The 144,179-nt window shown below is 47.6% G+C and overlaps 1 protein-coding gene across 1 annotated transcript; it reads left to right on the top strand.

Annotated features, from left to right (window-relative positions):
- Nucleotides 1-42,754: 42,754 nt before the first annotated feature.
- ABHD17A (abhydrolase domain containing 17A, depalmitoylase) lies at nucleotides 42,755-118,563 on the top strand. Its single transcript, XM_085639287.1, has 4 exons — nucleotides 42,755-44,617; nucleotides 106,887-107,081; nucleotides 115,025-115,204; nucleotides 117,107-118,563. The coding sequence occupies exons 1-4, from the start codon at nucleotides 44,289-44,291 to the stop codon at nucleotides 117,321-117,323; spliced, it is 921 nt and encodes a 306-aa protein (XP_085495413.1). The 5' UTR covers nucleotides 42,755-44,288; the 3' UTR covers nucleotides 117,324-118,563.
- Nucleotides 118,564-144,179: the final 25,616 nt, after the last annotated feature.

Genomic DNA, 144,179 nt, shown 5'->3' with positions numbered 1-144,179 from the left:
TGATTAACCAACTGGGCACATTTATAATGCTTTTAGGTAGCGGGCATCCTGGCGAGAAGACCTGTTTCTTCTTTAACTCTGTCTGTCCATTAGCTTCACAGCACTGGAGACCTCTCCTCCCTTCGCTTGCACATGAAGATCGGTATTAACTGTTCAGGGATGGCTGTGTTTTATCAAAAAGTATAGGAACTCTTTATGTAAAATTAAAAAAGCATGGGCACGTCGCTGCCTATATATCCCGCACACTTTGACCTCTGCCTAAAAAGTATTAGTATAGTGGGTGCTCTCAAAGAAGTGGCTCGAGGCTCTGCTATGAAAAGGCGCCCCTACCAAATGCACAGCGAACGGAAAAAAATGGGTTAAGACCTGAAACACTCTTTCAATGTGTGACAAAAGTATGAATTTCAAAGCTGTTGGAAGTATTCAATGTTGGTTCTTTTTAATTGTATGTGTTCCTTCTAAGACAGCTGGCCGACATGTGTTTCGCTTGCATTGATCACCCTAAAGCTTCCCAAGATCAATTGATTTCACCAGCACATTCACTGGTTGTACATGGAAGAGCAAAAATGTTATAAAATAGAGGGCCATTCTGCGCTCTACAAGTCAGTAAAGTCATTACGTTTCTCAGAGAGTCTGTCTGTGCTTCATTTCAGCAACATGTCCTTTGGAAGGGATTATATACAAATTATTAAACATGTTGGATGCCCTTTGTGGAATCTACCATTTGATCACAGTTTGAAGAGTGTTAGAGGCTCTCCAACCTTTTTCTAAGATGTCCCCAGTGGCTATTCGTCGTGTACGGTGAACTTGTACAAACTCTTGGTAGCCTCCGTCCTTTCATCATGTAGGTCAAGTCCTTTGATCATTTGACCGCCCATGTCTAACGTATTCTGGCCAGTGGCCAAATTAGGAGAAACTGCTTAGACGGTTCAAGGAGTCCTGGATTTACCTCTACCCGGGTCATCTGCATTCCGCTACCTCTCATTGCTGAGGTACCTGAGGTCAAGATGGGTGTACATAGGAAGCAGGAGAGCGCTCATTACCTCTTGTGTGAGTCACATCGCGTACATACTGGGCCCAATTCACAGGGCTATTTGTGCATGCAAGTTTGACTGACAAGTGCAAAGAGTGCAAAATTCACAAAAGTTGATTTGCACCCATAAATGGGTTTACTCATACAGAGACTTGTGCGTAAGCCAATTTCCTTTAGCCGGAAAGTGGTTCTAGGGCAGGAGCATCATGGGAACTGTGAAGATCCACAAACAAGCACATGTGTAGTAGGTATTCAAAAGCTCCTTTCCAAGCCATTTCCAGCCTGGTAAACGGCAGGAGATTTATTCCTGACAAGGGCAAGAGTAAATTCCTTTCCAAGGTGAGATAGCAAAGGTAACACTCTAAAAATTGGTGGAGTTTTAGAGGAAGGGATTTTTTCCTTCTCAAACGCATTTTGCACATGAAGAAGAAAAAAGAATGTTAGCAAGTTCATTCGCACTTGGCCTGTTCTTTTAACTCGTACCAAAAAAATATGCTTCTTTATTTTCACTTTTGAAGATTGAAGTCACAAGACGTTTCTAAGATTACGCCTTGAAAGCTGAGATTGCTTTAGGTTCCTGTAGTAACCTGGACATAGATTTATAATTCCAAAAAGTCACGAATCTGCACCTATGAGGTAGTAAACTTGAGTGAGGATATAAAACTGTGTCTGTGAATCAGGACCAGTATAGTTATCAATGACTTGGATGGTGTTCATTATCCAGGGCTCTGCGTTAGGAATCTGTACCACCCTTCTTTCCCTGATAAGGAGGATGTTTTTCCCTTTTTATTGTCTTTGAGTCCTCAGTCTTACTTCCTGGCAGGCTGTCTGTGGTTTGAGATTCCTCTTTCCTGCCTTGGTTTCCTGTTTGCTCTTAATAATTTTAATACGCTTGCAGTCATTACTGTTCGATTAATTCTCTAGTTGGAGACCATTACCTCGTGATTTACTTGCCAATACTAAGCATGCTACCTTCTGCCTTTATAACTTCAGTCTCTGTTACTTAACAACTGTTGGGCTTTAGTGCTTTTGTTTTATTGTCACTTCCTACTGACTGGTCTACATACAGTCGTCCTTTTTAGACACAAAAGTGGGAGACAAAATCAGAAAAGGAAATTAATGAAAACTTTTTAAAGGCATTTATTCTTCATAGCAAAAGCTGCACATGCAGCAAAAACAGAAAACACAGCCAATCAGAAATAGTCTGGCAGGCAAATCCATTAAACCCCCCTTCAAATAAATCATTTATGAATTACTGAGGCAAAAGATCACTAAAAGCAAAATCGAATAGCCGTTCATGAGACAAAGAAAAAAGTCAATAAAAACAATTGACGCAAGGATTACACGGAGAAGGTGTGGCGTACTCCTGGAAATCAGGGAGCCGGTCTGGGTTAAGTCGATCATAGGACAGATCCACAAAAAAAAAGCTTTAAGAATTGGGCCCCAAGTTGTTTATGCTTTCTTATGTACTGTTGATTGTTTGTACAAACGTTATTGTAATTGCATTTATTATAGCGCTTACCACCCCTGACGAGGTGTCAAAGCGCTTTTACAGCAAATGGCACTATACTCCATAACCCAAAAAGTATTAGTGGTGGATTAGTATAGGGAAATATTAAATGAATTTGAGCGGTGGACATGTTAGTCTTTTATATGGATTGAAAAGGATAGTGGACGGATAGAAGAGGGAAGGGTTTGCATTTATATAGCACTTGTTACCCCTAATGAGGTTTTGCAGCACTTTTCAGTAGGTAGCATGCTAGCCTGGAACCCAAACAGGATTAGTGGGGAATTAGTATAGGGAAATATGAAATTAATTTGAGCGGTGGACATGTTCGTCTGTTATGTGGCCTGAAAACGAATAGTGGAGGGATAGAAGAGAAAGGGTTATTTTGGGGATCATAGAGGTATAAGGTTTGGGATGAGTGAGAGGGTAGAAGATATATTGAGAGAGGTATAGGGTGAGAGATAGGGTAATGCATTGGAAAGAGTAGTAGAATAAGGTTTGAGATGAGTCAGAGAGTGAGGTAGAGAATATATTAAGAGAGGTATAAGGTGAGAAATAGGGTAGTGCATTTCCATATTAGTCCCTGTCACTGAAGGACACTACTTTGTGTGTGGATTTGTTCCTTGTGAAACAGCAGAACATTGTCACTCTCAGTAAAGTAGATTTAAGTGGGACGTACTCATTTCCCTATGATGTGTGCTGTAGTGGGCGGAAGAAAAATGTTCATGACACAATAACAAACCAATAGATGAAGAAGGCTGAAAGAAAGACCACCTAAATAAGTACATATACACAAAGGTTTAGTAAAATCAAAAGGACTCTGCCAATACCAGATGCAAAAATTCAGAAAAGCACATAACGCTCCATTGTTAATTAGAGGCAAGATGGAGAGCAGAAAGATGCAGAATCGTGACACTCTGAGTAAGGCGTGAAATACACTGGAATTGTTCAACGGTAAGGACAAAACAGAACTGATACAATATGAGTCACGCTAAAGCAGAACTATATAGTTCTATGCAGCATTTACAGTTGGCAGATCGACCCATCAAAAGGAGGGTACAACACGCAAACATCAGCCAGTTTGATCTTGGTAGGGGAGGTTTGTACTTCTAGAAACTATCTCTTTGTCAGAAAATATTTGCGTTTGTTTCAAAATGTTAATATTTGGTTGCTTTTTGAAGGAGAATATTAAAGGGTTCTAGAATTTTGGAGCCACTCTGGAAAGTGTCTGTTTCCACGTATTGTGTTTCAGAGTTTTAGGGTCTCTGACTGGACACCAGTGTGCGCCCTGAATATCAACCCCAGAATATCGATGGGACACAATACCAAGAACAAAATATAGAGAAAAAAATATTGACAGATAAGTAAGTCTAGATTTTCTATATCTCTCTCTCTATATATATATATATATATATATATATATATATATATATATATATATATTCACTTAAAAAACCATAGGTTTCACACATGTTATAGTTAGCTGGACATTTCACTCATAAAAAACCAATGAAATTCCCCCGTTATAGTTACTGCAGGCAACTATAACTCACGCGACCGCAATCCTCTGCTGATGCTAATACTGTATTTAGACACTTATTTACCCATGTCTTCTTCCATTAATCTTTAGCTATACATATATTACAAATATTTATTTTTCAGAAAGACACATATGTCATCAGTGATGTAATATCTGACGTCATCAGCAGAGGATTGCGGTCGCGTGAGTTATAGTTGCCTGCAGTAACTATAACGGGGGAATTTCATTGGTTTTTTATGAGTGAAATGTCCAGCTAACTATAACATGTGTGAAACCTATGGTTTTTTAAGTGAATTTGCAAGGTTTTTTAAATGCTAATTCCTAACTATAACGTGTGTGAAACCTATGGTTTTGTCAGTGAATTTGTACGGTTTTTTAAATGCTAATTTATTTATGTATTATTTTTTTTATATATTTATTTTACAATAAACTACGTATTAAAAATTATTATTTGTTTTTTCTTGGTTTTGACCCTGCGAATTTTGTTTTTGTTTTTTGTAAAAAAATTTTTTTTTTTGTGTTTTTCAAGGTGCGCGCACTGTGCGCGCACCCCCGCGATTTTTAAAAAAAATAAAAAAAATGTTTTGCCTTCGGGGTCCTTCAGGGACCCCCTGACAAAGGCTAGGGGGTCAGGAACTCTCTACCCTGCCCCCTTTTCACGTTCGCCACCTTCCTTTTTCACTCTCGCACTGAAAACAAACAAAATGGCGGCCGACACTTCCTGATTTCGACCGATTCGAACGTTGACTAACATGTAACCACCAATCAGAATTACGCTCGCGCACGTTAGGGTGCTCGCACGGTGCTCGCACGGTGCGCGCACCCTGCGCGCATATAGATATATATATGCTTTTAAATGCTATTTTCTCTGGAAATACTGAACAGATTTACACCAGACCTGCAAAAGGCACTTCCTTGACCTTATGGCTACCTCTCTGCCAAATTTCAAGTAATTCTGTTCAGCCGTTCGGGCTGTAGCTGTGTCTAAAGGTCCTATGGAAAAATGCATGGGAAAAACGCGTTTTGGGACCCCCCTTTTATCTCAGCCCCCGCTTGACGAATCCCCCCGAGACTTTCAGGGTAGGAGCGGAGCGTAGCGCCCCACCTATTTTGAAAAATTCGCGAGGATTCGTCGACCGGCACCAAAGTTATTCAAAATAGAATGTTGCGGATTTCCTATGGAAACGTGGTCCTAACTATAACTACCTACTGGCGACCGCCAGTAGGTAATATATATATATATATATATATATATATATATATATATATATATATATATGTATGTATGTATATATATATATATATCTATATATACATACATATACATACATATACATAGTGGTACATATATATTCAAGGTATGTACATGTGGAGTTAGGAATAGTGCATCTATAGTTCCTTGTATGCACTTACCTTTTGATATATTGTCCCTTAATATTCTGTGCTCAATATTCTAGTACAACAATATTCTGAGCGTCGCTATTCAGTACTACAATCCTGGACACAATGTACAAGCCAACCACTGGTCCAGTTAAATGTCCTGCACAATCTAGTTCAGACAGAGGTGATGCTAAAGCCATGCCAGGTACACATGCATGTACACACCCCCTATTCCTACTCATGTGCACTCTCTCCTGGTACTACAGTACCCCATCTGTGTATCTGACTGAACAGCCTATCTCTCTGAAGCACGCCACTTGCCCCTGGGCTTGAGGCTCAGGCTATAAACATTTCATAAATACAAATTATCGCTCTGCGAAGGGATGGAAGAGTTATTACCATATGAGCCAGACCTGCTAAAAGCAAGGAGTGGCTTTTTAGCGTAGATGATGAATCTATGACTGCTAGTCAGGGCATGTAGAGCAAAGAATGCTGTAGAGTTAGCAGCACCTGTGAACATGCACACCCTGGAATTCACTATCGCTTGGAGAGCATCGTCTTGTCAAATGTCAGGTGAGGGATTAGGAGTAGCCATGTGTCGCCACTGCTACCCAGGCTTGCCTCTTCGTATCTATGGCACCGCCCTTGGTACTCTGGGTCTTGGGAGTCACAAAAAGGGGAGCCTTCCATACTTTCTGTACCTTCCACTCATTCCTCTAACCCATCAGAAGCAAACATGAAACAGCTAGCTTTTTGATGAATCAATGTCTGTGGAACTTTACCTCCTGCATCCTACAGCTTCAAGCCCCTCACCGGCAAACTGCTCTTACCATTGACTATACACTTGCTGTTACTCATCTACAACAATATATGCACAGTGTTTCTGCCACAGGGAAAGAAATTTCTTCCAGGAAATAGTTTTGCATTCTGAAAAGGTCAGACCAACAATTAATGATACACACACACTGACCACGAACATCAACAATAACTCAATAATTACAAGGACTTAAATCATTTAGAAAAATGGTATACGATGTATTAAACTTCATATATCATATGTGATTAAAGACATATCAATATAAAACATGACTTTTACACATTATACAATACCTAACACTACAAATACAAAAGATTTTAGCGACATAGAAGTGACTCGAAGAAAACACAATGTTACACATGAATAACACGTAAACAGAGAATTCCAGCAATGTCCCAAACTCTTAAAAGGCCCTAAATAGACATGCGATTCTCATTTTATACAACTTTGTGTATTTGGGCATAAGACACTTGTGTGAGTAACGTCGACGTTTCGGCCGTCCAATCAGGTTCAGTCAGAGGGAGAAGCCAATGGAGGGCAATCTTGTTCAGTCTACTTCCGTCGATGAGCTTGAGCACTGATAAACAAGGAGCAACTAGTGCTTCCTTGGTTTCTCCGGCATGTAGAGGACTGCTGCTTCCTCGATATCGCATTCAGAGCTGACTCATCTACAGTCACACACTCACCACATCATTTCACCTGGACTGTAAACACGCTCTTTTTGTGTAATGTCGCTGTTTTCTTCTTCCTTGTACCATTGTTTTCGTTTTTTACACAATTACACAACCTTCTCTCAATAGAGAACTCAAATAGAACCTCTGGGCAGCAGAGCCCGCATGCTAATTAGATGAGTTCTGAGGGCAAAGATGCAGGCTTCCTTTTAACCCCTTGAGTGCCCCGCCCTTTCCCCGCCCTGTGCCGGCCGTTACATTAGCGGGCGGGGCTCATGACGAGATAGTCTCGTCATGGGCACAGCGCAACCGCGGCCCATGACAAGACCATCTCGTCATGGGCACTCAAGGGGTTAAAGTGTGTGTTGTGATGCAGGAAGTCACTAGCATGGGATCTGCTCTGCCAAGCACCGAGAGTGCTGCAAGGATAAGTGAAGCACCCGGTGAAATAACATTTAACTGCTTGACTTTCTAACCATAAGGCCATGTTGGAAGCATTCGGTTCTATTCAGGTCCTTCCTTTAGGCAGTGTCCTAGGGCAGGTGTCTTATACTGCCTTAAAGTAACACTGTCTCTGCTTAGAACCAGTAGCAGTCAGTTCTAGCACCTGGGAGAGGATCTAATAGATTGACCTAGAGCCTAGGAGTATTTATGATGGAATAGCAGGGTAACGCCCTTCTCTCATCCCTGCATATAAATCAATCACAAACTCACTAACACAGTCACAGGAAGTACAAAATGGATGCGTAGGCACAGGGAACAATCATACTACACCTATGTTTGGGTGAAATAGGTGTGCAACTTTAGATCTTGGTAAACGCAAAAAGACACCTACCCACCCACCCAAATCTTAGACTAGTCTCCAGATTTAGCAGTGCTGCTAACAAAATCTGTGTCCCTTCTCTGGCTGCTGGAGCTGCCCTACCCCTGCTCTTTTGGTAGACCTGGTCGGAGCAGGTTAAGAGGGTGCTACCAGGTGACAAATCTGTCACTGCCCTCCCTTACGTTGTGAGCATTTGTATAAAGCATGTGTAACATCTGTGTATTCCTGTAGTGCTGTCGTGTGGGACCCCATTACTGTACCAGGATAATCACTGACTGGGGTCAAGGGCGTCTGTGGCCTTGTGCTTCATTGTGTTCAGTATAGTACAGTGGCCAGCTGCGTCTTATCATGGACTGTGGGGTGACTTTTGTGTGTGCGTGTGTATGCTGATGATACTATACGTGGTTATTACAAGACAACAGGACAACTCCAACCAGACTGAGCAGGCAAAAATCTGGTACCCCTTCTGCTTACTCCAAGTGGTGGAAAATATAAAGGGAAGGAGGAGCTGTGTCTCAGAGACACAGGAGCCCACTCTGAGACCGAGGAGCCATGTCACGGGATCAGAGATGCCAACTCTGAGACACCGGGCCGTGTTTGGGAAATGCAGGCGCCATGTCTCAGAGACACAGGAGCCATGTCTGGGAAACAGAGAAGCCATGTCTCAGAGACACAGTATGTAATCAGGAAGGGGGGACACGAGAGCTGGTTGTTTAAAGAGGTCCTGTTCTAATGCTCCCAGGGGTCTACGTAGGAAAAGACAGGTAAGAGCAGTTCCTCTAAATGGCCAATTTGGAAAAGATAGTAATGATTAATCTGATCTGAGAAGGGAAAGTTCAATTTCAGATCTTGTTGCCCTCACACACCTGTTAGGGTGTCATGCTTCATCATTGGGCGTGCTCCTCGTCGGACCGGCGCTGCAATGTCCGACGGGCCTGGTGGCATCTTTATCGGAGATCTTTTGATCTGAGAACGCCGTTTTGTGTGAAGACCATGTAAATGATTGTGGAGGGTAATAGCTCCTAAGAATGTGGGGATTCGAAAGGATTAAAATAGGCCCTGGCCCCTCAGTAGTTTTAATAAGGTTAGGTAGGGCTGGGACTAGGTAAAACCAGGGAGGCTACTCAGGTGATTCTAGGTATCAGGGTAGCCTATAGTTGACAGGGGTCAACATGTTTCGTGTCACAGATGCTCAAGTTCGAGCGACACTTCTTCAGGACCGTGGGACCAATAATAAGTACATATACCTCAGTTTCTTATAACGGGGTATTGGAGGTCAACCACATGTAAAGCTGAACCTAAGTATGGTACAGAATAAATGGCTCCGCCTCAGAGTGAGGGGTTCAGAGCTTCATAGGTAAAGGAGTAGCAACCTGAATATTCAGGTGAGGAGCAGACACGTCCTGTTTTGGCCTGCCCCCCGCCAGCGTTTGGTGGGACCGTTCCAGTGGTCCGGTTGCTACTCCTTTACCTATGAAGCTCTGAACCCCTCACTCTGAGGCGGAGCCATTTATTCTGTACCATACTTAGGTTCAGCTTTACATGTGGTTGACCTCCAATACCCCGTTATAAGAAACTGAGGTATATGTACTTATTATTGGTCCCACGGTCCTGAAGAAGTGTCGCTCGAACTTGAGCATCTGTGACACGAAACATGTTGACCCCTGTCAACTATAGGCTACCCTGATACCTAGAATCACCTGAGTAGCCTCCCTGGTTTTACCTAGTCCCAGCCCTACCTAACCTTATTAAAACTACTGAGGGGCCAGGGCCTATTTTAATCCTTTCGAATCCCCACATTCTTAGGAGCTATTACCCTCCACAATCATTTACATGGTCTTCACACAAAACGGCGTTCTCAGATCAAAAGATCTCCGATAAAGATGCCACCAGGCCCGTCGGACATTGCAGCGCCGGTCCGACGAGGAGCACGCCCAATGATGAAGCATGACACCCTAACAGGTGTGTGAGGGCAACAAGATCTGAAATTGAACTTTCCCTTCTCAGATCAGATTAATCATTACTATCTTTTCCAAATTGGCCATTTAGAGGAACTGCTCTTACCTGTCTTTCCCTTCAGAGACACAGTAGCCATGTCTGGGAAACAGAGAAGCCATGTCACAGAGACACAGGAGCCATGCCACAGAAACACATTAGACATGTCTCAGAGACACAGTAGCCACGTCTCCAAAAACACAGGAGCCACGTCCCAGAGAAATAGGAGCCATGTCTCAGGGACACACTAGCCATGCCCTGAGACACAAGAACCATAGATAGATTTTTAACTTATGTTTTTAAGCCACACCCTAATTACATCGGCCAAGACCCTTTGAGAGAAAAACAGACATTTGTTCCCATTCCACTTGAAGGCCTGACAGGATCCATGCACACAGACTTCAAGTTTCAGAGGCAGTTTTGTAAAGTTTGGGTTCGCTTACCATTTCCGCACAGAAAGAAACTCTCTAGGGTGGTATATTTTACATTTTTCACAGTATTTTCTAGTAAACGGGCTGGAATTTCGTGCAAGATGATATAAAGGGATAAAGTTATTATTTTAAACGAGTAATCGAACATGTGTATTATGCACGCGTTCTAAGGAAAGCAGATACATATGGCGCACTTTGTTCGAAGTGGACTCATAAGGGCACCAGCTGAGAAATGCACCTCGTGGCTTCCTACGGGTGCGTGTGGGCTAATTAGAATAACATGCACACCCGCCTGCGCCTAAGCGGTTAATTAATGCTGATTATATGACTGAGTCATATGATACCATGGACGCACTCCTTCCTGTTGAAACTTTGAGAGGCGCCTGCCAGTTTGCTTTTGCCGGCGCTGATAATGCCAGGACGAGCCCTATCTTGCAGGAACTTTCACTCGGTGTGGTGTTGTATCCACCGTTGGGCAACAACCTGTGATGGCGGGTGCAGCGCGGTGACGTGGGCACCGCGCGCCACTCCCTGTGCACCGTGGTTAATAAGCAGGCCGCAGGCTCCTGGCCTAGCGAGGCGACGATGGGCGCGCGCGAGCGCCGTGAGGCGTCTGACCGGTTTTACGACACCGGAGACCTTTGAGAGGGCGGCTGACGTCAGAGGCCACCGCGCGGCTGCATGGGCGGTGGAAGCTGAGGAAAGGTGCCAGGGACGTCAATGAAGGTCGGGGCACTTGATTCAATGAGTGCAACCTGGGCATATATCTGGGTCTTAGAGGCAGACATCCAATTTGTATGTGAACAGCTCGCAGGTGGAGGGTGATGATGGGCAGACCACCTCGCTTCAGGCTACTACAGTGTCTCCAGTCCTGAACGTTAGTGTCATAGCCTAATGCATCCTGCCTGCCGCAGTTTTATTTATTTTTTTTGCTTTCATTGAACTAATTACAGTAGCGCACCTGAAGTCAGTGATTTGTAGGTGGAAAGTTCAGGCCTGGAGATGGTTTCCTGAAAGATTTAGAGTTAGGAGGTCATCCCGTGGTGGCGTCAAACCTTTTTTTTTTAAATCCAATCCATACCTATACATTTCTTATGACATCTGCTGTGAGTGCACAGCAACCTAGAGTCACACAGTAGTAAAGTTTAATACACTGCTGGCACCGTGCCATGTTTGGTCTTGATTTAATATAACAATTAGAAAACCAGCTGCAGACGGGCCCATCTCTTGGCATCTCACCGGTTCACAGTCGGTAATTATTGTCAGTTAATATATAATAATAACTGCAGCCTTCCGGATAGCTGCGTCTTATATATTATTAAGGAAAACACTCACCCTTTGTCACCTTTGAGCCCCGGCTGAACCTTCCTCATGGCAGTGATGTGGTACCTCCACTTCCCTGAAAGATATCCCGTAGGATGCAACAGCCATTGAGAGCGAGCTTGAAGAATCAACCCCTCTGCGTCCCAGAGGCGTCCACTGATCAGGGACAAACTGCATACACCTACTCTTCTTACGTCTTGTGATGTTGCTATTATACATACTTTTAACAGGTTAAGCTGATTGGTGAGATGATGTTTCTGTCTCAAAAGATATTGCTATTGTAAAAGTGATTGTATTGTGCCCTTCCTTGTTTCTTTACAGTATGGCCTGAATTATTATACCTTGCTATGGACCAAAGCTGAAGTAGGAACCATCACCATCAACTCTGGGTTGGTTCTTCATTTAAGCCCCGCTTTATCTATTGTGAAAATTGGAACCTATATGAGCTGCCACGATGCCTCAATGCATGAGTCAAAAGGTCTTGGTTGTCATCTAAGTGCAGAGTCCTAAGGCCAACACAACAAAATTCAGAAACAAGTAGGAGGAAGAAGGCAAAAGGTTTGGGAATGACCCATCTGAAAGGGCCAGGTCCAACAGTGAGTTTTCTACATATGTGAGGAATACCTGAACTGCTGTGGGTTCTATTGCACCTGGTGTGTATCATCTTGTCTATGTGTGTCCCACGCGTTAGGGAAGCTTGGACTACTTCTGTCCATACTGATGTCAGATGCTCTGTAAAACTATTTCACGTTACAAAGCCCAAACTATTATGTTTGCCAATCTTTGTTTTATATAGCACTGTGATATTGCATTAGGTATGATGCTCTAACACACGCTCATCCTATGCTGTCTTTCACGTTTGGCTCAATGTGTCAGATGGGTGTCAGGTAGGTCCATAGTGCGACTGTCACTGTTATCGTCTCTGCGTAAGGAGTTCTGTCTAAGACTGGGCAGCAGTATAATTAGTGATGTGGTGCCACATATATTGGGTGCCGCTCGCTGCCCTTGATTGTGGGACGCTTTGGAGCTGGTCTCTTCCCTAACGGAGTTACCTGTGTGAAGGGGACGCTGCGCTGAATTTGGTGAGGCCGCCAGAGAGGTATCCATCACCGGGACTGCGAGGACCAGGGTGCTTGTCGCTCAGTTCACCCAGCACACCTGTCTCCTCTTCCCGGCCCCGCCTCCATCTACTATTTTACTTCTCGCGGCCCCCGCTTCGCGGGCGCCGCTCGCTGCCCTTGATTGTGGGACGCTTTGGAGCTGGTCTCTTCCCTAACGGAGTTACCTGTGTGAAGGGGACGCTACGCTGAATTTGGTGAGGCCAGAGAGGTATCCATCGCCGGGACTGCGAGGACCAGGGTGCTTGTCGCTCAGTTCACCCAGCACACCTGCCTCCTCTTCCCGGCCCCGCCTCCTTTCTGACCTCCCACCTGCTTTAAGGGTCCCGCCCACACGCGTTAGCGGGACGCGCGCGGGACGCAGCCCGGGGCGAAGACCGGGCAAAGAGCGGGCCGTTTGAGGCCGTTCGAGACTGTTCGTGACTGGACTGGACATATCCCTTGGACTGTGTGCTCCTCACAGGTAATAAGCAATGGCTACCGGTCTATTGAGGCTGGCCCCTAAAGGCAGTAACGTTGTAGGGACTCTGGACAATTTTATTACACGAGCCAGTAATGTCCTCGCGTACGAGATCGCTGCCACAGAACGTAGGCTATCCCTAGATCCATCATTAGGGAAGCGATCATCCTTGGGAGCCATTATGACCATCCCTTCCCCCGATAACTCAGTACTATCCACATTAGGTGGCTCTTCAGCTGAGGTTCTGTTAGATGATCCCCCTCCTCTGGGTGTTCCTACCCAACTTAATCCAAGTGTTCTTGGGCGCAATCATCTCGATCACTCTTCCCCAGCTCCCATATTCAATTGTGCTACAACGAGATCCATGACGGATCGGTCCGTAAGAAGCAAACGCCCCGGGGTGAACCTCTCTGCTACAAAAGGCAAAAAACGTGAAGGGGCTCCTGTGAGATGTCCCTCTAAAAAGAAACAAAAAATGACGCCTGTCCCGAATCAAGATATTAGTACACCCCTAATTGAAAGTGACCCAGCTAATATTCCCACCCAACACCCTGCCGTACCCCTTACACCCACTGTCTCATGGTTGGAAGTTCTTGAGGGAATGAGTCCTAGTGCTTTTTGGGATAGAATGGCTGTTTTAATCGATGGAAGGCTGTCTCCTTTAGTAGAGCGCCTTGTTGCTCTGGAAGGGAAAATAGCATCATTATTATCAATTCAAAACAGCCTAACATAGTGGCATCAGTACACTCAGCTTTGAACCCATCTAGCCATCAATTGACCACCTTATCCTGTATTTCATCTACTGAACAGGTGGCCGCCCATCATACCGCCCTTAACACAGCCCAAAGTGGAGGGGAACTAATCCCCAATAAGGACTTTAGGCATGCTCGCTCTGCCATACCACGACAGGCTAGTGCACCCTCTGAATTGGGTAACCCAGAGGGTCCTTCACCCCAAATTTCTCCCCTTTCCTCGACCAACCCTGGATCTAATTCCCTCCCTATCACTAAGATTCTCCCAAGACTCGACCTACCACCAGAATGTAGTCCATACGTTGTGGTATTAACAGGTGTACCCGAACTCCCACAAGATAGAGTCGAACCCTATTTGTCTTTGAAGTATAAGACAATACACTGGCTGAATACAAATAGACCTTTGCCTTCAAATCTGAATGGGGAAATTCTGATGGTTCGAAGAGTATCCTGGGTAGGCCGGGGTGTGAAGAACATTAGGGGTGATTGCATAATTGTGAATTTTAGAGATCCAAGGGAGGTAAAATATGTCGGCGAGGGGGGTTGGAGCAACATGGCTGATGGAATCCACTCCCCCCTCCTCTCTTACTTTTATCCGCTAGGAGTACCTAAACATAGGAGGGACATACCAATTGTACAAACAACTGCAGGGAGACCATGTATAGCTCTTAGTGGAATCCAGGAGTCTGATACACAACTTCCCTATTCTAACATACCTTGTTACAATAGGTTTAGCTCCCTGGACTGCATTGATTGACTGGAGCAAGACTTTGACCCCAGGTCCATGGCCACATTCCAGATGGAGCCAATTGAGAGCTCGGCTCCACCATCACAGCCCCAGGTATACACGGGCTCAGACAATTGGATATCCCTGGATGTTGGCTATGTCCCTGGTATACGGAGAATACTTATAAGTCCCTCAGTAGCGCTCCTTGATTGTTTAGATCCCCTAGATGATAGGTATCCCCAATTAATAGGTACCGACCCGGGCATCTCTTCTGCCCTGATTCCGTCCCCATATTTGGGTGGAAGCCCCAAAATAGGGTTAACACATCAAACAGAGTTGAAGTCAATGGACACCTTTTCTGACAATACTCCTCTCTCTGTTTGCCCTACACAGCTAGGCCTCTTACCTACTATTATTTGTGGCAATTTAAATACACCCTCTGCCATAACACCTGGGTCTTATCATTCCATCAATAAGGCTACGGGGTTGAAAGTTTTGTCCTGGAACGTGGCGGGCCGATCACGTTTGTTAGAACTCCCTGATTGGGGGGAATATATAGATGGCCACGATATCTGCCTCTTCCAGGAGACTTGGGCATTGAAGCCCTATCATCGTGTAGGGTTTGCTACCTTTTGGGAATCTGCAGTAAGGCCAAATGGGGGAAGGCCCTCTGGAGGGATGACTATTTGGGTACGGACTCATCTGGGATGTGCATCTAAGAGAATTAACACCGACTCACCGGATATTATGTGTTTAGTTATGTCCACATTGGAAAACCAGGTGCTGACCCTTATAAACATATATTCTCGTCCTGTGAGCTATGGTCAGGAGTCCATCACCTTGAGCAGTTTGGATACCCTTCTGAGTACGACTATTAACACCGACTCTCTTATAATCGGTGGGGACTTCAATTGCCATTACGAACCTTTGAACGGGTTAATTTTCCCTGTATCCCAGGAAGAGGACCAAGTGTGGGCTATACCGCCCTCCAATACCTACCCCACGAAGGCTTGGACGCCATTGGTTCTTCAACTTACCCAATTAACACTTACTTTTTCACTAAGGGCATGCAATGGCAGGTTTCCTGCAGATAATCCAGGCAACCCAACATTCGAAAGAAATGGCCAAACCTCCATTATTGATTATATTATGCTTAGCATGGGACTCTGGCCAAGGATCCTGGACTTCCAAGTCATTAAACGCAGTGAAAGTGACCATAACCCCATTGTTGTTACCTTGGAGGGGTTTATAAATCACCACCCTCCCCCCACCGATCCATCTAGTGTAGTTCCTTTGATTGCAACCGATGGCTCGCGAAGAGTTAAATGGGAGAAGATCGCCCTATCTGACAGGAAAGTCGGTGCAATGTACTCTGAAATGTATCCTCTCTTGGAGAAAGTAATGGGAGCACCAACTTCACTAGAGGCTCATTCTGATCTTGAGCTGATTGGAGCGACACACATAGAATTATGCGCCACCCTTGAGACTCACTTTAGCCAGGCTATCAAGAGGAACGTACAATCCACAAGGGAGAATCCTACTTGGTTTAATAAATCGTGTAGGGAAGCAAAGTTATTGCTTTTAATAACTCTTAAAAATGGCATTAAGACAAAAATAAAGGAAGCAAGGGCTTGTTTTAAGAAAACTATCAGCGATGCAAAAAAAGAGTGGGAAATTAGCATATGGGAGGAAATCTCCCATGCACTAAAGAATAGGGATCAAAAATCATTCTGGAACTTAGTTAAAACTGGGAAGTCTGGTTCGACTCGAGCGTTCCAACCAAATCTAGGTCCAGAAATATGGCGTACATACTTCCAAGAACTCTACGCCTCCAAGACCTCACAATTGGTCATTCACCTTCACCACCCTAGTCCTTGCCTACCCCCAACCCAGGCCCTGACCCCGATGTGCACCCTTAGTGAGGTTAGAGTTGCCCTTAGTAAAATTCTACCTAACAAAGCCCCAGGTTTAGATAGAATTCCAGGCGATCTTTTTAAAAGTGAACCTGACATATGGGCCCCATATTTATTTGGTCTCTTTAATGCAATTTTAGCAGGAATGCCGCTACCGTCTACCTGGGCCGGAGCCGAGATCATTCCGATACACAAAAAGGGATCCCCACTTGACCCGGCTAACTATAGGCCTATTAGCCTAATAGATGTTGCCCAGAAGATCTTTGCCCGCATCCTCTTAGCGAGACTACAAACCTGGATGGAGGAATCTAAAATCCTGACCCCTCTGCATGCGGGATTTAGAGCCAGAATGTCAACTGTGGACCAATTGTTCAGACTGCAGATGATCCACTGGAAAAGCATAATCCTAGAAGGGGGCAGTCTTTACCTCACGTTTGTCGATCTAAAATCTGCCTTCGACATGGTGGACCGCAGCCAACTCTGGGAGTTGTTAAAGGGGATGGGTGTACCTCTCTACCTCTGTGACTTATTTGAACGTCTCCATAAAGACACTTTCGCTAGAGTCAGGTTTGGACTCCATGGAGAACTGACAGAACCATTTCAGGTAGAAAAGGGAATTAGACAGGGCTGCGTTTTAGCCCCAACTCTCTTTGCCCTCTTCTTGAATGGACTGATTGAAGATATTCTGGCCCTAAATGATATAGACGCCCCCAAGTTGGCAGGCAGGAAAATTCCCGCACTTATGTTTGCGGATGATACTCTGCTTTTGTCTAGATCACCCATGGGTATGGTTAGAGTCCTGGATGGCTTTGCCTCCTTTTGTAGGAAAAGGAATCTAATCATCAACGTGAATAAGACTAAATACATGGTGTTCCATGCAGATACCACCAATCGTCCAATACCAAAACTGGACGGCCTGCAACTGGAGCGGGTGAATAATTTTGATTATCTGGGTTTGACCCTTAATAACAAAATGACCTGGGCCACCCAGATCTCAAAAGTAAATCTAAAACTTGTCCAGATATCAGGGGGGATTTTAAAGATGTTCAAAAATAGTCATTTAAAACTAATTAGCCCTCTGGTAGAGATCTATAAAACCCAGGCCAGGGGGGTGGCAGCCTACGGTGCTGAATTATGGGGCCATAATCCATCTTTGATTTTAACCAAATCAGAAAATCGATTTTTTAGACAATTGTTTGCATTACCTACGAGCACCCCCATTCAGCCGCTCAGGATGGACTTGGGTATTCAACCAATTGCGGACATGATCGCCTCCAGACCTGTAATGTACTGGCGACGACTATGGAGCACTCCCGAACTTGCTAACTTTCAGGAGGAACTGAAGTCCATCTTATTGCTACCCAGGGCAGGTGTTATCCCCTGGTTAGCTTATGTTAAAAAATCATTTAGGGAGATAGGGAGAGAAGACCTTTGGCTTCTACCTGAGGCCACTTGCTCCTCTCTCCCAAAAAGAGTATTGGCAAAAATCTTGGAGGAATATAAGCTGACTCAGATCATTCGATCTGCTAATACTGCAAATTTGACCTCGGCTTTTCTCGAGGCCAAAATTGGGTATAGATTTGAGCCTGCAATAGATCTGATTCACCCGGTAATTGCCAAAAAATTATACCTACAATTTAGATACGGGTCCCTTCCCCTCCGTTCAAGAACAAATAAATGGGCTGGCTCAATTACGCAATCTTGTCCTGGGTGTGGTGCCACTGATGAAACTGAGGTTCATACCATAATCTTCTGTCCGGCATATAAAATCCCACGTAGAAAATGGATAATTCAGCTTGCTAAGAATCTAGGGGTCTCGAACCATAGAGATCTCTTCAGGTTGTTGAAATACGATTCGTCCCCCGTATATGTTATTGTGATCTCCAAATTTCTTTTTTCTATGTGGTTAATCAGAAGACAATTATTACCTCATTAATGCAATTTTATCGGTATTATTTATTGCTCTTATTTTGTTTCTATCTTATGTATTACCGATTGATGATTGTATCTATACTCAGAATCATGTTTTTATTCTTGATTAATTTTTCTGTTATTGTAATACTATTTTATGAACTTTTATGGCTTGTAGCCGAAATAAAGTTTTTTTGACTGACTGACTGATATTTAGGGCCACTGGAATTATGTGGTTCCTTGGCTGCTGTGTTTTCCATATAATTATGGAGTTGTCACATTTACAATCATCTGCTGTATATGTCACAGATTTTACAAGAAAAATGGTTTCTAGCTCAAACGGATCAAAGGTTACCAAAAACGTGGCTACAAGTGTTCCCACACACTGCAAGGATCTTTGCAATGGCCTTGGGTGAGACCCTGCTTTCTTTAAGTGGACTGAAAAAACTGGGGGAGGTCTCTCAAAGGGGCATGGCTTAAAACACGTAAGCTAATAATCTGTGTTTAGCATAGTGTCCTGCCCGACTGGTAATTTGCTGCTTCTGTCATTGCATCCAGATATGTAATACAATAAGTAACATTACACCTACAACAAGCTAGAACTATTGGCTTTGCCAATGGTTGTTAGTTGCATAAGATAAATTTGTAACAACAATGGCTTCGTTGTACAGAATATTGAAAACGCTTAATTTCTGAAATTATGAGAATGTGAAATAACTGTAAAGACTCTCTTTGAAGTTACATCAAAGACTGTGAAGGGTGGTACTGCTGTAGAGTTAAGATGTTTTTTTCATCCTGAGGGTGAGGCAAAAATGGAGAGTCCAATAGGGGCCCATCTCAGCATCATCAAAGACAGTGAAGGGTGGTACTGCTGCAGAGTTAAGATTTCTTTTCATCCCAAGGGTGAGGGCAAAAATGGAGAACCCAATAGAGACCCATCTAAGCATCTGCTTTTTAGGTCTCGGCTAGCGAAGGCTGCGCTTGCGCAGTCTCGCTCACGAGATTTAATGACTTGGAGAAGAGGGGCTTGAACCCGCCCCTCTTCTCCCCTGTTCTCCATTGGCTGGCCTCTTCAATGCTGGCCAGCCATTGGAGAAGAGGTCCCGTCACTCCGATCATGCCCCGTCCTTTTCGGATCGGGGGGCGTGTTTTTTGCAGAAAGTCTAATTATCTCCTGGAGGAGATAACAGCAAAACACGCCCCCAAATCCGAAAAGGACGCTGCGTTTCTCCGAGGCATTTCAGCTTCGCCTCGGAGAAAGGCAGTGGTGTGCTTGTCTTCTCCCCCTGCTCTCGGCTCCCTCTGCCGCTCACCTGAATAGATTTCCTGCACGATCGGTAAATATTCTGTTTTCTCTCTGCCCACGTTGGGAAGGAAGTGTCCGTGCATCGTAAACGAGGCGGTTTCCCCAAGTCCGCACATGTGCACGGCCGGCTTCTCACTTTTGCAACGTAACTGTTGTTTTTAGCACGTCTGTGTATTTTAGTCTTGTTCATGCTGTAGCCTGCGTTACACCCCCTCCCATTCCCCCTTGATTCTTCTGGCGCCTGACCTCAGGCATGTCAAATCTGCCCAGAGACCCAGTGATTTATGGTTGATATCTTAGATAAGGAAGTGTTTTGAATACAGTGGCTCTGGCTCGCTGTTCGCCTCTTAACTTACAGCCGATCGATCCAGAGAAACATCAGAGCAAAGTCAGAAATGCGACATCAATCCTACACACACGTTGAACAGTGCAAACGATGACCACTGAAATCGCTTTAACAAAACTCACAGTAATAATGATTCTATCATTTAAAGGAGCTGCTAGCTTCTTTCCATTTTTCCAAATGTGTTTGTCAGGAAAAATAAACATCATAGTGTCAGCTACGCGAATTGAAAATGGGGCATGTTTAATATCTCAAATCAGTGCCTATTTTATTCGAAGGACTTCGGTCTGACAAAATAACACTTTTCCTCAATCTTCCCGCATTAGCATTTGGTGTCGCTGTGCCGGTGAGCTAGCAGGCTTTCAAACGTTTTTTTTTTGCTGTGCTGGAGCGCTGTCAGAGTGCCACGCAGCACCACTTCACAGCGCCTCACATCATCACTATGCACAGCGCTGGCCCCGTCCTCGAAGCACACCAGCATCTCCGGTATGAGCCGTACTATATAAATACAGCGGGGCACGAGAGATGTCGACAGCCGACATCTTGTTTAATTATTTTTTTGAAATATCTTCGATCAATATAATAACCTAATCTGCGCTCCCTGTCCAGCCGAGCCTTAGCCCCCCCTGCCCCACCTAAGTGCTGAAGAAGCAAGTCATGATTCCTGTCCTCTGCTACGTCACATTCTGACATCCCTCCCAAGCGACCCACAGCTCTTGGGGCTGCTTCGTGCAACAGGCATCCGTGCAGGCTCTTTGGGCTGGAAGAGACCAGCTCTCCATTGATGAAACTTGTGTGCGTCACTTTGCAGTAGCAGCAACAACAACACAAAGCCGATTTGAAAGCAGAAGTTACTAATACAATCTATGTGATCTATGTCACCATTTAATTTATTTATTTATTTAGTGCATTTTTATACAGCGCGTACATTACCCAAAGGTGTCAGAGCGCTGTACAATAGAGCTGGTTACGTTAGTGAGGAATTAGCAGTTAAAAGCCAATTGCTCTGTTCGTAACCACATGCTGTGATTTGTTAGACTTCATGGCGCTTTCAGTTTCACAACACCAAACAACAGAGCGAGGAACAGAAAGGAGCAGTGTCTAGTTACTTACTGACCTATAGCCAAGCACCATTGGATCATAACAATAGATTTATAAAGTGAAATATATGGTGGCAGGGATCCTGCTAGCTAAGTCAAATGCAGGTAACAGCGGTTGTAATGTTCTGGTTATGTAATTTTGTTTACTAAGGCGCACAACAAATATATTTGTTTGCTAATGCCCAAGCACAACCATTCCCAAGGTTGCCAAAGCAAACCATTTACACTTGTTATCACGCAGCAGTTAAGGGGACAGCATGCGCAGTCACGGAAAATCGAACACATCGGCGCATGTTAAGGACACACTAAGGCATACATGCCAACATTTCAGAAGAGCAAAGTGGGAGAATTTTTGGAAAAAATCGGGAGAATGGGGCCCTGAATCGGGTTACTGTCCTGTATGGGCTTTGGAAGTGTGCGGCTGCAGGATCGGACATGTGAAACGCAAATGCACGTTTTTGTCTTACCTTTCAGAAGCATGGAGTGCAATGGCAGGCAGAGAGAGGGTGATGCAAGTGTTGTGCACTGGCCTGGCAGGTTGCTGGCAGCGCATACACCAACCCCCCCCCCCTCCCTCGTGTGTGGCACCTCGGGCTGAAACAACTTCCCGGGCACCCACACAGCCGCCCCCCAGTACTTCATAGGTCTTTAAAAGACCATTCCCTTGTTAATGGGGCTTTGTTGGATTTTCACCCCTCCTAGAGCCCCTGCATCGCCACTATTGCTGGAAGAATTAGCACATTACACAATACCAAGCTGTAGGAGAGTAGGGTCTGCTATCCTATGGTCACCCCAAATTTGTGCTTTTTGCTTCACTGGTTTTTGACATATTGAGGCTGTGGGCCTGCCAATCAGACCCCCAGCCTGCTGTTCTCTCTACTAAATTTACACTATGCACCCTAGGTGCATAACCAATTGGAAGTGGATCACCCTGTGAGCCCCTGTACCAGTGTACACTAGGTACCCAGGGCATTGGTGTATCTAAGGCCTGCCAGGGGCTGAAGCATGTATTATGCCACCCCAGGCTTGGCCTAACAAATTTGACACAACTGGCTGATCACTCAGCTGGGGTAAGTTGGTGTAACCACCTCTTACTTAGGTGTAGTATGCCTATACCTAACCTTAAATGGGACACATGTTAACCTATAAGTCACTCCTATGGCAGGCCTTAACAATCCTGAAGGCAGAGTGCTTGGTTCCATGTGAGATGGTGCTCTGGCATGAGCTGAGCCTGTCTGCAGTGGTCGGAACCACTTCCTTCTACTGTTTCCAGATATCGTCATACCATATACTCTTAAGTGCATTATGAACCTCGCGGTTAAATGCTATCTTTGGTTTGGCTTTATCAAAACATGTCGAGTAAGGTGTAATACGAATTGGAATACTAACCCCTCGCCAATTCTGGCGACGGGATTAGCATTCCACCCTTCTAGAGGGACACGACATGTACAGGACCTGAAATCCGGGTAAAATCAGACATAGCCTCAGCTCCACAAAATGGATGCTGCCACCACAGACACAAGTCTGCCCTCCTGCTGCTGGGAGTCCTTCCAGCTTGGGAGGTGTGGACAAAGGGTTTCCTGCCAGGGGAGGTGCGTGCACCACCCCAGACAGGATTTTGTGTATTGGTCAGGTAGGGCTTGAAAGAAACCAGACATGCCTGAGGCTCACAAGGAGCCTCGGTGCATATGCCAGTTCAATCCGGTCCTGGGGCACACCAGTCCCGGGCCTGGGGCGAGCTGGACAAAGGATTGGGGGTGTAACCACCCCCCTTCCTGGTCCCACCCTTAGGGAGGGACCTAGCAGGTAGTCCGGCCCCTAGAATCCGAATAAAGGTAGGAGCTGTGTCCTAAGACTTTAGACATCCTGGAATCAACTTAACTACAAGAAGAAGACGGGAACTTCGACGCTCTGCCGCACAGAGGACTGAAGCCAATCTCCCCTGTGGTCAGGGAGTGACCACCTTGCTAACGCAAGCACGATCCAGCGAATCAACGTCTGCTTTGCCGCCGCCTCTCGCCGGAGCCCGAGCCCAGAGACTGACAAGACCTGGACCTCCAGACCTCTCACCGCCCGATCCACAGTCCCTGAAAAAGAGAGACCCGTGGAGGCAACGAGACACGTGGAGCCAGCCATCTTGAAACGACCACGACAAGCTGCAAGTGCAACAACCGAGGCTCCCTCCAAGTTGTGCTTTGGGATCTGAGAAGCCCAACACCCGAGCAGCATCTGCACCAAAGGTGAGCCCTCCAGCATCTCCACGATCTGCGTGGGGCCCTTCTGCATTTTGCCACTCGACGCGCCTAACCGGTTGCTGGCCCGTTGGCTAGTGGCCATCTTGGCGACGAACTTCAAGAACTACACCGCTGGTCTGGTTGCTACAGACTGGCCCTTGCTCCCCTCCAAAGGAGCAGTCCCTCTGACCTTGCTGGTCAGAACCATCAGCTTATTTCGTTTTCCACAACAATTGCTTTTGCCAAGGCTTGTTTGCTTCGATCAAGTCGCTGACACCGCCGACAGCGAGAGCCTGCATGGGACAGCTCGTGAACCGACTCCTGGACGTCGTCGACCTTCAGGGACCACGTGGCTGCAGAGACAAGCTGCACCTTTCCTCCTGTTTGCACCCGACATCCCCTGGTACCCACCTGGTGCCACGCTGGTCACTGGCTAGTGATTGTGAACACTGTCCCCTCTGCTTACAGGTCTTCTACAACTCCGATCCACTCTGGGATCCACCGCATCTCTTCCGGACCGACCGCCTGCAGCATCTTTGTCTTCAGGCTCCCTTGAACAGATAGAAGAAACCCGACGCACTTCGAGACCTATGCACCCGCTTCCTGTGGGTGAGGTAAAGCTGGCACTCCGGTGCCCAAGTGTAGAGTAACATCTCTAGTGTCTGTGTTTCCAATCTGAGTTCATAATCCATCCGGAAGGTCCTTTTTGCAGTAACTTTGTAACTTTTACGCACCCATTGAAAACCTATGGGAGCCCGCGTGTGACTATTTGCTCTGCACACGCAACCCGTGGACCTCCTGGTCACTAACTGAAGTTAGCTCCTTGTAGGCCCAGCGATTCTAGAGGCCCTAGGCCTTTTCCCTTTTCTGTTCGTGGTACTTATACCACTATTTTAGTATATGGTTCGAGCGGCCACCAGGGCCTATCCATATAAAGTGCAACTTCTGTGTATTCTAACGTATTCTTGTTTAACGATTTGTGCTCCTGTGCTCATAAAGAGTCTAGGGGATACTTTGAGAAATAAATACATATAGATTTTCAATATATATCTGTGTGGTGTCCTTTCATTGGTATAAAGGGGGGTTACATTTGGTAAAACAGCCTGCTTAACACGTTTCACGAGTTTAGCCTCAAAGACTGCTTAGCCTACGCTACCACTAGGGCAGCTAGTCCGAAAAGGTTGACTTACAACCACACCATAAGGGTTGCTTGGCATGGTACAAGGTGGTCACTTTAACTAGTGAACATCATATACCAGGCCAACTTCTCACATTGGTGAGCAGCGGTTGGATTTGAGCTTGCTGTGTTTTACCATTGTAATCTCTTGGTTACCAATTGAAAGATCACATAGGTACCTATAGGTACATATAAAACAAGATTAGATATACTTAAGTTCTACTGAACTTAGTGTTGTAGAGCAAAGGGAGTAGCACACCCTGACTACAACTACTAGATAGGTTTAGTAGGTAAACCCAAGTGTAGGTAGATTGCAACACATCCACCCACACTTAAGAGCAATGGCTGGGGCAGAGGGGTCCACTGTACCCATCTCTGTTGAGAGTGACCCCCAGAGGGCACCATCCATCTTTGCTACCCTAAACCAAAATGAGCTCAGGCAGTTGGCAAATATCAGGGGCCTTAAACAGCCCAAGAATCCTACTTCTGCTGAACTCAGGGAGCTTTTACAGGCTGATGAAGATCAGAAAGCTCTCAGGAAAGCCTCCCAGTTAGGCCCCTTAGGGACAGGAACAGGAGGCCCCCCTTCTGAAGATGCTACTGAAGTACCCCTTTCCAATAGTCATCCCTTAGATGAGAATCATACTACAGAGGAGGAAAGTGGTGGGGATACAGGAGGTAGTGAGGATGAAGGGAGAACTAGCCCAGTGCCAAGTGTTATACTTGGCCCAGCTAACTTAAGGCTACTGGGGACTGACAATGGGATCACCCCATTGGATCTCCCTAGTGGACTTAACCGGGGGCTTGGGAGGCAAAGGAATCACTCAGGTGAATCTAATGCTTCTCATGGCTCTAGAGGCTCTCAAGGTCACTCCAGGAGAAGGATGACCACCCCTCAGAGGAGGGAGCATGAGGCCAGAATGCAAGAAGCCCAGCTGAGGATCAGGAAGCAGGAGCTAGAAGTAGCTCTGATGGAAGAGAAACTGAGCAAGGCTAGGCAGCATAAAGAGAGTGGGTCTATACCCACTGGTGGCAGCATTGTCCCTAAGGACAAGGATAGGGTCTTTGATAATAGGAACCTGTCTAAGGTTGTGCCCCCCTACAAAAGTGGGGATGACATCCACAAATGGATGACTGCTCTTGAGAGAGCCTGCAAAGTACAGCAGGTTCCTGAAGACCAGTGGGCAGCAATCCTCTGGCTCTCCTTTGAAGGAAGAGGCAGAGACAGACTCCTCACTGTTAGGGAGGAGGATGTCAGAAATTACAGAGCCCTGAAGAGTGTCCTAGTTGATGGGTTAGGCTTAACCACTGAACAGTACAGGTTAATGTTCAGAGACACCCAGAAGACACAGATTCAGGACTGGTCTGAATACATTGAATGTGCCACTAAGGCTTTGGAGGGTTGGTTGCTGGGAAGTAAGGTATCTGATTATACAGGATTGTACAATTTGATGATGAGAGAACAGATTTTAAATAACTGTCAAAACCAGCAACTGCATCAACACTTGGCTGACGCTGATCTGACCTCTCCCCAAGAATTGGGAAAGAAGGCAGACAAATGGGTCAGAACCAGGGTTAAGCAAAAGAACCAGAACCAGGGCCAAGGGGGTGATCAGAAGAAAACAGACCAAAAGGGTGGAGATCAGAAATCTAAAGACCAGAAGTCTTCAACAGGGCCCCAAACTAGTACTAAAGAGGGTGGGTCCCAGCCTAAAGGGAAGAAGAAAGAAGGTCAAAAGAAACCCTGGTGCAATTCTTGCAAGAATACAACTCACTGGACTAGTGATTGTAAAAAGGGTGGAGCCCGCAACACTGTTGCCCCTAAGGCACCTGCTCCCAGTACTACTGTTAGCAGTGTTGGTCCCCAGACAAAGGGTGTAGTGGGAATCACTATGGGAACTGAAGGAGATTCTGACTTAGACAGAACCCTGACACAGGCAGTCCTGATCTGTGATGGGGACATAGATTTGTCCCTGACTGTGAGCCCCAGTAACCTGGGCAAGTACAGACAGACTCCTTTAATTAATGAAAAAGTGGCTCAAGCCTACAGGGACACATGTGCCAGTGTCACCATGGTGACACCAGGCTTTGTGGACCCTGGACAGTACATACCAGGTGAGAATTACCTGGTGACCAATGCCAGCAATGCCACTACTTCACATAGTGTGGCAGTTGTTAACTTCTCATGGGGAGGGGTAACTGGCCTCAAAAGTGTTGTGGTTAGTGCAGACCTCCCAGTAGAATGTTTGTTGTGCAATGACCTAGAGAGTTCTCTATGGTCAGAAGTGGAGTACAGGACACATGCAGAGATGTTAGGTATATCACCACATGTCCTTGCTGTGACCAGGTCACAGGCCAAAAAGTGCCTTACTGAACCTCAAGTCTTGGATCCTGGAACAATGGACCAAGCACCTACCAAGAAGAAGAACAGGAGGGTCAAGGATGTGCCTTCCCCCCTGCCTCAGAGTGATGATCAACCTTCCCAGGAAGCTGATCTAGAGAACCCTGAAGGAACTGTCCCTGAAGAGCTTGAACCTGATCAGGTTGAGTTTCTGGGGACAGGGGGACCTTCAAGGGCTGACTTGAGGCAGGCTCAGTTATCCTGTCCCTCTCTTGAACCCCTCAGACAGCTGGCTGCTGCTGAGGCTGCTGGGAATGCTCAAGGTACCCATAAAGTGTATTGGGATGAAGGGCTCCTTTATTCAGAGGCTAGAGACCCCAAGCCTGGTGCAACCAGGAGGTTGGTTATACCTCTGCAATTTAGGGGCTTCCTTCTTACCTTGGCCCATGATATTCCTTTAGCAGGACACTTAGGCCAGAACAAGACTTGGGACAGGCTTGTCCCTCACTTTCACTGGCCTCAAATGAATGAAGATACCAAGGAGTTTTGTCGCTCCTGTGTGACCTGCCAAGCCAGTGGCAAATCAGGTGGCACAACAAAGGCCCCCCTGATACCACTACCTGTGGTGGGGGTCCCCTTTGAAAGAGTGGGAATAGATATAGTGGGTCCCATGGATCCTCCCACTGCATCTGGGCACAGATTTATACTGGTGGTAGTGGATCATGCCACCAGGTATCCAGAGGCAATTCCCCTTAGGACCACTACAGCACCTGTTGTGGCCAGGGCCCTGCTGGGAGTATTCTCCAGAGTGGGGTTTCCTAAGGAGGTGGTTTCTGACAGAGGTACCAACTTCATGTCAGGATACTTGACAGCTATGTGGAAGGAATGTGGTGTCAACTACAAGTTCACCACCCCTTATCACCCACAATGCAATGGGCTTGTTGAGAGATTCAACAAGACCCTAAAGGGTATGATCAAAGGATTACCTGAAAAGCTTAGGCGAAGATGGGACATCCTTCTACCCTGCCTTCTGTTTGCTTACAGAGAGGTCCCACAAAAGGGGGTTGGCTACAGCCCCTTTGAATTGTTGTTTGGGCACCCTGTAAGAGGCCCACTGTGTTTAGTGAAGGAAGGATGGGAGTTACCTCTCAAAAAGCCTATACAAGACATAGTGGACTATGTACTTGGTCTCCGCTCCAGGATGGCTGAGTATATGGAGAAGGCATCCAAAAACCTTGAGGCAAGTCATGCCTTACAGAAAGCTTGGCATGACCAAAAGGCTGTCTTGGTTGAGTTTCAGCCAGTACAGAAGGTATGGGTGTTGGAGCCAGTGGCCCCAGCAGCACTCCAAGACAAATGGTCTGGACCCCATACAATCCTGGAAAAGAAGGGAGAGGTTACCTACTTGGTGGACCTAGGAACTCCCAGGAGTCCCCACAGGGTACTCCATGTTAACAGGTTAAAAGCATATGTTGACAGGGCAGACATGGGCTTGCTCATGGCTACAGATGAGGGACAGGAGGAAGAGAGTGACCCTCTTCCAGACCTGTTGTCTCAGAACCCTGAGGATGGCTCAGTTGAAAGAGTGACCCTTGGAGGCAACCTCACTGATCATCAGCAGACTGAATGTAGACAAGTTCTACAATCATTTCAACACATGTTTTCCTTGATACCTAGCCAAACTGACTGGTGTACCCATGTGGTGGACACTGGTGACAGTCTGCCTGTAAAGAACAAGCTTTACAGACAACCTGACCACGTCAGGGACTGTATAAAGGCTGAGGTACACAAAATGCTGGAATTGGGTGTCATTGGACCCTCAGAGAGCCCCTGGGCTAGCCCAGTGGTTCTGGTCCCCAAACCTCACACCAAAGATGGCAAGAGAGAGATGAGGTTCTGTGTGGATTACAGAGGACTCAATGCTGTCACCAGGACAGATGCACATCCTATTCCAAGGGCAGATGAGCTCATAGATAAACTGGCTTCTGCCAAGTTTTTGAGCACATTTGACTTGACAGCTGGCTATTGGCAAATCAGATTAGCTGAGGAGTCTAAGGCCAAAACAGCATTCTCAACCCCAGGTGGGCACTACCAATTTGTGGTGATGCCCTTTGGTCTGAAGAATGCACCTGCCACCTTCCAAAGGTTGGTGAATCAAGTCCTTACTGGGTTGGATGACTTTTGCGCAGCATATCTTGATGACATTGCTGTCTTTAGCTCCACCTGGGAGGATCACCTGATCCACCTGAAGAAGGCTCTTGAGGCTCTGCAAAGGGCAGGCCTCACTATCAAGGCCACTAAGTGCCAGATAGGGCAGAGTAAGGTTGTGTATTTGGGCCACCTTGTGGGTGGAGGCCAAGTTCAACCACTGGAGAGCAAGATACAATCCATCAAGGACTGGTCTCCTCCAACCACCCAGACTCAAGTTCGAGCTTTCTTGGGCTTGACTGGGTACTACAGGAAGTTTGTTAAGAACTATGGGTCCATTGTGACTCCTCTTAATGATCTGACATCCAAGAAGATGCCCAAAAAGGTTCAGTGGACAGTAAGCTGTCAAAAGGCATTTGATGACCTGAAGGAGGCCATGTGCTCTGCACCTATCCTGAAAAGTCCTGACTACTCCAAAGAGTTTATTGTCCAAACAGATGCTTCTGAGTTGGGTGTGGGAGCTGTGCTGTCACAACTTAATGTAGATGGTCAAGACCAACCCATTGCTTTTATTAGCAGAAGGTTGACCCCAGAGAGAAGAATTGGTCAGCTATTGAGAGGGAGGCCTTTGCTGTGGTGTGGGCCCTGAAGAAGCTGAGGCCATACTTGTTTGGCACTCACTTCAAGATTCAGACCGACCATAAGCCCCTCTTGTGGCTAAATCAGATGAAGGGTGAAAACCCCAAACTGCTTAGGTGGTCCATTTCCCTACAGGGGATGGACTTTACAGTGGAGCACCGGCCAGGTACTGACCATGGGAATGCAGATGGTCTCTCCAGGTACTTCCACTTAGGACATGAAGACGAGACTGGTCAAGGCTAGTTTAATGTCCCTGCCTTTGGGGGGGGGGTTGTGTAGGAGAGTAGGGTCTGCTATCCTATGGTCACCCCAAATTTTTGCTTTTTGCTTCACTGGTTTTTGACATATTGAGGCTGTGGGCCTGCCAATCAGACCCCCAGCCTGCTGTTCTCTCTACTAAATTTACACTATGCACCCTAGGTGCATAACCAATTGGAAGTGGATCACCCTGTGAGCCCCTGTACCAGTGTACACTAGGTACCCAGGGCATTGGTGTATCTAAGGCCTGCCAGGGGCTGAAGCATGTATTATGCCACCCCAGGCTTGGCCTAACAAATTTGACACAACTGGCTGATCACTCAGCTGGGGTAAGTTGGTGTAACCACCTCTTACTTAGGTGTAGTATGCCTATACCTAACCTTAAATGGGACACATGTTAACCTATAAGTCACTCCTATGGCAGGCCTTAACATTCCTGAAGGCAGAGTGCTTGGTTCCATGTGAGATGGTGCTCTGGCATGAGCTGAGCCTGTCTGCAGTGGTCGGAACCACTTCCTTCTACTGTTTCCAGATATCGTCATACCATATACTCTTAAGTGCATTATGAACCTCGCGGTTAAATGCTATCTTTGGTTTGGCTTTATCAAAACATGTCGAGTAAGGTGTCATACGAATTGGAATACTAACCCCTCGCCAATTCTGGCGACGGGGTTAGCATTCCACCCTTCTAGAGGGACACGACATGTACAGGACCTGAAACCCGGGTAAAATCAGACATAGCCTCAGCTCCACAAAATGGATGCTGCCACCACAGACACAAGTCTGCCCTCCTGCTGCTGGGAGTCCTTCCAGCTTGGGAGGTGTGGACAAAGGGTTTCCTGCCAGGGGAGGTGCGTGCACCACCCCAGACAGGATTTTGTGTATTGGTCAGGTAGGGCTTGAAAGAAACCAGACATGCCTGAGGCTCACAAGGAGCCTCGGTGCATATGCCAGTTCAATCCGGTCCTGGGGCACACCAGTCCCGGGCCTGGGGCGACCTGGACAAAGGATTGGGGGTGTAACCACCCCCCTTCCTGGTCCCACCCTTAGGGAGGGACCTAGCAGGTAGTCCGGCCCCTAGAATCCGAATAAAGGTAGGAGCTGTGTCCTAAGACTTTAGACATCCTGGAATCAACTTAACTACAAGAAGAAGACGGGAACTTCGACGCTCTCCCGCACAGAGGACTGAAGCCAATCTCCCCTGTGGTCAGGGAGTGACCACCTTGCTAACGCAAGCACCATCCAGCGAATCAATGTCTGCTTTGCCGCCGCCTCCCGCCGGAGCCCGAGCCCAGAGACTGACAAGACCTGGACCTCCAGACCTCTCACCGCCCGATCCACAGTCCCTGAAAAAGAGAGACCCGTGGAGGCAACGAGACACGTGGAGCCAGCCATCTTGAAACGACCACGACAAGCTGCAAGTGCAACAACCGAGGCTCCCTCCAAGTTGTGCTTTGGGATCTGAGAAGCCCAACACCCGAGCAGCATCTGCACCAAAGGTGAGCCCTCCAGCATCTCCACGATCTGCGTGGGGCCCTTCTGCATTTTGCCACTCGACGCGCCTAACCGGTTGCTGGCCCGTTGGCTAGTGGCCATCTTGGCGACGAACTTCAAGAACTACACCACTGGTCTGGTTGCTCCAGACTGGCCCTTGCTCCCCTCCAAAGGAGCAGTCCCTCTGACCTTGCTGGTCAGAACCATCAGCTTATTTCGTTTTCCACAACAATTGCTTTTGCCAAGGCTTGTTTGCTTCGATCAAGTCGCCGACACCGCCGACAGCGAGAGCCTGCGTGGGACAGCTCGTGAACCGACTCCTGGACATCGTCGACCTTCAGGGACCACGTGGCTGCAGAGACAAGCTGCACCTTTCCTCCTGTTTGCACCCGACATCCCCTGGTACCCACCTGGTGCCACGCTGGTCACTGGCTAGTGACTGTGAACACTGTCCCCTCTGCTTACAGGTCTTCTACAACTCCGATCCACTCTGGGATCCACCGCATCTCTTCCGGACCGACCGCCTGCAGCATCTTTGTCTTCAGGCTCCCTTGAACAGATAGAAGAAACCCGACGCACTTCGAGACCTATGCACCCGCTTCCTGTGGGTGAGGTAAAGCTGGCACTCCGGTGCCCAAGTGTAGAGTAACATCTCTAGTGTCTGTGTTTCCAATCTTGAGTTCATAATCCATCCGGAAGGTCCTTTTTGCAGTAACTTTGTAACTTTTACGCACCCATTGAAAACCTATGGGAGCCCGCGTGTAACTTTCCTCACTGCACACGCAACCCGTGGACCTCCTGGTCACTAACTGAAGTTAGCTCCTTGTAGGCCCAGCGATTCTAGAGGCCCTAGGCCTTTTCCCTTTTCTGTTCGTGGTACTTATACCACTATTTTAGTATATGGTTCGAGCGGCCACCAGAGCCTATCCATATAAAGTGCAACTTCTGTGTATTCTAACGTATTCTTGTTTAACGATTTGTGCTCCTGTGCTCATAAAGTGTCTAGGGGATACTTTGAGAAATAAATACATATATATTTTCAATATATATCTGTGTGGTGTCCTTTCATTGGTATAAAGGGGGGTTACATTTGGTAAAACAGCCTGCTTAACACGTTTCACGAGTTTAGCCTCAAAGACTGCTTAGCCTACGCTACCACTAGGGCAGCTAGTCCGAAAAGGTTGACTTACAACCACACCATAAGGGTTGCTTGGCATGGTACAAGGTGGTCACTTTAACTAGTGAACATCATATACCAGGCCAACTTCTCACACAAGCCCTGTCAGCTGAAACCCCGAGGAATCGGGTTTCTGGAGCTTGAATCGGGAGGCGGGAGACTAGCCTTGAAATCGGTAGTCTCCCGCCTGAATCGGGAGGGCTGGCATGTCTGCTAAGGGTCACAAAGTAGGCGTGTTAGGGAGAGTAAATTATATTGATGTATGCAGCATATTTAATTTTGCACAGTTTCTTTTACTTCTCCTCCTATAGCTCGTTTTCCTTTACACAGCCATCTTAAACCACTCTCTCCCGTGTTTACATAATTGGTTATAGACGCGATACAGTGCAATGTTGCTCCCTTCCCCAGACTCTCAATGTTGAAGACAAAATACTCTATATTTTCCTGAATGTGATGCCACAGAATGTCGTCTGACTCAAAGAAGCTATTTCACTTCCATTTCCAAACTTCGTGTCAGGCAATCTTCCAACTTTCATTAGGCTTTGTAATAAAACCAAGCAGGAGGCTAATAATCGAAGGCTTGTTTTAGGATGTAGCCTTATTTGAGATACCTCGCGCTTACCTTTTAAGGAGCCATTGCTTTCCTGTCTCAGACTCTGCTTTTACATTTTCAACCCTGTATTGGTTAATTATGGTGACTTCACCCCAGCGCACCTCACAGGTTAAATGCATTTATTTTCTGTGGCAGAGGTGGAGTTTACAATTCAACTTTGCATTGCTTTCCTGTCCCAGACAGTTGCTAGAGGCCGCTCTGCTCCTCTGTTGTGGCCTCTCAGGCTGTGCGGGCGAGGCCTTTGGAGGAGGGGGCAGGGTAGAGCTGGGGCCGCTGTATCTCCTTGGCTCTCAGAAATCCCAAACGGGTAAATGCAGCTCCTTTCTGCTAATCCCTTATCTAACTTTCCAAAACGGTCAAATGGAGACCAGCTCGCTGAGTCATTCTTCGGTACTCTGCTAGTCTAATACATGTTTGCAACATTTCTTCCGTCAGCCTGATTATTCTTAAATGCATGGTGACAAGAGGCTTGGATACGATTCTTCCGGATTCTCACTCTAAGTCATAGAGCGGCCATTGGGGGAGGGGTAGAGCCGGGGCTGCTCTTCAAGATGCTCACACCCTGCATAGCTCAAGAAGCGCACAAAATAATGCCATGCCTTAACAAGAGAAGCGCAAGAATGTTATCTGAGCTTTTGTCACCATGCATTTAAGAATAATCTGGCTGATGGAAGAATTATTGTAAAAATGTATCGGACTCGCTGAATAACCAAGAATGGCACTTTTGGAAAGTGGTGGAAGGATTACCAGAACCAGCTGCTTTTACCCAGAGCAGTGAATCGCCATTACATATGGAAATGCGCAATGAGAAAGGGACATTCCATTTGGGCTGCATACATTGCCTCGGAGAAAGGCGGTGGTGTGCTTGTTGGTCTGAGCAAGCATGGTGGTTGAAGGGCGCTATTCTTACTTCGAGTTGTGGGCCTCGAATTGCTGATCTCCCCATCAGCAAGGGGCTTTGGGGTGCTCCTTGTGACCCGCAGTGAGGGCGCTTCCTCCTCCATCAGCTGAATTTCTTGGGGTGCGACGTAAACCTCAAGTTATGCAGTCCGAGATGAGGATCGCCCCCTAAACAGAAGTGTTGACATTATATTTCGACTTGCTCACTTTGCACTCCGCGGGAATAAAAATTCGTCCACCGATGCGCTACTTCCGAATCACATGACAGCCAATCCCACGCCTGAATGTATACTGGCAGTCGTCTGAGAGTGGAAAAGACTCTTAATCTGTAAAGTGACACAAGATTGGAGCATTTTCGGCACCTCATCCAATCCTACGCAGCTGCACAGAATTCGAATGTGCTCATTGGCTTTGAAGTACGCACGTGCCTCTGAGGTTACTATAAACAGTCCGCTAGCTGGTGGGAAATTGGGAACTATTACATTTTCAAGCGGATTAAACGTGAGTAGCTGTTAGTGTAAGGTAAGTGAATGTGTGACCGAACGGGCAGTAAAATTTTAGCTGAACGGTAACAAACGTCTTTGCAAACTCCTCTGTGACAGCTCTCTCTTCCCTGTTCTTGAGTTCTCTTAATGACTACGTTGCATCGTACACGTACACGTGCATTCTACTCTGCATTTCCCTACTGGCTAACGCTTGGATGAACTCAATTGTTCTTGCCATATGGGCAAAAGTCCAGTGTTTTAGCGGTGGATATATATCTGGGCATGCAGTCGTTTAACTGTCTCATGGCTAAGGCCCACTTTACTTGCTGGGCGACGCTGGTGGTTATGTTTGGTGAACTCGTTCCTGCAGCAGCTTTGATGAGGCAGGACTGCTGTTCTGGGATCTGTGTTAAAAACCTGCACTACAGGCTCTCAATTTCAGCAGTCGAGGCAGGGCAGACACAGACAGGTGCTTGACTTCGGCAGGCTTTTTAGGTCTCGGCTCGAAGGCTGCCCCTTTTTACAGCCACTCTGCCTATGGCTGGAAGACGTAGCCCCCCCCCCTCCCCCCTGAAATCTTTTTCAGACCCCCCACCCGAAATTTGGCTCTAGTTGCCCGCCTGCATAGATCTTATGTGGGCTACACTTTGCATCTGTCGGTGTTCGCTGTCAGGGCTTACCAACAAGCATTACAATGCAATGGTCTCGGCATTGGTAAAGTTAGAGCTATTGGCATTGCTCATGACAATGCCGTTTCTTTAAATGTTTTAAAAACAAAAACATAAACAAAAATAATGTCATGAGCAATGCCAATAGCTCTAACTTTACCAATGCCGAGACCATTGCATTGTAAATGCTTGTTAGAATTGCCGGTGCTGAGAAACGGCAGGACCCGGCCTACTTAAAGCCCTGGCTCCAGTGCAATGGCCTCACAGGTGACTCGGTCCCCACACAGGGCTGCTGTGGTATGTGCACATTTTTCACTCCCACCTGTTGGCAGGTCGCTTCAGAGAAGCTATGTACTCCTTCCTGATCTTCTTTCATCACACGGCTCCAGTCCATCGACCTTCAGCCTTTGCGCAGTTCTCCAGGCCTCAGTGTCTCACAGATCTTATAAAATGCTGTCCTGGCTTTAATGCCTCACTGTTCTCTGTGGCAGTCTCCGGCCAGGGGAATACTTGTTAAGCCTACTGACCCAGGGTCCTTCTTGTGCTTTCACAGCAGCTTCCCAGCCTCCAATGATTGGCATAGTCAGGGCCCCAGTGCAATGTACTCATCCTCTGCTCCCTCTCTGTACTTGATGGCAGCTCAAAGCCTCTTGGATGACTGTCCGCAGAAGAGGCACTGTCCCCACACATGGTTTCAGTGCAGTGGCATCAGAGGAGACCCTGTGTCCTCACAGAGCTTCAGCGGCCTCAAAGCAATGACTGTTCATAGGCAGGGTCAGACTGGCCTATAGGGCAATCAGTCAGTGCCCGATGGGTTGGTCTGACAGGACAGTGTGTGCGCTGTGTTTTTTGGCTGTTTGTGGGCCTGTTTTATGTTCTGTTGGGCCAGTTTTTACCATTTGTTTCCCTGACATTAAAATAAACATTGCCTGGAACAAGCTCAGATCCATACAGTCTTCCATATCTTGCAAAACATGTGTACAGCGTGCCTTTAAAAACTTCAAAACGACTCTAATTTGCAAATATAAGCCATTTATTTTAGCTATCTGATTAACTAACGGGGCCACTTTTACTTTGGTACCAGGGCCTATTTTGTGTCCCAGTCCGACCCTCTATGGAGCAGTGGAGTCGCCTCCTAGGAGTCCCTGTATGCTTGCAGGGCTTCAGTGCAGTGGATTAAAGGAGTTCATGTCCCCTCCCCTGAATCCAACCCAGTGGCCTTCTAGGAGCTCATCTCCGCCCTTAGAGACCCAGTGCAGTGTAATCTTCATCTGCTCATTCCCTGCACTTAGTAGCAGCTCTCAGCCTCTCAGGTGACTGGCCTCAGGGAGGCCCTTCCCCTTCACAAAGCTTCAGTGCAGTGGACCCAGAGGACACACTTACCCCTCACACAGCTTCAATGCTTTGGGACGTAATTTGTAAAATATTAAGTCCAGGTGCTCAAATTCTTTAGGCAGCCACACCCATTTTCTCCACTGGCTCCACACATTTTACTCTATTGGCTCTACCCACATCCTCAGCTGGCACTGATGAAAGCCAGATGTAATACCCGATCTGAATTTAAGCAATGGAGACTTCCTCAAGTCAGGTTTTGATAGGAGGTTCTACCCGCCCCTGAGAATTTTGAAAAAAATGAAAGCAAAAGTGCACGCAAGGCACAATTTTGGAATAAATTGGCTAAAATGACTAATGCAACTTCTACAACGTAGCACAGTGGTTAGGGTTGACTTTACTAATAACAATTTATTTCTTCCTAAAATAACCCTTTTTAGTAAAATTAGGATAGTCAAAGACATGGAAAAAATATAACTTTCTAACCTGTGCCATGCTGTTTACATCTACATCTAGCGCTTTGATGGCAGTTCAAACTGCCCAGTATGGCCTGTCCGGTTTGATGTAGACCATGTATTAAGGACTGATGAAAGTCTGTGCTAAAGGCAGGCGGCACCGTCTTTGCATTAAGGACAAGTAGCTCACTCTGTGTAGCAAAGACTAGTCTGCCACCAGTCGGTGTTAGGGAAAAGCAGCCCAATGTGTGCAGTAAGGACAGCTGACAACGTCTCTGCATATGAGGACGGTGGGTGGCATCTGTGTTAAGGGCAGGTGGCACATGCCAATTTACTAGGGCTCATCTTATAACCCTCACTGTCCCAAGGTGTCTCACAAGCCATCGTCCTCTATAACCACAAGGTCCTCGGACCCCTCGCTCGTCCGCAGATGCGGACTTCTCTAATAACCTTCACCCCACCCCGACAATGCAGCCCAGGAGACTCTGTTACTTCAATTTACCCCTTTGCTGCCGGTTTCTGTGTCCACCATACCAACTGCAGCCATGGCCCATTAAGCTTTCAATGTTGACAGGCACTTTGGAGAACATAATATGAGTGATGCGTAGCCAAATCAATTGACACTCAGATATTGTTTACTTACCTCGTGTATCTCACAGAAATCTGCCGGCCCCTCATGACACATTAATCGAACCAGTGTGGAAACCGCCCTGTAGAGACCCTACTGTGTGCTCAGCATGTAGAGCTACTTTTGGATAAAAACAAGAGCTTGAAAGAATTGAGAGGTTGCACTTTTTCCGGGCAGGTACCTAAACTGTTAAATGAGACATACTTGCTTCAGCAGCGTATGTTACAAAATGAAATAATTACTTACTTACTGCTTTTTTAAAATTTTAATTATAGGCCTGCTGCTTGCTTCGCAACACTGACTGAAGCCAGGCAACATGGATTTACACTTTACCGTGCAATATCGTCACTTCACCGGGGAGACCGTTATCGTGTGTAGACCCGGCCCTAAGAAATACGTGCCCATACTAAGCACTGGAAACCACCGGCACAAATTAAGCACTGGACAGCCTGCCCCTTCACACAGCTTCAGTGCAGTGGCCCCAAAGGACACCCTGTCCCCTAACACAGCTGCAATGCAATGGGACCAGAGGACACCCTGACCCTCACACAGCTTTAGTGCAGTGGCCTCAGAGGACACCCTGTTTCCTGACACAGCTTCAGTGCAGTGGCCCCCGAAGACACCCTGTCCCCTCACACAGCTCCAGTGCAGTGGGCCCAGAGCACACCCTGTCTCCTCACACAGCTTCAGTGCAGTGCCCTCAGAGAACACAATGCCCCCATACACAACTTCAGTGCCCCGGCCTCAGAGGACACCCTGTAAAATCACACAGCTTTAGTGCAATTTTATCAGAGCACACCCTGTCCCCTAACACAGCTTCAGTGCAGTGGCTCCAGAGTACAGCTTCAGTGCAGTGGCCTCAGAGGACACCCTCCCTCCTCACACAGCTTCATTGCACCGGGACCAGAGGACACCCTGTCTCCTCACACAGCTTCAGTACACTGGGCCCAGAGGGGACCCTGTCCCTTCACACAGCTTCAGTGCAGTGGCCCCAGAGGACACCCTGTTCCCTCAAACAACTTCAGTGCAGTGGCCTCAGAGGACACCCTATTCCACAGCTTTAGTGCAGTGTCCTCAGAGGACACCCTATCCCCATTATATACTATGACATTTATATCTTGGCAGACTGGAGATCTGTCACCGTTGTAAAGGAGTAACCTGTCTGCCAAGATCTTAATCAGGTCCTCTGTCTCCTCACACAGCTTTGGTGCAGTGGCCCCAGAGGACACCCTGTCCCCTTACACAGCTTCAGTGCACTGGGACCAGAGGACACCATTTCTCCTCACACAGCTTTAGTGCACTGGTGCCAGAGTACACACTGTCCCTTCATGGGTTCAGTGCAGTGACCTCAAAGGACACCCTGTCTCCTCACAAAGCTTTAGTGCACTGGTCCCAGAGGAGACCCTGGCCCTCACACAACTTTCAGTGCAGTGGCCCCAGAGGACACCCTGTCCCCTCACATAGCTTCAGTGCACTGGGACCAGAGGAGACCCTGTCCCATCACACAGCGTCAGTGCACTGGGACCAGAGGAGACCCTGTCCCATCACATAGCTTCAGTGCAGTGGCCCCAGAGGACACTGTGTCCCCTCACGAAGCTCAGTACACTGGGACCAGAGGACACCCTGTCCCCTCACACAGCTTCAGTGCACTGGGACCAGAGGAGACCCTGTCCCGTCACACAGCTTCAGTGCAGTGGTCTCAGAGGACACCCTGTATTCTAACAAAGCTTCAGTACACTGGGACCAGAGTAGACCCCGTTCTCTCACACAGCTTCAGTGCACTGGGACCAGAGGACACCCTGTCCCCTCACACAGCTTCAGTGCACTGGGACCAAAGGAGACCCTGTTCTTTCATGCAGCTTCAGTGCAGTGTCCCCAGAAGACACTGTGTCCCCTCACACAGCTCAGTACACTGGGACCAGAGGACACCCTGTCCCCTCACACAGCATCAGTGCACTGGGACCAGAGTAGACCCCGTTCTCTCACACAGCTTCAGTGCACTGGGACCAGAGGAGACCCTGTCCCATCACACAGCTTCAGTGCAGTGGTCTCAGAGGACACCCTGTACCCTCACACAGCTTCAGTGCACTGGGACCGGAGGACACCCTGTACCCTCACACAGCTTCAGTGCACTGGGACCAGAGGACATCCTGTCCCCTCACACGGCTTCAGTACACTGGGACCAGAGGAGACCCTGTCCCATCACACAGCTACAGTGCAGTGGTCTCAGAGGACACCCTGTCCTCTCACACAGCTCAGTACACTGGGACCAGAGGACACCCTGTCCCCTCACACAGCTTCAGTGCACTGGGACCAGAGGACACCTTGTTCCCTCACACTGCTTCAGTGCAGTGGTCTCAGAGGACACCCTGTCCCCTAACACAGCTTCAGTGCACTGGGACCAGAGGAGACCCCGTTCTCTCACACAGCTTCAGTGCACTGGGACCAGAGTAAACCCTGTCCCTTCACACAGCTTCAGTGCAGTGGCCCCAGAGGACACTGTGTCCCCTCACACAGCTCAGTACACTGGGACCAGAGGACACGCTGTATTCTCACAAAGCTGCAGTGCACTGGGACCAGAGGACGCCCTGTCCCCTCACACAGCTTCAGTGCACTGAGACCAGAGGAGACCCTGTTCTCTCACACAGCTTCAGTGCACTGGGACCAGAGGAGACCCTGTCCCTTCACACTGCTTCAGTGTAGTGGCCCCAGAGGACACTGTGTCCCCTCACACAGCTCAGTACACTGGGACTAGTGGACACCCTGTATTCTCACAAAGCTTCAGTGCACTGGGACCAGAGGACACCCTGTCCCCTCACACAGCTTCAGTGCACTGGGACCAAAGGAGACCCTGTTCTTTCACGCAGCTTCAGTGCAGTGTCCCCAGAAGACACTGTGTCCCCTCACACAGCTCAGTACACTGAGACCAGAGGACACCCTGTCCCCTCACACAGCATCAGTGCACTGGGACCAGAGTAGACCCCGTTCTCTCACACAGCTTCAGTGCACTGGGACCAGAGGAGACCCTGTCCCATCACACAGCTTCAGTGCAGTGGTCTCAGAGGACACCCTGTACCCTCACACAGCTTCAGTGCACTGGGACCGGAGGACACCCTGTACCCTCACACAGCTTCAGTGCACTGGTACCAGAGGACATCCTGTCCCCTCACACGGCTTCAGTACACTGTGGCCAGAGGAGACCCCGTTCTCTCACACAGCTTCAGTGCACTGGGACCAGAGGACACCCTGTCCCCTTAAACAGCTTCAGTTCACTGGGCCCGGAGGACACTATGTCCCTTCACAGCTTGAGTGCAGTGGCCCCAGAGGACACTGTATCCTCACACAGCTTCAGTGCACTGGGACCAGAGGACACCCAGCCCCCTCACACACCTTCAAGGCACTGGGACCAGAGGAGAGACACTGTCCCCTCCCACAGCTTCCGTGCACTGGGACCAGAGGAGACCCAGTCCCCTCCCTCAGCTTTAGTGCAGGGATCTGGGAAGAATCCTTGTCCCCTCGCAGGGCTCTGGTTCAACAGCCTCAGAAAGGAGCCTGTGTCCCCTCTCGTAATTCTATTGCAGTGTCACCCTAGCAGTCCATGCCCTCTCACGTGTGCAGTGCAGTTTCTTAAGTATCTTTGTCTCCTCACGGCAGTGGTGACCTCTGAGTCACTGTCCCCTCTTAGGGCTGCTGTGTAGTGCCCCCTCGGAGTCACTGCCCCCTCTCATGGCTTCTGGACAGTGCCTCCTTGGTGTCACTGTCCTCTCTCAGGGCTTCAGTGCAGTGCTCCCTCAGAGTCACTGTCCCCCTCAGGGCTGCAGTATCGTGCCCCCTCAGAGTCACTGTCCCCTCTCAGTGCTGCAGTGCCGTTCTCCCTTGGAGTCACTGTCCCCTCTCAGGGCTTCTGGACAGTGTCCCCTCGGAGTCACTGTCCCTACTCAGGGCTGCAATGCCACCTCGGAATCAGTGTCCTCTCTCTGGACTGCGGTGCAGTGCCCCCCGGAGTTACTGTCCCCTCTCAGGGCACTGTCCCCTCTTAGGGCTGCTGTGCAGTGCCCCCTCGGAGTCACTGCCCCCTCTCATGGCTTCTTGACAGTGCCTCCTTGGTGTCACTGTCCCCTCTCAGGGCTGCAGTGTAGTGCCCCCTTGGTGTCACTGTCCCCTCTCAGTGCTGACGTGGAGTGCCCCCCTCGGAGTCACTGTCCTCTCTCAGGGCTGCAGTGCAGTACCCCCTCAGAGTCACTGTCCCCTCTCAGGGCTGCAGTGCAGAGCCCCCTCGGAGTCGCTGTCCCTGCTCAGGGCTGCAGTGCCCCCTCAGAGTCACTGCCCCCTCACTGGGCTGCAGTGCCCCCTCGGAGTCACTGTCCCTTCTCAGGGCCTCAGTGCAGTGTCCCCTTGGAGTCACTGTCCCCTCCCAGGGCTGCGGGGCAGTGTCCCCTCGGAGTCAGTCACTGCCCCCTCTCATGGCTTCTGGACAGTGCCTCCTTGGTGTCACTGTCCCCTCTCAGGGCTGCAGTGTAGTGCCCCCTTGGTGTCACTGTCCCCTCTCAGTGCTGACGTGGAGTGCCCCCCTCGGAGTCACTGTCCTCTCTCAGGGCTGCAGTGCAGTACCCCCTCAGAGTCACTGTCCCCTCTCAGGGCTGCAGTGCAGAGCCCCCTCGGAGTCGCTGTCCCTGCTCAGGGCTGCAGTGCCCCCTCAGAGTCACTGCCCCCTCACTGGGCTGCAGTGCCCCCTCGGAGTCACTGTCCCTTCTCAGGGCCTCAGTGCAGTGTCCCCTTGGAGTCACTGTCCCCTCCCAGGGCTGCGGGGCAGTGTCCCCTCGGAGTCAGTCACTGCCCCCTCTCATGGCTTCTGGGCAGTGCCTTCTGCTTGTTATCAGGCCTCAGAGCCCGAGGACTCCCTGCTCGCTCCCCGGGGTGTTCCCAGTGCTTCCTCTGTCCCTTCCTCCCTCCCCGGGCCATCCTTCCTCCACGGCTTCCCTCCTCCACCTCTCGCAGCTGGCTGCAGAGGGGAAGGCGGCCCTGGGATGCATGGAGGGAGGGGTCCCGGCAGAGGGGAGGCGGCCCGCTGGAGAGGGAGGGATGTGGCCGTGCAAGGGAGCAGGAGCTCCTGGGAGGGAGCGTCATTTCCAGGCCTGGCTCTGCGGTCACATCCGGCGCTCAGAGGCTCCAGGAGAGCGGAGGGGAGAGGAGGGAGTTCGGGGCCGACAGACAGCCAGGGCCGGAGAGACGGAGACGGGCTGCCCCCGGAGCCCCTGCCCTGCATCGCATCGCTCCAGCCGCGCTCTGCTCGCCTCCCCGGCCCCTCTCCCCGGTACGAGCCCCTGCCCCTGGGCTCCGGGCTGGACCCGGGCTCGCCTGCCTCTGCCCGGGCTGTGCTCCAGCTGGTGCGGTCTGTCCCGGGACTCCGCTCCAGGCCATCTGTCGGGATCCGGAGCCGGCCCGCTCTGGTTCCGGCCCTTGGACCCTGCACCCCTCTGGCCCCGCTCCGCATCTGTGCGTTCTCTTCTCTCTATTCCACATTTCCCGTCCCTTCATTGGTTCTGTGACCTCTGGTTTTAATTTTGCCCTAATCCATCTGGTTCCAATTTCTGATTCTCGGTTCTGATCTGTTTCCTCGTCCGCCCTTTTTGGGTTATTTTTATTTCCCGGTCCATCTGATCCGATCCTTCCCAGGTCTGTTTTCTGGTTTGGCCCCTCTCCTTTCGTTGCCTCTGTGTTTCCTGGTCCTGACACCTCCAGTTGCGTGTCCTTACCTGTTCCCGTCACAGCCTCAAATTCTCTACCTCTGATATCTTCTGCTTGTTTCAGGGATTTTTCACTGGATATTAACTGCACTTGGCAAAAGGGTGAAGGTGTCTCGCTGCAGGCCGGTTCACTCTTTACTCGAATTCGCCATTTTTGCTTGTGTTGCATTTTGACAGCCCCTCATGAGACCTGCTTGCCCCCTATTTTCAGTGAAGTGAACCACCAAACCCACACTGGCACCAGCAAACCAGGTATTTTAAGATTCTGCCCACTGTCTGCTAGTAGCTACACCAGGAGCAAGCAAGCTTTACCTTTATAAACCGAGATAACTGCATTTTTGTGTTTACATTTCAAGGTAACTCCTAACAGGTTAATTTCAAGAGGCTGCAGTTCAGGGAACGATCGCATTAATTTAAATTAAGTTAAGGCATTTTTTTCTGTCTTCTACACCTATTTTAAACTTCTGAAGCAGAGCTTGGATTTTTTCCCTTACAGTCCAAATTTGCAAAACTAGTTAATATTTCTTCTTGAGTTGTGATTTCTTTGCGGAAAGGAATATAAAAACCTTTTTGCTATTGTGTTTGTCTAAATCTGATTGGGGATCTATACATTTTCATCCACCCTAATGACCGCTTTTGATTAGCTGACCCGAAGCAAAGATGGCAGTTTTAAATTTTGCAAACCTTCCAGTTAAATGGAGAAGTTTGGTTTCTCCTTGTTGAAGATCTGAATTCTCCGAATTAGATTTTTTCAAAGCTATTTTCTTAGAGTTTTGCACGTGTCCCCCTTTTTTTCAACTGCAGTTTATTTGATTGTCCTTTGTTAAATCCTAAAACTCGCCATGAACGGGCTGTCGCTCAACGAGTGGTGCTGTATCTTCTGCTGTCCACCATGCCCTGGTAGCGTGGCAGCCAAGCTGGCCTTCCTGCCTCCGGCGGCCACCTACTCCATCGTCCCTGAGCCAGAGCCTGCCGGGGCACCCACCAGTGTCAGCACCGGCTCCTTGCGAGGTGGGAGTGGGGTCATGGCCCGCTGGAAGCTGCACCTGACGGACCGGGCGGACTTCCAGTACACGCAGAGGGAGCTGGACACCATGGAAGTCTTCATGACCAAGAGCAGCCGAGGGAACCGCATTGGCTGCATGTACATTCGCTGTGTCCCCGGGGCCAGGTAAGGAGAGCCGCTGACCTGAATGTTGTACCCTACACTGCGTTTGAGTTTGATTGGCCTCCATCGCGTTATGTTGACTTAACGCCTTCCAGGCATATCCCAGGGTGGATTGATGGACGTTAGGGAGGCATTGCCTGCATGCTAACAGCAGCTTGGGAGACTTTACAAGATGAAACTTAAGTGTCTTGGAAAATGAGTTGTGTGTGATCAGGAGTGCCATTCTTAGGAGCGGGGATACGTTTAAGGAACCTGCAGTTGTTACCTTTTCGCTCTAATAACCCATAATTCATTCCTCCATAGGGCATCGTCTACCGCTATTATTATGTGCCCCAGTCCCTTCAGTTCTCTTCATTAGCAGTCTCCTGTGCTGAAGTCAATCTTGCCAACCCTGCCAGTCTGTGGCTGAGACCCCTTGCCACACTTGGTGCACCTCAGCCCTGACCTGCAACTTCATGGTCCATTCCAACACCATGCAGCCATGCTGCCTGTTCGAGAACTCGTGTGTCTGGATTGGCAGCGACCTCTGCCATTTAAGCTACATGTCCACAGTGAATGCCTTCCTTAACGCATATACCACAGAGTGTCAACCAACAAGTTATGCTTTAGTTGCAGTCACTGCCATGCACATCGTAACACCTCCTGTCGCTTTAACCCCTTACATCACCCAACTATATACCCCTACACTCTCATGCCCATATATTATCCAGACTTTCAACCCTCTTGCCACACCCATTCCAATCCACGTCCCTTTCTCTTCCCATGCCAATGTGTTTTAGCACCTGTGAACTCACTGAATCTCAAGCCACCCAAATGTTAACACCTCCTGGGCAAGCCTCATCCCATTCCACCAGAATTGAGCCTCCCTGCATTCCTTATCCGCATTCTGCCCACTTTGCCTGCGCTCCTTTCACCCCGTTGGTATACCCCTGCTATATATAAATATATATATAAGTAAAGCTGTCTTAGAATCCTTCTCATTCTTGCCATCATACCACCTCTTTTAAGGACCCACTGACACTGTATCTCTATGCCACCTTGATGCGAGTGCTACATGCTCCACTAATTTCTGTCCTGACCTACCTTTCCTGCTGCTCTTGACCTGGTGTTTACCGCTGTCTCCTCCCATGACCTTGTTTAGTGTGACCAGCCCAGATCTGTCGCAGTCAAACCAGTTGGAGTAGCAGGGCAGGAACACACCTGCCCTTCTACTCTGGGTGAAATGTTGTTTCCTGGTTAGTTCTATAGAGTTCAGTCTCACCGGGTTTGTGCCGGCAGATGTGGCAATCCGGCTCAGGGATCAAGTTCATTTTGTGGCTGAAACCAGTGATCGACTTAAAATGCCACCAACAACACCTCAAGCTTTTTAAATCAAGATTGTGGTTTGCCTTTTATAAATACCTATGGAAACCTTAAGTTGCTCCCTCTTCAAATCTTCGACACATCACTAGTTTGTTCAAAGTCCAGTTGATAGCGACAACTGATCCCTAAGAGACTGCATATTAGTGCTAGAAGTGTCACTGTGACACCCGTGGCAGAAATAGCAATCAGCTGAAAAATGCAAGCACTACCTGTTAACCTGACACACATGCAGCCTCTGGCTGCAGCGTGGCAGGCCCGACACAAATGCAGCCTCTGGCTGCACCGTGGCAGCCTCTGACAATGATGCAGCCTCTGACACTGATGCAGCCTCTGACACTGATGCAGCCTCTGACACTGATGCAGCCTCTGGCACTGATGCAGCCTCTGGCACTGATGCAGCCTCTGGCACTGATGCAGCCTCTGACACTGATGCAGCCTCTGACACTGAGGCAACTTCGTGGCAGCCCTGACACCGATGCAGCCTCTGGCTGCACCCTGGCAGCCCTGACACCGATGCAGCCTCTGGCTGCACCCTGGCAGCCCTGACACCGAGGCAGCCTCTGGCTGCACCGTGGCAGCCTCTGACACTGATGCAGCCTCTGACACTGATGCAGCCTCTGACACTGATGCAGCCTCTGGCTGCACCGTGGCAGCCTCTGACACTGATGCAGCCTCTGACACTGATGCAGCCTCTGGCACTGATGCAGCCTCTGGCACTGATGCAGCCTCTGGCACTGATGCAGCCTCTGGCACTGATGCAGCCTCTGGCACGGATGCAGCCTCTGGCACGGATGCAGCCTCTGGCACGGATGCAGCCTCTGGCACTGATGCAGCCTCTGGCACTGATGCAGCCTCTGGCACGGATGCAGCCTCTGGTTGCACCCTGGCAGCTCTGACACTGAGGCAACTTCGTGGCAGCCCTGACACCGATGCAGCCTCTGGCTGCACCCTGGCAGCCCTGACACCGATGCAGCCTCTGGCTGCACCCTGGCAGCCCTGACACCGATGCAGCCTCTGGCTGCACCCTGGCAGCCCTGACACCGAGGCAGCCTCTGGCTGCACCGTGGCAGCCTCTGACACTGATGCAGCCTCTGACACTGATGCAGCCTCTGACACTGATGCAGCCTCTGGCTGCACCGTGGCAGCCTCTGACACTGATGCAGCCTCTGGCTGCACCGTGGCAGCCTCTGACACTGATGCAGCCTCTGACACTGATGCAGCCTCTGACACTGATGCAGCCTCTGGCACTGATGCAGCCTCTGGCACTGATGCAGCCTCTGGTTGCACCCTGGCAGCTCTGACACTGAGGCAACTTCGTGGCAGCCCTGACACCGATGCAGCCTCTGGCTGCACCCTGGCAGCCCTGACACCGATGCAGCCTCTGGCTGCACCCTGGCAGCCCTGACACCGATGCAGCCTCTGGCTGCACCCTGGCAGCCCTGACACCGAGGCAGCCTCTGGCTGCACCCTGGCAGCCCTGACACCGAGGCAGCCTCTGACACAGCCTCTGACACTGATGCAGCCTCTGGCACTGATGCAGCCTCTGGCACTGATGCAGCCTCTGGCACTGATGCAGCCTCTGGTTGCACCCTGGCAGCTCTGACACTGAGGCAACTTCGTGGCAGCCCTGACACCGATGCAGCCTCTGGCTGCACCCTGGCAGCCCTGACACCGATGCAGCCTCTGGCTGCACCCTGGCAGCCCTGACACCGATGCAGCCTCTGGCTGCACCCTGGCAGCCCTGACACCGAGGCAGCCTCTGACACAGCCTCTGACACTGATGCAGCCTCTGGCACTGATGCAGCCTCTGGCACTGATGCAGCCTCTGGCACTGATGCAGCCTCTGGTTGCACCCTGGCAGCTCTGACACTGAGGCAACTTCGTGGCAGCCCTGACACCGATGCAGCCTCTGGCTGCACCCTGGCAGCCCTGACACTGATGCAGCCTCTGGCTGCACCCTGGCAGCCCTGACACCGATGCAGCCTCTGGCTGCACCCTGGCAGCCCTGACACTTATGCAGACTCGGGCTGGCCATGGCAGTCCTGAGACAAATCCAGCCTGTCAAGACCGTGTTGCACGCCTGCTACCAGGTCAGCCTGTGGCTGCACAGGCCAGGCCTGCCACAAATGCAGCTCAGCATTCTACAAGGCTGGTCTCTCACAGCAGCATGACACCCATGCCTGCCTGTTGCGGCAGCGTTGCAGGTCTTCCTCGAGTTCAGCCTGTCCAAGCAGCGTCAGAGGCTGGCAACAGGTCCAGCATGAATAAGTGTCATTGCAGGCCAGACACAAGCCCAGCCTGCCGCAGCAGCGTCTGAAGCTGGCGGCAAGTCCAACCTATCACAGCAGCATTGGAGGCAGGTCACAACTCCAGCATGTCACATTAGCTTTGCAGGTAGGCTACAAGTCCAGCATTTCACAGCAGTGTCGCAGGCCAGCCACACAGCACGTCTGGGTCTGTCGCAGGCCTGCCCCTCTTCAAGCCTGTGCTTCCACCAATTCAACCTATAGAACAAGTGTGGTCACTGTATCTAGCCACCAGTTCCCGCCATCCTAAATAACTCGTCTACCGTAGTCTAATACAGGTGTAGTGCAGGCCATACAGAATAATAATGTTCCTCGGCAAGGAGAGGTGGGGTGAGAGGAAGAGCGATGGTGTAAGCACGCAGACCAATTAATGTCTTGTTATTTTACAAATTCAGTAAATTGGGCTATCTAGCTCAGCAGTGTCCAATGTAGGTGGAGGAGGGCTGAATCCCACCCTTAATTCAAGCTAGCACATATTAAAACTCAACAAACAAATTGATTTACATCTGCATGGATCCCACCATGCTGATCCTATGGTGGATACACTGCTGTAGATAGTTTTTGAAATGTAACCTCTGTGTTCTTCTAGCTCTGCGTTCAAATTAAGGATCTAAACACGAGCACTAGAGGGTGCCTTTTAAGGGATCCATTTTAACAGGAACTTGTCACCTCAAAGACTTCAGACTTCCTTGATACAGAGCGAATCGGTGTGCAGAAGCCACATCTTCATGGGTCAGCAGTTGACTCATGGTGAAGCGGTGGGATCTGTAGAACTTTCTATGTTCCTTGCATGCAGGAAGATTATCCCAGAAAGCCTATTTATGAAAACCTCAACAAAAGGCTGCAAAGCTCTGTTCGAGCTCTAAAACAGTGAATTATTTACTGTGTTGCGATGTGGGGTTCTACGTTGAAGAAGGGTAGAGCAATCCTGATGGATACAGGAATGTCCGGTCCTAGGAACATCCTGTTGTTCTGTTCTGTCAAACATGATCAGTGTTGCTCCACACTCAGTATGATTGACTAGGTTTTGACATAAGATGGAGGATCTTTTGTGTTTCCCTGGATTTTCTGTGCTGCTTCAGTTGTCGCAGCATAATCCTCTTCAGTTTTGTTGCCTCAAATGCTGCAGGACGTCCCGTGTTGTCTCAGATGCTGTATACGATCCCCAGGGTTCAGGGCCAACATTTCGGAAGGCGAGGTATGGTGGAAACCTTAAGCCCCCACATAGTGATGCTAATTTACTGAATAAAGACACACTATGGTGTATTTCAGAGTAAGGGAAGCGCACGGTTCCTAGTAGGAGACCCCAGCCGCAGGTCACCTCAGAGTGGCCACAGGAGAGAAAGGACCGTGCTAGTTATCTGTGGTGCGCCACTCTAAAATGTTGCCCCAGGAGCTGTAGGTTCACCCGTGTTGTCGCGGGTGCTGCAGGCTTGTCCATCTTGCCTCGTTTGCCACTGGGTTGTTGATTTTCCACCTATAGTTTTAGGATCGCACTGGCGGTTAGCCTGTTTGGGGTCAAATGACTTGTGTGTCTTCCAGTACCCCAATATTGGCTTTGTTGCCTCAGGTACAGCCCTTGCCACTAATCTGGTTCTAAATGTGGGTTTGTACAGGTTACCCCTAGGGTTGTCTTGCGATGCACAGGAGCCTGTCAGTTGCCTCCCGGGCAAAAGGATAGTCCCCTTTTTTTTTGTTTTTTATACATTTCTGGCTTGACAGCGCAGCTGTCACCACACAATTATGTGAGAACACCAGGAAAAGGGCTTTTGCTCTGCCCAAATGTTGGGAGCCAAGAGTATGTGTTGTGTTTGGGCAGACGTTGTGCGTGTCCACAGAAAAGTGTTTGCTCTCCACATAGCTGTGATCATTTTGTTTGTGTCCAGTTGCCTCGGGTTGAACTTTCAGGGGCGCACACACCCTGTAATGCCAGTAATTTGTTCTAGATAACTAGATAATTTATGTTGTTTTTCACTGTAGCAGCACAGATGTGAGGAGAGCACCATTAACCAAATGGATTTTTAGGTCTGGCTTGACAATGGAACTGTTACTTGACCTTTGAACCTACACCAGTATTATTCTACAGTTCTTTGCTTCCACACAAATAAATCTCAATTTCAATGCTTTTTACTTGTAATGCTTCACATTACCATACATTTCTTTAAGCCAGACCTATTGGCATTGCCAATGCTTGTTTTGCTTCAGATGCAGCAGTCTACCACTTTGCCTCGTGTGCAACAGGAATGTGCATGTCCCGCGAAGCAGCTCTCAGCCGTGCTGCCCTGGGCATTAAGGGTTCTCATGTATTGTTCCAGGGCAGAGATCCTTGCTGTGCTGCCCAAGGTGCTGTAAAATTATGCCTGATGTTCCAGAATTCTGCTCTTGTCTGTGCTGCACTGGGTGTTGTGGGAATGCCTGAGCTGTTGCACAACGCAACATCCCCCCCCAATCACATATGCTGTCACCTGGTGTGGCTCTTTTCTGTGATATAGGATCGTGCGTGTTGTTCCAGTGTGCGGTGTACCCCGGTGAAGCAAGGCACCCATGATGTTCATGGACACAGCTCTATCATTTTTCCAAGGGTGCTAAAGAATGATTCAAGTCACCCTAGTGCAGTTCTGTGCTTGTTGACCTGGGTGTTGTAAGCTTGCTTGTGCAGTCGCTAGTCGCGCAGGATTGTCCAGGATTTCACGGATGCGGTCATCTGGTGGTTACCCACAGGTCTGTAGGATCCTCCATAATTACGGACCAGGAGATTATAAAACTGAAAGTACCATCAACGTGTTTGGCATGGGTGCCGTAGGGTCATCTTTTTGTTGCCCCAGTTGGCATAGTGTGCTAGTATTGCCCTAGCTGTAGCTCTATGCAGTGTTGACATCAATGTCATAAGATCATGCAATTTTATCCACTTGCCATGGGATTGTCTGTGAGCCGGGTAAATTCTTCTTGTTCTGTCTGGAGCCCTCATGTATATTTTCCACAGTTCCGCAAGGTCACTGCTGTTGTTATAAAATTGGATTTTCATTGTTGCCCTGGATGCATCTCTGCCTGTTGCTCCAGGTGTTGTTAGATCACTTGTGGTGTTTCTAGCCTGATCTCCTCCTTTCACTTGGGTCCTGTATGAGTATTCCTGCGGCCCCTTCTACTTTTGATTGATTGTTTTGCTCTGGCTGTAGCCACGTGTGTTGTGACCCGGAGTGCTGTAAGATTGCCAACCTTGCTTCATTTGACTTACAGTTGCCTGTTTTGCTTCGAGTTTGTCTATGTTGTCCTGGATCCAGCTCTTCTTGTTGTCCCAGGGGACAAACCATCACTCATTTTGTCCAAGTGGCCAAGAAATGGGCCTTGGATACACATTCCTGCCACTGTGTCCAAATGCTGAAGGATCAAGTGTTGTCTCTGGTGCTGCAGAAGCTTCTGCCTTCTCGCTGTACGATCCCCCAGGATGCTCAGGGTGACATTGCCGCTTGTGCCGTGGACAAACTGCCCTCATTATTGACATGAGTGCCTTAGGATCACCAGTGCTGCTCCAGTTGTCATTAAATGTCGGTGTTGCTGTGGCAGTAGCTCTCTGTGGTGTTGCCTTGGGTCCCTTAGTAATACACACATAACTCCATTTGCTGCCCTGTTTTCTGTCTTGCCCTGGGTTTGTACATGATTTCGTTGACGCTGTTCACCGTTGTTCTGGGTAACGCTTGATTGCTCATTGTCTAAGTTGGCATTGTCTATCTTGCCTCTGGTTGGTTCATGTTGCCCAGACTTTTCTCTCCTAACAGTTGTCCAGGGTGCGGTAAGTTGCCCCAGTTTCCATGGAACTGTCCGCGTTGCCTTGTGTGCTGCGCTGCGCAGTGATGCCCCGCGCGTAGCACTTCGCTGGAGGGAATCCTTGCCTTATGAGTCACTGAGTTTTCTATTTTGTGCCAAGACTCGCACACGGGGCTCCGTGCCACAAAGCACAGCAGTTGGCAGCAGATGAAGCCCGCGGCCCAGCTGGAATGGCGCATTCCCTGCCTTCTGTATCTCCGCAACACCTACCTGCTTTCCCATCCATTGCTAGAACGCTGAACTTCACAAACTCCGACTTCTGAAATTTCCAACCATCTTAAGGTTGTATCAAATAAATGAGAAAAGCATGATTTGTGCCGTAACAAAGAAAACCTTGGCCCACCATAGGCTCTTCCACTGGATGCTGTTCTAGCCACTTCCCTGGCTCACGCGGTTCTCACAGTGGTTGTCCTGTGCATTGCAGTGCCATGCACGAAACACTTTTATCGATTACATGTATTCTTCCGATAACCCCACACTTTGCAGTCTGCCTTACCTTGGGTCTGAAAGGGAGGGGTGACATTACTCTTGCGTTGAAGTTACTTCAGTAGCTCACAGCTGATGAGAAGGCGAAGATCAAAACACCTTGCTTGGTGCACAAAGTTCTGCCTGCCCATGATGACATTGCTAAACTTATGCTTCCGTATCTTATGATCATGTGCTAGGGTCAGCCCCCAAAACACACACCACTCAGTGTGGCAGAATCTCGCAAATTGAGGTGTCTTAACATAACAAAGCACCCTGTAGTCATAGTGTGATAGTGGAAAAAGGTAGATGCATGTAGAAACATATTTCGGTATTAGCAGAGATGTAGTAAGTACACAGAATGTGTAGTGCAGGTACTGCTCCACTAGGAGAGCGATGTTCGCTCGGTCTGCAAGCAGCTTCTTCCAGATCCCACCTGAAATCTCCAAGAATCTTGAGCTGGAACCTTATAACATCACTTTATGACCACGTGATGACCGGACACAGCACGAGGTCAAGAAAAGCACATGGGGTGACTCTCGGATAAACACCAGTTACTACACCCTTCCCTTCCCTTTCAGAAGGCAAACAAAAATCCCTACTTTCTAGCGCCAACGTGACCTGACACAAAACCACTCTTTGGGCTGGAGAGGTGTGGTGCAGCGGCCAGGCCAGCTGACTCCGGAGCACACGGCTCACGATTCGATCCCGGCTCCAGCAGCAGATCAGCTCAGCACCATGTGACTCTGGGCAATAGCTCACTTAATTTCCAGGACTGCCCCCAGCGCCTTGAGACCCATAAGGGGTTCGTGCTTTACAAATACCAGATTTATTTATTTAGGCCTGCCTACCCACCCACTGCCACAGTCAAATACAACAACTCAGACTTTGTAAAAGGCAGCTGCCCCTTTAAACTTTTACCAGGACAGAAAACGCCACTGTCCAGAACGGCATGGAGCCGAGTAGAGAAATGCTGCCTTTGGCATTCTCCATATTTTTGAAAATAATCATACTTCCTTGCATTCTTAGCTAGTTACACCAGCAGTGCGGTCTACAAGGGATTCCGTGGAGGGGTGGAGACTGCATCCAAGTGCACAGCCCTCCTGCACACCACACCACCCAGCTCCAGCACAGCCGACCATCCACACACCGCGGAAGCAACCAGCTAACAAACGGAAAGAAATGACCAGCACATCCAAGCTGACCTTCAGCCAAATAAAGAACAACCAATAACAAAAACAGACTGGAAAGGATAGTCAAAAGGTAGCACAGAAAATTATACACACCTCAACCATCTGAACAAACAACCTACCCATGCTCCGAAGTAGCGTCCAAATACAGCTGGGAGCTACGAGCCCTACACAGGGCACCTCCACATCTGCATAGCATGCATCCATACCACAAGACTACTGCTAACCAGCAACAGACACAAGCACATGTAAGTACTGGAACAAGTTGTTGGGTCTAGCCTTTGATGGTTGGCTGCTGAGCTATTGGCTTTTCCAACAGTGGTGGTCATCCTGCTATATTTTATAATTTCTTTATCATCCCAAAATTGTCCACAAGTTTCGAAGCAAAGCATTTCCTTCTCGTAAAGGTATAGAATAAGCATGGCTTAAAATTCATGTCCGCGCACAGGTGGTCACTTTGAATGGTAAGATGAAAGGCAGGTGTGCGCTTTGTGTACAAACAAACTAGATGCTGCCCCTCACAGCGAGAAAGATACTGAACTGGGCTACACGGAGCATGCTGCGGTGGGCGAGCAACATGTGAATGACAATTTAAAAGGCCAATTTTTGTGAAAACACGAGCTTGAATAGGACAGTCCTGATAAATCTCAGCCGTCCGTGCACGATTACCGGGACTCCGTGCTGTTACACAAAACCCGGAACAGAAACCACGGACACAACAAACGTGCAAGAAGACACGTACTGCTGTTTCACACTTTCAGAACACACAGTGAAAGAACAACGGAGGCAGAGGCCAAGGTCAGTAAAGAATTTGCTCACAGAAAAATGTACAAACGCCAACAAGGAAGTGATAACCCCCAGCTCATGATAATACTGTAAACATGGACCCAGTACACTGCCTAACAAGCAGTTGCAATGCAATAGTTTGAGCTATTGACATTGCAAATAATAATGCCTTTTATTTTTGTTTTTGTTTTAAAAACATAAATAAAAGACATTATTTACAATGCCAGTAGCTGAAACTCTTGTAACTGTGAGACTATTGCATTGCAAATGCTTGTTCATTTTCCTTTGGGATCCTTCCCAGTACCCCTGACCTCAGGCACTTTAAGTTCTGGCAGGACAGCAGCGGTGTGCCATCCGTTCTACCTGTTGACCAGCAGCGGTGTGCCATCCGTTCTACCTGTTGACCAGCAGCAGTGTGCCATCCGTTCTACCTGTTGACCAGCAGCGGTGTGCCATCCGTTCTACCTGTTGACCAGCAGCAGTGTGCCATCCGTTCTACCTGTTGACCAGCAGCGGTGTGCCATCCGTTCTACCTGTTGACCAGCAGCGGTGTGCCATCCGTTCTACCTGTTGACCAGCAGCAGTGTGCCATCCGTTCTACCTGTTGACCAGCAGCGGTGTGCCATCCGTTCTACCTGTTGACCAGCAGCGGTGTGCCATCCCTTCTACCTGTTGACCAGCAGCGGTGTGCCATCCCTTCTACCTGTTGACCAACAGCGGTGTGCCATCCGTTCTACTTGTTGGCCAGCAGCGGTGTGGCATCGGTTCTACCTGTTGGCCAGCAGCGGTGTGCCATCCCTTCTACCTGTTGGCCAGCAGCGGTGTGCCATCCCTTCTACCTGTTGGCCAGCAGCGGTGTGCCATCCCTTGTACCTGTTGACCAGCAGCGGTGTGCCATCCCTTGTACCTGTTGACCAGCAGCGGTGTGCCATCCGTTCTACCTGTTGACCAGCAGCGGTGTGCCATCCCTTCTACCTGTTGACCAACAGCGGTGTGCCATCCCTTCTACCTGTTGACCAACAGCGGTGTGCCATCCGTTCTACCTGTTGGCCAGCAGCGGTGTGGCATCGGTTCTACCTGTTGGCCAGCAGCGGTGTGCCATCCCTTCTACCTGTTGGCCAACAGCGGTGTGCCATCCCTTCTACCTGTTGGCCAACAGCGGTGTGCCATCCCTTCTACCTGTTGGCCAGCAGCGGTGTGCCATCCCTTGTACCTGTTGGCCAGCAGCGGTGTGCCATCCCTTGTACCTGTTGGCCAGCAGCGGTGTGCCATCCCTTGTACCTGTTGGCCAGCAGCGGTGTGCCATCCCTTGTACCTGTTGACCAGCAGCGGTGTGCCATCCCTTGTACCTGTTGACCAGCAGCGGTGTGCCATCCCTTGTACCTGTTGACCAGCAGCGGTGTGCCATCCGTTCTACCTGTTGACCAGCAGCGGTGTGCCATCCGTTCTACCTGTTGACCAGCACAGCGGTGTGCCATCCCTTTTACCTGTTGACCAGCAGCGGTGTGCCGTCCCTTCTACCTGTTGGCCAGCAGCGGTGTGCCATCCCTTGTACCTGTTGACCAGCAGCAGTGTGCCATCCATTCTACCTGTTGGTCACCATATGGTCCACTGCTGCATAGATGTGTTGCCTTTCACCTGGGTCTCCTTTATCAGTATCACGTTGATCGTGGCAGGTGAGAACCACATAATTTTCTCCCTCGCTTCCAGTGTGATCCGATAGTGGGTTCATCAATGAAGGTCTATCTTTGATCCAGGGTATTTTTTGTTTGTTTGTTACTTTAGGCTTACTTGTTGTTATACTTTTGATTTGATTTTAATTTTGAAATTGCATATATGTATTTTTAGTTAGTGTTGATTTCAAGAAATAGACGCCAAACATGTTCGTTGCTCGGTTTGTGCCGGTTCTTGGAGTGAACCAGAGCATCCTCTCCGTTCATGCATTGGCTCGCCCACCTCTAGCGGCCAGGGCTTCTCTGATAGCTCCGAGCTGACTGTGCCTCGAAGTGGTCGTCAGGGTGGTCTAAATCCCGGTTCAGTCGGGATGATTTTTTGTTCTGTGTATTCTTGGAGTTATCTTGTAACTTCTCCTTGCAATGTGTGTGTGGGGAGTAGTTTTTGGGGTGTGGAAGTCTGCTCTGGGTTTCTTCAAGTTAGGGAATGATGGTTGCATCTTTCATCCAATCAGAGGCTGGCGGCTTAGATCTCTGGAAGCGCCTCGAGGGTTGAGGGAGTGTCTGCTTCGTACTGCTAGCATTGTCCACGGAGTAGGACACAGGCTTTTCTTTTCTTGCTGGATGTGTCATTTACTCCGAGTCCTACCCCATGAGTCTGGAGTAGGTGAGGGGGATTGGCGCCTAGAAGAGATCAAGGCCTGGGAACGCGTTATATAGCCCTTGTTATTAGCAACAAACCCCCGAATGTCCAGGGCACGTTTTTCGACACTTAATGGGTTGCCATTTCTTGTGAGTTTTTGACGATTTACTCCAGCAGGAAAACCCGAACTAGTCCAGTCTCAGATCTCACGTTGATTGGCGATGGTCTCACGGGTGCATTTGGTGAGGGGACCTTTTTCTGGCGCATGTCACTGCCCACAGTAACTCCTCTGCTTCTATATCTGGACTGCCTAAGGGACGTAAACCGAATTGTACCTATCAAGGGGAGGGGGGGTCTTGGTGGCCTGGTTCCCGTCTGCGGGTGCCATGGCTGAGCAGGGAGAGTCTGTGGGGCTGGAGGACGGTGGGGCACTTGCATGGAAGGCCTATTTGCAGACCAGACGTTGACATTTGTTGTCTCTGCGACACTGCTATGGTTCGAGCAGAGTCCCTACAAGCTTACTCTACCCCAGTTCCGCAGTCTTCTACGAAGCGCTGGCACCTGGCAGGAATTAGCCCGATACACCCCATCGCTTCCTTAGATGCCCTCATCCAGCCCCTCCTCCCGTGTGGTCCGCTCCATGTCAGATGGGATTCTGGGAAACTAGGGTGAAAAGGCTAAAGGCAGCATGGCATTGACGTTATAGGGCAGGCCATAAACGGAATGGCTTCTGCTGCTTAATGACTTTACTACTCAGAGCTATTCAACTAAATGTATCGATCTTGGAAGAATGGCGGTCTGAATAGCGCACCACGGTAAAAAGCACCTCTTACCTACAGATACACAGTGCTGCCCTGCTGGCTACACAGACCTCTGCAGCAGGCGCACTGACCCACTATGATTTCTTATTTGTGGGCTTGTTTCCCTTATGGTAAGAGACCCTAACATCCATTTTACACACATCTCTGAAACAGGTACTGTAACCCCAATGTGCTTTGTTACTTGAGGGCACGCTCTCAGCCCTTGGAAAGAAACTGACGTACAGCTTGCACAGACCTCTGCAGCAGGCACACTAACCCGCACAGCTGCTTTACCAGAGGGCGCCCCTCCCCCGTGGGAAGAAACTCTGACTTATAGTTTTCACATATCTCTGCAGCAGGCACAGGAACCCACGGTGCTTTCCAACTCGAGCGTGCGCTCCCCGCCTGTGGAAAGCTCCTCTGACTCAGTTTGCACAGACCCCTGCAGCAGGCACGCTAACCCGCAGAGCTGTTTTGCCCGAGGGCTGGCTCTCCAGATGTGGATGGAATCTCCATCTGCCCGAGGTGGGCCGCATTCCTCCTGCCCTGGCCGGAGAGTGGAAGAAGGGCCTCCATTCACAGCCCCTCTGGAAGCCCAGTGACGCCCTCTAGGCCGTGGCTGATTTATGGGTCTGAGAGGTAATGGAGCGGGGTCCGAGCACCATGCACACGCTGGCCCCCGGCACGTCCTGGCCTGAACACACCACACATGCGCGAGCGCCCCCTCCAAACAGCTCAATGCCTGCTCTGTGCTCAGACAGGCCTGGTGGGGCACAAGGGGCAGATGCTGGTTGCGCACAGGGGGCATGTATACGTGGGCGGTAAAGAAGCCCTACTCCCTGGGGGTGTCAAAGGGCTCGTCTCTCGAGTACGGCTAATGCCCTGTTAGTAAGGCACACACCACAAGCTGAGCTGTCTCTTCATGATGAAATAGCAGGTGCTTTCATTACCCGCCTCATTGGGCCGCTGTAGGACCAGAGGCAGAGCTACCACCCAACCCCCTTTCAGAATCAAACATGCGAGCTGCAGATTGAAGGCATGTCAATGGCTACAGAGAGTGTCTAACCAGCTGAGCTATATTGTGCACTTAGGTACCCATTGGTGTGTGAGTTTCACCATCACACAACTATTGGCTTGTGTGCCAGGTCCGTCTTCCCGGAGATACGTGTGGACATGCCAGTCACTGCAAGTGCGCTGCCTGGGTGTGTAACATGCCAGTCACTGTACAGGCGCTGCTTGGGGGTGCAACACACAGTTTGTGAGATGCGTGTGGACATGCCAGTCACTGCACAGGCGCTGCCTGGGGGTGTAACCAGGACACAAGTCCTAACAAGCATTGGCATAGCCAATAGGTCTCGCCTTTGGGACCTTATAAGTGTTTAGCCATGCAACAGTTGCATAACTAAATACTTATAAGGTCCCAAAAGCGAGACCTATTGGCTATGCCAAGTGGCCCCGAAAGTGAAAGTGATCGCGATCACACATCAAAGCGGGTGCGGCCGCGAAAGTGAAAGTAATCGCGGTAAAGCGCGGCGCGCGCGTCCGCGCACATGCACTGTAGCTCTAGGCTGGCCTGGTAGCACTTTTTGGAGCCCTCTCAATAAGTCTCGCCAGACCAGCGCATGCGCTGGGTCAGGCGATACCTAAAAAGCGCGGTCCCGAAAGTGAAAGAGGACCGCACTGGAGCTTCTTTATGGGGCCATGTGTTTCTAATTAGAAACACATGGCCCCATAAAGATAAGAAAGTGCTTTGCGACAGCAGCAAAGCAGGCGAGCCAGTCCGGCTCGCAGGGGAAAGGGCGTCTACAGAAAACCCTCATTTCCAATTGCAGGCCACCGTTTAGCATAAACAGTGACGTCAGCCAATGGAAATGAAGGGTGGGGCTGAAAGCCCTCCTCTGAAAGTCCTTGTAAGCACTAAATCTCGCCGAGCGAGCTACGCATGTGTGCAGCAACGCTAGGCGAGACCTAAAAAAGCAACAAGGCACACCCAACTTATCTATTGAGCAGCAACGACATAGCATGAAAAGACACCACAGGTATTCAGCAGACAAGAAAAAGAACTTGATTTCTGGACAAACCACCCTGAAGATGTTTTGTAAAGTATAGAAAACAAAATAATGTGTTCTGCACATATCCTGTAACACATTACAGTTACTTTCAGGTTACATTTTCATTACAACAAAGCATTAAAATAAAACCTCACGCCTGAATGTGTTGGTGTGTCAAGTTGATGTTTTCTATGGCTAGTAAAGCATTATTTGCACCTCTTAGTCACGGTTAAATATATTGTCTATAGTGTAATTCAATCACTTACGAGACCAAAACGAAAGTCTCCTTTGGGCACCCTAGAAAAATCAAATAATAGAATGTTAGGAAAAACACCAATAACAGCTGCAATATGTAAACTCTACTAATTTCCAAAACCTCTGTGCATCAATATTTTTTCTCTCTGCCCGTGATCTATTGGAAGAATAGTCCTTCTAAAGTGTTTCTTCCTTGGTATGAAATACCAAACAACACCCCCCAGTATCCCCCGATGGCACCGAAGGACGTCAACAGGCTGTATTAATGACCAGACACAGCATCATTACAAGTGAAGGACAACACTGACCAGAAGGACAACAGTGACCAGAAGGACAACATGACCATCAGACAGGCAGAAGTTACAACCCACGCCTACATTAATGAGACACAACGCTAATGGACTCCCATCGCTTCGCCACTGCCTTCAAGAGAACTTCAGAAAGTTCTCAAAGTGCCTGCAAGCCTACCCTTTACCATCTTGCTTATAGTCCAGTGTCTGTAACACCTGCCCATCAGTCAATGTTATTTGCTGTAAGGCCTTGTTTGTCCCACTTCAGGTGCCAAATGCCTTGTGCAGCCAATGGACTGTGGAACGCCACACAAAAAGTATAAATTAAAATTAAATAATTAAATAAAATGAATTTCCAGTCCTACTCGTGGGTTCTCTAGGGCCATTTAACCACACGAAGCATTGATTTGGGGATCAAAAGATCTAGTTTGAGTAGCAGTAGGGAATCTGGAAGGCTCAAAACGCAGTCCAGCTTACTCGGTTGCATCTATTATCCCTCTTTTCAGTCTAGCCTCTAACTACGGTTTCATTTTTTTTTTTTTTTTTTGCGTTTTTTGTTCTCAAGTGTGTGCATTTTGGGGTACTGAGAAGATATATGTTGGGCATAGGCTGTGCAGAACTACTTGTAACCTACATGTCCCAAGTATGAACATTATGTAACATAAAACATTTGGACCGATAGGTTTTCTATAGGTTTTCTCAGTGCTGTTTGCTGATGCCATGCAGTATTGGCAAAAAGCAAAATTAAAAGCACTTAGATGTCTCAAGTAAAAATGGAAGCAAAAGTGCAGCAAGGCAGAGGGTGTCCTACGAAGGTCCAGGTTGATGAACACCCTTATTCACCCACATACATCCTTAGGGCCACACTCAACGATATCAGCACTCCAGGGAAAGCAAAGGTGCAATTAATTTTACAGCGCAAAAACCAAAGGAAATGATGGACGGGGTGTTGAACATTGCAAGTACTCACCCCCAGTCAACTGATCTGGGTTTAATCCATCACCATTCTTTAGCCCACTCTGCCACCCCAGTTCAGACACGGCCATATGAAAATCAGTCTGACCCTGTGCCTGTAATGAATTTTACAAGCATATATCCTACACAACCCTCTCGCTCTCTTTTCCGTCTAGTCTCTACTCATAGTTTCTTGAATTTTTTTTTACTGATTTGTGTTTCTTAAATGTGCGCGTTTTGTGGAACTGAGACGTGTTGAGCATACACTGCTTAAAGCTGCTTACAAGTCACATGTTCGAAGTACAAATCCCTTGTAAAAGAGACCTATTCAAAGCCAATAATAGGACGTTCTAATGGATCTATGGGTTTTCACAGTGCTTTTTGCCAATGTTATACAGTATCTGCAAAAAGCAAAATCAAAAGCACTGAGATTGGTAAGAAAAAAATAGAAATGTAAGTGTATGAAAGCGCTTTTGTTGTAGAGGAGCACAAGAAAAAGAAATGGTATTAAAATAAAAATTTGAAATGAGGAGAGTATCGGAGGAGTGGGCGGGTGGAAGAAAGAGGGAGGTGGGGTAGTAAGGTAGAAATTAAGCCGGGTGGGGCAGGAGTGGCAGAGCAGCACGAGGGAAATTGCAACACGAGGGGAGAGGCAGACAACAGTCGGAGCAGCACACATGGGGGGAGAGCTACATGGAATGCTGGGGGGTGGGGAGAGGAGTATAACAGAAAGAGCAGCACACGAGGGGGAGAGCAACGTGGAGCAGGGCGGCAGGTGTTAGGGGGAGGGAAGCAGCACATGAGGGAAAGAGCAACACGAGGGGAGAGGCAGACGACAAGCAAAGCAGCACACATGGGGAGAGCAACATGAAAAGCTTGAGGTGGGGAGAGGCAATGACAAAAAGAGCAGCACACGAGGGGGAGATTAACGCAGAGCAGAGCAGCAGGTGTTTGGGGGAGGGAAGCAGCACATAAGGGAAAGAGCAACACCAGGGGAGAGGCAGACGACAAGCAAAGCAGCGCACATGGGGAGAGCAACATGAAAAGCTTGAGGTGGGGAGAGGCAATGACAAAAAGAGCAGCTCACGAGGGGGAGATTAACGCAGAGCAGAGCAGCAGGTGTTTGGGGGAGGGAAGCAGCACATAAGGGAAAGAGCAACACCAGGGGAGAGGCAGACGACAAGCAAAGCAGCGCACATGGGGAGAGCAACATGAAAAGCTTGGGGTGGGGAGAGGCATATAACAGAGTAGCACACGAGGGGGAGTCGCAGCAGGGTGTTTGGGGGAAGGAAGCAGCACATGAGGGAAAGAGCTAGAAAATATACACCCTCCCATGGACAATTTAAAGAGAAATAAAAAAGGAGTACCGTAAATGAGAGAAGTGAAAGGATATAATCCATCTAATCAAATGGATGATGAAGAGTATATGTTCCCAGGGAGGGACAAACGTAAGAAGGGGAAGGTAAGCCGTCAAATGAGTAGCAAGAAAATGAGGGTGGTAATCAAGCCAATGAGTGGAAAGCAATAGGCAGTCGGAAGGCCCGCTGCTGGTGTTGGGTGAGCCCACAATAGGCCTTTCACAACCAGACAGCTTGCACTGTTCCCATATATCGGACCTAGAAATTAATAAAAAGATAATGTGTGTTATGGTCCTATAATGCCATCTTGGGGTTCTGTTGGAAACATAACTCTCGGCCTCGCAGTTTGGGGTCTTGTCCCTAGAGCTCATAGGTAGCAATATTGGACCATAATACACAGGATCCCCTGTACGCGTGTCTATTGTTGTATAGATTTTTTTCCGAACAGAAAAATGTCCTATCAGCAGAGAGCTTGACGGCGTTCTATGAGCTATAGGTTGTCTATTGTATATGGATTAGGAAAAGGCAACGTAGCAAAGCAGGGCTTGTTGTAGAGAGAGGCGTTTTATTGATTGAAGTCACTGTCACAAGGGTGAACACATGACATGAACCGACTAGCCACATGCACTCTGCAAAACACGGATTCACACAGATATGCAGCATTTACACACTCTTACACTACGCATGTTGGTGTGGGTGGAGGATTTTTGTGCAAAGAGCAGAAATAGAACTCTCTGTGGGTCGAATTAAGCCCCACTTGGTTTTGTTTACCCTATCCCTGTACACAAGAATACAACTCTGGGTCTGTCGGGAGGTTTCAACTCTTTCCCTCACACCAGTATCCCCTCTGCTCTTTGCACAAAAATCATGCACCCACACCAACTCCCTTAGGGGACACTCCGGCGACATTCATCTCAAAGTGCACCCCTCTACTTGAGGGTTGGATCCCACACTGATGCTCCCAGGGTTCTCATTGCGAGGCGGACCCCTATGAGGAAGCATGCCACCCTTTGGGTGGGTGAGGCTATGGAAAGGATTTCCCTACCTTTGTAGAAACAAAAATACAACCGTTTTTATACCCAGAGTATCGTTTGAGAAGTTCAGTGACTGTCACTGGTGATATTGTGTGTGTGTGTTTATGTGCATATGCGCCTTGGTGGGCTATGGTGATTTGAAGTGTGCGCAGGCACACGGAAGACTTCGTGGATGTGCGTGTCTGTTAAAGATCCGATCGCAGGAAGACAATGTCACTTTTGCAGTGTGGCAACACAAATGATATAGACTTTAGTTAAAGTCCTTTCGTTTGTTGTGCTGCAAATAAAGAGAATTCTTGTGGTGCAGTGTTCTTTGTGCAGTATTCATACGGGTATGTAGTGTTGAGAAAGTCAAGGTAAGCTGTGCCTGTAATGGTGAATGCAGAGTTCTGAGCATTCTTTGAGGTGGTAGAAGCCGAACGTCATAATGTCCGAACAGTGTGTGGCTTGTGCTTGAAGCTGTGAATCCTTGTTGCAGAAGTTCATCTGTGCAGAGACAGTGTCTGACTATGTAACTGTGTGGATGCTGTGTAGTTGAAATGTTATCGTCGGCAGCTATAACATCACATGTGACTACTGCCCCATACTGAGATATATCCATCTCTCGTATGTATATATATATATAAGTGTGAGCAAGCCTGTGGACACAGGCGAAACGCGTTACCATCGTAATCCAAAATAAAAGAGAACCTTTTACGTAAACACAACCAGAGTCCTTGTGTTGGTGTCCAGAAAAACAGAAAACTGGAGTTGGTGTTCATATATATATATATATATATAATTACCTACTGGCGGTTGCCAATAGGTAGTTATAGTTGGGACCTATTTTCCATAGGAAATCCGCAACATTCTATTCCCAATAACTTTGGCGCCGGTTGACGAATCTTCGTGAAATTTTCAAAACTTTTGGCCAGCTCCGGTCCGCTCCTATCCTGAAAGTCTCGGATTGATTCGTCAAGCGGGGGCCAAGAAAAAAGGGGTGTCCCAAAATGTGTTTTCCCCATCAATTTTCCATAGGAACCTTTAGTCGCAGCTACAGTCCGAACTGTTGAACGGAATTACACCAAATTTGGCAAAAAGGTAGCCCTTGGTTCAGAGTCGTGCCTTTTGATTAAATGGTGTAAATCCGTTCAGTAGTTCCTGAGAAAATCAAAAGTAAAATCACATATATATCTATGGGCGCGGTGGATCCGTGCATCCTGTCGAGCACGAGCTGTATGCTAATTGGCTGTCAACACTCCAAACCAGGAAGTGTCGGCAGCCATCTTGTGCCTCGTTAGAACCGAGGCACAAGAAAACAGAAGGAAAAATGCGCAAAACGCAAAAAGACGGCAGGATAGAAACACCCTGACCCCCTAGGCCTGCTCAGGGGGACCCCCAATGGTTTTTTAAACTGCAGGATGCGCTCAGGGTGCGCAGATCCTGCCGGTTTAAAAAAAAAAAAAAAATACATTTTTTAAAAAACGAAGCGCGGGCTCCTGCGCATCTTTGGTAATTAGCCTCCGGGGGGGGCAAATCGCAGGGGCAATAGTTATTATGTAAAGGCCCCGGCAAACGCCACCCCGGGGCTTTTTTAAATTATGTGCGGGGTCTCTCAGGCCCCCCAGCCCCGGGGACCGCCACCCCCTGAGGCTTCTTTAAATTAGGTGTGGGGTCTCTCAGGCCCCCCAGCCCCGGGGACGCCACCCCCTGGGGCTTCTTTAAATTAGGTAGGAGGGCTCTCAGGCCCCCCAGCCCCGGGGACTGCCACCCCCCGGGGCTTTAAGAAATGAATTGCAAGGGGGCTCTAGGCCCCCCCCCGGGGACCGCCACCCCGGGGCTTTTTTTTTTTTTAAATACCCTCTGGGGGGGGGGGGGGGCTCAAGCCCCCCCCCCACACGCCCCGGGGACCGCCACCTACCCGGGGCTCTAAATATTTAAATTAGGGGGTCTGTGACGGACCCCAGCCCCAGGGACCACCACCCCCCAGGGCTCTGTAGATTGTGTGAGGGGGGCCGCGCGGCCCCTCTCCTGGAGTCTGTGATGGCCCGGGGGACCGCCACCCCCCAGGGCCAGCTCCTGCAGTATCCCGGGGTGCCCACCCCCGGGACACTGTAGTTTGCTATGGCAGGGCGGGAGCATCGCGGCTCCCGCCCTGCCATAGCAAACTTGGTTTGAATTTTGAAAGAGAGAGCAGGGAAACCTGCTCTCTCTTTCAAAATTCAAACCAAATTGCTTTTCCACACGGGAAGCTGCATCTTAGCAGCTCCCCATGTGGAAAAGCAATGCCGGCGCCCGAGGAGCCAGCAGGGACCGTGGGGGGAATGGGGACCCCCACGGTCCCCAACGGAGAGGGACAGCCCCGGGGGATGGGGTCCCCTGGGCCACAAGTGGCCTGGGAGGGGGGCCACGCGGCCCCCCTCCTCAAAATTTAAATAATAAAAAAACACACAAAGGCCGGCCCCGGGGATGGGGTCCCCGGGGCCTTAAGTGGCCTGAGGAGGGGGGCAACGCAGCCCACTCCAAAAGAATTTTTTTTTTTTTTTAAAAAGGCCATGCCCTGGGCGATGGGGTCCCCGGGCCGATTAAGACCTCGGGAGAGGGGCTACACAGCCCCCTTCCCAAATTTAAAAAATAAAATAAAAGTAAATTTGGGGGCAGGACCTGGGGTCCCCAGGGCCAAGAATATTAGGGAAAGAAGGGGGGGGGGGGCATGATGTCATGAGTGATGTCACTGACCATGTCATGAGTGATGTAATATGTGACGTCATCAGCAGTGCATTGCAGGCGCGCGAGTTCTAGTTAGCTGAACTAACTATAATGGGAGAATTTCAATGGTTTTGTACAAGTGAAATGTCCAGCTAACTATAACGCCCCTGAAACCTATGGTTTTTTCAGTGAAAACACACACACACACCCACACCTCCTCTTCCCTCTGGGATATATATTAACCCAATGGCAGTCACCACTGTGTAGTTATAGGTAGGTCAGCTGTTCCATAAATAGATCCTATGAGTGTCTGCCCTTGCCAATGATGTCCGTGCTGCTGCCACAATTCATTTCCAACAGATCGCTGTGATTCTGTTAGCATTATCACACTGTTCTAAGTACTGCCACTGTTTCTTTTGTAGAAATGTTTCTCTTCAATGTACTGCAGATGCGAATCGATGTCTCTTGAGAGTGCTGAACACAGGGTTCAACTCTCTAGTAAACAGCACGTGTTCTCTTACATCATGCCCTATGAATGGCATGCAGATGTTTCCATTTACGCACGTGTTGCGTTTGGTACAGGCTGTTCTATGGAAGGTGAAGGAATCTTTTCACTCTGCACTCCTCCAAAAACACTTTTTCCCCCCCAATTGCATGTTCTCACAAAACGCATATACCAATGATTTTTGATGGGTGCATCAGTTTATAACGATAATGGTTATTGTCAAATCTAATGGAAACTGACCAGAAATTTGAGGAATCCGTCTCAAAAGTAGGCCGATATAATAAACATCCCCAAGAAAATGTGAAGTATAATTATTTAGGTATGAACGGCTGGACCAGTATTTATCACGGTTCACATGGTGAAGGTTATCTGTCATATACTTTAAGTACGCAACGAGTCCAAGTGTGAATCTCTTGATTAACTACATCGCCAAGACACTCGTCCAGTCGCACCAGAAATGGTGGAGAACGTTTTTGCGTCCAGTGGCACCAGAAATGGCGGAGAGCGTTTATGCCCCTTTCCAACCTGATCTCCCTTTTTTCCTGCAAATCGTGCAGTGGCGATTTAAGTAAATTGACCAAACCTATGAAGCGGGATGCTCTGGTAGAACCATTGTGTTAATAGTAACTGAGTGTCACAGGTAGTCTTTGGCAATCGATTACCAGTAGTATCACGGCACTATGGGGAACATGGGTGATCCTGGGGCACTTGGAGCAAGGATGGGGATCTTACAGGATCCAGGACAGCGTGGAGTTGTACAGTTCGAAGGGCAACAGGAGTTTCCCAACAGCTGTGCAGAAATACAGAAGAGGGCAACAGCCGATACAACCACTTCCCAAAAGCATATCCTGAAACATCCGAGGGTAGAAAACAAAGGACCAAGCAACCCTGGCACCGAGAGCCCTCCACTGGCTCCTGGTGGACCACAGGGTTGAGCTGCTGTGTACCATGCAGAAAGCCTTTGGGCGGTCATGACCCAGCGATTACCAGAATCTGGTCCAGTTACACCTCGCGTAGTGACCAAAAACCAGTAAATCTGCTGACCAACTGTAAGGAGGAGGAAACAAACTGGCAGAATGGTGACCGTCTGAGTAGCACAGCTCTTAAACACTCCATGCCATTCCTTCCAGGCACACACGACCCGCAGTACAGGGAAGGACTAGGTACTGTGCTCTTCAGCAAAGCCTTCCGTCGCAACTCATGGTTGCTGACCCTACGTTGTTTCTTCTGGAAATTTGGTAAGTCTGGGAAGAGACTGACCCCAGGCCATTCATAACCAGCCCCCAGCTTTCCATACCTTTCACTCAGCTGACTGCTTCCCATCTGCCAACACTGGCAGAAGGTATCCTGAGCGACAATCATTTCAGAGCATGAAATGGAAGTCTGGAATAAACAGAACATGAACCCACCCACGAGTACCACATAAGGGCACCTGATGCCCAAAACCAGACCAGCTTTAAAGTGCCCCTAAAAGAAATCTTCAGAACACCCACACTAGCATTGGCAAACTAATAGATTTGTTTTTTAAGTGCGAACACGTACAACATTGGAGCGAGACACATGGGAGGGGGTCGGCAGGACCAAGCTGTAGTTGGAAAGTAGTCCGTCATGCAGTGCAGGGCAAGCACTCGAGCGGAGGATACACACAAACAGCCAATGGCATCAGGTTGGAGATGAATACTCTGACTGTGCCAAAGGCATGATTGACAAAGGCTTAAGTCAATGTTTGAATAAGGTTGGTTAAAGAACGCCAATGGTTGAAAATGGCAAACGTAGAGCCCACTCTGTTTATTGTATACAAATGTCTGGCTAACAGCCATGTGGGTTTGTGCCATATTAAACTCCTTATTATGATTTTTGATTGGCAGGAGGTGCCATGTCCATGACAGACTGAGATTTGAGGTGGTCCTGATGCCCCTAACCTTCCAGCGATGGTGACATCTAGTGTATTTGCTGGAGCATATCTGCATTTCAACCTTGTTGTGTGTCCATGCCTACGTGCTATACACAAAGGTGTTTAACTAGAACTAGAGCACAAGTTGAATTAAAAGTGAATCAGTCTGTCTGGCGCTGATGTCATAACATTGTTTGACCTTCGCATTGCAGTAATAATCATGTGATTCTGTTTATTAGTACACTTGTTCCCAGTAACATGTTTTATTGGGCCATATATATTCCCACCGGTGTGGCATACGTTTCTTTGTTATCAGTGCTAGTACCTTTGATGTTATGGTTCAGCATCATTTTACATTGAGAGGGCATTTTGAAACTTTTTTTTTTGTGTTGAACTTTATTTTATTGAATTCACAAATGTCAGTGAAAGCAAAGCCAAATTCAAGCAGCAAAAGTATAAAAGAGCGACACAATTGTCAAAAGGGATACACATGAATCTGACAATAAGGGGAAGGGGGCCGGGCAGAGACCGTGAAACGGGTAAGCAAGCAAAAAGCCAGGGGCAGAGGGGAGCGGGAAGGGGGCCGGGCAGAGACCGTGAAACGGGTAAGCAAGCAAAAAGCCAGGGGCAGAGGGGAGCGGGAAGGGGGCCGGGCAGAGACCGTGAAACGGGTAAGCAAGCAAAAAGCCAGGGGCAGAGGGGAGCGGGAAGGGGGCTGGGCAGAGACCGTGAAACGGGTAAGCAAGCAAAAAGCCAGGGGCAGAGGGGAGCGGGAAGGGGGCCGGGCAGAGACCGTGAAACGGGTAAGCAAGCAAAAAGCCAGGGGCAGAGGGGAGCGGGAAGGGGGCCGGGCAGAGACCGTGAAACGGGTAAGCAGGCAAAAAGCCAGGGGCAGAGGGGAGCGGGAAGGGGGCCGGGCAGAGACCGTGAAACGGGTAAGCAAGTAAAAAGCCAGGGGCAGAGGGGAGCGGGAAGGGGGCCGGGCAGAGACCGTGAAACGGGTAAGCAAGCAAAAAGCCAGGGGCAGAGGGGAGCGGGAAGGGGGCCGGGCAGAGACCGTGAAACGGGTAAGCAAGCAAAAAGCCAGGGGCAGAGGGGAGCGGGAAGGGGGCCGGGCAGAGACCGTGAAACGGGTAAGCAAGCAAAAAGCAAGCGGGAAGGGGGCCGGGCAGAGACCGTGAAACGGGTAAGCAAGCAAAAAGCCAGGGGCAGAGGGGAGCGGGAAGGGGGCCGGGCAGAGACCGTGAAACGGGTAAGCAAGCAAAAAGCCAGGGGCAGAGGGGAGCGGGAAGGGGGCCGGGCAGAGACCGTGAAACGGGTAAGCAAGCAAAAAGCCAGGGGCAGAGGGGAGCGGGAAGGGGGCCGGGCAGAGACCGTGAAACGGGTAAGCAAGCAAAAAGCCAGGGGCAGAGGGGAGCGGGAAGGGGGCGGGGCAAACAAAGGCAGGGAGGGTGGCCAAGGGAGTCAGTGTTCCCCTCAGATGCGGCCAAATAAGGAGGAACTCATCAGCCCTATCCATCAGGTTATAGATCCGCTCTGGTAGGAGGCAGTCCTTAACATGGCTGCAAGCCATTCCCCATTGGTCGGGATCTGCGGTAAGCGCCAATGAGACCGTGTGCAGATTTTGGCTGTTGTGAGAGCGGTGGTGAGGAGGCGGCGAGCATGATGTGTTAGCTGGGGGGAGGTCTGCAAGATCATGCAGGGGGAGCAGCCGACTAAATAGTGGAGCGGGTATATCCAGGGTCTCCCTCAGCATGGACACTACTGCGGTGCTGAGAGGACGGATCGCGGGGCATTCTGCGAGAAGATGAACCATGTCACAGGACGCATGGTCGCACCTCCAATGGGAGGAGTGGGGCAGCAGACCCACGGAGCAGAGCCGTGCCAGCCCTGCAGGATCTTAAAAAGACTGTACTTCATCCAGGCCTCTCACCCCCCCCCCCTCCCCCCCATCATCAGCAGGCCATGCCTTATGTTATACATGATGGACACAGAACATACCCGAAGGTATTGTGTTGTTGTGTTGAGCCCATGTCGTGTAGTTCCTATAAACCTATATAGGATCTGCGTGTTTAGACAACATACACTGTAGGATTAAGGTCAGACTGATTCTAGACACCCCTACTGGGTATGTTAGCCTGTATACCAGATAGCTCACAGTGCCACTAGAAACCCCTCTTACCAAGGAGAGAATAGTTATTGGCAACAATTGAGCATGACAACCCTGATCCCTCAGAATCGTGGAAACAGTGCGATACTTGTCGCTCAGTCACTCGTGCTCCCTTTGTCTCAGAGAGATGCACAGAATAAACGGTGGGGACGTTTTTCAATGAGCATTTATTGAGACAGCGTCATTCTAGTGTGAAATAGGTGTGCTGAAACAAAAACTAGACAGTAACAGATATACATGATTATAAGCACTAACAGAGAAAAAGGATGGTAGATTTCTACCATTGTGCTAAAACATTGAATACAGGTAAGTATATAAAATACATGACCGTAGAATGCGTACTCCTATGATGCAACCCAAAGTAGATGTACCTAAGTGTACCTAGCATGTATGTAGGTGTAAAAGCCAAGAATCCCTCTAGGATAAAGTCAACCCCATTACCTGAAGTCAGAGACTGTGGAACCCCGTCTTGGTCTGTAGATGGGACACCCCGCAAGGGATGGCAGACCACTGCAAGCTGGATTTTCTGCGTGCTGGAACCTCAGCGTCTTGCGCCGGTGTGTCTGCATTGAAGTTCTTTTCTCCTCTGATTACCTCAGCAAGATATGGTGTTTATATACCCAAAGTGGTACCCTCAGGGCTTCTACCTTGCTCTGTGATGTTGGACCTTGGATGACAATAAGGAATGACCCGTGTACATAGTTATCATGCAGGAGATGGTAGTCCTGCTGAGTTTCCAAGAATCCTCATGCATAATGGATGACGCTAGTTTTCATTGAAAACCCTACATCCTGTAAGCAGCACTGTGACTAGTTAAAAGGTCAGTCCCAAGAACGGTTATGTAGTGTAATGGTAGGGGAGAATATAGGTGAAAGGTTAGGTGACTACCTGAGCCTATATTGGGGTACCTATATGGAACATAACACCCAGTGGCCATTTTTGCCAGACCTGATGCCCTGTGAGTTCTGCATTAAGTAGGCAAAGAATATCATTACAGTACCCAAAACATGAATTAAAAAAAGAAAGATATTGATGGGATATTATGGTTCCCTGCTGCAGTCACGTACTAACCTAGATTAATAAACAATGTCTTGTTTCAGGGTAAGAAGGAAGTTAAAGGGACATAATTTTTGCAATGCAAAACCTGGTTTAAAGCACCTTGAATGCCTGGCTTCCCATCTACCAAAACACGAAGTCTCCAAGGCATCAGAGATAACACGGATAGCACCACAGTGGATCTCGCACATCTTACTACCAAAAACAACATTACTTTATATGGACCTAAGGCAATAAGCCCCAAGCAATATATTTATGGTACCGCGGGCATGGCCTTTGACTATGTCCCTCCTCTCTGCTTCAATCAAAAGAAGCATAGAGGATGACAGGGCAGACATTTCCCAAAGTTCACCCCAATAGAACAAGTTTTTAACCCTACCAAGGGGGGCTAAAATAAAATTGGGGTGGGTACCACCATAGACCGTTTTAATCTAGGCTGCAAAGTGGATCCCTTAAAAAGACAGGGTAGTGACTCTAACGAACATGTCATTTGTGGTGCCATGTGTGAGCCTATGTGCAGTCCATGGTAGAGGTTAGAAAACCAACTGTGGCTGGTGAACTTCAGTGTTTTTTCTTTTAATAAATATATATTAATTTTACAAAGTGGCATTTGCCCCTGTGCAGATATAGGTAGGACCTTGTTACATTAGGAAATTAATTTATTGGTTTGGCAATCTCAGCTTGTCCTGGAAGGTTTCAGAGTGAACAGTCAATCGGTGACCGAGAAAAAAGGAGGATCCCATACGATCAGTCGTCAGTCGGGCAGGATCCGAAAGCTATTTATATATAATTTAAAAAAAGGGGGGGGGGGTGAGTTACAAACTCATATGTGCGGTTGGGCACAGAACCGAACTGCAGACCTGATCCTGTGGCCAAACCACACTGGCTGTGCGCCGCAGGGGTGGCCGCTTGCTGGGGATTGGGTGCACCCCCACCCAACTCCGCACACGGCCATTGACGGGGAAGAGGAACTGATATTCAGGGAAAATAAGTTGACCGCGATAATCGGTGGGACAAGGTGCACTATTGATATAGTTAATAGAGGAACTAAAACAATATAACTCCTGCCAGACAGAAGTGATAAAATTCAAAAACACAGTATCCCACATCTGCTGAGGCTGTAACCAGAGTTCATGTCTACCGTGTAGCCAATAAACTGTCATAATCCACCAGCCCCGCTCGAGTTGGGATTTGTGGCCCTACGTGGAAGTGACTAAGGGTTGTGTGAGCTGCAAATCTTTTTAACCCCTGGGAAACTTGTATGGAAAATGTTGCAACCTGAATTCGTTTTTTAATTTGCAACATCCACCAATGAAAATTGGACATTTTGCACCAGTTTATGGTACAAGATAACACAATGGTTATGTATAAGATATACTTCTCAGAAAGCAGTTACTGGTCCAGATTCACAAAGTATTTTTTTCCGGGGAAAAAAAACTGCTTACAATTTGCAGCTTGGCTGAATTCCATTACAGTGAAAATTATCTTGCTGTCCAGAGGAAAACTTGCTCTGGCGAAAAGCGCAGGCCTCTTCTTAAATGAACCAGGACTGTGTTTTTTGATAAAAAGCCTTTTCAACTCAAGAAGCTGTCCATTATGTGCAAACATCCAGGCTGGCCGATAAATAGGCATATGATAAATATATGGGGCATAATGCTTTTTACATTGCCCTGGGACCTTCACAAAGCCACTGCCCTGCGAAAAACACATGTCCTCCCCCTAGAAGGGTCAATCCTCCATTCCAAGCTCCGAGCTTCCCTTGCAGCCGCCTCAGCAGAGGCCCCACCAATGAAATTCTGTGGGAGAATGACGCGTAAAGCGAACCTCTGTGTGACAGAAACACAAAAAACTAAATATGTAAAGTTATTACAGAACAGACCATTGGGAAGTAAATACGGAGAATATCGTTGCAATAGTTGGGTTCAAGGTCTGCATTCTAAACTCACTTGAGGCTAAAATTGTTATATTTTCAAATAGTCGGGTAAGGCTGGGTTGCCTATGCTAAGATTGTTGCTCATTGTTTTTTTTTTATTTTCCTTCTGGTCACCTCTGCATCACAGCGGGGTGGCATCAAATCCAGGGGGGTGTCAGTGGATGTGTAAAACCGGCGATTTTTTTTCCCAAGACATTTCATGAAATGCCACTAGATTTTTGCTAACTTAAGCGTTTGTAGTGGAATATGTCTTGGAAGTATCTATTATTATTATTATTATTATTTTTTTTTTACCCAAGGGTGCACTTCCCGTAAAAACGTACAGGAACATATTGGCATGAGACTTCGAGCAGAACATTTTTCTGTACAAACCAGTGACCCACTGGTATCTCGCGAGATGTTTTTACATTGTTTGAGGAGGTGATGGGAATTGTGGGCGCCCAGCGATTTCTCTTTCAGAAGATAGTCTGCAGTCGTTTCACCAGGCCAGTTTTGCCGAGACTAAAGTGTAAAGTTTCTATTAAGTTTTGCGAAGTTCATGATTTTCGCTTTTTGCAGAAAATACGAAGTTTTGCAGTTTACCTTTGCTGATATTTGATCTGCACTTGGGCCTTTTTTTCACTCCAAGCAATCCCAGTGAAGTAAAATGTGTACAGGAGGCCTCTCTGAAACCTTCCCCTTTTTCACAGCTTTATCTAAGCAGAGTTGCAGACTTTGCTTTCATGAGTACACGTCTACAGGTCATCTATGCACAGTAGCATGGCCCTGAAAAAGAACAACCACCGCCTGCTTTCGAGTGACTTGTTAAAATCGTTCAGGGAAAATCCCCTTATCTATCGCTGTGTGATTTTGCTCCAAAATTGGAAGTTTTTCTCTGAACACTGGGGAATGTGTGGTACGAAGGATATATATATCTGATGCAGAACCGCTTCATAATGTTTAATTCGGATAGATACAACGTATAATTTACACTGTTGCGCAGTTTTCGATAGAACTTCGCGAAGGTTGGGCGAAAATAAACTTTGCAACCACTCTTTCTGCTGGCTGTAATCAAATCTGCCGTCCTTCTACCTCGGGAACAAAATATTCTGCCCTGCCCCCTCTCTCCGATGGGGCACGGCCAGGCCAGCGAAGGATTGCCTGGGATTATATAGTCTTTTGAGATTAAGGAGAAATATGAGTGGCATTTTTCAAAGGCTGAGCTGGTGGCGGGCAGAGACTCCCGCCTATGGTGGGGAGACAGTCCCCCCCCCCCCCAGGAGTTGGTGCTACGTGCCAAGGGCACTGTAGGATGCAGACATCTCTCTGAGCTTTTTTAAATTCAGCTGAGGTATTTGAGGAATTTCATTATTTAAAAAAAATTAGGGATTTTTTTTGTGAGCTCTTTTCTTCTTTAGGGGCGAGTTTGAGACAATCATTGAGCGGCCTGCACTTTATAAATGGAAAGTTACACAAATTGGCTTACTACCAACATCTTTTCGCAGTACTTCGAAGATTGAAAATTCAAGCTAGAAAGGTGGTTCTATCTGGAACCAGGGTGTGGTGTTCACACCGCTTTTAACCTGTTCCATTTGAAAATATAGACTGCAATAACATCTCTTGCAACTACAGACATGAAAGTTAACTCTGCCCAAATGTGAAATTTACAAAAATACTGATGCAATGGATATTTGTGTAGCACAGAATCTGTTGTTAGTGGGACCTTGCTGTTTTTCGGAACATATGGGGGTGATTTCCAAAAAGGTTCAGGCGGTCCCATCACAGGCTAGAGTTTGATTCACTTTATGGAGATGTGTGGTCAGTGAGATTGTGGCTCGGTTGAGAGGGTGTCCGAAATGATGATTCTGAATTTGTCGGAGCCATATTTTGACTTTTATTTCACTGCTAAATCAAGCAACCCAGTTGCAACTTATTTAAGTTTAGGGCTATGTATTATTCTTTTATTTTGTTAATCATTTTTTATCAAACAGATGCTCAGCAACACGGACGGTCATACATTAGTACTGAACCAAACTGAGTACAGGAGATTCCTACCTCAATATTTGCTCCCAAGACTGTATATGTGGATCTCAAAACATCAGTATGTGTGACATTAATAGCCGAATCTAGTACAGCAAATCCCCCAGTTCCCCATCCTGCCCGTATAATCCTTTTAGCAAGAGGGCCCTTAATACCCCCTGTACCCCACCCACTGATCCCAAACTTTTTTCCATTTCCGTGTACAACCCCGGCTCTGGAATACCATTTTTTTTGGCTGGGCTGCACCAGTCAAGATCCAACTTCCAATCCACCACCCGCAGGGGTCATTCCGTCCCCAAGTCCCGGCTATATTTCATTTTTGCTGCCATGGCTGTAACCATCAGCCATGCCTTAAGGTGTTTCTGCCATGCTGCTTCCCCAGTCACACACAATATATGCCATCTAGCCTCCAGTGACCACGTTCTATTCTAACCCAGCCCTAACATATTCAAGTTGTAGGCACAGCATTTTTATGTGGAGATGTTTATATACGGTCAATATTGTAGTCTCTTATTGATTATTTTATTTTTTTGGCATGTACTGGCCATAGATTTTGGTAGTGTTCTATGGTTTTTGATTCATTCCATTGCATAAAATAAGAAGGCTGCTCTGCGTGTCTGAGAACGTCTGGACAGTTTTGTGTGGCTGCCAGAAGGCCTGTGTTAAAGGAAGATTGTAAAATGAGAGACACTAGTGCCATGGCAGGAAATTGCTGTAAGGATAATACCTGTTGTGTATACATAAGCCTGTACAAAGTTGGACAGAATATGAAAAAAAACACTCTATGATTATCTTACCACCTTTTTTTCCATCTTCTCGCCAATTTTGCATTAAAAGCCAGGAAAGTTTACATTTTCTGGTCTAGACGCCTGGCATAATCTGCTGGGTAATGGCTGTGGTACATGGAGCGTTTAAAAAAAATAAAATAAAAAAAAGCTCTCTGTTTTGCTGAAGACATCTTGGGGACATTTAGAAAGCTTCCCGGGGAATGCATTTTGCCCGTTGCTTACCATTGGCTTTGTGGTTTGTAACTCACATTTTCTGGCTTTCTATTTGCCGGTTTTATTTGTTTTAGGCTGTCCAGCTCGAATTTGGCCCTCCCTAGTAGCAAAACCTATTCACACTACCTCTCCTTGTATTCTTCCACCAGTGACCGATTTCTGTAAAGAGGCTTTTAAATCTTGATCTTATCTTGTCACATTTGCTGTGCATTCAGAGACGGGGGTCAAATGTCAGGCACTGTCTTCCAGGAAACTTGGAGTTTACTATTCTTTCTCCGACTTCAAAGTGAGAGGATTTATGTGACAATCTTGCTGGATACTGTAGGAAAGGTTCTTTTTTCTAGTGCACAATATTTAAATGAACTGTGCTAGTATTTCAGAATTTAAGCACAAATGAAGCAAATATTTTGATCATTCTGAGGTGTATTGGAAACAAATACTTTCATATGATCACAGCAGAGCAATAGATTTAAGTGATGCCATTTCCACACATTATCGTTTGTGCACTGTATAGTTTTTATTAGTAAAACTGCATGTCTGTGCAAATGTAATGGTCATTTCAATTCAAAATGTTTTGTGTGCTACCACACCATGCAGACTCCACTGTACTCTGCACCACACCACTGCGCTCTACCCCTCTCTGCTGTACGCCACTGAACTCTTTGCCACTTCACTCTACACTTCTCTACTCTACACCACTCTATGCCAATGCCCTCTACACCGCTCTAGTCTGTCAGTCTACTCTGACCAACTCCACCCTATGCCACTCTGCAATAATGTACTCTATGCCATTGCGCTCTGTCAATACACTCTATGCCGTTGCACTCTACGCCAATCCACTGTATGTCACTCTAATATACTCTGCACCCTACGCCACTCTATTCTACGTCACACCACTCTACCCTACTTTACTCCACATCACTCTACTGCACTGCACTCTGTGCCACTGAACTCCACGCCACTCTGCAAACCTCTATTATGCAACACTACACTCTCCGGCATTCTTCTCTGCACTCAGCAGCACTCCACTCTACAGTACTCTTCTTTGCACCACTCTACGCTAAGAGTACTCTACACCACTGCACTTTATGCCACTCTACTCTGTACCACTGCACTCTACACTGCTGCACTCTAATATGCCCCACTCTAATCCACGCCACTGCATTCTACAACACTACATTGTACACCTTTGAAGTATGTGCTGCAGCACTCTACGCCACTGCACTCTAGGCCACTATACTCTGCAACACACTATGCCAATGCACTCAACACCAGTCCACTCTACTCTACGGCACTCCACTGTATGCCACGGCGCTCCACTCCACTGTACGCCACTGCACTCTTCAATACACCATTTCAATGTACGACACTGCACTCTTCTCTGTGCTACTGCACTCTACGACACTCTACTCTGCAACACTTCACTCTACAACACTGAACTCTATGCTAGTTTGCACTGCTACATTTTATTCCACTGCACTGTATGCCACTCTACTCTGAATCACTCCACTCTATGCCACTGCACTCTGGAGCATTCCACTCTGCGGCACTATACTCTACTCTGCACCACTCTATGCCACTACACTCTACACCACTCCATGCCACTGTGCTTTACTGCACTCTACAATGCAACACTCTAATCTACGCCACTGTCTTCTACGGCGATGCATTGTATGTCGCTGAATTCTGTGCAGCTGCACCCTACACCACTGCACTCTAGGATATTATACTCTGCAAAACTCTACCCCAAAGCACTGTATACCAGTCTACTGTACTCTACGTCACTCCACTGCACGCCACTCTAGGCGACTCCACTCTTTACCACTCCAGTAAGTGACACTCTAGGCCACTCCACTTTACTCTTAGTCATTCCATTCTACGCCCCTCTTCTCTCTGCCAATAACTTTTAGCCATGCTGGACAGCAGCCAAGCATGTACAACATGGTTAAAACACATTGGGAAAGCCAATAGCTCTTGCATATGTGAGACTTATTGGAGTTGCCAATGCTTGTTTCCAATGTTCCTACTTTGCTCTACCTTTCACCAGGTTTATTTCCATCTTGTACCATTTGGGATCATTTATAATCTAATGACCTAACTCTATTAGCCCTTCTACCAACGTCAGCTCTTCCAAAGAGGACAAAGTGATGGTTGTCTCTTCTACGACAGATGTGTGTTCTGTGGGATGTCTGGCTGTCTTATAGTGCCAGGATTTTATTAAATGTTTTAGTCCATACCTTCTAGTAACGAAAATAACAAAGCAATGTGTGGTACTTTGACCATAACGTTGCCTTCCATTTCCACCTACTGGAGCCTGATCTACAGTCCAAAAGGATCTAAAATGAATTTACCTGGGACTATATGCGAACGGATGTGGTCCTGTCAGGGTTTTACACTGTCACCCACAGAACCACAATCCACCACAAAATACATAATATTTCAGCATTTGTGTACTGTCACCTCTATTTAAATCCAGAATTAGTATGGTTGAAATGCAGCAAAATCCCAAATAATCATGCAGCAGCTACAAGGAAATCTAGCCATGCCATGCGTTTCTCAAAGTATTGCAATGTGACTTATACTGGTCATGTAATTTTACTCCACCCCTATCCTTTCATCTTGAGAAAGCACTGGAAATTCTTGTGTGCATACACCAAGCCTGTTGTTAACGCTGAATGTAGTGTCTTCAAATTTTTAAACAATGCTCTCAGAGAAACTGGTACTCCACACATATTAGTTTACATTGGGTGTCAACATCATATTAAACTGTAGCACTATAGTCAACCAGTGGTGTTACGAACCAGAATCGCACAAACAAGGTATAGATGCAACTGGGAGTACAGTAAACATTTCATGACATGCGCCCTGCAGGTTGGATCTCTTTTGGGCTTCTTACGGCTTTACTGTCGTGAATGTTGATGCATTGGAAGACTGAGGAGTGAAAAGCCACCCTTAGCCGTGCCAGCTCATCACACAAGATGTCTTGTGATATGAGATCTTCACATAGTCTGTCCGTCAGGCCTGCTCACAAGTATAACGAGCAGTGCATCACGACTCTGGCACAGTGAGACAACGGGGGCCATTTTACTCCTACGTGAAATAGAAAACCAAGCTGGAACCCACTCAACTGTCCCGCACCAGGTGAGGGTAGTGGACGCCTTTCAGCTGTGTTCCACAAAGCCCCCAGTCTCTCCAGGTTCCCATGCTGACATTTTTAAACAATAGTTGAGCACTATCCGAAGGTGAAGAGGTCACTGTGTCCAAACTGAGGTCCAAACTGAGGTGGCATGGTGTGCAAAATAACGATTGTCTGGGATGCGGCCTGAGTAATTATCATTGGCTGAGATTATTTCAATCATTCCACTTTCCACTTTTGTATATTTTAGTATGTTGCCCTAAGTGGGACTGGTATGCCCAGATGTGGGTCCTGTGCACACTGTCTCACTAGAACCAAGCTATACCCGGCTGATGAGCCCATAATCCGAGCGAAACCAGTCCTGGGTTTCTTGTGTTCCGGTTCAGAGAGGACCTGGCTTGACAGCTCAGGCTGGACTGTTCCCACTATAGCAGGATGAAGACTGATTTCCTTAAAGCTGGGTCCAAACTGAGGTAGCATGGTGTGCAAAATAATTATGGAATGGGATGCGGCCCGAGCAATTACTAGTGGCTGAGATTAATTCTTGCATTCCATCCATCCCTTTTGTATACTTTAGTTATCTGTTGGGACGCAGTTCGCAGGGCAACTGAAACATCACCACAATAGCTGCAAGTTAATGCGCCTAGTGGAAATGCCGTTCACTGGTATATGGGGCAGTCAAATCTAGTTTTACAGTTGGACAGTTGTGTAGGCGAGATTTGTTGCCTACTTTATAACAGAGGATGACGGGTCGAGACCGCAAACTTTTATATTCTAGATTCATTAATAACTGATTACGCTCATTGAAGATGCAATGAATGAAGTCGAGTTTTACCAGTTATTGACTAAGAAAATACAGAGTAAATTTCACTGTATCCTCTGCAACTAAGCCCCTCAAATTCCAATTTATATTTTGGAAGTTCACTTTCAGGTTTTTTCTTAGGAGTGAAAGGCCAAGTAACTGGATCTACCCTAGATACTTCACTTTTCCTCCTGCCCCTTGTACTACACCTATAACTGCCCGTTTCTCTGTGTTTTTAGGTCAAGCCTGCGCAACACATGCGCTGCTCTGCATAACCGGCTGTATTTGAGTATAAACTTGTAGCCTCGCCCGTATCCGCCTATATTTTTCATTGGCTTGTGTCATTGTCCTTCGTAAATGCTGGCTTCAGATTTGTTAATAGCTTGTTAGTCCCAACTTAGTACCGCCTAGTCCCCATTTGTAACCTCCCTTAGGACTGGCCATTTTACTTCTGTTACATGGTATATCTTATTTAGACTGTAAGCACTATTTTCCTTGAGTTTCTCCTACTGCAGGCACAACATGCTTTCCTGCAACATTCAGCCATGCATGCTTTCGCTTTCCAAGCAGCCTGGGACAATAGTGGCCACTTCTTTGAAGTGAAATAGGTCTCACATTTCATTCATGCATAAATTATCAAAACTGATACGTAAAAGGCATTGTAATTTACAATGCCAATAGCTTAAACTCTCACAAATGTGAGACCTATTGCATTCATTGCAAATGCTTGTTGAGAGTTGGAAAGAACCTTCAAAACACAGTGGACAATCCCAGATCTGCTTTTAGAGCCTTTTTTTCAAGAAGTCCGTGGAATTGCAACAATGTGTTGCACATGGACTTATTTTTCCGATTTGACGACCATAAACCTCAGTTAGCGCGTACTGGACTTACAGCTTCTCTCATTCCTCAAATACAGTGCTTTTAGTGGACCATGTCCAGGCCTCTTTTCCAAAACATCTGGACAAGATGACAGTGGTTGAGCAAGCGAGAAAGGAGTGCCCACAACTTGTTCTCTTGGAAACTGAGTTGAGTCGCATGGTGTTGAGCCGGGTACTCTAGTAAATTAGGGTTTGTGTAACTTTGCACAGAGGGCAACATTTCTACATTGACGATGCAAAGTGCGGATTCATTTGGTAACATACATCTCCGTGAGCCCTTCCCCATTCTGGCCTGGACAGCTGGCAGAGCCAGGAAGATGGCTTTGTGTGTTGATGCTCATTGCTGATATCTGCTGTGAGCCGAGAATTGCAAGCTCGAATCCCAGACTGGCAGACTCTGTCATCCATCCTTCTGAAGTTGCTAAATTAAGCGCTATAAATTGGGTAACAGGAATATCAGAACTTACAAGGAGCAGCTAAATGGTACCTGGAGCTGAACTGTAAACAAATTGAGTAGCAGTATCTTGCATGCTCACCACTGAGATCCATGGGTGCACTGCAGTCATCTGGTTGGATAGTAGCAGGAAGTACTTCACCTTTCATCTGTTTAAAAATCACTAAAATCGGTATTGATGGATCCTTGGAGTATCTTTATAGCGCCCTATATCCTTGGTGGATTTAGATGTCATGGCGAGGGTTGGAAGGTGCCCTTATTGTGTCGCAGTGAACTTTAGCTGTGCTTATGCATGGGTTAGTTAAAAATGAGGAAGACCGAGGCATTCATCTTTTGTGCATGTCTGACATCTTTTTGCTTGGGGCTGATGCGCCAGTTTCTGGGACTGTAAGGCCACAACACACATTTGGGGGGACAAATTAGAGGTAAATGTAAATGTTGTAGACTTGTAAAGCGCACAGCTGCCCCAGCAACAGGGCGTCCCGGCGCTGTATACCGCTGGGGAACCCGTCCTGGCTATCCCTGTGAGATGGTCCCTTTCTGGGAATCTCCAAGGTGAAACCAGGCATCCCCGGCGTCTGTGGGGGGCCGTTGTAGAGATGAGGCAAGCTTAATGCCCAGAGTTGCCGAGTGTGTTCCTGGTTAGAGTAGGTACCGAGGCGAGAATTATCGAGTCCGTTTTGACCCTGGTCCACGACCCTGCCGCGTCGGGAATTGAACCCTGGTCAATTCTCTGCTTACGGGTCTGCCGCCTCTAACTAGTGAGCCACACCTCTCCAGGTTTTTGTTGTGCGTGGCTGGTAGTGTATGGATTTATGATGTGTCCTGTAAGGAAGAGTTTTGCTGTCCAGGGTCAGAGCTGCCTACCCGTAGTGTAGCATAGAGTCTGGAATAGTCGTGTTTGTGTATCTTCGCTAGGCCCTATTCACAGAAGTAAATGTACTCGGTGTGAATCTACGGAACCTTGTAGTAATGTTAAGCAGTTTTTCTATTCACCCTTTCTGAGTGTCGTAATACTCCTTGGTGCAGAGTTGCATGTCTTCACCCCTTGGTGTATCGTTCTAGCTCAGGTCTCCAGGGTATAAAGCCACTACTTGTAACTTGTGACACACAAGCTGAGGTTAAAGTGAGGAAAATGGATTAAGATATTCTAAACTTATAAAAAATCTTAACATTTTAATGTGGAATAGTATATATTTATTTTAATGCCATAATTAATGAACTAATATGGTACAGCACATTAACTTAACTGTGTACTAAGAAATTATTTAAAGTTAAAGTTCATTAAAGTTACAAATATCCTGTAATAAAACATTTTAAAAAAAACACATACATTGTTTCACTCTGTATTAACATTTATTAAAGGTTATGTAGACAATTATTTTGAATACTTGAATTGTTTGACATATAGTTTAGGTTATTGTAATTTTATTAGTAAAGGAAATGTATTTTTACATTGTTCATATAATTATTAATTTAGTATATTTTTAAAGTAAACCCGATATGGAGTGTTATTTCAAGTGTCTGCTCCATTATTTTCTATTTGAGTATGAAGCGGTACCAGTGAAGGGTCATCTGTGGCGCTCGAGTTTCTCCAGGGCCGGGCTGCAGTACATTCACAACTATTGTGGGGCATTCTATGCTGTAGTAACTTTAGAAGTGCAGCTTGTGAAGAGCAATGGGTTTACTCTTGCTGGGATGAGTGTTTTGTTTTTGCATTTCCCTCCCTAATGCTCTCTCACCCTTAGTACGTTTTTCCCCCTTAGGTGTAAGTATTCCCCGTTTTCCAGGCACTCACCCCTCCAATATTTACTACTAAAATATAGTCGTACAAGGATAGTGCTCTCCGTGCTTGTGGCATAGACCACAGTGGAGAGGTGTGGCGCAGCGGCCAGGGCAGCTGACTTCGGAGTACAGGGTTCATGGTTCGATCTCCGGCGGCAGCTCAGCTCAGCACCTTGTGACTCTGGGCAATGGCTCACTTAATTTCGACAACGGCCCCCAGCGCCTTGAGACCCGTAAGGGTGAGTAGTTTGTGGTTTACAAATACAGATTTTTTTTTTTTTGTTTTACAGGAAGGATGGGAAAGGAGGAGGTCTCTGCATGTAGGTTTGTAGACTGCATTTGGTCGTACGTGGATAGAACTAGTAAGCTATACGTGGGTAGAACTAGTAAGCTATCACTGACTGTTACAGGTGTATGAAACACCATTGAAAGGCACCAGAAAGGATGAACATGATCTGTTCTGTATCACGTGTTTGCTAATCTGGTCTGAACGTGCACTGGCTCGAGCATCCTGTAATCGTGCACGCAGCAGACATATCAGCGGTGAAAGAGGGGGAGTGGCCAAGGAGAAGATGGCGTCCATGGCAACAGTAAACAAAAGCGGATGCTTCCTGGAAAGGAACACACTGGGGAGAAATGATGGACATTTCGGGGACGCAGGGCGGTTTTAAAACACATGGCAGACTATTGGGAGGGTTCAGGTATCTGAGGTCATTTATAAGATATCAAATGAAAAGGAAACCTACATCTGCAAGCATGTACAATTGAACCCTATTAAATGAATATCACTTTACCCCATGAAAGCCACACGCCTGGTAGTCACAGCTGCCTTGTGTATGCCCAGTGTCATTTTAAGGATTTGGGGACCACGGGCAAGATTTTGGGGGCCCCTGTGGGGAACAAATTTGAATTGTATTACCCATTTCCTACTAATTCAAGCTTCCATGATGCCAAACAGTGCTGAATATATGTTACATTTTAACAGAATCACAAAAAACTATTAAAATGGGTCTTACCCTGAACCCCCTAAACCATTAGATCACCTAGGTAGAGACAAAAATCAAATATAAAGAAAGTTAACTTTCCCGGTGGGCCTTAGAAGGTAGGTGTCCCTGGGCGATTGACCACTCTACCCATGCCTTCAAACTTGTCTGCGTATGCCAATCTTTAATTGCACACACAATAGTACAATGTGTTTATGCACCTTCTATGTAAGTGTTTACACGCTTTGCAAAGCGCCCAGACACCGCATGCACACGTTTGTTGTATAATTGCAGCTCATTATTTCTACATATCTAAAGTAACTTTTCACCTCCTCCTGTTATTGCTTGAGATTTGCCACAGGCTTGTAATGCTGGAAGAGTCCCTTTCTGGGTCCATAGCAGCCCCTAGCACTCCTCTGAGACATTCACGTTAAATGCAGAAGAGGTCTTCCTTCCTGCTTTGTTAGCACCGCGTGGTGTCTGTGCACCAGAGCAGCTCCTACCCTTGTTGTTAGCCTCCTGCCTATGTTTACTGACATCACAGACTGAGGCATGGGTGGGTGGCCTCTGAAAGGAGTCCGAATTCAAGGGCACACCTTTAAAATATACACGTGAGCTTTCAGTTGGGTGGTCAGGTGCTTAAAGCCGGTGTGGCATTCTGTGGGTACCTGATGCATCGTTGGACCTCTGCAACCTGCCTCTAAACTTGTTACAACATTTAGTGACCTAAGTGTCTCCGGATTAGACAACCGGTGGGTCCTCCTCTCCGTTCACTCCCTCCTCTCTCTAGACTCACGCCAGTACTTTGGTTTTAAAGTATTGAGAACTTTTTGGTGGTGATAGGGATAGGGCAAGCTGAATGGTCCAGCAGGGCATAGGTAGAATGTCTTATAGGCTAACAAAATGGGGCAATCTTGCCAGTTGATTGACTCTACTCCAACCATATATGCCCCTCTAAGGCACCGGCTCTTCCGGAAGCATCTAGCGCCCCTGCGGTTGATTTGACGCTGTTCTGTGACATGAAGGGCACTGCATGGTCACTTGGTGAATGGGCAGCTATTCTTTGCCTCATTCCGTCCACAGCAAGGTGGAGTAGATTCAGGGAAGCTTCTGGCCTGAACCTCCTGAAGTGTAAATGTCATCTCGAGCTTGTAATAGCATCCTAACAGGAGCCTGGGAGAGTCTTGGTGGGAGGAAAAAGCGAGACTCGGATATTTTTCGCAGTCCATTATCGCGGTGGATGCGGTTATGCAAAGTTGGTGATCTGCAGACCTCAGATTCCTGTACACAGTAGGGCGTACATTTGTTCCTGTTGAATGTGTGCAGGGTACTGTATTGTCAGTTCCTTTGTGTTGTCACATAATACTGTTGCACATTTTGTGGCATTCGACTATGTGGTATGCCTGCTCCGTGTTATTCGCTTGTATAGAGTTTTTGTATCATAGTTCCTGTAGGTTTTGTTAATCTCGATTGCTGTTGAGCTGAGTGACAGCAGTTTAAGGCATGCTGAGCTGTTAGGTGTGTGTGAGTTGATCTGTTTCATGTGAAACAAACCTGTCGTGTTGTAAAAAGTTGGAGAAAACTGTTTCCAGGATCGCTTATCCCCAAGTACCAATAATGGCAGCATAAGGCGCTCTTTTGCCAAGTACTCGGATGTACAGGGTAGATTTGTGTTTTTTATCACGGTCTAGTTTTAACTAACTGAGCTTGGAGCCTGAATTTGTGTTCAGTCCTTAGCTATCCTGCTTGATAATTGGTCATCATCTTCAGGTCTGTGTGCTGTGGTAGCTTACTTTGCTGTTACTAGGCAGTGCGTACACAAGGGGATTGCTCGCACGAAGCACTACGTAAGGGATTGATGTGCAAAGCGGTTCTGGCTTCACCGGTTGCCAAGTGCACCTGTTAGTGGCACCAGGTTTTCACCGATCCACCATGCAAGGACTTTACAGAGTATATAACAATAACTTCCCTCTGTAGAAAGCATGGCCACGTCGCTGTGATGGGGTCTGTAACCTCTACATCAAAGGGCGCTCTTTCCTGATCCCAGCCAACACAACCTATTGGTTGGGTGCACCCAAAACCTTATGTACACCTGCTGTTTTCAGGCGAGTGTCAGAGCTGCCCCTCACCTGTGCTAACTCAAACAAGGGCCCAGTCTTCACAGTACTGCCAGGATCCCAACCTTGAGTAAAGACAATGGTTTATTGAAGTAGGCATAGCAGTGAGGCGTGGTCAAGGCTGGCGCAGGCCTTGCTGTGTTAATCCAGCTGGCTTGGCACTCTGGTACAGTGGCAGGAAGAAGGGTGTGTGACCTGGAAGTGCTTCTTCAGGCTTCTTTCCAGCCGGGGCGTAGTATCAGTGCTGCAGTAGCACCTTCGCTCCTAGGTTTGCTAATGGAGCCAGACCTGACTTTTTCTTGCAAACCGTTTCGGCGAAGTGGGTCCATTTTCCTTGATAGCATCAGTCCACTTTGTCGTTCCTACCCTCCGCTCTCTTGGCATGCGTAACGTTTCGGCGCCTATCTTAATTTGGCTTCTTCACTAGACTAGGGTTCTGTTAATCAACATTTTGTCTTTTGTATGCCAACGGCTTGTCCATTTTTCTTGATGTTACATGGGGAATATTGTGTTGAAGTGGTATGGCTGATGCCACTAGGACAACTTTTGAGTTTGTCAGTAGTGGCAGAGAAACAATTGATGCTCTCTTGATCCCCTTGGAGCGTAGCACCTGCTCCAGAAGAGCGCAACACTTTTTGGGGCGCCATTGGCCAAGCAGTGAGCACTAATTCCTCTCCCCTTCGAGGCACTGTAAGATGTGACCTAGTCTGGCCACAGTTACGGTTATCCAGAGTCCAGTCCATGCCTTGAACAAAATTGGATTAAATTTACTTTGGTAGCTGTGAGCCAGGCTAGAGAAGACCCAGCCCCTGTTACTGTATTATACAAAACTCTGCCCTTGGCCTCACCCTGTCTCCTCTGCAGAGATCTTCTGATCTGTGGTATCAGCAGTGCCATCCATGCCCATGCCACAGGGAGGCGCTCTTTATTGTTGTTAACTTATCTGGAGAGTGCGTTTAAAGTAAAAACATTTGAAGTAGAAGTCCATCTATTCAGTGGCATGCATTACTAGCAGCAGGGCAAGCCTTCGTTGCTAAAAAATAAATGCGTATATTAGCCAGATATTCAACTTTGAAACAATGGAAAATACATCCACGATGAAGAAAACGATGATGCATTATTTTTACCATCCGTTGTATGTGTTATAACATTTAGATCTGCTTCCATTTCCACCAGAAATGAAATGGAATGCAGCTCCTGACAGGTGTTTCTTTTTCATTAAAGCTTAATTAGAAGTGGAGGTCTGGCCCTACATGAACACTACAGGAGGAATGAAACTGCTGGGGGGCTTGAAACGCATATGTGCACCTGTGACACTGTATTTTGCATGTTTTGAGGCCTGTGCTTCATGAGTGCTGACGTTTGTATCAAGTAGAGCTGCCCCCCCCCCCCCCCCCGTTTGCGTGACCCCGAGAGAGGCTAGTTAGAGGTGTTGCTGTAAGGTTCACTACACTTTTGCTTCCCCGGATACAGGTTTACTCATCCTGTGCTCGACTTTTGCTTGCTTGTAGGAGTTGGGCAGCTCTGCGTCACCCCTGGCAGCATCTGCAAGGCACCTTTTGGCTGCAGTAATCCGAGCCCTTCCAGGTACCCACGCCTACATCTCTCAGAAGCATCTGTTGTCTGCAAAGGTTACTGGCTTGAGGCGGGGATTAAATGTCCTCCAAGCCCAGCAGCCAGCACTGTAAATAGCGCGTGGACAAAGGGGTGGAATCACCCCATCTCTTGCGAGCAGATCTATAACAGCCCGCTGCTGTGTGCAGAAGGAGGCTTTGAAAGGTGAGGGCTGGTCCTGCTGAATTCCGAGACTGCCTCGTACCCAGGTTACCTAGAATGTGATGGAGCGACAGACACCCCTGTTCCTAGAAGAGTTTTCATCAAACAGAAGCTGTGTCAAGGTCAAGTGAGGAAGGCCACAGCATCGCACGCGCCTGGGCCCATCAGGAATATCCGATGCATCTTTTGGCAACTGTTGTGTGTGTTTGTGTCACCGTTTTTTCTCCCCTAATGCACACAGAATCGTATGCAATATGAACATATTCCCAGTTGTAAAGAAACGGAGCTCTATACAACAGGGGAAGGGGAATTGGCTCAGAAACTAGGAGGGGCTGCCCCCCTCTCGGGTCTGCAAAGGGTGTCTGCTGCAGCCTGCAGGTGTTGTGTGCTTGCTGTGCTCTGAGTGTGTGGGAGGGGCGGAGGGGGAGGGAGGTATACTCGGAGTATCGCGTGAAGGCAGCAGCTGCGCTGGAGGCCGTTCTTTACTCACTTTCACTCTTTGTATGGGGTGTGTGTGTAAACCAAACACCTTTCAAAACCAGAAAGACGAGCGGGGCCTTCGACAGACCCCGCCCGCGCCCCGGGCCTCAGCCGAGGGGACCCAGGGTGCAGCGGCGGAGGGCGGGGCTCTGGTGCCGTCACCGCGCCACAGTCACATGGGAGAGGTGTCACGCCACTGGCACTGTTCACTCATGGAGGGTATATCACGGGGCTGCACACACCTCGGATCACTCATGGAGGGTATATCACAGGGCTGTACACACCTCAAAGAGGTGCCACGCCACTGTTCACTCATGGAGGGTATATCACGGGGCTGTACACACCTCGGAGAGGTGTCACGCCACTGTTCACTCATGGTGTCACGCCACTGTTCACTCATGGTGTCACGCCACTGTTCACTCGTGGAGGGTATATCACGGGGCTCTACACACCTCGTAGAGGTGCGACGCCACTGTTTACTCTTGGAGGGTATATCACAGGGCTGTACACACCTCGGAGAGGTGCCACGCCACTGTTTACTCTTGGAGGGTATATCACGAGGCTGTACACACCTCAGAGAGGTGTCTCATATCAACTCACTCGAGGAGAGTATATCTCGCTGCTTTACACACCTGGAAGTGGTGCCACTCCCTTGTTCACTCGATGAGGGTGTATCACGGTGCTGTATACACCTGAGAGATGAGCCTCGCACCTGTTCACTCGGAGAGGGTATGTCATGGATAGTGCTGTGCACACCTGGGAGAGGTATTGTGGCACTTCTCAAACCTGGGAGAGGTGTTACATAGCCACCTCGAGTGGACACACACCTGCTCATTGAAAGTGGGTATGCCACAGATGGTGTTGGACACCTGGGAGAAGGGTCACGGCACTCTTTTTTTCCAGGATGAAGTCTCCCCTAACAGTTCACTCGAGGGCACCTCATGGATGAAGCTGTACACAGCTGTGCGAGGCGTCACTGGGTTCCTCAAACGTGGAAGAGGCGGCATTTACCTCTGAACTCAGGAAGGGTTTGTCACAGACCGTGCTGTACCTCTGGGAGAGGTGTTACGCACCGGTTCTCTATGGGAGGGTATTTCACGGTGCTGGTACGCACCTGCAAGATGTATCACCTTGTTCCAGGATTTGCCTCTGGGAAGCGTGGAAATCACCGTCCGACAGTGTCCGCTGATCTTCGTCAGCCAGGTCCCCCCACAGCCGGGGCTTTGGAAAAGACAAAGAATAGGCATTTGCGTCTCGTCTGGAGTCCAGCAAAGGGCTTGAGTATTCCGGAGGCGCAGCAGAGTCCACAGAATACCTGCTCCTGTCGGTAATCCCACTCCATCTCAAGCACACGCGCTGATCCCGACAAGCCCAAGAGTGGCGGTAGCAGACAGAAACCAGTTTCACAGAAGCACCACAGGCCGGTGTGGCTGAAAGCCCCCTGTGGACCTAGTTTACCTTGCATTGGGGCGAACATGAGGTGACTTAGCCTGGGAATAAGTAACAGGTATACTACAGTTTATCCGAAGACCCAGACTGCACTGTTTGAGGACAAGACTCAGGGGTAAGAGAGTAGCGTTCCTCCCCCACAGTACCCTCCGTGCAATACAACTGCCCATATCCAATTCAAAAAGAAGTTTTGTTTTTAAAAAAAAAAAGGAAATCTGTAATATTTTTGAGAATTATGTGAATTGTGAATTCTGTCTATTCAGAGTTTCGAGGAGTTTCCATTTTGGGCCCTAGGAGGGACTACAGAGGCCTTTGTAATTTTCTTGTGGGCTTTGCGAGAGTCTACTGATAGGTTTGTGATTGTCTTATGTTGAGTTAGTGAGGGCGCATTGATGGACCTTTGTGAGGGCCTTTTGGGGGCAATGTGATGGTCTATTGAGAATCCTTTAAGAGATCGGTTGGAATTTCCTGAGGGCGTAGGGCAGCCTTTGCTGACTAGGTCCTTCTGGATGCTAAAATTCTTGTACAAAGATCTCGTTTTATTTTTTTATTTTTATTTATAAAAATGAAGCAGATAAGATGCTTGTCAATTCAAAAAGAACAGTTCAGAATAGCAGTTCATCAATTTACAAAATTCGAATGCAGTTATCATAAGATTTAAAAGTATACTATACTTATTAACAATAATTGTGACTTGCGTTTCTTATATCCCACATTTGGCTGTCGAAGCCCACTACCTGTTAGACTCGCCAATCCCACATCCCTCCCAGTTCCACCAAATTATGTCAAAGCGCCCATTTGCACCGACACTTTTTGCATACAAATTCTCATAGCTTTTTACCTTACACATTTTAATACGTCATTGACCCATATTGGGTATAATTGTTGACTTCCAATTTGCTTGTATTAGGACTTTGCCACTAGAGTGTCTATGAAACAGAGCTGATTCAGTTCGGTAGGGGGACTGTTTGAACTCAACGGGGTGCGCAAAAGGGCCCCTAACGGGTCGGGAACAATCACTCGTCCCATCAGGACTCCTATTTCATTAAAAACATTGGTGGAAAATGCACTAAATCTAGAGCAAGTAAAAATCATACAGAGCCAATCCTCTGATTCCAACCTACATCTAAAGCATCTGGAGTCGGCTCACTATACATCTTTTTCATTTTTTTTTTTTTGGAGTATAACATCCATTTACAATAAAAGGCCATGCGCTTAAAATTAGTCGCACAAATGACTTTCCCACTGACCTGGTTAGAATAATTCCATTGTGCTATATCACAGCCAGTTGTAGACGCTATTTTACTTATATGGTCGAGTACTAATTTTGGTCTTAGACGCTGAAGTAGAATTCTGTATCAATTTCCAGTTCCTGATAGGCAGGAAATATAGAAGGCCCAACATATTTTCTTTGTTATTCTATTTAGCTCTATCGGATTTCTGAAACGTAAAGGCTGTGTTTGAGTGAAGCTAAAGAAAGGGTTGGACTGATTGATGGATTCTCATGACTAAGTGTTCGCCATGAAATGAACTGATTGTTACGGAAAAAATCACTAAGCCTCCGAAAACGCAAAGCTGCCCAACGACTAAGCGTGGGCCGGCAGAGGTTTAGACCAAACCCAGAACAGAGGTCGGGTTTCAATTGCAGATGAAAATATGATACTTTATATTCTTGCCAGATGGAATTAAAGCAATCCAGGATTCGGGGAATCTTATAACTGGTTCTCTTTGGTAATCTAGGAATCTGTAAGAAAGAGACCGGATCAATTCCAGCCACTTTTAACATACTATTCAATTAATAATTATCTCACTGGATGCCTTTTTTGAGGCAAAGGTTAACCAATTCAACAGAGCTGCTTGGTAATAAATTTTAAAACATGGAAGAGGCATTGAGTAAAGACATTGAGTAAAGTGGAGAATCAAGAGCTTAATCCTTGGCCGTTTCCTTTGCCTAGAAAATGTGCGTATTTCTGCATCAATGGTCTCAAAGAACGATTTTGAATTTTGATCAATACATTAGAAATGGCAAACAGAAGCAGAGGTAACAGATTCATTTTTATAAGCAAAATGCACCTATTATTGTGAGGGGAAGTCTGTCCCATTGTTTAATTACCGTACAATCTTAGACGATTTGGGACACATAAGTTAGAGCGTGTAGATCGACGAAATTTGAGGTCACCTTAACACCCAGCTATCTAATTGGGCGCCCTGTTTGGAAAGTCGTACGCATATTGGTTGGAAGAATCTCAGGGGAGCTATTAAACAATAAGGCTTTGTCTGATTGATTTTGTAGCCTGTGATAGCTGTAAATACGGCTATTTTATTAAAAACGCTCTGGATATTAGATTACTTTGCGGCTAAATAGAACACAATATCGTCAGGATAAAGTTTGAGCTTCAGAGCTCCAACAGTAGGTGGAATGATAGTTTGATCCTGACAGATAACACAAGCTAATGGTTCTATAAATGGCGCGAATAAGATAGAAGACATTGGGCATCCTTGACAAGTGCTGTGTTTGCCAGCCAGGGAATTATTAACAATTATATTAGCTTTGGCCCCAGAATATAATGTTTCAAGAGGCACAGAAAATTCAGCAGGAGTGCAGATCTATGAAGAATTGTATGACATTTCCCATTCAACTAGATAGAATGCTTTTTCTGCATCAAGCATTACAGCAGCAGTTTTAATGTTCTGGTTGGAGAAAAAGTCAATCGCTTGCACCAAAAAATGTGTATTTGAGCAGAGGAACCTCCTGGGTAGAAACCCATTTTGGTCTCTATGAATGATTTACGATCTCACTGATGATTCCTGTTTGCAATGTTCTTAGTTAATAGCTTGTAGTCACTATTGAGGAGGCTTATGGGACAATATGAATTCGGTATACAGTCGGTGGTCAGCAATAGGCAAAATGGCGCTCTAAGGTCTATCACAAGTACTAATCAGTTATGGCAGGTAATCTGGCACAGTGTATAAGGTTGGGAAAAACCACCAAATCCCCACGTGTGTGGCCAGCAGACAACTCTACTACATATACAAATCCTCTGCACACGTGGGGGAGTAAATGCATAAAGTTTCATAAAATATCACAATGATGTTTGTCTTTGTATTTTCAGATGTCTTTAATTCAATATCTTAAGCCTTCTTAGCCAACACGTGTTTCGTCGCTGTTACAGGGGATTACCCCGCAACTTCTTCAGGGCTAAGGGAATATATAAACAAGTACTTGTTCGTGTATGCAATGGTAGTAAGGAAACTTTATTTTTCAAATTATTGACAAAGTGACTTTGGTGACTTGTGTGAATTATAAAATTGTGAATATTACTGTGTGGAAATCCATGTGAAACTGGTGTTGTATGTACTTTTCATACTACTCCTTTGTGTATCAATTTATCAATGGAGGAAAGAAAGAACAAAAAAAGACCCCTGTCGTTTGTTATCGTTATAAGACATACAAGTACAGTTGGTATTCGAGACTCCATTATATGAGTAATCCTGTGGTTGGCAAGGTGCGGGCATGCAATCAACCCATTTGGTTTTAAAATCCTGAGTTTATTCATTAATTCTATTTCATTATATTCGTGGCGAAGTAGTGCTCCCTCATGCTGTCACTCAATAGTAGATACATGCTGACTATATTGTGTAGTTAAATATGTGTATGGGAACGTAGTTTGTTGAAATACGATACCTGAGGTCAGTTACATGTAGTCTCTTAATAACAGAGAAAAGGGTACATAAGCTAAAGAATGGCAATTGGTACATTCTAATACGATGTACTTGGTAACCATGAAGGATCCCCTACCTAAGTTCCGGTGATAATTCCAACCCGGAAGGGCTTCCTATAATTTCTGCGCCTGGAGAGATAGACTATTTAGTCTTGTGTCCGAATTTCTTAATGTGCTTCCAAGTGTAAGGGAGTTTCTTTTAGGAGAATTGCCCATCCTAAAGTGAAATTAACAATCAGTTAATATTATTATCCCTTATTTGTCTGTCTAGTATTTGGACTATAAAAAGCCAGTTTTTTCACTCCTTACCGGCAGTATTAGGTAGAACCCCTTGGATCTCCAGGCCGTGGCATGTTCACCGTTCAAATCGGTCTGCAGCCGGCCACCCCGGCGTTGTCTTAAGTAATAGGGCAACGTTGTCCTAATGAATAGTGCAGACTATGAGCATGACATATTTTCTCAGCTCGGTGATATAACATGCTATGAAGCTCTACCTTGTAATCCTATCTGGTCCCTTATACAACTCATCAACACCAAACTTAAGGGATGGCATGACCAATGCCTCCTGGACAGAAATGAATACATACACCTACCTTACACTAGACCGTCCCAGATACCCCTGCATATACACTCTTCCCAAGATCCACATGAATCTCCCTTTTCCCCCGGGCAGGCCTATAATATCCGGTATAGGGGGTGCCGACTGAAAGGATTTCTGAGTATGTGGATACTTTCTTACAGCCCTTTGTCCGCAACCTACCATCTCACATCAGGGACACCAAGCATATTCTGAGCACGCTCACAGACATTACATGGGAGGAGGGTATGACACTCGTAACAGTAGACGTCATAACACTTTATACAAGTATCAGACGTGACCTTGGACTACAGGCCTTGTGTCACATTCTAGGCCGTAGATCGGCCAGCCTTTGGGAGCACACTGAAATGCTTTTGGAGATGACAGAACTTATTCTGGACAACAATGTCTTCCTGTTTTAGGAAGGGTGGTACAAACAAAAACAAGGGGTGGCTATGGACTCAAAGTTTTCTCCCTCGTATGCAAATCTATTCATGGGCAGACTGGAAGAACAATGGATTTGGAGCGAGTGGGGTAGGAACTGGAATGAATCTATCTTCTTCTGGGGCAGATTCATAGATGACTGCCTCATGGTTTGGACAGGTTCCACTGTAAAACATATTGAATTCTTCACACACCTTAACAGCAATGACAAAAACATCAGATTTACGTTCCAGTATAGTCAGAGGAACATTACACTCTTAGATGTTGAACTGTTCATTCTAGACAATAAGAGCCAAAGCAGACTATTTAGGAAACCAACAGCTTGTAATGCAACCCTTCATGCCTCAATTGCGCATCCAGGTCATCAGATAAATGCTATCCCATATGGCGAATTTACACGGGCCAGGCGCAACTGCAGTGCGGAATTGGATTTTAAGGCCTGTATAGAGAGCATGGGCACTAGATTTTTACGCAGAGGGTATGCTAAGGGAACTATACATAGGGCCAAAGAAGCTCAGTCGACAAGACACTCAAAAACAAACCAGAAAAAACAGAGAACAAAACAGTACATTTAATTACGGATTCTAACAAGCACGCAAACACACTAACACACAGTATGCGTAGACATTGGCACTTGCGGCAGACAAGACACTGCAGTAATTTACAACATCAAGGCCTGAGATTACCTTTCGCAGGGGTTTATGCTTGAAAAATATTCTCAGCCCCAGCTACCCAAAAGTGGAACAAACATCAAACTGGCTTACCCAACACATTTTGGGCTTTTTCAAATGTGGCCACTGCTCCATGTGCAGATGGGCCACTGACAGAAAGAAAGAATTTAGGGGACCTAACAATAGGGTGTACAAAATTGAAAACAATATTTCCTGTTACACAAAATATGTATTGTATGCTATTGAGTAAGTGTGGACTAAGATACATTGGAAGTACCATCAGGAGCCTCAAAGAGCGTATTGGGGGACACATGAGGGCTGTAAAGCAAGGGGACACCAGATATCCGATTGCCATACATATAGCAGAATGTAACTCTCAAAGCACACATAGAATGTTCTCCTTCTATGGTTTTGATGTCACACACAAAGACCCAAGGGGAGGTAACAGGGAACTAACACTCAGGAGGATAGAGGTGCTATGGATTATGAGACTTCAAAGTGTCGAACAGGGCTTGAACATGGACCATGAGCTTCAATACTTCCTTGGGGATTAGCCCGTACCCACTTCCAAAGGAAGTGAAACACTGGCTGGATTACATATCCTTACATATCCGAATGTAAGCAACCATGTTAAACTTAAGCTCGTACTCGGAATAGATTACTAGAAGCTACTTTATGTGGAGTTAGGATTTCAAAGAACGCCATGCCAATTATCATGAGTGACAGCATGAGGGAGCACCACTTCGCCACGAATATAAGGAAATAGAATTAATGAATAAACTCAGGATTATAAAACCAAATGGGTTGATTGCATGCCTGCACCTTGCCAACCACAGGATTACTCATATAATGGAGTCTTGAATACCAACTGTACTTGTATGTCTTATAACAATAACATAAACGACAGGGGGCCTTTTATTGTTATTTCTTTCCCCCATTAATAAATTGATACACCAAGGAGTAGTATGAAAAGCACATACAACACCAGTTTCACATGGATTTCCACACAGTAATTTTCACTATTTTATAATTCACACAAGTCCCCAAAGTCACTTTGTCAATAATTTGAAAGATAGTTTCCTTACTACCATTACATACACCAACAAGTACTTGTTTATATATTCCCTTAGCCCTGAAGAAGTCGCGGGGTAATCCCCTGTAACAGCGACGAAACACGTGTTGGCTAAGAAGGCCTAAGATGTTGAATTAAAGACATCTGAAAATACAAAGACAAGCATCATTGTGATAATTTATGAAACTTTATGTATTTGCTTTTAAACGTGTGCAGAGGATTTGTATATACGATATGAATTTGGGTCGATTTCTGATTTATCTATTTTATTTTACGAAGCTTATCACTACAGATTCGGTAAAGGAGATGGGTATAGAACACCCCTGAAGAATCTGATTGAAAAGCAGAAAAAGAAAAGGCGCCAATTGCTGAGAAAACACCTTCTATATTTCTGCAGGTATTCCATCCTTTCTGCTAGCTTTAGCGTTAGGTAGTGACTTAATTGTTAGTTGTACTTCCGGCAGTATTGAGTCTGCCTGTTCTGAGGTCAGTTTGCACTTGGATACCCCCTAGCGATTCATTAATAACCTCAGAGGAGCTATCATGGGATTCAGAGTATATTCTGGCATAATGTCGATGAAACGTCTGAACCACCTCTGAAGGTTTGCGTTCGATTTGTTTTGCTCAGAGGGTCATAAATTGTTTTAATAATGTTGGTATTGGCCCTGCGCTTCAAAAACCAGACTAAATATTTCCCTTTAAATTTGCTTTCCTCCTATCTTTTCTTGAGGTATGATGCATGGCTCACTATTTCTTTAGCAGTTGAGAATTCCCGAAAGTTGTGCCTCGCTTCAGCTAAAGCTATCTGCGTATTTTTATTGGGAGCCTGTGTGGGTTTTATGGCTTCATCCAACCTTTCACATAATTCAACATGCTGTATTTTCTCCGCCTGCCTTCGAGCTGCCAGGGAGGAAATAACCTGACCTCTGAAATATACCTTTACAGCTTCCCATACTGAACAATCCGGGGCAGAGTCTAAATCAAAAATTCCTCTGAATTGCTCTTCACCTGCGTGACGCAGGAGTCACCTGTAGAGACTGCTTTATTAAAGCTCCATCTGTGTTCATGTGATGATGATGTCAATGGAACTACTAAGCTGTTCGGCGAGTGATCCGAAAATGCATTCTTTGGTATAGCAGCATCTTCCTACGAGACTTCATGGGATATTTTAAAAAAATTATTAATGTGGCAGTACCATATTGCTAAAAATGGCATGTATATTGACATACCTACACATTTTGTGCCCGCCAAGGATCAAAAAGTGCAAAGTCATGGATTAAGAGTTTGTAGGGCGTGTATAGATTTAGGCTTATTTTGATGCTTATTCAAGTGCCAAGTGTCTAAGAACAAATTCTTAATTAAATTAAGACCCCCCCCCCACCTACGATCAGATGACCCGTCTCCTGTTGTAAAAGGTGATGAAGATCATGTTGGCAGGAGGATGAGTCCTCAATAGACCCATAATAACTTCTTACTAATTCATGTTTTAACCTGAATCCATCTAGCCCCTGGATCTCGCACTACCCAGAGAATTTCAGTGTGGGCTGGGTGTGTGATCAGCACAGCTACTCCGCGATGTGAAGCCTGTTATGAGGCAAAATGTGCATGTTGAATATACGAAGGAATGCAAGGTTGACAGCCCTTATCTTTGAAATGTGCCTCCTGCAAAAGTATTATATCTGTATCTAAAGATCTAAGCCAGGCTAACATGCCTTGACATTTCAATCTATTATTTAAGCCATTGACATTGCATGAGACTATTTTTAACGTATTGCAACACATTGCAGAGTACATTTCTGTTCCCAGTTGTCTGCCACATATTTTTTTTTACCTCCTGATGCACACCTCGCATGTTCCCGTGCCCCCGGCACCCTTCCCCCAACGACAGCCTACACTTCGCCCCGGGCAACCATAGAGCCTAACCCATCCTAGACTCCCTCCCACCCCGCCGCCTCCTACCATGTGCCCACCCACGCCCTTCTCTTCCATACCCTCTACCGTCCCAACCCTTAGAGTGGCGCCTTGACATGGCACCTGGAGATCATCCATGGCCGCCGAGGGCATCACACCAGAAAAAGAAAATGAGACTAGTAAAATTAAACCCAAGGAAAAAAAGTAATATGGAAAATAGTGTAAATGCCACTCAATCCAAGAAAATCAATACATGGGAAAATTGCACTTAATATCACAACAGTAGATTCCGCATCATTACACTAATATTTACTGGTTACTACCTCTAGCTCTACCGCTCCTATTCCTCCCTTCCTTCCAACCCGACTGCTGGATTGACCACAAAAAATCTCTTGCTTGTTCCACTGAATAAAACATTTTGGAACGGCCTTTAAAAAGAACTTTAATTTTGATTGCTGGACAATGTATGTGGGGCACCAACTTGATGAAAATTACTGATCAAATTCTTGAATTCCTAACCATGGCGTGCTGAAAATGCGGACACATCCGAAAAAATCTTGAAGGATAAGTCCCCTGGAATCTGATAGAGCTCGTCTTTTATGGCATTGGAGGAAATATGTTCCTTGATCGGAGAGCCCCCAAAATTTACAAGTATCGTCTGAGGGTATTTAGTGCAGAAGGATTGGACTGCAGGAACGTTGTGTGCTCGTGTGATGGTAAGATCCAATTTGTGTGTCTCCCCTTCTGGATAGACATATTTTTGCACTAGATCAGAGATCAGGCTAACAGTTGTTTGCCCTTTTTCACGTGCTTCTGGTATGCCAGTGAACCTTAGGTTAGTACGGCACGATCTGTTTTCAGCGCCGTCAATTTTAACCTGCAAGTCAACTAGCTCAGTTTGCGGCTTGACGACACAGATAACTTGCTGAGACCTTTCATCCTCTAGATCGCACACCCTTGTTTGACCTCAGAAATGCATGTGGTTTAATGCTACATATTACAGTTGATGAGATTTAAGTGATCTGTTTTTTTGTTAGCCTCATCCTGTGATACCTTCATTGTTTGAAGTTCACTAAGAATTTGAGGGAGGAGGGTTTCTGTTGGAGTGGTGCATCTTTCTTCTGCCTTGCCGGCTTGTATTGATATGTGAAGGCAACCAAGATCATGGAGAGCTGTCGTTGGTGGAGGAATTGCTGTGTTTGTATCCTGCTGATTCTCCCACATCATTGATGATGACGGGACTAGGTCAGCTATTGATGCTTGCTGAGAGATGGTGTGAGGACTCAGTTTATGAGGAGCTGAATTACTTCTGGTCTGCTCCTGTGTTGGAATTTTGTTGCCAGATATGGAATGGACAACTTTTTTTGGTAGTTTCTTCTCCCTGGACACCGCAAACCGGGGATATGACTGGCGCTTCAGAACTCCCAAAGCACTATTACCTTGCTCTTCTCCCCCCCCCTCCCCGCGGATTTAATTTGTTACGTAATATAAAGGCCAGTAGTTCCGCACAGGAGTCCTGCATTTTCCTGACCAGCTTGAGAGCATATTGATTGATCGGGTGAGGGTGCTTGCATGCCTAATGCTATGGGTGGAAACCCTTGTTCTTTATCACAGAAATTATTTCATTGCTTAGGGTCATGAGCGGTTTCGTAGAAGCTCTTGTAAAAGTGGAAGTGTGTAATTTGATATGGGAGTCAACGTTTTATCTTATACTGGTCGCACCTGGGATTCACCTTGGAAGCCACAAGCTGCACCCATGGCTGCACAGGCCACGTCCGTAACAAGCAATGGGTCCACCCTGCCCTGGAGAAGTCCATGTGTTCCCCTAAGAGTGTGCTTCCAATTATCCTTTCCTTATGTTGTATTGCTGTACCTTGTTCGGCGATAGCTCAGTGAGCAATCAATGGGCACACCAGACTTGGCTCCCCTTCTTAAGGTAAGCGACTCAAAATGTTTACCTACAGTGGCCTATGGGGCAATGGTCTTTAGAGGCAGGTTGGCAGCCTGGCTGGATAGAGCACAGTTCTGTTACCACAGAGTGTTCTTGTTACCAAAATCCACATCGCACACACAAATCCGCATGGAATTCAAGCTGACATCACAGCAGTTGCTGCTAAAAGCTAAGTTTGTAGCCTACTCCTTAAAAGCTAAGCAGGCCCAGAGGAATACTTTAAAGAGCCTCGTTTGGTCCCTATAAAAAAAACCGGCAACAAAATAGAATAAATTACTAACGCACTGTGTTGAGATATTGGAGGCACAAGAAAGCTAGGAAAGTTCTCTACCCACAGCTATTGTAGAAAAACTATTAACAAAGCAAGCTACATTATTGTCGGCGGAACGTGACTTATTGTCAGTAAAAAACGCAAGTCATGCCAGATTGGCGTCAAAGCTCTACAACTGTGGGGCACTGACGTATTATCTCGACGTCCCTTAAGCCACCACTGAAGCTCCTACTAATGAGGTTACGTTTCGGCCTAGTTTCTTGGTGCGCATATAGGTATGGACAGAACTACTGGGAGCTGAAGGTTACACAGTGCCTCCTCTGCGGAAACTGAAATCTCCTTCACTCCCTCACTCAAGGAAGTACTTCTGTATAACCTAGTTGAGTCAGGTGAGTGGCGCCCACCTTGCCTGCATATCCATGTACAGTGAGACATTGGTGCCTCTGCCCCTTTGGACAGGAAGTCCTGGGTAAAACCTGGTGGCGCCTAGGACGCTCTCTGATGGCTTCTCTCTACCGGCAGTCACGTGATCAGGGCTATTCCAGGACATGGACCAGTAAGAAACCAGGGAATGAGGACACAAGAGGTTCATCTCATTGGCCACATGCCATACATTCCACAGGCCTTGCCTGCTGCTTGTCATTGGGGCAGCCTCCTCCGTGGATGTTCAGACCTTGAGCTGTGCCTCAGAAGGGTGTCATTAATCAGTGTGCAGCATTAACTGCGTTACGCAGTTCTTTGTCATCCTTTAGGTTAGGTACTAGTTTTATTTCCTACTGAAGGGCTGAGTTGCCCTGCTGACATCCATCCTGTGGCATGCAGGCGGCACGTTAAGCCACCATGTTGGTGTCTAGTTTTGATCCTGCTTAAAGCTTTCTTCCTATACATTTGTCGCACTCCATTCTTCTCCTGGCCCGCCATCTTTAACCTAACACTCTGCGTTTTCAAGGATTTGCTTGCATGTTTACCAAAGTTCTTGGTGGAAACAAATATGTGACTGGAGTCTAAAAATGCATTAATGTCCCTCTGACACACTATTCAACAGTCCCCATATAATTCTCTCCCCGGACTGCAAGGTGTAGCCAAGGCTGCAGGCACTTGTGATGTAGAGGGGGGATCTGCTTTTCAGGGGGACCCTGTTTGTCACTTCCTCTCCACAGCCCTAGGCATTTTCAGCCAACTAGAACCACACACATAAAACAGAGTCCAAGACACTGGCAACGGCTTAATGCCCCATTGCATTAGAACTGAGGAACACAGACAATTGAGTCATACAAAAACTAAATCTGAGGGGCTCTAGCAGCAGGTCAGACCCTGCTGTGGTCAGACACTGGGAGCAGGAACCAGACTCTGCAGTTAATATAAGTGATTCCCACAGATAGTGGGAGCAGGCCGGATGCGTCTGTCATAAGAAGGGATGGCCACGCATACCCGGAACAGGCCAGACCCTACTATCATCAAAGTGACGGCCAGAGATACTGGGAGCAGGCCGGACCCTGCTGTCATCAGAAGTGACCAGAGGCGCAACTAGAGTCAAATTTCGGGGGGGGGGGGGGGCTAGGAAAAAATTTCGGGGGGCTGATTATTCAAGCAAAAGGCAAAGTGGAGCTGCAGGGGTAAAAACCATCAAAGCCTCATTAACAAGCAAAAGGTCCTTTAAAGACCTGTGAAGTGCTCGGGTGCGGCTGTGTGTGTGCCCGGGAAGCGGTCTCATCCCGGGCTGCCACACACGACGGGGGGGGGGGGGGCTGAAGCCCTTTGAGTCCAATGGGCGTTGCGCGCCTGGAAGTGACGCCCAAAGAAACTGGGAGCAGGCTAGACCCTGCTGTCATCAGATGTGATGTCCACAGATACTGGGAGCAGGCCAGACCCTGCTGTCATCAGATGTGATGGCCACAGATACTGGCAACAGGCCAGACCCTGCTCTCATCAGAAGTGACGCCCAGAGATACTGGGAACAGGCCAGACCCTGCTCTCATCACAAGTGACGCCCAGAGATACTGGGAGCAGGCCAGACCCTGCTCTCATCAGAAGTGACGCCCAGAGATACTGGGAGCAGGCCGGACCCTGCTCTCATCAGAAGTGACGCCCACAGATACTGGGAGCAGGCCAGACCCTGCTGTCATCAGATGTGATGGCCACAGATACTGGGAACAGGCCAGACCCTGCTCTCATCAGAAGTGACGCCCAGAGATACTGGGAACAGGCCAGACCCTGCTCTCCTCAGAAGTGACGCCCAGAGATACTGGGAGCAGGCCAGACCCTGCTCTCATCAGAAGTGACGCCCAGAGATACTGGGAGCAGGCCGGACCCTGCTCTCATCAGAAGTGACGCCCAGAGATACTGGGAGCAGGCCAGACCCTGCTCTCATCAGAAGTGACGCCCAGAGATACTGGGAGCAGGCTGGACCCTGCTCTCATCAGAAGTGACGCCCACAGATACTGGGAGCAGGCCAGACCCTGCTCTCATCAGAAGTGACGCCCAGAGATACTGGGAGCAGGCCAGACCCTGCTCTCATCAGAAGTGACGCCCAGAGATACTGGGAACAGGCCAGACCCTGCTCTCATCACAAGTGACGCCCAAAGAAACTGGGAGCAGGCCGGACCCTGCTGTCATCAGAAGTGACGCCCAGAGATACTGGGAGCAGGCCAGACCCTGCAGTTATTTTAAGTGATGTCCACAGACAAAGGCCAGACATTACTATCATTAGAGGTGCTGTCCACAGAAACTGGCAGAAGGCCATTTCATTAGATGATACCCATACTAGGGCTCACTAGGATTATGGGATTCTGCAGCAGCAGTTTTTTCCACACAAATATACTTTCACCACACTTGCCACATAGTCCGTCTGCTGCATAATTTGCACATTCCAGCAAAATAATTTTTTTTTTGCTCAAAAGTTACAAAAGAAGATGCCACTCTTGATGCTGTGCAGTGGTACACCATTTACAAACGTTGCCCGGTCGCTTTACAGTTGTTAATGCTTTATTTCACGTACCACTGTGGTGAAACTTTTGTAAAGACAAAATTAAAGAGTGTTGAAGTGATACAATTGCGAAAATAATATGGCCACAAAATGCACCGAATTAAGTTGTTTTAATTAGCTTTTCTTGCTGCATAATTTGTTCCTCCATTACTGCATAATTTCAGCGACTTCCTGCAAAGTACAAAATAGATGTTGTAGGGTAGCGCTTACGGAATTTCCACTCCACTAACTATCCCATAATGTGATCATTTATGTTGTCCAGAAACACTAGGCTCTCTTTTACGGTGACCAAAAATATGATAATTTTTCAATGAATGGATTACCAAAGGTTTACTGCATTCGACTGTTTTTGTTAATGTTAATTGTACAACACTGCATAATGGGTTTCAAAATTACCACTAATAAAAGCAGAACTCCAACATTTGTGTGCCAAGTGTTAAATGAGCAGCAATACTGCACGGTCTGGGTACAGGAATGTAATTACTGCATCCATTTTTTGGGGGGGGAATCGGTTTATTAGTGGTTTTTCCTGAAACATTTACATCCAGTAAGTTAACATTGACTCAGTACAGGGGTGTTCGTAAATAGGTGTACATTACGAGCATCAGTCAATGCAAGCATTCCCTAATCCGCTTTTCTTCCCCTTGATGCATGTTCTGAATAGTGTATGCAATGCATAGCAAGTATAGGCATTCTACATAAAGGAGCCCTATATGTAGGGTAAACCGTGATAATCAGTATAGTATTGCCGTACATCACACTGACACCCTCCAGCTCGCTTGCGAATTGTGGAGCCACGAGTCTCCTTCTTAAACAGTCGTAAATGGATATACGTCATGCAGTCGTAGATCAAACAATGTAACCCAAGGTTAATAACAAAAGGAAAGAGTGGAAGGTTCGCTGTTGCTACATGCAGTTTCTAGTCGCTATATAATGAAATTATTATTGCCTTGGTTTTCTAGTGTGCCTCTCCTCTTGTAACGTATTGTATACCTTCAGGATGATCACTATAACTATGGGGTCCCTGGCATGTGGGTGCGCATCAGTTTATTTGCATTTCGTCATTATCAGTATCCCCTTCAGAACTCAAAGCCGATTGTAGGGCCATCAATATTGCATCCCCGTTAGATGTGATAGGGAATTTACGCAAGTCTAAAGTGTCCTCCTTGTGAAGAGATACTCCTTCCTCCCTAGCCCAGTTGAGTATTGAGTAGGACCAGGCCTGTACAGATGGGGGTTCAACCAGCTTTCCAGCGTCTTGTGATGAGACGCTTGGCTACCAGTAGGCCAAGGACTAAAAATCTAGTGGTGGCTCTGTTTCTGGCAAATATGCCTAGTAACACAGACCTCCCATGAGTTTGAGCGTACTCTGTCAGTGCACTCTGGCAGGTACTGCGTCACCCCCCTCCCAGTAGCAGCGCAGTGCTGGGCACGACCATAGCATATGTAGGATATCAGCATCACACTGACTGCATTGGGGGCAACATGCATCTTGTCTATGAAAATGCCAATTAATTCTGTCTGGTGTTAGATATGACCTGTGCGAAATGTAATACTGGATCAATCGGAACCTTTCGTTGCGAGGGATGAATGTGGGACTCGCTAGTATCGTATCCTATTCCTTGGGTGTGCATCGGTGGGCCAAATCTGTTTCCCAGCTGGTTCGCAAGGGTGCCAAGTCTACTGCCGTCTGTGTATGGAGTGCATCAGCGAACCATCTAGTAAGATGTCTCCCTACACACAAGACGTATACATATTGCATTATGAGATGTTTGTACCTCTTGTGCAATGTCTCCCCGGTGTTGTTGCAATGTGTTTATCCAGGATGTGTGACTAATAAAAAAAAGCCCGGCGATATTCCCTCTTCCTCCATTAAGCAATCGTATGTAATAAGTGTACCGTCGCGGTAGAGGTCGCCTATGGTGTGAATACCCGCCTCGTGCCAGTTCACAGGTTAAGCTGGCATCGTTCTCCTGCTACACCATAGGCATTCCCAGTAATGGACATGCTGTTGCATATGGTGTGATGTGCTTGGTAAGAAAGACATGTACCGAAGCAGCAGTGGGCCACCTGTACTAGCAATGGAAGCGTCTTGAGTGGCCTCACGTATGGGTGGAAAAGATAAAGTATTGCATCTAAGGTGTATGGAGGACCATTATTTGCCGTGTATGACAGGTGTAGTTCCGCTACTCATCTGGCCACCCACTGTATCTGGCACGCTGTAATTACTGCATACATGGCCATTAATTTAACAGGGTACTCCAAATATGCGGCAAGTTGCTGCAACAAAATGTTTAGTTCTGGTGCTAGGAACGCTGCACTCAGGACACGAGGCTCATCATGTCCACCTTTGTTTACTCCCTCATGTTGTGCCAAACTTCCAGGAGGACATAAAAAAAACCTTCATCCCAGACAGGGGAAAAGGGACAACAAGGAGCTATACCTGTATTGGTGACACTGTTTATTGCATCTCTGCTCTCTGACCTGCCCTAGTCTTGTGTGTAAGTGTCTGTCTGCTCTCCAATAATCACCTCTCTGTCCTTTCTCAGGTTCACCATCCTCTTCTCGCATGGCAATGCAGTAGACCTTGGACAGATGAGCAGCTTCTACATTGGCCTGGGAACACGGATCAACTGCAACATCTTCTCCTATGACTACTCCGGCTACGGGGTCAGCACCGGGAGAGCTTCCGAGAAGAACATTTACGCTGATATCGACGCAGCGTGGCAAGCCCTGAGGACAAGGTAAGAGTTTCCATGGCAGATCTCAAGGAAGAGGTTAGTGTTTGGACAGGTGGTCTTGATGACGAGGCACATGTCTACATAGTCTGGCTTTGAGAATGAAATGAGTGAGTGCATGGGGTGACCATAAAGACTATGCGAGCATCTGCACTGGCAGGCCTTTATGAGTTTGCGAGTGTCTGCAGAGGCAGACCTTGATGAGGAGGCGAGTGTCGGCAGAGGCAGGCCTTTATAAGCAGGTGAGCGTCAGCAGAGGCAGGCCTTGTTGAGGAGGCGAGTGTCTGCACAGGAAGGCGTTGTTGAGGAGGCAAGTGTCTGCACAGGCAGGCCTTGTTGAGGGGGCGAGCGTCTGCACTGGCAGGCCTTGATGAGGAGACGAGTGACTGCACTGGTGTGTATTCGCTCGGGGTCGCCTTTTGGTCAAGTGAGTGTAGGTAAAAGTAGGCTTCAATGGAGAGGCGTGTGTCTATACAGGCCATTTCTGTGAGTGTCTGCAATGGCAGGCTTTGAGAATGTCGTGAGCTCCGCTCTGAGGAGACTTTAAAAGAACCATCCTGCTAGTGGTGTCAACGTAAGTTTCAAACCCCCAGCAGACCATCAAACAAAGGAACTATCTGGAATTTCCTTTAACGATTGTTAGCGATGCAGTACACTACACTGGATGGTCCCTTTAGGAATGAAGAGAATATCAGCAAGTGAAGCTTTGAAAAAGAAGTGAGCGAGAAAGTAGGCTTTGAGGGGGAGCTGAGACTGTGCAGGGTGGCCTTGAATTTTTTGTGGTCCTATAAAACATTAACTCAGTAAAGGTGGCCTGCAGAAGTCAGTACAAGCTGACTGCACATATATTTCAAATACAATAATATACAAAGTGAGGGTAATTTAGGAAAGTAACATTAAGATAAAATGGAACAAATGCCGAGCTAGCAATTCCAGGAACAAAATTATAAAACGTTAGTACTATGCAAAGGTGTGCTGCAGGGCGCTCGCAGTAGATCATTCAGCGAACATATACAAGGGCAACTGTGGGGGTGAGTTTTATAAAAACGGTAAGACAGAAGTCTAAAACAGGCAAGATAGAACTTTGCTCAATGAAGTGCCTCTGCTTGGTTTAGTGTGAATCAATACAATAGTTTTCAATAAACTAGTATTTAAAAATGTGCTCGGGCTGGGCATAAAGAGGTTGCATTTTAGAGATAGCACGGTGTTAATTTGTAGATCTACAGATTCGCAAATCCACTAAAAAATAAATAAAGGCAGATCATTGGATGAGGAACCTTTCCTCCCGTCCTGCATTGCAGATTCACAAATCTATCGTGTTCTGATTGGCAGACTGTCACAGAAACATGTTTGTTGCAGCTGCCATTACCCTACACAGCGCACGTTGCACCATGTTGGAAACAATCAAAAGATACAGGACATAAGGCGGGCACCCTTACCACCACCCCTCTTCTGCACAGGGGCTTGAGAATTAAGAAGTGTCTGCGTAGGTACTTTGAAAATCAAGTCTGCTTCACCTTAGAAACCCTCAGAATGAAATCTGGGTTTACAAAAGTACCTGGAGAATGTAATGACTGTCATAATAGGGAGCCTTTGAGAATGAGTTGAGTGGCTCCGCAGGAAGGCCTTCAGGAACAGGCGAATGTACGCGGAGGCATTGAAAATAAAGTGAGTGTCTGAACAGGGCGCCTTTATAAACGAGATTGGTGTCTACACAGGTATACCTTGAGAATTAAATGAGTGTCTGTACAGAGAGGCTATGAGAATTATGTGACTATCGTCCTAGGATTTCCCTGAAAATTATAAGTCAGCACAGGGAGGCTCTGAGAAGCAAGTGATTGTCCTTACGGGATGGTCTGGAGGATGGAGTTAATGTCTATAGAGGATGGCCCTGACAATGATGCCGTTACAGTGGTGCATGGCTTCAAGCCAGGCCTTTGAAATTTGCCCAGAAAGGTCTTAAAAACAAATTTGGTGTGTTCCTAGAAGGACCCCGAAAAATCATGCACGTGCCAAAGCAGATTCTAAGAAGGTGATTCAGGTCTATCCATGCAGACCCTCAAAATGTGGTCTCTGCGCAGGTGGACCCTCAAATTAGTGTCTGCGCCCAGGCATGCCCCCCGAACGTGCTGTGATTGTCTAGGCGGGCACAGTGTGTCTTACGATGTGGGCCCTCAGGAGACGGGGCCCTCAGAATGAAGTTCGCCTATCTTGGTAAGGCCTAAGAGAATTATGTGTTTTGTGGAAGCAGGGCTTAAAAACGAATTCAGTCTGAATCCACCGATGTCTTAAGATTGAGGTGTCCGTCTGTCCAGGCAGGCCCTGGGAATGAGGCAAGTTCATGCTTGCGTAACATGTCTCAGGAAAAAGGCGGTGATTAAATGCTGGAAACCCTAAGATTGAGCTGTGTCGAGGCGTGTCTTGGGAGCGGAGTGAGTGTCTTAACAGATGGAGCCTTGAAAACAAGGCTGCTGACTTTCCAGGCAGGCTCTAAAAATGTGGTGAGTTGTCTTTCCAGGAAGGCCTTAAAAATGAGGTGTTGGCGGAGGAAAGCCCTAAAACGAGGCGAGTGCATATCTGCCTATGTAGTAGCTGAGAATATGGCGCTCATGCGCCAAAGCATGCCTAAGACAGTGCTTCTCAAAGTACGGCCCGGGGGGTGCATGCGCCCTCCTGACCTCTACATGGGGCCCCCTGGGCAGCAGCAGCAATGGGCTGCTGTTTGCTCAACTCAGCACTGACATTAAAAAAAATTAATGTACAGCAAGCACTTATTTAAAGGTTGATTGTAGTTAAACAAAAGGAAGTAACTAGGGCCTTAGCTTTAGGAACACCTTCATTTTCAAAGACCGCAAACAAGTAAAAATACCGGTCTTGTCAAAATTCAAAAAGTGTATTTTCTTGACCTGTAGAACCATTTCACCTTAGTAAATCAAACTACAGCAGTGCATTCAGAACTTTGTTTTTTAAGTGCTGGTTTTCAAACATGAATTTAGAAACATTCATGCTTCCCACCCTGACAAGAATGTCATTAGTGATTACATCCAAGCACAGGAGATGGTTTTGAACAGCATGCATCCTGAAGCCATGTATTTCGAGGTCCTCTTATATGTGATAATGAAGAAAAGGGAGAGAAATTGAAATAAAACTATTGCCACGGTTCACACCATTTGGTCAAGTGGAGAGGCCGAGATTCATGCCACGTTTTCTGGTTTCACATTGCTCAATTGAGTTCAGCCAGTAGATATACATTCTTCGCTTCCTCTACACCCACTTTACACCCCCCTCCCCCGCTGGCATCAGTGTGGCCCTCGGTCACACCAAAGACCAAACTTTGCACCCCCCGGGAAAATGTTTGTGAGTACCCATGCCTTAAGAGAGCTGTGAACACTGACTTGTGCGAGCCGGAGCACGGGTGTCTGCACCAGAAAATGGAGCGAATCTGTTCCCAGCCAGACTTTGTAATGAGGGTCTGTGTGCCCTGGCATGCTGCCCTACCAAGACATGGGTAAAAAAGAGGACGTCTGTCCAGTCGAGCCGGAAGGACTATTTAGACTATCCAGGCAGACCCAAACTCTAAAACCAAGGTTCACAGACTGCCAGGTGTCTGGTTGGGCAGACCCTGAAAATGGGGTGCGGACAAGCGGGCCCTGGGAATGATGGGAGCACATGCAGCTTCTTAGAATCAGGTGTCTGACTGTCTCTCCGGTTAAACCTGGCTAATGCTAAAAACGAGCCGAGTGTCTGCCCAGACAGATCATCCAGTCTCCAAAAATAGTGTTTCCTTGAGGTGAGGTGAGTGTATGCAGGCCCTCTGAACGAGTGAGTGTCTGCCCAAGCCCATCGTGTAGCCGCAGGGGCTGCTGCATCTATTCTGTCATGTGGTCACTGCCTGCAAGGTTTGAGATGGCAGCACGCCCAGGCAGGTGTCCATATCTGTCTTGGCCACCCCCACGTCACTGTCGAAGAGCCCTTCAGCTCAGTCACTTCTACACTCCCATTTGTCCAATCCTGGTCGTTCTCCACCCCAGTCAACAGCCAGGCAGCTCTCCACTCCACTGTCAGTGCGGCGCCGCTGCATTCCGGACCCCTCCTCCCCAAACTAGCAGAGCTCTTCACCCACCCAAACCTGCCACAGAGCCAACTCATCTTCTCACTATGCTGTGCTGTCTCCTCTCCACGGCCACTTCTTGTCCCAGTTCCCTCCATGTCACTGCCACGCAGCTCTTCCGCACTGATTGCTGTTCCTAGACACACGAGCAGCTCACTGCAGAAAGACTTCTGCTTGTGATGTGCCATCAAGCCAGTCTGCTGCTGCCACACTGTGTCCAACTGTAGTAATGCAGCCCCTCAGATGTAGTCGCATGGGTAATTACAAATTATGTTCATGGGCGTGTTTTCTCTAGCCAATGTTCATTAAGTCGGTGGTCGCTACATTGGTTGGGAGAAATGTGTATTTTGCTCCACGAGTTTATTTTAAAATTTCGTGAAAGTACGATTTAATAGCGAAATTTGATTTGTCAGTCTCCTGTGAGATACTTGGCAGGAGATTGGTTCGAGTAGAAAGTGCCTTTCAATGGTTAGACATTTTTGTTCAAACGTATCACGTAACGGTTTCTCGTGGTTTTTTTTTGTTTTTTTACTTCGGGACATGTGCTCAGGTAAAAATAAAAATATAAAAAAGGTGAAATTGCATACATCTTAATTTCGATTAGTTTCCCACACTTCTTAAAGACGTATTTAACATTTGGCACTGGCCTGCCCCGACCGTTCAAAGACTGAGCCCCTCCTTGTCCCCGCCAGGTGTTGTCCACGCTGGCCGCCTTGTACTTCCTTTTCCTGATATAGACCAGAGTGCATTATGCCACAGGTGTCCCAGATTTACCTGAACAGTCCTGGCTTTCACTATCTACCCCAGGCGCGCAACACCCATTGGACTCACAGGGCTTCAGCCCCGCCCGTCACGTGTGGCAGCCCGGGATGAGGCCGCTTCCCGGCGCACACACAGCCGCACCCGAGCACTTCACAGGCCTTTTAAAGACCATTTGCGTGTTCATTAGGCCTCGCTGTTGTTTCACCCCTTCTAAGAGTCCCTGCAGCTCCACTCTGCCTATGGCTTAAAAGATTCAGCCCCCCCCCCCCGAAATATTTTCTTAGCCCCCCCCCCCCCCAAATTTGGCTCTAGTTGCGCCTCTGATCTACCCCCAGGATATTTCGGCGGGTAAGGGCTGACTGAAGGCTGGGGGCGAGTGCTCATGTGTTTTAAAGCAGGACTGTTTAGCAGCAAGGAATTAAATATAAAGTAATTCCGTGTGCCCCGGTCGATGAAAAACTGTAGTCCTACTTCTATTTTCATGTAATCTCGTAGTTTTAGTTTTTAGGTCTCGGGACCATCCGGTCTGCCGAAGGCAGAACCGGAAGTCGAGAGATTTAATGACTTGGAGAAGAGGGGCTTGAACCAGCCCCTCTTCTCCCCTGTTCTCCATTGGCTGGCCTCTTGAATGCTGGCCAGCCACTGGAGAAGAGGTCAGTCATTCAGATTAGGCCCCGTCCTTTTCGGATCGGGGGGCGTGTTTTTTGCAAGAAGTCTCAAGGAGGAGATAACAGCAAAACACGCCCCCGAATCCGAAAAGGATGCTGCGTTTATCCGAGGCATTTCTGCTCTGCCTCGGAGAAAGGCGGTGGTGTGCTTTTAGTCATGAGCCTCGTGAGATCTGAATACACACAGCTCCCTCCCTCCTCTCGCCCCCTCTCTTTGCCCAACCTTTCCTCATTGTGTCTTTTTTTGTATGAGTGTATTTCGTATAACCCTGGGCCAGGCAGGCAACTAGAGCCAAATTTCGGGGGGGGGGCTGAAAAAGATTTCGGGGGGGGCTAAGTCTTCCAGCCATAGGCAGAATGGCTGTAAGAAGGGGTGAACACACAACAAAAGCCTCATTACCAAGTAACTGATCTTTTAAAGACCCGTGAAGTACTCGGGTGCGGCTGCAATTAGACGGACGCCAGCCCGCGAGGCTGTCTCAGCTGGGCTGTCACACACGACTGGGGGGGCTGAAGCCCGGTGAGCCCAATGGGTGTTGCGCGCCTGCCCTGGGCCATCTGATGGCACTTGTAAAACCCAGAAGTCCATTGCATTGTAAATGCTTGTATTACAAGCCCCTGCTCCTGGGCTGTCTCTTCACATTTCGTGTTTGTAAAGTTGCCATTCTAGCACAATGCATCTTCTCCCCCCCCACCTTCGCCCCTCCCCCTGCAGCTAGGGATGTGAAACTAGAGTGATTTGCAGGTCTGTGCTGTGTACAACGCAGGAAATGGCGCGTGATTCCGTGACTCTTTTAATGTCGGGGGGGGGGGGGGGTGTTGCGGGAATCAGAGTCTTTGTAAATTGATGTTGCAGAGTTCAGTGTCCAGTTTCTATGCTGCCCCACAGGGCACGTCCCTCCTTCTGCAAATCTAAGGGCCTGGGCTTGGACCTCAATGGGGCCGTTGTGTCCAGACGTGGGCCGGTCTGTAGGGCAGTAATGAGATGGGTGGACACGTGCGCTTTCAATGTTCTAGCCAGTGAGAGACGCACATTGTCGTCGGGGACCTAGAGATATTGCCTCAAAGCCCAAAATAAAAACAGTGTCTTTTTTTAATGTGTCTTTGTCAGTTGAAGACCGAATAAGCAACCCCCCCCCCGACCCCCCCCACCCCCACCGAATGTTACAACAATCTCGGAAGACCTGCGCCTAGGGTCAGTCAGTGGTGATGGATGTCAACAAATTCTGCATGCCTCACTCGGAGACAGAAAACTTGCTTGCCCAAAATGGGATTTTTCAGTTCTCTGGTAGAGAGTTAGTGCGAGTGACGTTTCTGTCTTCGTGTTCCTGCGGTATATATTTCTTTAAACGGCTGAAAGAGAGTGTTCACGTGGGGTTAAACCCCGTTCAGTTCATACACCGCTTCTTTCAAAAATAGGAAGGTATGGCCTGGGGCTTTAATTGGGGCGGGTCCTGCCAGTGCTCAGCACCGACAGTAACTAGACACGGACATTGAAACCGGACCCGATTGGGCCCTGGATTTATATTCTTAACTGAAAGAGTGACTCTTTCTAGACAATGTGTGCAGAATTCATTCTGAATCTAATTCAGTGATGCATTCCTAGTTAGATTCCACAGGGATTACTTCCTGCTGCATGGTGTACGTGTCCCTGTCTCCCAAGAGCATTTTCTTTTACCAGATCTTTCTGTAGTTCTTTTTTCTGGCCTCGTGTGGCTCTTGTGAAGCGCCTACTGTGAACGCAGTGCCCTTAGGCGCTTGGGCGTGCACCAGTTAGGGGTAGCTGCTCCCAATGGGGTATGATTGACAGATTTGGAGTTGAAGCTCAAGGCTGTGCGAGTTTCTCAGAGTTCTCGTCAGTGGCTCATGAATATGTTTGGACTACATGCCCATCCAATTCGTGGCCTCTGTGCAGAGCACGCAGATTTAAATCGTACATGTGTCAATTGTAATTAGGATTCAATAATAAAGCGTGTTCAGGAGGTACCAAGCTGTTGAAAATATTGATAGCACCAAAGGAGAAGAAAACAAGCATTTACAATGCAATGGTCTCGGCATTGGTAAAGTTAGAGCTATTGGCATTGCTCATGACATTATTTTTGTTTATGTTTTTGTTTTTAAAACATTTAAAGAAACGGCATTGTCATGAGCAATGTTAATAGCTCTAACTTTAACAATGCCGAGACCGTTGCATTGTAAATGCTTGTTGAAATCTGCCATCCTCGTGGGGCTTCTGCGACACACTGTGGGAATGTGTGTGTGTGTGTGTCACCATTTGCTGCCACTCTGCGTCTCACCCACGTGTCTTAGTTGTGTTTCTGAACACTCAATCTGTTAGAAATATTGAATTGTCCCTGCTCCACCGTGCCCATGGTATCACAAAGCTAATTCTATGCATTTCCTTCCAGGTACGGCATCTCCCCAGAGAACATCATTCTGTACGGGCAGAGTATCGGGACAGTGCCGACGGTGGACCTCGCATCGCGATACGAGTGCGCCGCCGTTGTGCTGCACTCGGCGCTCACCTCTGGGATAAGGGTGGCCTTCCCCGACATGAAGAAGACCTACTGCTTCGATGCCTTCCGCAAGTAAGTCCATCCGGGGCACCGGGGAGGGCGCCCCTTGGAGCCGCAGAGAGTCAGAGCGCGTGTGGGGCTCGGGCGCTGGCACTTCAGTAAAACCCCTCCAGTGACCGCGCGTGGATCGCCAGTGCAGACCACTAGTGGGCGTCCAGGAGCAGACAGTTGGGTATGCCGCGGCTATGCACTGACACTTTGTTTCTTTGTTACATACGTGCTAAGTATTGTGTGCCTCTTTTCCACTTTAAGTGTTTTGAAGAATAGCGGGGAGGGAGAGAAAGATGGAAGCTGTCAAACGTTAAAGTTCAGCTGTTAAAAAAAAAAAAAAAAAGTGAAAGTGGCTGCACTTGCAATCAATATTAGCAAAGCCGAGAGGTCTGGCACTGGCTACCGACATTTTGGCGTTGTCAGTGATCGCTTTGTTTTTGCAAAACATTATTTTTGGGGACGCTGCTGAGCACTTGTCAAGTTAAAAAAGAAAGGTGACATTGGTTAGAAACGAAAATGTTTTGGGTCTAAAAAAAGACACATTACCATAATAGCTCGTGGCACAGAGGGGACTACTGTTTGTTTGCATATGCTCCTTCTGAAAGGGCAGAAAGCAGTCCTTCACAGTCAAGTTAGCTTACGACTGAGGTGGGCTGACCCCCTGTCCCATGCTGTGTGCCGAGTGGGCAGAATTAGAGTGTGAATGACACCAGAATAGACCAAAGGATGAAGAGGGCTCACTGGAAGCCTTTATAAGTAGGTATAGTATATAATTTTATTAAAATCAATAGGTCTTGTCTAATTCCAGACCTAAGAATAAAATCACTGGAACTTCCTCTTTAGATGCCAGTGGCAAAGATATTTTTCCACTGTGCAGTCACCACCACATCAGAGGAGTGCAGCAAACTGCTTTCCAATGTATGCACAGCCTTTGAATCTGCAACAAGCTGAGGCTGTAAAAGGAAAGCACGCTAGTTGCGTGTGATTTTGCAGCATGATCCTTGCATGCACCTTCTCCACGTCCCTGCTGAGTGGGCAGTGTATGCATTCGGACACAGCACAAAATAGGAAAAACAGAAGTCTGAGGTGAATTCTGGAACCAGCTGTATTGTGGGTTTCAGCGGGATGTAGTACAAAGTAATTCTGCACACGTCTATAACAAAACAAGTTGAAGTATATACACAAACACTAAATGTCTAGATTATTCGCAGCATGTGAATCTAAAACCGACACATTAGCCGCATGGTTGCAAGTGGGTGAGCGGAAAAATGAATAAAGTTGTGTTGGGAATCTATCTCAACTCCACTTTCCCGATGTTTAGGCTAGGGATGCACACTGCATCCCCAGGGCCTCATCTGGGACTGGTCAGCGCTGAATATATATTAGCGGTCCCTCTTACATTGAAGATCAGTCTTCTGCTTCAAGCGTTGAATTTTAGGAAGGTCCTTGCTTTTTTTCCTACAAATATCTCCTTGGTTTTCTTTACAATCACTACTGTTATTTACTTTGTATAACCCAATAAAATGTCTTGAGTTTCAAAGCACAAAACTCATAGTTCACATTCGTAGTCCATATACAACACAATTATGTCAGTAGTGTTCCTTTTCAGCTACAGTGCTGGTTAGTCAACAAAGACCTATAACTATCTGGTGTGAGTGAGAATGTGTGACCTGATGAAATGAACAATTGGTCTGATTGCAGTGTAAACTAGTATGGTGCGTGATGTGTCCAAGCTGTGTACTGCAAGTTCCATGTGTATACATTTGTTTCAGCCATGTAAAGGGGAGTCACCCCCTGTGGCCTTCGTCAGGTCATATGTAGACTTAATTGCATGCTATTTTAAGTGAACGTTGCCCTAAAGAGAAAATGTAGTGCAATGTTAGCAATCCCGGTTTAATTTCCTGCTTTCCTGTACTCTCCTAGTGTTGACAAGGTGTCGAAGATCACCTCCCCGGTCCTGATCATCCATGGCACAGAAGATGAGGTGATCGATTTCTCGCATGGCCTGGCACTGTATGAGCGCTGCCCTAAAGCAGTGGAGCCCCTCTGGGTTGAGGGGGCCGGTCACAATGATATCGAACTCTATACCCAGTACCTGGATCGCCTGCGCCGGTTCATCTCACAAGAACTGCCGAGCTAGCGCACCAGCAGAGGTCTGAATGGGATTCATGGGTGCACCTTCCACCGGGGTGGCAAGACATTGCCCTGCTGCTGATCTCACTTGAACTCCACTGTGAAAGAGTGGTTGCAGGAGAACGCTTGAGACACAGAAAGACACAGAGGAAGCCTGAGAAACGGGTAAAATGACCTACATACTTTGTTTCCTGACACCCGTGGTTTCTTCGCCAAGCACAAGTCCCGGTTCTGAAAGTCGAAACACTACAGCCTGTAAAATGTTCTGATCCACTGTGTTCCGGATTAGCATACATTCTGAAAACTAGAAGAATGGACTGGAACAGCAAAATCTCTGGAAATTGGACTCGAGAGATTCCTAATACACCTTTTTGTTTTCCCACTTACTCGCCTACCACCAACGCTACTCCGTACAGCACCCTCTTTTTAAATGGCTCTTCAGACACTCAGCCCCATACCCAGACCCTGTTCTGGATAACTGGAATATGTCTCATTTTTAGCTGTGGTGACTTTCATGATTCAACAACTTGGCATATGCCAAAGGATCTGCCAAACTTTTTTGATCCTGTAAACAATTAAAACCAGCAATAAAATATGTCCAAGGGTGGGTAGGAGACGAGTGTGTCTAAGCACGGCAGACAAGTTAAAGGTATCCCAGGAGCTGCTTGGCCCTCTTGGGTTTGTCGATTGCATGATGGCAACGAAGACGGACAAGCAGATCCCACTTTGCCTTAAATCTTGTCTGTGGGTAAAACGATACATCTTTCCTTAAGGGATATTGCATTTAAAGAACAGGAGAGATACGTACAGTTAGTTATGAGATATTCACTTCTCGCAAAAAACAAACCCCTGCATTTTATGAATGCGGAGAATCGAGAATGAACCCAAAGCACTGCAGAAGAATTTGTGTCCTGAATGTGGAATGAGTCCTAAGGGCTAGGCTTCAGCCTTAGAAAAAGATCAGCTCCTTTCATGCTCTCCCCCCTTCTTGCCCCAGCAACTGTAGCTCATCATAAGAGATTCCTTCATCAGCAGCTCGGGTCCTGACGGTGTTTCCAGGTTACTGTTTTCAACTACGAAAGGACTGTACAATAAAAACAAAAACCCCTCTAAAGTACTCGGCTTCACTGTGGAAGGAAGAGAACATTACAGAGTTCAAGATTTTTAACTTTTTATTTGGTGTCGTTTGGTTGAGCCATAACCTCATCGTTTCCAGCGTATTAAAGATTTAAAGCATTATGTATACATCCTTTTAGTGCTGTGGTTTCTGTCTGCACTTTTTGAAGTGCGTGTGAGCAACAAGTAATGTGCCTTTTTTACTCTTTTTCTATGTTCTTGAGTCTAATTGTGAAGGTTTTTTTTGGGGGGGATATGGGGGGCACCCAGTGTCTGTCAGTTACTAGACACTACCTTAACCTATTGTCACTCCCCACTGGTGCCCTAGGCCACCAATACTTTTTCACTCCAAATTGGATGCTTCACTGAGCAGGTTTAGTCACGTCGAGCAGGCAGAGGTTAGAATATCGTATATAGTGTGAGAAGAGGAAAATCACTTATTACCAGGTATGTGAAAAAGGCAGCTAATATTAGGCTAGAAAAAGAAATACAGATGGGGCTTGCCCCTCTGTGGCTGAGATACAACCCACAATGTTTCATAGTGGTTCCCCAGATTGAAGCGTATAGAACATTTTACCCTATGAGCACTCATCTGGTGCGCTCAGTAACCTTAGGAACTCAAAAACACAATTGTGTCAAAAGTACAGAGGGCCAAATACACCGATTTGGTAGAAAACTGATCAAGTTAGCGGCGTTGAGCCCAAGTGGCTAAACTGATATGCTTTTAAATGGCAGACCTGACGTCAGTACAGGCTGCCCCTGGTATTTAAGTAGAAACATACAAAATTGTAATAACTGGGACTGTAATACATTGCAATTTTATAAAAGAAGACCTCAGACAATAGTACACTGTACATAAGAAATGTAAATGGGACACAGAAGGGACAGAGGGACTGTGCCTGGCTTCAGGATGCGGAGTGTAGCAGGATTCTGGTGTTGAGTTCCCAGATTTCCTGCAAGGACGTTCCCAGAGTTGGGTAGTCTGAGAGTAAGGGTTAAAAAAGAGAGACATACGCTGTTGCACTGTGGAATGGGAACAGGGTGAGGATTACTTTTTTCAATAGGAACCGCCCTTCGCCTGTAAACTGGCAAGTAGAGGAAAGAAGCATGCATTCCAATGAAGCCACAGGTGGGACAAAAAGGTGCAGAGATAGACCGGCTGAGTGACTTCAGGTTCCCTCAATCTGTCAGCACTGAGGAACCCTGTGAGTAGCAGGACACTCCCCGCGACTCTGAAGGAACCAAGCAGGAGAATGCTATTCCAAACAGAATAAAATATTCAGTCAGTCAAGACTGGTTGCACTAATAACCCCAACAAGGAGAGAAGGGAGAAAGCCAGGGTGGGTGTAGGGCGTGAGGCGGTGAGGGCCGTATTGAAAGCGGAAAGCCAGTATAACACGCAAACCCACTTCCAAGTCCTGTCTCTACTTATAGAGACCAGGAAGTAAGCACATGTGCTCCTTCTTTCGGTCCTGACCCAGAAGTGACTGATACTGCTTCCTGTGATAGGTGTGCCCCAGCCACCAAGAGCTGACCTTTCATAGTCTTCAGCCTGTTCCACAGACCCAGCGTCCATTTAATGTTCAATGCCGTTTAAAATGTCGAACCTGTTTTCGTGTATGCCTGATCCTGACAAGCAACAGAAAGCATCGAGTGAAAGCAATGAAATGATATAAAAGTAGAACTGCTTTACAGTTGGCATTATAGGGGACATCGATTGTAGAGAAAAAACGGTTCTCTTTACCTGGCCCTACACTGCTAACGGTCAGCATCAAATGTCGTTTGGTAGAACAGGTTGGAGAAGACAGGGTTTGGTTGGGGAAAGCATCTTTTACATTTTGGATGCTAAATGACCAAATTTTTTCCTTACAATGTAATGCACATAAGGCAAATTAACCCGGCTTAACTTGCACAGAATGACGTTAAAGCCTTTAAAATCTGTAAAAGTCGATATTTGAGACTAAATTTAATTTGTAGCTCAGCGAATCGGAGGAGAAAATGTTTTTAAATCACAGAGCCTGAATTTTGTGTTTTTTACCCAGTCAACCATGCTGTCCTGCATGATTCTTTGGAGGTTTTGGATTTTTTACCTAGTAAAGACCGCGTGAGAGGTGTTTAGAAGAATTAACAAGGAATGTTACATTTTTATAATTGTAAGAATAACCAGTAAGTGATGAACAAACATTAAGATTTTTTTTCCAATTTTAAACCAATGAAATGGAAGTAGGGTTGACTTCAGGGAACTAATGTGTATCTTGGTGAGGGAGGAAGGGTTTTTGGTATAGATAAATCTCAGCTAGACTTTGACCAGCTTGCTGTTTCACTAGTCTAACTTTTTTCAGGGGATCAGAAGTTTAATATAGTTTTATCTAACTACCGAAAAAGCCTGCAAGAGTTTGAAGGGAAGCATGGCCGTAAGTACTTAGCAAGTGGGTTTTATTTTCGTTTTCAGTGATTCTAATCTCATACACCAGGGAATTAATTTTGTCCACCAAGATTCTAATTTAACTTTGGATGGCGTAACCTTCTCGCTATATATTACTGAATCATGCAAGTCGAAAGGGAACCAAAATCCTAAATGTTTTTGATAGGAGGCTTGCCATTAGGGACTAGCATTGTCTAGTACATTTGAATGGCATAATCAGGTCAGGTTATCTGCAGTTAAGAGCAGGGTTTTGAGTGGGATGAAAAAACTGGGGAGGGTCTCTCAAAGGGCCGTGGTGATGTAATTAAGGGTGTGGCTTAAAAACACTTCAGCTAAAAACCTGTGCTTGGCATAGTGTGCCACCAGACTGGTATTTCCCTGCTTCTGTCATTGCATCCAGATACGTAACAAGTAACATTACACCTACAACAAGCCAGGACTATTAGCTTTATCAATAGTTGTTAGGAACATTAATGTGCTTAAGATAAATAAGCAACAACTATGGCTTTGTTGTATATATTATTGCACATACTTTAGTTCTTGTGGGAGGGGTTGTGGAATAACTGCTCGAGCTTCCGACTTTGGAGTTGGGAAAGATGGTTTGAGTCTCCGCATCGGCTCAACTGCCTGTGATTCTGGGAAATCACTTAATATCCCCGTGCCTACCAAAAAAAGAATGAATATGTCCTTGTGCAATTTAACTGGCGCTCATGTAGAGCGCTACAATACCTTCAGGTCGAGCTTGTGCAATGTAGTACTGCAGAATAAAAAAAAGTTACATCAAAATCGGTGAACTGCTGTAGAGTTTATTTTTTTCTCCAAAATGGAGATCCCGATAGGGACCCGTCTCAGCACACCTGCTTTTTAGAGTAGTAGGTGCTGACCACTGGCAGTACATGGCCCATTTAAAGCCCAGGTTGGGAGTACACCCTGAGACCACAGACTACTGGTTGAAAGTTTGCAATAACGCAGCTATGGATTTATGGGCAAACAAGTTAAATAACAGCATGTCAGCAGTGTAAGCTGCAGCTTTCAGAATATCAAGTCAAATGAGAGCAAATAACCTCATACTTATTTATGCTCTCATTTAATAATGCTTCAATAGCTAGAAGGTACAGCGTAGGGGACAGTGATTTAAACAAATATTTGTGATGCCAATCTTTCTCCCCTTTCTTATAAACTAGACAGATTTTCTTTGCCACTGTTTATTTACAGGTCTGTCTGTCTGTCAAAATCGATGTTGTAGCTTCCACATTTCTACTGCAGTGTTTCTAGTGACCACTAGATGGCACTGAAATGCAGCAAAATGGTGTTATTTTAGAATATGTGACGTTACAACGCATGCCATTAAATCGCATGCAGTTGCAATGCCAACCTTTACCCTGACTTTCTGTCGGGGGAGCACTGGAAGTTGGAACAGATTAATTTTCTATTCCAACTCCAGTGTGTGCAACAGTAGGGAAGGTGTTGGAGTTAAACCCAACACCTTCTACCCAGTGCTGCACACCTTTTTCGTTGCAACGGCATGCCATATAATGGCTTGCGTTGTAACGGTTGCGTGGTAAAGGCTGTTTCCCGTTATTTAAATATAGATTTTGTTTTTTAGAGGCAATGCTACATTTGTAGCAGGACAAAATGACAAATTTACAGACAGCAAAACTAAAAAGTTACTGCCTGCGGATCAAACAGATAAACTGAAGAAATCCAAAAATAAGAGCAAGGCAACGTAGATGGACACAAACTCCAGCCAGTGTTGAACAAGGATTGGCTCTGTGGAGTATTGTATGTAAAGCAGCAACAAAGGGATAGTGCCGTCACACAAAAAGCATTCATACCTATTTAAAATGGCTAATAAAAGGCACATTCTAGTACAGACACATCTTGGACAGGGGGTGTGTTTTTGCACACATCGTTATCCAAATAAAACCAGAAGGAATGGAACTGATGGTATTTGAAAACCTGTTGGCGACTAATAGAATTACACACCCGTCTCCATGCCACGGCTTTGAAGTTTATGTACACTAACTGAACACGCACCCCCACCCACCCCCCAAATGAAATACCTACAGGCGAATTCATGGGTAAAGGACTCCCAAAAAGACAGAACAAAAGTTCACTAAATTTTGCAGGCACGTAGTGCTTGGCTCTGCTTGGTGCCTTTTCTTAGTTTGGTGAATGTTCATACGGCCATTTTTGACTTGTAAAGCAAAAGCCAAAGGTCCAATGTAAACTACTTAGTGCTGTTGATTGGTAAATGTTTGCTATTATTAGATAATCTTTTGTGAACAGCAGAAGTAGAGGTCATTGTCCGAAGGCCACAGTGCATGCACTTTTTAGCAAATGTCCAACATCACTGGTTGTGCACATCACAATCAAATACGTGCTGCAAATCAGACACCTGCAAGCCCAACTATCAGATCTACCACTCCCAGAAACTGACCAAAAGTTATGTAGGGTTATAAATTCTGTATGCAAACATGAAACAAACAAGTCAACATTCATTGTGGGTGAAGCTCTTGTCCAGAAGGTTCGATATGTCACTCATCTAGAGTAATAAAAACTCTACTCAGTGGACACAGAAAAGTCATCTTCTCCACTTTTGGCTCCCGAGGAAGCTCACTATGAGCCGACATGCTGGTTTTAGCAAGGGGGTACTAGGTAAAGAAGGTCACTGTAAGTGGGTAAGGTTAATCGTCTTTTTTTAAGAAGAACCCCATTTGGTGAGCAAAGTGTATTTATCCAGAGGTATTTTGTTACTGTCTATCCTTTGCCTTAGAGTGGCCGTTAATTTAACCTGTCCCTGCTTTGACTTCCTACTTTATTTTTTTCCAGATTTTTATTAGCCCCCTGCATTTTTGTGGCATTAGTTAATAAGTATACACTGAGCACTCTATTGTCAGCAGTGTTTCTGTATCAACCTTTCATTACTGTTCTCTCTGTTGGCCTCTATTACTGTGTCTTCACTTGCAAATGGAGTTGTGTCCAGATTGAACTCCCAACCATTTACATCCATAACAACCTTGTTACAATGGACGCCCATTGTACACTAGTTGTTCTGGCCATGACCGCACCCCATGCAGCAGGCCTGTAGCACCCTTCTTACTGTGCTGTTGCATGACCCACACCGTATAGTACTCACCCTCAGCCTCTCTCTGGACTTCCCACAACACCATCTTTGCTGCGCTCTCTATCCTCAACTCTGTCATTGGGCTTCCTTGTTGCACCCTCCGTCTGGACTTCGTGCCGCACCACCTTTACTGTGCTTCCGTGCAGTCCCCTCCATCCCGACTTACTTCGTCATCCTTATTGGGCCTCCTTTCTGCATCCTGCGTTCTAACTCTCTGTAGCACATCCCTAACTGTTCTGCTTGCACCACTATCTTTGCAGAGTTCTCCTGCAGCATCTACCATACTGGTCTCCTCCTCGGCAAGCTCCTTACTGTGTGCCCTAAGAAACCCCTGTTGCGGTCACCAAGCTCTCTGAAATATGTGCCCCTGCAAACACCTGCTTTCTGCATCCTCCCCTTACACCACTCATTGCTGCCACCCTATCAACTTCAGTACCTTGCAAAGTGTCCATGAAACATCATCCAAGGGAGCTCCCTCGTTACTCCGATTCTTGCTCTGTGTTTGCACCTTCTGTGCTTTCGTCTGGTAGTGTTGCCATCACTGTAGACCCAAGATGATGTGCCACCTCAATGATGTTCCACATTCTACTGTATCTCCATGTACCCCCTTCATACTGTAATCCCCATATCACCCTCACTACTCTATGCCCCTTATACAGCCTCTATATCGTACCTCCGAATACTCGTGCTCTATTAAACATCACCAGAGTATTAAGAGTGCCAAGTGGGGTGTTACCCCTAAAACAACGTGCACATTTATTAGTGTGCCCCTGGAACACCCTATCAAACCCTGAACCGATACCTGTGATCCTCCTCTTACTGCGCCGCCACATTAGAACCGTCAATGCAGTACCATCGATATAATATGACCCATGTGCCTTGTTCGAGATCAGGCAATAAACTACCGGGTATCTGCCCGAGTTGTCTACTAATGACTATCGCACTGTTTATTACTATGCTTCTTTTCATACGGAAGATGTCCACTGTTGGGAATTATTTTATAAAAGTTGTGTGTGGAAATTGGTATTTTTTTTTATTTCTAAGCAGTAGGAGAATTACCAAATTTAGCATCATATATCTGTGGTAAAGCACTAATATAACTGGTATTTCAACAGCACGAATATATAAAATGGGAAAACTGCTACATGTAGTGATGTGTCATATAACAAGTTATATGGTGTTTTATCACATTTTCCAGCACATGGGTTCTGATGGGCTATTAACCAGGACTGATACTCTGATGTTGATCGTATCCCGTAACAAAAAATATATATAAAACTTATCTCACTTCTACTGGCATACGATTTATAAATGTCATTTTACTATGGCGCAAGGTAGTTGCACACAGTATCCGGCATTCAGCGATGCGGAACTGCGGCTTGTCTGTTCTGAATCCTATTTTTTTTCTACCTGCCTGTTTTCTGATGCATGATTCACCACTGTTGAGAAATAACCTCACTGTAGCAGACTCTGACACTCAATATTTTGTGATTTCCCCTTCGGAAGTGACTTCCTTTTAAATTGTGGCTTTGTGGTAAATATAAGTAGGAAATGTGCTGTGCATGGACAATTTGTACTGTGTTTTTAGCAGTTCAAACTCCCACAAAAGACCAAGGGGAGGGTGGGCTCACTGTGAACAACTAAATAATGCCCTGTGAGTATTCAAGTTTTAAGAGACCTCGCAAGGGATAGGAAGGAGTTTAAAAGTAACACTTCATTGTGATCCCTGTGACCCGGAAACACAAGGCTGGCCCAGATGCATCAAGGCAAGGGCAGAAGAACAAGTTACTTACCTTCGGTAACGATGTATCTGTAAGAAACATTAGTTAGTTAGATTCCTCACCTTAGAATATCCCCAGGCGTCAGACTGGATCCGGAAGATTTTTGTAGCAATACCACTTGCGCGTCGCTAGGCGTTGTCTGCGGCTCCGCGTCCGTCGTTGGCGTTGTGCGCCGGAATGACGTCGCTGGAGTACTTAGACGCCGCCCTCGCGCGCTGACGTCAGTTCTTGTACATAGCTTTCCGTGCCAGGAACGCAGAGCCATGCAAGAGACCGACACTGGTGCCAAAAAAGTCTAGGGGCCTGAAAGGGATAACCTTAACCCTAGATGTCAGTTCGCAGAACGGGGAGGCTGGGTGGGTCGGTGAGGAATCTAACTAATGTTTCTTACAGATACATCGTTACCGAAGGTAAGTAACTTGTTCATCTGAAAGAAACACGTTAGTTAGATTCCTCATCTTAGAATAGATACCCAGCAATACCAACCGCGGTGGTGGGTCTGCGAACCAAGATCACACCAGAAAGTCCTGGAGAACAGAACGGCCAAAGAAGCCATCCCTCCGGACTTGGCTATCTAGGCAATATTGCCTGGCAAACGTGTGCAGTGAAGCCCACGTCGCCGCCTTACAGATGTCCTGCAAAGGGACTCCCCGTCCCAGGGCAGTAGTAGCCGCCGTGGCCCGGGTGGAATGGGCTCTCAGCCCAACAGGAGGGTCCTTTTTTGCCAAAGAGTAACAGTCCTTTATACACAAAACGACCCACCGCGAGATGGTCCGTTTGTGTACAGCTTTCCCCTTCTTAGCACCTACGTATCCAACGAAAAGTTGGTCGTCCACCCGGAACTGTTTGGTGCGGTCCAAATAAAAGGAGAGCGCACGTTTTGGGTCCAGACGGTGGAGCCTCTCTTCCTCTTTGGAAGGATGCGGAGGCGGAAAGAAGGTGGGCAAGGTGACAGATTGCCCGATGTGAAAGGGGGTCACCACTTTCGGAAGAAAAGAAGGACGAGTCCGGAGGACAACCTTGTCCGGATGAACAGACCGAAAAGGAGGTTTAGATGATAGAGCCTGGAGCTCACTCACCCATCTAGCCGAGGTGATAGCTACCAGAAAAGCAGTCTTAAGAGTCAGAAGACGAATGGGACAATTGTGAAGAGGCTCAAAGGGAGCGCACATCAGAAATGTCAGGACAAGATTCAAATCCCACTGAGGCATTACAAAAGGGACAGGAGGGAACGTGTGGGTAATGCCTTTAAGAAAGCGTGAAACTACAGGGGACTTGAAAAGAGAGGGCTGATCAGGAAGCCTCAAGAAGGCAGAGATCGCAGCAAGATAACCTTTCAAGGTGCCCAGAGCAGAGCCCTGCTGGGCCAAAGAAAGAAGAAAGAGAAGAACCTCAGAAAGAGGGGCGGAAAGGGGATCCACAGCCCTTGCTGTGCACCATGCCACAAATTTGTTCCACCTGCAGGCGTATACCATCTTAGTGGAGGGACGCCTGGCTGCCAGAATGATATCACAGACTTGAGGAGGCAAGTCAAATGGCATCAACTGCCGCCGCTCAATCTCCACGCATGGAGGTGGAGACTGGACAGGTTCGGGTGGAGGACCGTTCCCTGCTGCTGTGACAGAAGGTCCTCCTGAAGAGGCAGAGGTATCGGAGGATCGCTTAACATACTGAGTAGCTCGGGATACCAGTACCTTCGTGCCCAATCCGGAGCCACTAAGATGACTTGGGCCCGGTCGTGCCTGATCTTCTTCAGCACCCTGGGCAGAAGTGGTATAGGCGGAAAGGCGTACAACAGACCGCAGCTCCACTTGTGATGAAAAGCGTCTCCGAGCGAGTGCCGCCTTGGAAATTCCAACGCGAAGAACTGCTAACATTGCGCGTTCTCTTCGGTGGCGAATAGATCTAACCAAGGCTCTCCCCACTGCAGAAAGAGACCTTGCGCCACGTCCGAGTTCAGACGCCATTCGTGATCCATCATGCACCGGCGGCTGAGTTTGTCTGCTCTGGCGTTCAGAGAGCCCGCCAGATGTTGAACCACCAGGGTGATGCCCTGGTGTTCCAGCCAAGTCCAGAGACGCAGAGCCTCCTGACAAAGGGTCCACGACCCCACCCCGCCCTGTTTGTTGCAATACCACATGGCGGTGGTGTTGTCCGTGAACACCTGCACGACACTTTCCCGAATAGTGGGAAGGAAGGCTTTCAGTGCAAGCCGGATCGCTCTCAGCTCCAACAAGTTGATATGGAGCCGAGACTCCGCCTGAGACCAGAGGCCTCTAATCTCCGCCTCTCCCATATGGCCCCCCCCATCCCAGGAGGGACGCATCCGTCACTACTACATGCTCCGGTTGGGGTAGAGAGAGACATCTGCCCTTGACCCAATCGCGGTCCGTGAGCCACCACTGCAACTGCTTTGCAGTGCCCTCCGAGATCAAGACATGGTCGGACAGGTTGCCTCGATTTTGGGCCCACTGAAACTTCAGGTCCCACTGCAGAGCCCGAATGCGCCGCCTGGCACTATGCACTAACAGGATGCAGGAGGCCATCAGCCCCAGAAGCCGCAGCACCAATCTGACCGAAACCCAGGATAGAGGCCGAAAGATGGGAATCAGAGCCTGAATATCCCGGACCCGCTGTTCCGGAGGATAGACCCGGAACTGCACCGAACCGAGAACCGCTCCGATGAAAATGAGCTTCTGGGAGGGACCCAGGTGCGACTTCGGCACATTGATGGAGAACCCCAGCGAATGCAGGAGGTCGGCCGTAGTCTGGAGGTGGGAGACGACTTGCTGGGGCGAGCCCGCCTTCAACAACCAGTCGTCGAGATAGGGGAAGACTGGAACCCCTGATCTGCGTAGATGAGCTGCGACCACCGCCATCACTTTTGTGAACACCCGAGGGGCACTGGTGAGGCCGAAGGGGAGCACGGTCAACTGAAAATGATCTTGGCCCACCGTGAACCGCAGGTAACGCTGATGGGCCGGCAGGACGGGGATGTGAAAGTAAGCGTCCTGCAAGTCCAACGCTACCATCCAGTCTCCAGGATCGAGGGCAGCCAGAACCTGAGCGAGCGTGAGCATCTTGAACCGCTCCTTCCGAAGGAAGGCGTTGACGCTCCTGAGGTCCAAGATAGGGCATAGGCCCCCTTTGCCCTTCTTGGAAACCAGAAAGTAGTGGGAATAGCAACCACGACCCACTTCTGGCCCAGGAACGCGCTTGACGGCCTCTTTGGCCAAGAGGGCCGTGACTTCCTCCCGCAGCAGATTCAAGTGATCCTCCGACATACAGTGGCACTGCGGTGGCATGGCTGGAGGGGTCGTCTCGAAGGGGAGGGAGTAGCCCCTTTGGACGATTTGCAGCACCCACCTGTCCGATGTGATGGAGCGCCAGTGGAGCAGGTGATGGCGAACTCTGCCGCCCACTGGCGTTGAATGGGCCTGAAAGCTCGGACTAGGAGGGCTTTGAGGCGGATGCTGCCGGGGTGGATGTGGACTGACCGGCACATTGACCTCCAGTACCGCCTCAGCGGAATCCACGTCCGCGACCGCGTGCAGGCTGGTTCTGCGGCCGGTGGCTGGGCGGATGTGAGGAGGCGCCCCTTCCTTGGCCACGAAAGGGACGAAAGGCAGAAGTTTGCGGCTGCGGGGCCGAAAGACCCAAGGACTTGGCCGTGGCCCGGGAGTCCTTGAACCGAGCCAGCACACTGTCCGCCTTCTCACCAAAAAGGCGAGTGCCATCAAAGGGCATGTCCATGAGGGAACTCTGGACATCCCCCGAAAATGACGTGGACCTCAGCCAGGCGTGACACCGAAGCTCCACCGTGGTGGAAATCGCCCTACCCAGCGAGTCCGTTGTGTCAAGTCCACACCGGATGGCATGTCGTGCTGCATCTCGCCCGTCAGCAAGTGCCTGGGAGAGACGTGTCCGGGCCTCCTCCGGACACAGGGGAAGCACGTCCTCCACCGCATCCCACAGGGAGTGGGAGTAACGGTCCAAGATGCAAGCGGTGTTCAAAGACCGCAGTCCCAGGCTCAGGGACGAGAACAGTTTCTTCCCGAACTGTTCCAACCTCTTGGATTCCCTGTCCGGAGGAGCAGATGGGAAGGAGGATTGGGACGTAGAGGCCTGGATAACCAGACTCTCAGGGGTGGGGTGTTGGGACAGGAAACTAGGGTCGCCCGGAGCAGGGCGGTGGCGCCGGGCTACGTTCCGATCCACAGGAGGTACTGTGGAGGGCTTGGACCAAGTGCCCTGGAGAACGTCGACGAGAGCCTCATTGAACTACAGCAGAGGCTCTGTGGAGCTTGCTGTCGCTTGAAGCACCTCAGTGAGGACGTTAGTCCTCACGGCCACAGCAGGCAACTCTAGCCCAAGGGCTTCGGCCGCCTTGCGCAGTACCACTGAAAAAGATGCACCTTCCTCCGATGCCACAGTCGGAGGAGAGATGAAACCAGCGTCCGGGGAGGTGTCCAGACCACTGGCATCCCCCAGTTCGTCTGCCCAGTCCTGAGAAAGATAGGCCTGTCTGACCAAAGGATCCTCCGATCCCTCCCAGTCACCCCCGTCATCCGAGTCCTGATACAAAGGAGGAAGGGACGGAGCCGGACGGTAGATGATATGCTCATCCTGCGGCGCCGGAATCCGTCGCATCTGGAATGGGGGTAAACTGGGGAACGGCGTCGTCCGGGGACGGCGCCGGTGGTGGAACCGGGGTCAGCGCTGGCGGAGGAGGCGTGACGAGGTCGACCGGCAGAGATCCAGGCTTGGATCCCTCGGGGACCCGCGACGTCGGGGCCGGAGCCGTCGACGGTGCCGGGGCGGGAGCCGCCGGCACGCGAGGTCCCCCAGTCGAGTCCGCGGGGCCCGAAGGCGCGCCGGCGGGCGTCGACGGCAGAGCCAGGCCTCTCATGGCCGCGAGGAAGGCACTGATCTCCGCCGGCGTCGCGTCAGTCCCAGGGACCGGAGGGTATGGGGACGGACGCGGCGCCTGCGGCTCAAACGGAGCCGCGGGGGTGGAACCACCTGGACCCTCAGCCGAGTCGCGCGACCGGCGAGGGGAGTCCGAAGAGCGATGTCGCTTCTTGGACTTCTTGGAGTGCTTTGACTTACCCGAAGAGCCCGACGAGCGATGTCGATGGCTGCGGCTCCGCGACCGGTCCGGGACCTCGAACGGCGCGGAGCCGAGTGGCGAAGCTCGAGAAGCTTGCGGGACCGCTCCCGCCTAGCCTTCGATGTCCAGGCCTGACAGTCGGGGCACGAGTCAGCGTTGTGGTCGGCCCCCAGGCAGAAGAGGCACCGGCGATGGTGATCCATCACCGACATCAGTCGATGACAGGCGTCACAGGCTTTAAAACCAGGCATCCTACCGGCACCAACAGTCGAGTCGACCAAAAAGAGTCAAAAAAAGTTAGTCAAAAATTGACTATGGGTAAGCTCTCCCGGATCAGCGCTTACTGGCGCGCAAAAAAGAACTGACGTCAGCGTGCGAGGGCGGCGTCTAAGTACTCCAGCGACGTCATTCCGGCGCACGACGCCAATGACGGACGCGGAGCCGCAGACGACGCCTAGCGACGCGCAAGGGGTATTGCTACAAAAATCTTCCGGATCCAGTCTGACGCCTGGGGATATTCAAAGGTGAGGAATCTAACTAACTTGTTTCTTTCAGATACTGAAATACACAAGGGGACACTTACTACTAAGACGAGGTAGGGTGAAAACTGCTTCAACATATGTCTCCATTACTGCACCTGCCACCCGCCCGTGACTCCCTAGTGTCGAACCATTGTTACTCTGCATGAGTAAAGAGTATGACCTGAAGTAGGCAATGAGAGCCAGCACAAGTCAGGACCAAGCTCCCACTGAGCAGGTCCAGTGATCCAGCCGGCACCCTGAGGAGGCCCTGATTTGGGAAAATTGAGTTACAGGTATGATTGACCTGACTCCACACAACACGAGTGGTAAGTTAACCGCTTCCAGTAGTAGCCACAACGTGCCACTACACACCTACCGGTCCTGAAGACAGCCTCGAGATCCTGTTGGACCACAAGGCTGAAACATGTCGACCACCAACAGTGCGGTAGATTGGTAACTTGGTCTACGCACGTACAACACTCTGTTTTTACCTTTCCACACCACCAAATCCATTAAAGTACTTGCTTATATGGTGGCGTAGGGAATTTTAACACACCTCACAAGGGCACTTCACTTACCCCCCCCCCTTTTTTTTTCTTTTTTTTTTTTTCATCTCTGGACACTACTGCAATACCAGTTGGTCTTCCTTCAGGTGGAAGTCAGCATATTCTCAAAATAAACCCAATGATGATGCTGTCATGCTACGAAAAGGCGGAGAATCAAGATATACCGCACAAAGCTTGTGTACGTGAATGAGGTTTTTTTTAGACGGACAAATAACGAATTTGACCCTGGTACACAGGACAAGTGGTCCATTCTCCCCCTCTTTTGACTTTTTTGTATTGAAGTGGACAAGACCACAGGCCTGAGGCTACACCTGGCGTCATGGAAGGGGTAAATAGGGAGTTAGGTCGTTGCCTCACACGTCACAGACCGCATGTGAGGTGTGCACGGCAGGCCTTCCGGTGTGCATGATTAATCTGCCTCCTCAACCACATGCAACAGCGATCCGCCTTACGAAGCTGTTCCCTTACTGCTCTGCCTTCCTTCCTCCCTCTCTGCTGTTGCTGCCCTCTCCCATATCTATTCCCTTCCACTGGCAGTGCCCACTACTGGTCAGTGGCTTTACGAGGGTGTCATGGGCACTGGTGCGAGAAATGAACACTGGCCCTTCTGCTCCCCCCAGTTAGGAGTCAAGAACAATCTTATTTGTAGTGAAAAGAGGCCCAAATAACCCAAAGCCGCAGCACCTGCTGTGCTATTGATTGATAGATGGCCCTTGCCACTAACACTCTTTTTAGATCTCGCCTAAGGCATCTTGCCTATGTAAGAACTACTGGCTTTGTCATTGTTTTTGCTTTACATGACGAGCTGCTGCGCAGCATGGCTTGAAGCTTAAAAAAAAATAAAAATCGCTATGACGCGGCCAGCGTTGACTACATCACAGCTCTGCAATATGTTAAATAAGACCGCGGGGAGAAGCAACACAGAGGGTGAGAGCAGCAATAACAAGAGGGGAAGCAACATGAGGGGGAGGGAGCAGCAGTTATAGAAAGAGGGGGTTTAGGGGAAATGGAGTGCCAAGGGGTAAGAAGAAATAGTACCTGAATCTCAACACGAGCAGTGGACAGGCACTAATTATGTCGGATCAATCTATGATTGGTCTATGCTCCACAGAAAAGAAAGGCAGTGACGCTCGGCCTGTGCTGGCGAATAAGGAGCCAGCAAAGAAGAATGACAGCGAAGCCAACGAATGGTAAGCAATGAGCGGCCTCTAAGCCCTTCACTGTACACAATACTTTTGCAAGCAAGAGTGCATGCTTTGTCGCAGGCTCGACCTAAGAAATCTAAAAAGGGCTTAGAGCTAACCCAATGCTTACCATTGGATAGCGTCTGCATCACTCTCACTTCTCATGTCTTGATTGGTCAGTGCCAGCTGGACTGGTTTAATTTTATCATCCAGTCTCGCTCTAGATAGGTTTGGGATAATTTGGGTTTCACTTGTTAAGATATCAGAGACTCTCTCTCTCTCGCTTCATCTTTTTAGATTGGACACAGAGCCCGCAGCTTCGAGCTAGCACATACCACATGAATCCCTCCACACAGTGCCACTCTATGACACACTACACTTCAAACCACTTTATTCCACTCTATGCTGCTCCACGACAATCTACTCTACAACACTCTACGCCACTCTGGGACTGGACACTTTACTCTCCTGTACACCACTCTACTCCTTGCCACTCTATGCCACGAACTTTAAGTCATGCTGAGCAGCAGCTAAAGCACATTGTCAAAGCCAATAGCTCTCACACTGGCGAGATCAATTAGCTGTGCCAATGCCTGTTCTAAATTCTTCCCTCTCCCTTTTTATTCCCCTAGACCCTTCACTTCCTTCCCATCCCCTGTCTTTCAGACCTCTTTCGCTGCATTCTGCCCGATCCATCCGCCCTCTCTGCCTTGTCACCCTAGTTTAATTCTCTTCTACATGTTTGCTGCCCTTGACTCCCTACTGCTTGCCACGCCCCCAGCCCCCTTTCACACCTGTCGAGCTCTTTCTTCTCTTTCCATTCCACAGTCATGTACGTGCACTCCCCTCCCAGTGCACTGCACGACCCCCAGCAACCTCCCTCCTGCTCCTCTCGCGCCACCTTCATCCCCAGGCCCGTCTTATCAGCGGCCTCCTCCCTCGGTCCTTTCTTACTGTCCCTGCCCATCACACTGCGCTGCCCGGTCTATTCAACTCCTGTTTTTTCCCTGAACATCCCTCCTGTTCCGCCACCTCCTCCCTTGCCCTCTGCCACTCACAAGAACATTAAACTCTTAACGCCACCCTTTCCTATTCCTAGTCTCACCCCTCCCTTTCCACCTATCCCACCTATCCCTCCGTGCCCCCCCCCAGTGCCGTCTCCTCTCTTCCACCGCCCCTGCCACCCCAAGATCCATCTCCCTCTGACCTCCGATAGTCATTCACATCTTTTTTCAACCCCGCCCTTTCGCAGACGCGCACCAGTGCCCTTTACTTCATAACATATCCCCGTCCCCTCTTACATACATCTTCCTGCCCTCTTACATACCTCTTCCTGCCCTCTTACATACCTCTTCCTCCCCTCTTACATACCTCTTCCTGCCCTCACCTATCACTTCCCTGATCCCTCCCCCCTCCCTCTGTCTCCTCCTTTGTCGATGGATTAGTGAGTCGTGAAGCTGCCCAGACTGACAGCTGCCGGAGTCTCTGAGCTCCAACTAACCCAGTTCGGCCTCTACTTAATTTGCAGTTCCAGCAATAATTCCAGCCCTCAGCACCTGAGGAAGGGGCCCTCCCCCAGGAGACCGGGGCAGTGATGCAACTTTACAGGCAAAACGCTCCTCAGAGCCTTGGATGAACAGGCCGCAGGCACAGTGGGCCTGAGAGAGCAAGCGAAATGGGGTCACGGATTACGGGCGGACTGTGGGTCACACGTCACAAACTGAAGGTTATATGAATAGCTTGCACTGCAGGCGAAGGTGAGGTAGAGTGAACACGGTTTCAAGAGCAAAGAGCCGGAGAGGCCAGACACAGACGTAGGACTAAAGTGTGGTGGCTCTGGCATCGACGTTTCAAGCACTGAAAAGTGGTGTGCAGATTGCAGTTCAATAAAATGTTTACGTACTAAAAAGTTCTGCTACTTTACAGATGCACCCAACAGATATACTGATATTACGTTTACCTGTTGGCTTGATAGATATTGCGCACCTGGTGTATCCAGCCCAACACAATGATGGCAGCGCGGACTCGTTCTATTTTAAGTCTTAATTTACACAAATAACTCATTTTGAAAGCGTAAACTATGGCAGTGTGGCATGACCTCCTCTATGCCCCCAGCCCCTTTCTTCTCTCCGCTGTAACTGGTGCTTATATAAAGCGCTCTACAACCTTTGGGTCGAGTTTGTGCTACAAAACTGCAAACAAGCATTGGCAATGCCAATAGCTCTGGCTTTAAAGGAATGTTTCATGGTCGTGTGAAGTATTAGCAGTAAATGCCATGGGAATTAATACGCATTTCTGTGAAAGCAAAGAACTGTAGAGTAAAATTGGTGGAGCTTAAAAGGTCACGTGACAGTTGCACTGACAAGCCAGACCTAAAAATCCATGTACATGAATGACTGCCCTCCGCCAAGCTGTGCTGCTGCCAGATAAAAACAACATAAATCATCTAGTTATCAAAGTGACATTAATAGCACTCCAGTGTCATGTTTGTGCCCCCCGAAATTCAAGCTTTAGGTAACTAAATAAATAAAACAAATGATCACAGCTGCGTGGAGGGTAAGCTCTTTTTAGGTCTCGCTTGAGACAGCGCTTTAGCGCTGCTCTGGTGAGACTTATAGTAAGCGAGTTTTGGAAGTGCAAACGAGTGCTTTCAGGCCTCCAAATACAGTGCATGTGCGCCGGGCGCGCGCACCATTTGGCAGCCTGAAAGCACTCGTTTTCTTTCACTTTCGCAGCCGCACGGCCGCTTTGATGTTTGATCGCGTCGCGATCACTTTCACTATTAAAAGGCAAGACATGTTTTCAGATCACTCTGTCTTTCGTATTTGCACTTTATTCATCTTTTTAAATATAGATCATTCGTCTCTCTCGCTAGCTGTTTATCAGCGTAATTACACGCCTTTGCCTGTTTCCCGCTTCCCCAAGTGTGTATCTTTTTATTTTGTGCTTGTGTCTCTCTTCGTCTCCCCCTCCTCCACTGCAGGCTCAGCATAAGATAATGCGCTGCACTGCCGGGCTGCGCTGTGCCAGTTCCAGCTCCCCCCCAACACCTCCTCCACTGCACCCGCCCCCTTACAGCAGCCGCTCTCACTGACGCGGTGCAAGCTGTGCTGGTATTCTTGATCTCGCGCTCCTCTCATTAGCACCCTTAAAATGGCCGGACAACCCTCTGTGAATAGCAAAATCACAGTTCTGAACAGTTTCCTCTCCCGTACTATGGAAACTGCAGTTTAATGGTAAATTGCAGGGATGTATGTGTGCCCTAGTTAATGACTGTAAACATTTTGTAACTATCAGCGCAGCGCTCGTTTCACAAACGCCACGCTTTGTTTTACCCAACTGTATCATATTTTCTTCAGGCGCTGCATCTTCCTGTGAAGTGCCCGCTCTGGCCAGGGAAAGCTGTCGCATTTAGCCCCCCCCCGTGCCTCCTCCCTGGCTCCACGATCGCTCACACTGCTGGCCGTGCTCTGACACAGAGGATATTTCCCCATAAACAGGCCCGTAAACTCTTTCTTGTAATTGTTGGATTTTATAAGTAGCCGCACCTTTCTTTTGTTCAACACGGCGCCGCTCTCCCAGCTCTAATGTTAATAGCTGTAAACATATTTTAACTATTTGCACAGCACCATAACATAACCACTCTTTATATGCTTGACGTTTCAGCTTATATTTGACACTCTAAAAGCGGAACTATAAGTCCCAGAGTGCAGCGTGCTGTGGGTGAAATCTGGGACTGATATCAAGTGCCACGCATGACTTTCCATCCACCTGGCAGCTCTCGCCAGAGTGAACCGGTGCGGTGGTCAGTTAGAAGAGTCTCTGCTTGAATGGCTTTAGGCTTCTCTACTTTCCATTTACTCCTAGGGTTCAATTTTTTTTGTTTCCTGGTGGACCGGATCCTACTTATTGAATATTTTTATTACTTCTGTGTTTCCAGGCGTTTTTATAATGATGAGGTGTTCAGGGAGTCATGTGACTTGATTCTTTCGTGTCACATAGCACCTGTCTGAGCCGCAAATAAGGGATACATTTCAGTAGGGCTCGTGCCCAGGGGCATCCGTGTACTATGAACCTCCGGCGTCTACCACTATTCCAAAAACGCAGTGACAGCCGATGCTTCGGCTGCTTATTTTACAGCCCCTCAAAAAACAATTAGATTGTCTAGCCAGCTGCCTATAGTATTCCGCAGCACAAACACGGCCACTAGGCTCATCTGCTTTAATGCTTGCATTAGGAAAGCACTTTATCAAGCAGCTATCTTGCCACGGCCACACCCCACACACGTCTTTTAGGTACAAGTCCTTCAGGCATTGTCCTCTCTGGACAAGCAGGCCACGCTAATCTCTGCCATATTCACTGGCAGATATATATGCCTTACATAGTGTTATGCATGCGTGCATCCTGCTCTGAGTCTAACGCACATTAGAATGCAAGCGTACGACGCCGAAAAGTTCTCAAAAAATGAAAGACTATTACACCCCACCCAACACCATCGCCATTGTTACTGCTAGCAATACAAAATTGCTGTGTACGGTATGTGTGTGATTAGCAGCCGAGGGACTCTGATTTCCGTTTTGAGTCAGAAGTGAAATTTAAACCAGTCTTTTTCTACACGACATAGACGCAATAGTTTGGTTGCTCACTGCTTCTGTCTAGTTTTAGGAAGCAGAGATTGTAGAAGGAACTCATTCGATGCTCATGCAGTGATGAACCACACCTGATTGGAAGTGGGGCCACTTCTGCTGAGGCCTTCTGTCCAATCTGCATACGTTAATGGGCGAGCTCAGTGAGAGGGCAGGAATTACCCCTCTTCCCCCCCCCCCCCCAAACAGAAACGCATCTGCCTGGGAAAGGCCGCCCAGCCCCCACTGGGCCATTGGCGGCATCTGAGACAGCCCAAATCGGCCACCACTCTGGCCAAAAGGCAATTTAGGGCTGCATCTCCGATACACACCCATTTCCCGAGTGCCCGCCTTAACAATCGCTCCTGTTTTGCAAGTGAGCTGTGGGCCAATTTTTTGGTTAGGTCTCGCCTGAGACAGCGCTTTAGCGCTGCTCTCGCGAGAGCTTTTGTAAATGGGGGATCTGGAAGTGCAAACGAGTGCTTTCAGGCCTCCAAATACAGTGCATGTGTGCCGGGCGCGTGCACCATTTGGCAGCCTGAAAGCACTCGTTTGCACTTCCAGATCCCCCACCATTTGGCAGCCTGCAAACCATTTGCTTTCACTTTCGCGGCCGCTTTGATGTTTGATCGCGATCACTTCCAGTTTTGCGGCCGCACGGCTTGTTTTGTCTTCCTTATATTTTCCCCTGCGATCACTTCGCGGTTAACTTCCTTGTTTAGACATGTGTTGTGTCGAAGGCAACTTCCACGCCTTGGCTGCGCAGTACTGTGTGAAACATCACATCCCTGTGTTGCACGAACAGTAAGGAACAGGAGAAAATTCTGCAGCGCCATAAAAGACACGTCACTGATGTTTTCTGCAACACGTGAACAGTGCTCCCTTACTGGTAAGATGGGTCAGCTCTCTACCCCTCCCTGGCCCCACTGCAGCTCTAGTCTAACTTCTTGTTAGCACTAAAGAAACCCAGATTTACCCATAAGGTTTATCGACATGTCTCAAACAATTACGGACAAGGTCCTGTGTTACATGCTGGACAAACTAACTAATTCATGTTTACCACTGGCTCCTCCCACGCAGCTGACAGGTATACTCGTGCCATGTGTGAGACGCTTGTGCAGCCATTCCTGGTTTTAGGCTAGAAGCACTTTGCTTTCTGGGACATGTCGTTTTGTTTTTGCATGTGGAGGTATGGTCATGTAGTTCCATGAACGCTGAGAACCGTGATATACCAAGTCCCAGGACTGTCTGGAAGAGACTTGTGTGACATGAGGCCACGTGCAGCTCGGTTTCTACTTCGTGGCATTAGAATATCGAAGACTGCAAAGATAATAGGGCACAAAAGCGCCTCAGCCTCCGTTTATTTTCCCTACAGACTCCGTTATCTACAAGTTTAGGGCAACCTCTGTCTTTTTGCTCGATTTGACCTTAATTTTTAGTAAATGGTTGTTTTAAAAAATATATATATATTCTCACGCTTTATTCACTGTTGACACGCCCGTATTCACTTCCATGGAAAAGCTTTTTCTTGCGTCAGTGAGGGGCTGTCCTTAAACGACAGATTCTAAAGTGTCTCCCCCTTTCTGCCTTGCATGACCTCTGGGTGTTGCAATTGTTACTACCCCTCCTGGAAAGACCTCCCTCTAGGCATCACATGTGAAGGATTTTGTTGAGTCTCTAAAATATATCTTGTGGTATTTTTGGCCCAAGAATTGTTAGCTGTGTTGCTCCCACTTCAACATTCATTATCGGGAGAAAGCCCCCCTCTCCCTTCCTTTCTATTACCACCCACCCCTACTTCGTCATTTAGCGTTGTTGGAACTTGTGACGGGGGGGCGGTGGCAGGGGGCTGTGCATGGGACTGGTAGCTGTATTTCGGCTACTTAGATCTGTAGCGCGCCTCATGGAGCTTGGGGCTCGACAGCAATACCAGCTGGCTGTCCATGCCTGCTTCTTCCGTGCCATTTGCCTGCCGGCTTTCACTACCGTAGATCATCTTAGCTGAAAAGTAGTATTTGCATGTTTTCTTGTAAAATGTTCATAATACTGCACACTATGCACGCTTTTGGGGGATCTGTGGTGTACACTAACACAAGCTACGACCTACATACTCGCAGATCCGAAACGCAAAGGGCTTTAGTCTCTGCTGCTTAATATGTTCCGGATCTGCATGCTTTACCACCTGCCCCCTCCCCCCTGAAGCTTGAATGCTGCCAGAGATGTGAATTGCACTGCATCTGTGACTGACCCCCTCCCCGTCCCCCCCCCCCCCGCTCCTGTGATATGCATTTAAAACAGTTTCACAACCATATGTCCCCTCCACTGGTCAGCACTATTGAATATTTGGGTGGCTTAAATAGATGATTCCTTTAGTCTGTATAGCACATTCTGCCAAAATTGCAACTGTTAGTTTTGGACAGATGGTGGATGTTTACCAATTTGCCCAAGATCAATCTTTGGTCGGGTAGGGCAAGCTAGGATTCAAACTCAAGCTCTGGACATTTAGCTTTAGACCACATCTCTTGATTATCACACCTAGTCCCTTTCTGCCTCCTAAGGGGACTATTTATAAAGCTCTTGCTGAACCAAGAACGCCAACCCAATGCATTCAATTCACTGTGCTATTTTTGTGGATGGTGGTGTAGCTTATGTGTGTGTAAATTAAACTTTGGCCAAACCAAGGACGGCAACTTCATTGAGGCACCTGGGAAGTGAATGTAAATGAATGTAAGTGAATGCTGCACGCCTCACACTGCTGCACGCCGCACACTGCTGCACGCCGAACACTGCTGGACGCGGCACACTGCTGCACTCCACACACTACTTTTATGCGAGTTTATGCTACTGACATTGTAAATGACAATGCCTTTTATGTTTTAAAACCAAAACATAAATAAGAGGCATTGTAATTTTACAATGACAATAGCTCAAACTCTTATAAATGCGAGACCTATTGCATTGCAAATGCTTGTTTGTGGAAGCACACAACTTGTGCCCAATCAAAACATGCACTCCTGGCTCGCAATATATGGCCGGAACCAAAGTCCCTCGCTAGTGATGCTCACATAACTGTCTGGCGACAGCTCAGCTGTCCAAGCCAGGCCATAAAAAGAGGTGAATTACTTGAGTTGTTTGTGGCCTTAAAGGCATCTGTGGAAGTGAAGGCGTATTCAATGTGTCAAGGCTGCTACGCACTCAGCGCTCTTCTCAAAAACAGGGACATGTATTTAAAAGATTAAAAAACACCTGAAATTTAGGATGTCTGGTCACCCTGAGTTGGTAAAATACTCCAAAGTGTAGGCCATAGGGTGGCCCTACTCCCTTAAGCTAAACGGGGATATGACTGAGATATTACTTGTGGGCAACCTCACCCGCCTTTGGGGTCCACATTTGTGGCCTGAGAAGATGGGTACGGTCCCTACCCCTATTCCCGTGGTCAAGAATCTAGGAGTGTGGCTTGATGAAAGGCTATTCATGGGTCCCCAAATCACCAAGGTGGGTACCACCTTCTTTGGCATTTTAAGATGGCTCATAGAACATTTGGGGAGGTCTCCCTAGCTCTGCCCAAAGAACGGTTATCCATTCCTTGGTCTTCTCCAGGCTTGATTACGGAAATATTCTTAACCTATGTGTCAAAAAGAGCCTGCTTAGGCAGCTTTAGATCGTGCAAAAAGCGGGAGCAAGCCTTTTACTTCATCCCCCAAGGTCTATCCCACTGCTAGTCTGCCAAGGGAACTTCATTGGCTACTAGTTGAACGTCGTGTTCAATTCAGTGCTCTATCCTATGTGCATAAATATCTTTCTAACTCTGGCCCCATCTATCTTAGACCTCTGGTGTCACCCTACATACCCCACTGGTTGGTCCTTGCCGTCATGTAACCTGGATCGTGCTGCAATTCCTAGATTTAGGAGATCCTGGCAAGGAGGCTGTCACTTTTTCTTTTTAGGCCCGAAGTTGTGGAATTCCCTACACCTTGATCTGGGAACCTGTTGCTCTCTGTCGGTCTTCCCCCAAAAAGCTAAAAACTGGTTGTTTTAACTCTGGCAAAGGGGGTGGCCTTTGATGATGTGATTCTGGGTTCCGTACTGTCGCATAACACTGGGAAACCCTTTCTGGGTGACCATGCACTGGCCAAATCTAATAATAATTAACGTTACAGAAGGGCAATGTGTGACACTGGTTACAAGTAGGTGGTCGGTACAGTGTTTTTCACAGGATGAAGTCAGCAGAGAAAGTGTTGGTCATAGACTTTAGAAAGCAGACAAACAGTGGTTTAGAAACTGCAGGGACAGTGTGCATGGCAGATCACAGGTAGGCAAGGTGGGTCTCAAGCTATGAGCTCAAGGCAAACAGGCTGCGAAGAATATATAACAAATTCTGCTGGCACAATCTGAAACAGGCTGTAAGCAGCAGGCAAAGTATTGACCACTGGTTGCAGGTACATGAGGGCCATAGGATGCCGGTAATATTAAGGGGCCAGTTGTAGATAAAGCAGGGGTCACACAGTATAGACTGTAAAACTGTACGGGTTCATAAACCGTGGACACCAGGGAACGTGTGGCTCTTCTGCCGCAGAGAGCCGGCAAAGTCTGGGCATAAAGTTGCAGACCGGCCAAAGGAATTAAAGCTGCAAACAGCAGGCAAAATGTGAGTCACAGACTGCAAACAGATGGTGCAATCTTAGGTAAACGATATTTTATTGTGAGGATAATGAAATACCCTTTACATAATATTGTACTGGGACTCGTGAAACTCATGTATTCATTACACCCCCCTCCCCGACAAAAGACTGGTTTTGTGTCGAAATGCATTAGGATTAGAATAGTGAATACTTGTTTAAGACGGATCCAGATTAGTGGCATTTGAGCAAAGTAAGTGTGGATTTCATAAATAGAGAAGAAAAAAAATCTTGCCACAGAGTAATGGATCAGAAACAAAGAAAATTAAGATGTAGCTATATAACATAGACTTTTATTTAACAGCTCTGCTCGGATGGACTCCACCTGCCATTCTGAAAGTTCCCTACAAATTGTTTTCAAAATATAAGGCTTTCAGCTACATCTGCAGAGCACACCCAATGTATTTGACTAACTCTAACATTTAAGAAACTTTCAGTGACATTTGAAGAGCCAGACCCGCCAGGAGAAGATCACATTTGCCCGTAACATGAATGCAGCAAAGGCTTGTGCCACTGAAGATACAGGACCTATTGGATAGAGTGTGCCCCACTGAGTAAAAGGTCCTACAGAACCTCGTGCCAAGAGGAACCGCATCAGTTCCAAATTCTGTGCCAGGATATAATGCGCATCGAAGAGAATTTCTGGGCACTTGATGCTGTGTCATGGTGGCGTACCTAGCGGCAGAAGCTGCTCCCATCCCTTAGGGTAGCCCTTCGCTACTTCGAGCAGACAACGAGAAACGTTGAGGGAAAAAGTAACCTGGATGGTTTGAACCTGATTCTATTCACAATAGCCTCAAAAGAATAGAGGTGAATGTGTACACACTACACCGTGACCAGTCTTAAGTGGAGGTGTAATAAAATGATGGGTTCACATGGTGTGAATTCAGAATTGGATGATTAGGGGTGAAACCCCGAAACCGGTCCTAGGATGCTTGTTTCCGGTCCAGGGAGGACCTGGCTTGGCAGTTCGGGCTGGACTGTTCCCATGAGGCACAGGGTCAGACTGATTTGCATATGGCTGGGTTCAAAGTGGAATGGCATGGGGAACAAAACAACGATGGATTTAGGCCCAGATCTCTGTACTGGGGTGAATGTATGACATTGTTCTGCATTCTGTCCATCAACTGTTGTTTTTGAATTCAGAATTCAGACCGGATTCTGCAGTGGTGTGCTCACAGCCCCATGTAGAGTTCCTGGGAGAGGCAGTATGAGCAGCTAACATTTGTGGTCCAGGTCCTCTTCGGAATGTGAACTTGACTGAATAGCGGATCAGGCGTCTTCAAATGCAGGTGACCGTGAGAGCCCTTTACTGGACGTATTTTTAAAGGAATTTGCATTCACGTTATTTTGCGATTGAGTAGAGAACCATAAGGTCCCCTTTAAAAAAGTTTTTTTTTTTTTTTAAATAATATTTGTTATTTGCATTTATTACAAAGGTTCATCAGTAATCTGTAACCATGATTGAGTCGGATTTCACACCAGCAATGCTGTCTTTTCTGCTAATAGCTTTCGACCTGCTTCACAAATCTGCTTCAAATGTGGTTGATCGCTCGGACTCTTGTTCCTCCTTGGGAAAGACTGGTCCTATGGGCCCAAAGTTATTTTTTTCAAGTCCGACTCCCGTGATAATTTTCCTGTCTGGCACAACTCAAACTGCATTGGGCCCATTTCCAAGAAACTTAGCATGAATCCAGAGAACTAGGCAGAATAGAATGTTTTTGTGGCA

This window comes from Triturus cristatus, chromosome 12, assembly GCF_964204655.1.
Source record: "Triturus cristatus chromosome 12, aTriCri1.1, whole genome shotgun sequence".
Taxonomy (NCBI): domain Eukaryota; kingdom Metazoa; phylum Chordata; class Amphibia; order Caudata; family Salamandridae; genus Triturus; species Triturus cristatus.
Note: the sequence above shows the minus strand (reverse complement) of the source record. Positions and strands in the feature narration are given on the sequence as shown.

Excerpts from the sequence above, each read along its gene's own strand:
- ABHD17A (XM_085639287.1), top strand. The coding sequence starts at position 44,289 with ATGAACGGGCTGTCGCTCAACGAGTGGTGCTGTATCTTCTGCTGTCCA. Across the intron at positions 107,082-115,024 it reads TGGCAAGCCCTGAGGACAAG|GTACGGCATCTCCCCAGAGA; the intron begins GTAAGAGTTTCC and ends ATTTCCTTCCAG. Across the intron at positions 115,205-117,106 it reads TGCTTCGATGCCTTCCGCAA|TGTTGACAAGGTGTCGAAGA; the intron begins GTAAGTCCATCC and ends GTACTCTCCTAG.